The sequence below is a fragment of the Drosophila takahashii genome, chromosome 2L, assembly GCF_030179915.1.
Source record: "Drosophila takahashii strain IR98-3 E-12201 chromosome 2L, DtakHiC1v2, whole genome shotgun sequence".
Lineage (NCBI taxonomy): Eukaryota > Metazoa > Arthropoda > Insecta > Diptera > Drosophilidae > Drosophila > Drosophila takahashii.
In genome coordinates, this window is record NC_091678.1 from 21,009,283 (window position 1) to 21,146,699 (window position 137,417).

The window sequence follows — 137,417 nt, forward strand, 5'->3', positions numbered from 1 at the left end:
TCTGTCTGAAAATAAACAAAATAGATTAGAATGGTTCGACAGATGATACTGGAAAATATTGGATACACGAAAGTGAAACTCAAGAAGGGACATTTAGGTTCGTTTTCTCGAACAAGTTAAACTATAAGTTTAGTTAAAAACCTTAAAAAACGTTTAGAAATTCAGAGTTTAAAGCCTAACTAAAATAACCCATAGTCCAGACAAATAAGATAGTCAATCATTTATGTAAACTTGGAACACCATAACCAAGAACCATGTCCAAGAACTTAGATGGTATTTATTTATCTATATTGTGTATGAAGTTTGTTACTCACCTCGAAATTAATCGAGATATTTATTTGCCTTTTATAATCTAATCAAAGATACGTAAATACGTGGTAATACAAAATTATAAATATGTCAATTATGTAAATTTCTGTTAGTAATATGTAAAAATAGATTTAGATATTTTAGATTCTTTCTGATCCATCAATTACAGACATCTCTTTTCTAATAAAATAAATGCTTGGGAGCTTTTTATACCTGAAGCTGCATTCCACTAATGTAAAAATGTATTTTTAATTACCCAACGAGTTTATCCAATCTTTATAATTAGCCGCCAACAATTAGAGGCAAGTAAAGCCCGGAACTTGTGCAATTAAACCAGGGACAGCGAACGGCAGTTGTCCATCAGTTAAGTTCATCCCTGGGCTAAGCAGAAAAATGCATTAAACAATGGCTAAAATGGCCGTCTCTTAATTTCAATTAAACGAAACGAAAAAAAAAACAAAACTATTTCAACCAACAAGTAGAACGGTATTCCACCATATCGATGCGCAGTGGCTTGAGTGACATGTCCTAATTCGTAAGCGTTGACTTTTACCGGCATTTCAATTAACCCAATTAATGGACGGGACCTAATTAAATTTTGAATTCATGCTGCCAGTGAACGCACACCCACACAGCCATCCAGTTGGCCAGCACACAGATACGGATACACACGGATATCAGTCAGCTGTTTCTGCTGGCCAGCTGTCTTTCGAGTGCGAAGGAGATGGCGCGAAAGCCTCGCAATTGGGGGGTGGTTGGGGGTGGTAGCAGTGGGTTAAGCCAGGGGGGAATGGGGTGGTGGTATGGCGCTGTAACAAGTATGTACTAATGTCGGCGTCTGGCTAACTGAGACACGGCTATGAATGAGTGTCCCGAACGGAGCAAGCGGGCAAACTGAAACTGAAGCTCGATGACCTTGATTATACAACACAGCAGCAGAAGCAAAGGCAGCAACAGCGGCCCTCCTCAGCCATCCACCCCATAATAGACCCCATTCCCAGCAGGGCCACTCCTTCAAAATACCCTACGTCAAATAAAAATGGCAAAAATAGTGAGCGGCTACAGGCACTCGAAAAAATAATAAAGAAAACATTACCAACAATCCTACACTTTTCCAAAAATAATTCTAATATGATATTATTTTTCCAAATTTTTCTTCCAAACTCATAATTTTGAATAGTTATTAATTAAAAAGAAAGATTCGATTCCTCACTTTAATATTTGAAGTGACACACAGATCAGTTTGATTTGTGCTGGTCAATTTTATCTTTTTGAAAGATCATTTTGATATAAATAAGGATTATGCCAATCTTATTTAACATTTTTTATTCAAAATATACTAGAATTGGCATTTTATATGATATGATAAAATATCATGTCGATATGTTTGAATCATAAATTTGACATAAATTATGATATGAGGTAGAATTGACCCTATTTCATTTCGAATTTTTTTCCTGTGCAAGAAACCATTTAAATACCTATTTTTTCGAGTGCACCCCAAGAGTCGTAGATGGTAACTTGTAACTGACATTACAACAAATCATCGGCCAGCAAATGTTGGCAACTGGGTGCCAAGTCAACGAACTGCTAACCGCAACACAGACACAAACCCCCGCCCACCCAAACACATACACACACCCAATGCCGTATGGGGGGCGTCATTAAAATTGCAACAGGGCCTTGAAGGAGCAACAGAGCCGGAGATTGAAGCGCTCCTCGAAAAACCAGAAGACAAAATCAAAAGATCAATAATTATTATGATGTTGCAGCACACCCGAAAACGAGACGCCTTCAGACCGCAAGAACCAAGTCAAGACGGGCAGGTGAGACAGGTGGGGGGAGCTTTGTCGAGGGTTGTCGGGTGAAGAAGCAAGGGGTTATAGCCGAAAAGTTCGACAAGCGCATTACAACAATTCCGGTGGCAGCGAAAAGGGGGTGACAGAGAGGTGCGCTTGCTTACAAGTGCAACCATTTTGTAGTACAAACTTCGAAAACCAAAAGCGAAATTGGCAAAACAAAAGGCCAGCAAGGAGCGAGGATGTGTGGCGTGTCCACCTCCTGACTGCCTCCATTTGTGGATTGTGGATCTCACAGCTGGAGTCATGCGCACTCCACCCAACCGATTGGCCCGCTTCGCCGCCATTTAGAAAAGGCCCTCTGGATCGAAAGGAAAGAGACGCGGATAGTGTGGAACAGGGACGGAGTGCCCAAACCAATGCCCAGAGAGCGAGTGCGACAAAAACACCTGTTCCTGTTTCGAACTGAACTCCCCAGATATGTTCAGAGTCAGCAGTCAGTCGGCTATGATATCCGAAAAAACCAAAGGCTCGGAACCGGTTGCAGCTGCACACCATACCCTCCGCCACATACAGCTAGTCGTGCTGCTCTGGCCAACAGAAGTATCTGCAAGATACATTTCGGGGTGACTGGCGGCTGGCCGAGAGGCGAACGGTACGGTACGGAAAACGACGACCGGTTTAGTCGTTCAGCAGTCTCCGTGCAGTGAGCATGTTCGTACGCCAGACATCGTCGTTGGTCGGTTGTCGTCATCGCTATCGCTATCGCTACTATATAGCCGTCGTTTCGCGAACATCGATCGTCTCGTTGCCGTTGCCGTCGCCTTTTCGGATGCGAGACTCTTAAATCCCTCGGAATCCCTTGAAAACAAAACGCGTGTGCGCACACAGATCCTATATCCTCCCATACGCAATAATCCGTAAATTCGTCGAAAAACCCAGTGTTCTGTGCGACGGCCATAATTGAGTAATTCAAGCAAAACTTCATGGAATAAATAACACCGTACAAGTGCCTTACAAAAATATATCTCTGCTCAATGCCGGAAACTTCTTGAGTCTGGCACCCAAAAGCGCTCGCTCTCAAGATCCCTAACCCACAAAAATCTCGAGTGTGCTTCGCCGAGTGTCCTGTCAGCCAAATATATGGTAATGGCAGAGATTGGTGGCCATTTGGCTCACCAGCTACCGTTGCACAATCACAACCACAATCAAACTGGATTACAGCCATCGCTGGTGATGAACCATCACCTAGATTTGGATTGTCATGGACACGATGTGATAAGTAAGTACCGAATGTCCCTAACATTCTTTCCCATTTCGAACGGGGTTCTATCCTTGAAAGAGAAGATATTTAATACTTGAGATAATACGATCATTATCAGGGACAATCTTCAAGAATAATACAATGAGATGTCTTTCTATAGTTAGGAGATGGGTCTTTTGTATCTTTCAGATACAATTGTTCATTCTAAATACTTTTGTGTCTGTTCAATAGTTGCCAATAGTCACCCTTGTACCTTATATATTACAAGCTATTGTAATCTTTTAGTTAATTATGATTGCCTTTTTCCAACCGTAATGTTTCTGGTATTTTGATATGTTAATATCCATTAAATGTATGGAAGAGTAACTTTAAATGTTATATAGATTAAACTTTTTATTCCAAAGCCTCAACTATCCATTTCAAACCCAGTTAATATCATTGCATAGATCAAGCAATCATTTACCGCTAATAAAGCTATTTAAAGCAGTTAATGACTTATTTATGGCTATTGTCGTAGTCTCCAAATAAAAATTGGCAAATTAAATTGTCATTAAAAAAGAGTGAAGCGTAGTGTAGTCACTGAGCTGTAACTTTCTCGATTCGTAAATATAAAAATCAAACAAAAAAAGCCCGTTTTGGGTATTAAAATCACATAAAATAGGTAAAAGTCGTGTTAACAAATGCTTGCACCAAAATTATAGTTGTAAACTTGTTTCGGTCATTGTAAAAAACCCAGAGATACCAGATATCAGAGATCAAGGCTTGGACGCAAAGGTTCCGAGCCGAAAAATCTTGAACTCTTAGTCAAGTTTATTTGTAATGAAGGTTAAAGTTATTTTTATACGAAAACCATTAAAAAGGTTAGGCACGCGTTGAACTCTTTCTTGCCTTGAGATTTTATATATTTGCCAATGGATGTCATGTGTACAAGGCTGAGGAATAAACCTTATAAAGAGATACAAAAGAAATGGAATATAAACAATTAAAACCGAGAAAATAATAATTAAAACTAATAATCTATAAATAATTTTTAGTGTGCAATTCCGCTGTCAAATTGGGCGATATCTTCTGCGACGATATCTTAAAGTTCAGATCTTTTTGAGCAACAGTCGTTAGCCGACTTATCGCTGCAACTTTTGTAATGGGCTTAGACCCAATCTCGACCTGTCATTTTTTCTTATTGTTCGGCAGTAACTTTTAAATTATAGCCTTATTTTATTTTAAGCACACTTTACATATAATATAAAAGCCAATTAACGGTTGAATGACATTTTAATGTTGAGCAATTAAGCGCGCGGCCAAGCAATTGCACGAAAAAAGCGAGCTGAAAATGATCAAAAATGTATCCCATGCGATAATGTGACAAATTTTTAACTAGACAAAGTTGTTAACCAAAAATGCATTTTATAAATTCATAAACCAAGAGTGTCATTAAAAAATGCTTTCTGTGTGCGACAGAAGTAGGAATATATTTTATTCAAATTTTATTTCGTATGCTAAATTGTGACAAATGTTTTGGCTGACAGTTGTCTAACCAAACGAATGACCGCAAAACACAAAAAAGCCAAACAAAAAATGGGCAAAAAAGAGGAAAACGTGAAAAATCATAATCATAAGCACAAAACACAATGGTTGGGGAGAATTGAAATATAGATGAGGCGGGAATAATGCAATATAAGCATTTGTATCCAAATGTAAAACATTTAAATTGCATTGAAATTTTGTAATTGTAATTTAAATTCAAATTAGTTGTCGGCCGTGAAGCGCTGCTAAATATTTAATGCCTGAACATTTTAATTTGAAAACTTTGTGAAAAGTTTCTGTGTGCTTAGTTTTTGTGTGTGTGTGTGTGTTGGCTGACAAAACTTTAAGTTCGAGTTTTTGTAGTTTCAAGTTGATATTTGAAATGAAAACAATTTTTGTAATTTTTGTTTTTCCTTAGAGTATCTGCCAGCTCCTCTCTCTTTTGTTAGTTCACTCGGTTCCGAAGCGAGTTTTGTTTGTTTGTTGATTTTTTGAGCGCTGTAAACATTTTAATGAGTTTTCCATGTCACAGACCCAGGCCTCCAGTCAACATGTCGTTGCTAACTTCTCAAGTAGTCGTTAAATTAATTAAATATAGTAGAAACAAAAAGAAATCGCCATCTGAAGTTTTGTTTACTCTCTATGCTCTATAGAAAATTAAGTCTCAAATCGTTGCATACATCAGGGCGTTGAACTAGTTTCGGTTTTTCATGTTCGTGGTGGCCATAAAATTGTACAACTTTATGTTGAGGACCATAAAAAATTGACAATTATTTGCGGCCATAAAAACCGAACGATTTTTATTTTTATAGTTTACCAATTAGCCAAAAATTTGAATAAAAACTGTGGGGGGAAGCTCGGATTTTGCCTTGTACATGTTCCCTAATCTAATTTATATTAATTCCATTTAAATTGCTCGCCAGCCCAACTCATCGTATGCTAATTTGTATTTTCGCTGTATAAACACAGAAATGAAAACAAAAACCTTTCGAAAGTTAATTGTGAAAAATTGATTGGGCAAATGTTTAGCCAATGCACAAAAAAGTTGAAATAATTTTTGGAATAATTTGTAAAGTGTCAATCGTGGGCCATATAAGGTTAAGTTGTCTGCGAACGACCGAAGAGAATGGAACCGAGCTTTCAGATGAGGCTGGTTAGTTAGCCATAGATCACAGATCTCTTGTTTATTTATAGAGTTGCCGAAACGTCAGTGAAAGGAATTGAGGTTTCGTATACGTAACGAGATTCGGATTAGAGTGCCATAAAATTAATTATATGACCATTCTAAACGAGCTTTGATCGAATTTTTATGGAATTTGGTATTGTTTTTGTGAAGTATTTTAATAGTTTGATGTTAAGGCATCGGTAGTTTCACTGAACTAAGGCTCAAAATTGATTGAATATTTGTTTTGACTGACACTCTTAAGCTTTAAATTAATTTATATTGAAATTTTGAAGGGAAAATTGTTTCTGAGATGTACTTAAATGTACTATTACAGTTTAATGATACTTACTAGTTTTTCTCCGCTTTAAATTAATATAAAAACCCTTTTTCAAAAATAATACGGCAGTGGTGACGTCAGAGAAGGCCACACCCATTAGTTAGCCAATGGCAGACAGACGTTATCTATATTTTACGAGTTCCTATCCAAATTCCTGTTGTCCCTGGCTGACATTTTTTGTTTCATTTGCCTTCCCGTTTCCGGTGAGTTTTATTTCGGAATCCCTGCTGCTGCTTGGGGTGTGATAAAGTTATTTAGGCGCAATCCATAAATTCCCGAGCTGAACCCAAAGACCCAAAAAGGCAGAGCAGACAGAAACGTAAATCCCAAAGCTTATCTGATTTTGCACTCCAGTCCCCGGCACTAGATCAATATGTTATGTTATGGCCGGAGTTTTGGCCGTACCTGAGATTTCGGACCCAAGACAGCTGTGCGCCTGCGCCTTGTGTCACCTCCAGTCCCCCGCCCTTGATACTCCCGGCATCATTTGAAATTTGTGTCTGTGTGCCACAACCTGGTCTAGAAGACAGTTGGCAGATATCAAAATAACTCCCAGCCTCCGTCCAGGTATATTTCCAATTCAGTTTGGAGTTTTGCCCTTTTTGCATTAATTAACAGCTCGCTGAGTTGAGAAATTAGAGAATTATGCCTGGAATTTCCGTTCGCTGATGAGCCAAATATAAACAGCTATATTGGAGGTCTGATTAGCTGATTAGTCAAGAAAGAGTCTCGGATGATAATAAAGAACGGTTGAGGATCATGGGAAAGCAAGTGAACTTGATTTTTTATTATTAAATATATTATGTGGAATTTAATTATACATTTAACAAAAATATTTGCATACTGACCTAAAAATCAAAAACCTTAAACTTTAAGTTTTACGAACAATTTAAAGAATTTTCATTCCTCCAAGCTTTAAGTATCGACCTTATTAAAGTGCTGACTCTGAAAATGCTCTCGGTTTAATGCAAATACTCCATTTTGTGTTATTTTTAACTGAAATGTTTTTAAAGCCCAGTGACTCCGCCGAAGCTCTCTAACCTAATTAATGCATTTCAAGATATTCTTAAAGCCCCGCGTCCGATGGAATTGGGCATATTAAAGCAGCCGCCTGCCTATTAAAGTGCAATTAAAATTTTTTTAATTCTCCGTGTTGTTTTTTTTCTCTCTCGCATTTTAAAGTTCATTCAAGGTGTCAGCAGCTTGTCAAGGTGAGAGGCGGCTACTGTTTGCTCGGCCAGAGGAAAAAATATTAAATTTCAACTGGGGAAATCGCCGAGAGAACCCAGGAGGGAGAAACCAGAGAAGCGGAGAACTGATAAATGTGCAGACCGAAAATTAGTTGGGAGTTAACCAAACAGAAAATAAAAGAACAACTGACGAGCCACGCCCGTTTATCGCGTGAGGATTGGAAAACAGGAGGAGCCCGGAAAATGGGAGTGCGGGGGAAAACTCGGGCCTCTCTCCAGGCGCTCATTAAGAGTGGCGAGCGTTTTGCATTTCCCGCTGGGATTTTCGGTGGAGCACCCGCTGTGCCATATGACACCTGGCCAAATACATATATAATACGGATACCATATATGTATATTCCTGAGTGCGGGGCGGCTCAGGAGCTCGGGAGCTCGGCAGCTCAGGTGCAACCGGGATGTATCCCCCGTGTGGCATTTTGGCGTGTTGCATGCAATGCGGTGGCCACTTTAATGGCGTCGTTTTTAAAGCTTTATTCGGGCCCATACCAACTCTAGCCGCTGCCTTTATGAGTGTCACTTTTATAACCCTTGTTTTAATGACTAATTAAGCATGAAAGACAATAAAAAGAGAGTCTTAGGTAAGAACCCTAAAAAACAGAACGCGGCCACAAGTGGAGGCTGTCTAGAAAAACAAACTTTTATGTGAGATCTATAAAGTCCTAAGACTTCAAATACTTGCCGCTGGCGTCAGCGATGAAGTAAGAGAATCCCAGACGCCACTTGAGCAGATTGCATAATCCAACCGACAAAAATCGAGATCAAATTGAAGAGCGGTAGTAGTGGCCATATCCCATTTCATTTAGGGGGTGCACCAGATCCATCTTGTTTGTTCATTTAGGGCCACTCCACTCAATGTCAAGTGGCCGCTTCAACAGGTTGGACCGCCCGCCGAGGTCCAGACTTATGAACCTCGGAAAGGCGAGACCAATTTCGAATGTCGCGCCACGGGGCGACTCATTCAGCGTTTTCGGTTATTATATATGCGTATATATAGATATTAGGGATCGGGACTTAAGGCAGACAAGTCGTAATGGCCAGACGGTAGCCGCAGCCGCAATTACCGTTAGTTACCTGACAATATTTTGACGGCACACCGTATCCCGATGGATGGTATAATGGTATATGGTTATGTCGGTCCGACTAAGCCATCTCAAACATCTCTACCTGCAACTCGGGCTTGCGGCTCATTATGTCAAATTGAAATGTTGCCACACGGCCAGACAGAAAGAGACAAAGTTGCCGTGGGGGAAAAGGAGGGAAGAGGCTCGGAAACAGGCCAAACAAGTTGCTGCCTCTATTTTACGGCCAAAACACCGTTGGTTTCTTTGGCTGCCACAAGCAGAGGAAATCATAACACTTCTCAAATTGGATCACATCAGAATCCATTTTTGTGTGGGAAGTAATCTTAAATTCGGATCTCAAACTTAGCAGTAATAAACTTCTTTAAATATTTGTTTTCATAGTATTTACAAACCAAACTTTGAAAAAAAAGCTCCATATACTTTAATGGTAACGAGTTATTTTAAATGATTTTTTAAAGAGTCTCGACAATGTAGCTAACCAATCATATCTTAATTCCTCCCACTACATAAATCCAACTGGCACCCAGGCGAGTGCCGTTGTAAACAAAATGTAGCTCATTATGTCAAATTGAATTGTTGCCTACCAGCCAAGCTGAAAAACCGACCAAACAAGTCGAAGAGTTTGCAGATCTCTCAATGACTGCCCGCCTTTATTTTGTATTTTTCTTTAATTTATGAGGAAGTTGGCGGCGAGCGTTTTGTCGCCGCCTAAAAGTGGGTAGACCACGGGTGATACATCTTCGCTGGCCGACCACACAGATCAGCAAGTGAATCATGCGGCTTGGGCGATGCAGAGATCAAGACCGAGGACGAGAACCCGAAACCGAATCCAAATCCGATTCCGAGTCCAAGTCCGAACCCGATTCGCAACTAGTCCGGGATAGTCGGGGAAGTTGAGAGCCAGAGGGACGAGAGGGAGGACCATAAAGCAGCCTACTTAAAATGCCATAAAACCGAGCAATTTATTGGAACGCAGCCAGGTCGGCAGGAATCGGATTCAGAATCCTCTCAATCCTCCATTTCGGACCTGCAATCGCATTGATTGCAGTCCGAGTTGATCTCTGGTCTTCAGGTCTGTGGTCTCTGGTCTCTCGTATCGAAACATGCCGCTGCGGTGCAAGGCTCCTTTGAAATTCAAATTTTATGAAGCTCATTAAATATAAATTTGTCGTTCGAGACTCTCCAACTGGAACACAGAGACAGAAACTGAGAAACTGAGAAACCGAGAGATGCAGGCTGTGTGTGTCTGCGTATACGACACCCAAATAAAATAATATAAATTAATTAACAAAACGAAGCCGAAATGAAGTTAAAAATTTGCATGAACACGGGCCCAAAGCCTTTGGCGGTCGGCGGTCTTGGATATTTCTCTCTTATTTCTTTTCTTTTTTTGTTTTGGAGTTGCGTGTGCGTAATCGGCCGGGGTTTTAAATACTCTATGGCAACAGGACCCCAACAATTTGGAGGGAAAAGGGGCATGGGCATCCAGGCAACGCGTTAAATGGGCAACTCGATCTTCGAGTGCCATAAAGCAGGCGGCGTCTTTTAATGAGGTCTTAAGTTTTTATAACGGTGTTGCTGCATCTCAGGCGGGGTTGTTCCACCTAGAGATATATGCTTTGACTTTGATTCTGACTGGGACACACCTCAAAATAGCATGGTCATAAAGAGTTGTAAAATCAGACAAGGCAAAGGGATTTTTTCTGCATTCTCAAATTGTGGATTTACTAAAAGTTATTAGTTATAAATAAGAAAAAAAAGAATTGAATAAAGAAACGTTTGAAAAATGTTATTTATTTAGTTTTTACAGCAAAAGGGCAAGAAATGCATCGTCCAAACCGAAACTAATAAGAAACTGCGGCCTTATTTATGTCGAATGAGAAAAAAAAAAATAGGTGGACCTGGAACAAGTACAACTGCCAGAACAACACCTCCAACAACTACAGGAACAACTACAACTAGCGACAATGTTCGAGTGCAAAAGGTGCACGCATGCGCAGTAACACCAAAAAAAAAAAACACTGAGAACCTGGCCAAAAGGCAAACAGAACCAGAATGTCCGGGCAAGGAGTTGAGAAGGTGGTGAAGGAGTTGTGGAACGAGGGGCAGAGGTCTACCTTTTGGTGTTGTCATGTTTGCGCAATATTTGCGACAAATAAAGCATAAAAACTGTTAAAGTTCACACGCATCAGGTCAAATATTTACACAAAAACAGCCGAGAAGAGACAACAACCAAAGGCACCAACAAAAGCGAGCCAAAAACAACATCGGCAATGCAAAAATGTGGTCAAATCGCACACATTCTAATTAGCCAAAAGCCGAAAGCAATTTCTGATAAACCAAAAGCCATAAAAAATTGGACAAATTAAAACGGCAAAATATGGATATGCAAAGCCAAGTGGGAATTTAAAAAAAAACGCAAACAAAATTATGCGCTAAAAATGCAAAAACGCAGCTGGTAAAAAACTAAAATGGTCACTAGGAAAATCAACAATCAAATGAGTTAAACAATTTGTTACCACAAACCCGTTTTGTCCCAAAAAGGCTAAACTGCATCGAGAAACGCAGTTTTTCCTCAAGTGGTTTTTTGTCAGTGATTGTTCTTTGTGTGCGGCTCTCTTTAATTGCAGTCAAATCAAAGTCAGATTTTTGAGGAGATTTTTGTTCATTACTGACATTAATTTGACACTTTGAAATGACGGCTCGGCTTGGCTTTCTCCTTTGACTGAGGTGCGGTTGTTTTTTATTTTATTTTTATTTTTCCCTTTACTTTGTTTTCTGAGAGGGGGCGCCTTGTGTTAAAACACCATAAATAAATGTCGCCCGCTTATCGCTGGCCGAGAATCCTGCGTCGGCGTCCCCATCGAAAGACAAATGCGTTGTCAACGCAACCTGCCTAATAACCCATCATGATCATCACTTAACCGGGCCCGAAGAGAAGCCCCAGACGCTGCGATTCTGGCTGCAGCCGAGGCCCAAATGAAAAAAAGACACTATCGGTTCTTGTCATCTGTCGGCGACATGCAGCAAAAGAGGGGCAAGGCGATGGGAAAACAGAGAAGAGAATGCACGTTGAGAAAACTTACCTGAAATCTAAGACATTTTCTGTAAAATATATGTTTTTGAATACTTTTGAGGCCTATTTATCAATACATCTTCGCTGAAATTAGGTAATCAGGTACTATTTAATTTTCAATTTTAAAATTTACTTACAATATTATGGGATATTAAATGATTTTTATTTTTATAAGTTGAAGTTTAATATTTTATAGTCGCAGCTTTAAAATAATTTTTTTAAACTGCTATCAAAATATTTTATATTTTATTGTTAAGTGAGTTTTACTATTTAATTTATAGTTCCTCGTTTCTTTAAGTGCATAGAAGAGAACCAAGATTCAAGCCTCGATTCTCGGGCACATCGGCATTTTGTTTTCAGCCGCCGACACACAAAAAAGGTCATTTCCGTTCTTCAGCCAGCTTGCAACATGCAACAGCACACAGCAGCAGCAGCAACACCAACAGCAACAGCAACACCAAGAGCAACATCCACAGGCACGGCAGCAACATCGAGCTGTCTCGCTCGCCGGAGTGGGGATGTGGCATAAATTGTTGCAGGCCCATGTCCATTTTGAGTCCAGGCACTCTTTGATGTCGCGCCTTCAGCAGCCGGCCGATGGCATCTCCCCTTGTCGAGTATTCAAATTTGGCTTCAATAAAACGACAGCCAACACCACCGCCAATAGCGGCATCAGCAGCAGAGCGGCAGCAGCAACAAAAACAAAAACCAAAACAGCCACAACAGACGTATTCAGTTAACTGCGACGGCCAATTCGAAAATCAAACACTTCAAAGTGATTGCCTGGCGGCGGCTTCTTTTGGTTGTTTGGTTTCTGAGCCCCTTCTTCTCCTCATTGTTGATTCTTTTTTATATGCATATTTGAGCAGAAGAGTCAGTTTGCATTGATCAGTTATTGGCTGCGCTTGCTGGGTTACACAAACCAATATTGGGGATGGCTGCGGGACACGAAAAGAGGTTAATTAGGTAAAAAAAAGTATTAAAGTACATAAATGTAAGAAAGCTCAGATGAAATATTAATAAAATAATTTATTTTTTGGGTAAAATTCATACAATTATATGTATTAATATGTATATGTATTAATATTTTAAGTGATAATATTTACCCATTATTTATTACGAAAGGACAAAAAGAACAAAAAAGTTAAATCGATATGCGTATGGTAAATGTTATGGTATTCGCATATCTTTTTTACAGAAATATCTCTCTTGAAGAGGGTATCAAATTGAGTTGTAGCAATTAACTTAAGCTTATAGTCTCTTGTCCATAAAGCAGCAAACATATTTTGTAAACTATTTAGGTAAGCTATTTTCGGTATTATAATTTTAATTGCTTCGCTAAATCCAGAAACTCAATCTCTCTGAATTCTGCCTCCAACAATCTGGTGTAATCTCAGTTTGCTCCCCTATTTTTGACTTCCTCCGAACCAAATTCAAAACACAGCTTTTATTAACCCCCTTTGGTATTGTGATTTGTGTAATTAATTAGGCAAATTAATACCCAGACAGAGTGAGAAGGATAGACCCACAAAATATCGATCGAGATAACTCAGTGGGGTATATGGTCTTTTTACCTTGGCCAAATGTTTGCCACCGGCTGAATTAAGATAATGTTGTCCATTGTCAAAGCAACTGCACAACTGCACTTAATTAAGCCAACTTAAGTGAGAGCCAGAGATTCAAAATTCCCAAAACTACAGACACAATTGGAGGTATCAAAGTCTCGGGGACAAACAAATCACAGACCGCAAAACTTCCTTTGAAGTCGTTTGGGTGTGAGGGAAGCCAGGGATTGTCCAGCCCACGCTCGAAAGACAATAGCCTGGCCAACAAAACATGGCCTAATCAGTGGCCAGGAGCCCCACTCCCCTCCTTGTGAGCTCCCACTTCCAATCCCTGTCCTGCTCTCGCTTTCGTATCTACAAAATTGATGAGTCTGTCAAAATGTGAATTCGAATTGTCCAGCCAGAGGAGAAAAGAAGGAAAAAACACAGGAACATCCAGAGGGGCACGTGTTCCGAAGTTTCGTCCTCGCCGCCTGTCATCATTAATTTTTTAAATCGTTCCACAGGTAACCAAAAATAAAACAAGACAGAAATGAATGAACCTCAACTTCAGCTCGTATGCGAGTCCCACAACAGCTTCCAGGAAAAATGACAAATTTTCCAAGAAGTCACGAGCTGGTTGCTCTCCTCAGTTTGGCACTTTAGCTAGTATTTAAAAAAATATTTCTTATATTTTATATTTTGAAAAATATATCTAAAGATTAAACAGAGTCTTAATATTACTTTGAATAATTTTATAAAGAATCAGGTAGTTAAACGGATCCAATATTAATGTGTTTAGATTGATTTCTCTCGGTGTACTCCCACCAACGTTTATGATCACGCGAAATTCCTAGTTAAATCCGAAAAAGAAGCGGCACTTGCTATCCCACTGAAAAGCTATACTCGGTGTGTGACTGCGCTTTGTATTTGCCTTATAACAAATATGCCATAAATCAAAGGGTTGCCTTGCCCCCACCCCTGTGCTTCTTATCCCCACCCCTTTGCAAAGACACAAACAGTAGTGGCTTTTGAAATCGCGCCCATATCCGGCGGAGCTTCCATAATTTTTCGCCCCTCATTTGCGTTTGTGGCCAAGAGTGGAGAGCCTGGCCAAAACGTATCTTATCGATGCTTTGCATTTTGCATGTTGCCCCTTGTCGAGCAACAGCAACAGTAAGGAAAAAAGAAAAACGAAAAACCTAAAAAAAAGAAAGAAATAAAAAAGTGGAAACGAAGATGCTGGGCAGCCATTGCAATGTATCTGTATCTGTGAGCGTGCGTGCTGATGTATCTGTATCTGTGAAGTAGCCCGAGTTGATTTGACTGCAATTTTACTTGTTCCCTCATTTTCAGCCCCCCTTTTTGTGGCCTTTGAAAGATTGCCGACATTGATAAGAGCCAGAGAAAGAGATGGGTAGTAAAGAAGAAGTAGAGAGAGAAAGAGAAGGAGAACGAGAGGAGGACTGAGGGACATCCACTATCTTTAATTCACTTCTTGGTGGGCGTTTCTTGGCACGAATTCCTTGATATGTTTATTGCTTAGCCATCAATTTCCCGGAGATCAATAGATCAAGTCCAAATCAAAGCCAGCCACTTCTATCAATCCATCAAAGACATGAAACTTTACTCGTGTAGTTAAGATAAAGGTCCATTTAATTGGTCACGATGCTCATTACCATGAGTTTAAAGTTTAAACAAAACAGAAATTAAATTAATTCAAAACGAATTAAAAATAAAAATGCCTGAAGGTCTGAAAACTAAACATACAAAATAAGATATAAAAGGAATAGTTAATTTAAAAAACTATTTTAATTAATTTCAATTACAACATTAAATACTGGTTTAAATAATAAATAATAAATACGCCTTTAAAGAAATCCCACTTTTACCCCACTTTTGCAAAATCCGTTTTATTTGAGCATTTTAAAGACATGCCAATCACAAGGAACCCAGTTAGAGACCAACTGTCTGAGTTCCCACAGAACCCCTCAGCAATATAAAACACGGTTTTTCCTTTTTCCGATCGACAAACAATTACATCATATGCAACTCACATAAAGGTTGCGGAGGTCAAGAGCAATGGCCAAAAAGGTGCGGCCATTAAAAACTTGAACACCTTTCAGCATAAAAACGTGAACATGCCCCACCAAGATCAAGTGCCAGTGCTGCTGGCATAGAGTCATGGAAAATGTTTCGTTATTTAAATGGGAGAGATATAGAGTAGGTTTGGGCGAAATAAGCAAAGAGTGAATGAGTGAATGAATGAGGAAGAAACAGAAGTGACAGACAAAAATGGGAAACACGCAGCTTGCGAAGCGCTTTCCTCGTTAAAAGTGAAAAAGCCGCAGTTGCCGCATGTGCCACAGTCCCTTTACCACGCATTAACCCCCCGGTGCCCCACCTTAACCCCCGGCACCCCACATTTCACTCACCAGGCGAAACCGCCGACACAGTCGAAAAATTCATAGACGACAACACGAGACAAAATTGCATTTTGGTCCAATGTGTGCCGTACTGAAAAATCCAAAAAAAAATAAAAGAACCGCGGCGCGTCAACCCCCAGGAAAAAAGGGGCGGGGGTGCTTCGAGTGGGTGGTGGGGAGCCAACAAAATGGCAACATAACATGCAAAAGATACGCCACAAAAGCGGAAAAACCCCCCAAACGGAAAAGCAACACACAGGCGCAGGAGTTGCGCTTAAATTCCCATTACAGCCATAATGGCTGCGGCTGTGTGAGTGCGTGTATCTGCGTGTGTGCGTGTGTGCGTGGGTGCCAAAAGAAAAATGAAAACGAACTGCGCAGGATCATTAAAGCAACAGAAGCTCCAATCCCTGCCTCCCCTTCTCCCCGCACAGGACCAAGCAATACATACATAGATCCCAAAATCACACGGAAATTCACACAAATACCAAAGGAGGAAAAATACTGGCCAAAGGAACGAACGCACAACAAAAGAAGCTGCCAAATAAAAAAATGGCAAAAATGGTGGCTCCCCAAAAACACGCGCACTCACATGTCCATATAGGGTAGCATTATATGGCAACATTTTGAAGGCACAAAATATACAAAGAAAAACAAGAAAAAGGCGCACATGCCCCCAAGCCAAGGGGAAAGAAAATAAAAGAAAAGAAAGAGATACGTAGCAATTGGAGGCTGAAACATGGAAGTAAATGCCGGCTGTCCGTCCGTCCGTCTGTCCGTCCAGCTGTCAGTTTGTCCGCCTGTCTGAATCCGAATCCCAAGTACTTGGAGCTTGAAGAGCAACAAATACAAGTCAAGTACGAGCTATAAAGATCAACTAAAAAATACCCTTAAATTTTTTTTAAAGAAATAATTAAATACAAATTAAATTCCTGAAATAATTAAAATATTTTATAATAATAAATAACAAAGATTTTAGAAATCCACAAACAATCTTAAAAATATAAATCGAAAACTTAAAAGTTTATTTATGACCCCTTACGTTTCTCGTACATTTTATAAGGTTTTCTAAAAATCAAAATTAATGATTATAATATCCCAGCAATTTTAAATTATATTTCCAAAAATAATTGAATCATTAATCAAAACATATTTGTAAATTCATAAATTTATTATTTTAATATTTCCTTAGCTAAGGTGATCTCAGCAAACCGCTTGCCAAAATCTCTTTGCCCTGTTAGAGAGTATAAGAAAAAATATAAACCTACAAAAATTGGCAAAAAATAAGGAAAAGAATATACAGAGGGAACAGCAACAATAAGAACAACAACGGCAGCAGCAACTTGTCTGCTCCGCCTTTATAAATAATTCATGTGTAGCTACAGCGAGTGCGAAAGATACGCCTGATATATATACACACCCTGGGCCCCCAGCCCCGCCCCCTCAGACACCCGGCCGCCCCTCACCGCCCCTTCTTCGGCCCCTAACCACTCCCCAAAAAAAAAGAAATACCCAGATACGCGGCCACGTTTAAAGATACAAAGATACAAGCAAGGCAACAGATACAGATTTTATCTGTGCACAAATGTGTGTGTTGGCGATTTTTTTCTCTGTTTTCCGAACGTGTGTGTTTGTGTGTGTGGGGCAACGAAACATTTAAAACGTGCTAAACGCGCGTCAAAGTTTTTCTTAATTTTTCAACAGCAGCCGGGAAAAAGTTTTCCTTTTTTTGGCCTCCCTGCCAAGGATTACAGCAGCACATAGTCGGAAAATGGGGGCTGGGGAGGGTGTGGCAAGTACATAATGTGGCAATGATTGCATTGATTTTTTTCCTCATTCCTTTGCCAGCCAAAGTTTGGCAAAAAAAAAAAGGAAAAAGAAAAGGAAATAAAGCATGAGACGAAGTGGTGGGGAAAATGGTCAACTTAAATACTTGAAAATGGTTGCTGCGTTTCACTTGGCTTGGCCAGGATTTATGAATTTTTCAAATGCTTTCCCCCTAGAAAAACGGCGAAGAGCCATCCGAGAAAGGGAAAAACTTTTTGGCAGTAAAAGTTTTGCCATCGCAGTCTCCTGACTGCGGACTCCGGAGAGTGCGGCACTTGGGTAAACAGGGAAAACTCGGATTATTTGATAACAGTTTGTTAATTAGCGCCGTCTTTGGTGTCTCACTTGCTATTTGTTTACGTTTCCAAAGGCATAATTGGCGAAATGAATTTAAGTTTGTGCCAAAAAATAAAAACTGAACAGGCAAGCGAAAATTGAAATGATGTGGAAAAGTTTTTAGAGAAACAAGCTAGTTGGTGGCTGTTACTTTTGCCGTCGGCAAATACACATTTCATTTTTATTCTTGTAGCCTTGTTTTTATTTTTTAATTTTTATCCAAAGTGGCAAAATAAGAAAAGATTCCTTTTCAATATTTTACAATTTTAATAAACTTACTTAAGCTTCCCAATGGTAGAATAATATAATGTAAGCATGTACTCTAAAATATTAAATATTTTGTAAATTCCTTTAATTAGATTTTAAATATATTTTAAAAATATGAAATGAATATGTTTGAAACATTTTAATTTATATACTCAAACAAAGTTTTTTTGTGAAAAATATTTTTTAATCACCTTTTCACACCTTTGAGAAATATTTTTTAAGAAAAAAGTTAACATTAATTTTATTTCCTTTTTTCAGAAAAACAACGGCTATCTCACTGCGTTGGCTGTGGCGGCCAAATCCACGATCAGTATATCTTGCGGGTTGCCCCCGATCTCGAGTGGCATGCGGCGTGTCTGAAATGCCAGGAGTGCAGGCAATTCCTGGACGAAAGCTGTACGTGTTTTGTGCGCGATGGCAAAACCTACTGCAAGCGTGATTATGTTAGGTGAGTTTAAATTTTAAAATGGGTCATATTAGTAAAGGCTTCACATCCCCAGCCTCACGTCTTAATTTGTATACTTTAAAGTACAAAACCCATTGAAACTAGAATATGCTGGGGCCGACATTATCTAATTTCCACTCAACCCAACTGATTTGAAAGCTATTTGCTCAGCCCTAGGCACACACTCCATGTCATGCGCTTGGCCTTTCCACTTCCAATTGTAGCGTCCGGCAAACGTTTAGTTTAGGCCTTGTTAGCCCAGCCAATTAGCCCGCCGATGCCAACAAAAAAAAGGCAAATACTCAAATACTATGTTCTAATCAACAGCTGGTCCAGTAGCCGTAGGACCGTAGAACCCATCGGAGATTGGGGTTCGGGTTTCATCATCGCTAAATGTATGACGTGCAATAAAAACGCCGTGTTTGGGTCTTTTTTGTTTTGCCATCGTAAAGCCGGCAACTGGCGAACGGCAAACGACGACCGGCGACCAAAGTCGCAACTATTTGCCATGCAAATCTTTGAATAATTGATTAACACGTGCAAAGCTATAAATTAACACTTTTCCACAAGCACACACACACTGCACGCTCAGATGATTGATGAACACTCGCCTCAGTCATCGATGTCGGCACTGACAAAAGAATTTTATTTTATAGCCATAAACAAGCTCGTCGAACACCCCCCTCCGAAATTCTCCCGTCGGTGAACTTATTCAAGGCTGTTTACAGGCACTAATCATGGGATCTTTGTTCAATTTTGGGCATCTTTTGTAGCCCAATATAAAATATGTAATCTTTGAAATATATTTATTTTATATATGTTAAAAATAATAAAACTAAAGTTAATATAAGCGTTATAAAGAATATTGTAAATATCTTGAACTTTATATAAATAAAATAAAATTTCTAAGATTTCCACTCTTTATAATTATTCTAAAATGTGCTTCCCTTAAAATATTTCCAGGTTATTTGGTACAAAATGTGATAAATGCGGCAACTCCTTCAGCAAAAATGATTTTGTGATGCGGGCCAAAACGAAAATCTTTCACATCGAGTGTTTTCGATGCTCTGCGTGTGCGCGACAATTGCTGCCAGGTGAGTTTATTATTTATTTACCTAATACCCATCCCCATCCCCCCTTTATTTACCCAACAAATAACTGACTGTTTACCTGGAATTTTAGGTGATGAATTCGCGTTACGCGATGCCGGAGCTTTATATTGCAAGGAGGATCACGATGTGCTGGAGAAATCGTCGCAGAGCAGCCTCACTTCTTCGTCGGTGGAGAGCAACAACAATATTAGCAGTAGTAACAACAACAACACCAACCTTAGCAATAACAACCATTCCAGCGAATTGGGTTCAATGTCAGGTGAGTGTCGCTTTTGGCCCTTGATTTAGCCCCTCAAGAGGCCCTTCGAGTGGGGGTGGCTTTTTGGGGCATGATTTCTTGGGGTTTCGGATTTGTTTATTCACTATAACAACCCTTCATCTATGGGTCTTCAAATTGGGGATGCTCTGGGTGCCTGAAAGTATTCCCATTGTTTGCCCTTTTAGTTGACAGTGTAACTAAATATTTTCTCGTTAGCTTCCTTGTTTTGCGTTATATATTTAGCCATCTTCTATGCCAACTCATTCATCAGCTTTGTTGTAACTGAAAGTAATATAATACATTTTGTTTTTTGAAAGAAAGTCAGTTATTTTCCCCTTCTTGATATAATTACCAAACTAAGCTTCAGAAATTTAAAGAAATAATCCTAATTATTCCTAGAATAATCTGGAAAGGAAGAAAAAGGTGCTCAATCCTATCTGGTTCTTATTTGCAGCAACTGCAATACTGTGCCATATTTTATGGAGCTTACAGTATCCAAAGACATTTTCCTTCCACTATCGACCATTTGAATTCCCCCGGGGCGAAAAGTCAACCCATTCGGTCGCCCATTTCCCCGCCTTTTCCACTCGCTTTCCACCGAAAAGATTGCCAATCCTAATTAGCCCAAATTGGTCTGGTTCTGTGAATGGAAACGGGAATGGTGATGGTGATGCACTCGGTTCGGCATCGAACAAAAGCGCTGCGCTCGTGTTTTGTTCTTAGAAAAACAGCGTTACATCCTTGTAAGCGATATAGCAGAGTCAATAGAAATCGGCAAACGTCAAACAATGTACGACAATTGTCAAACCATATCGTCAACATAATCTCATTGTTTAACCAGAACGGAGAAGAACGAGGGAATGGAGCTGGAGTCGTAGGAAAAGGCACCTTATCAACATGGGGCGGCGATGTCAAACGATGGATGCCAAACGTGTGTGGCGGTAACCATCCACCCCGCTTCCCCCCTTCACCACTATCATTTTGCAAAGGGTTCCAAATGAAAAAGAAAAAAATAGCTGCCAGGGCAAACAAAAACTCCGCATTGCATCGATGCGTTCAAGCGGGCAAACATTGACAAGCAACTTCTTGGGAATCGGACTTTTGTTTGACTGACTTCGATCGACGGATCGATGGATCGACGGGTCGTATGATCAATCAGCCAGTCGGATAGCCGTAGCGCACCATTCATAGTTCCACTTGTCGGATTGTTTGTTTGTGTTCAACTCGAAAACGGCATGCAGTCTGGTCGAGTGTTTGCCAAACCGCAGCGGTCGCGACTCTTTGAAGTTCGGCACTGGGAGAAATATGTTAATTTCTATAGGATATTTGGCAAAAATAAGAAGCGGAAAATCTTTCAAAACTATGTATTTTCTTACCGCATTTTTAAATGCCAGAAATAAAACATTGACTCATTTTGGTAATAGTTTTTGCCAATTTGCAACCCTCGATAAGAATAGAATGAGAGAAAATTCCTTCAAAAGAACCACACCGCCTCGATAGAAATCACCTAAAGATCTGTACGATCTGTACTAGATAACGCCTTGTTTCGGGGGTTGTGAAACACGACTTAATTACCAGAGATCGATGCCAATAGGGAAACGCGTGCGCCTTTGATCTCCGAATTCCGAATTCTACGCATTTGGCGATACTTTTGGGTGCAATTGTAGTCGAACAGAAATAAAATAGAAACAAGAAAACCAAGAGCAAGCGAGCAATCTCCGAAACGGCACTTCAAAGTGTTTCTTTTTATGCCAAAAATAGCGAACAAATTGATGGAATATCTCCGTATCTCTATATTTCCATGCAGATTCTGGCAGCGAATCGGGCTCACACAAAAGTATTAGGGAAAAGCGACCCTCGGGGCCTTCGGATGGCAAGCCAACGCGAGTTCGGACCGTGCTCAATGAGAAACAGCTGCATACGCTCAGGTGAGTAACCTCTACTAAGGGATATTAAATAGTTAATATTATATTGCCTTTAAAAAGATAAAAGTAGATAAACTCTACATAATTCTGTTCTTAAAACTGCAATGTTAATATTAGACTAATTTTAGCCCATATTATGATCCCAACTATTCCAACTAAAAATTCAATTAAAATGTGATAATAATTTCGAATTCTTTTGTGCCTTACAAATAATAATATAAAGGCATTTATTATATTATTATTTGGCAAAAAGAAATATTTATTTTTTTGTAAATTTTATAATTAAAGCAGATTATCACAAATCAAATAGAAAATAAAAGCTTCTCATTTTACTCCCTTTTTATTTAAACAGAATTATTAACTGAATTTCCATTCATTTTAGAACCTGCTACAATGCTAATCCGCGACCTGATGCGCTCATGAAGGAGCAGCTGGTGGAGATGACGAGCCTTTCGCCGCGAGTCATCCGCGTGTGGTTCCAAAACAAGCGCTGCAAGGACAAGAAGAAGACCATTCAGATGAAGCTGCAAATGCAGCAGGAGAAGGTAACCACACCCCTTCTATATAATGGCTCAAAAAGTCTAATTTCGAACTATTATTTCAGGAGGGTCGCAAGTTGGGCTACGGCGCAATGCAGGGCATCCCCATGATCGCCAGCTCCCCGGTTCGACATGACTCCCCTCTGAATCTTCAGGGTCTGGATGTGCAGACATATCAACCGCCTTGGAAAGCCTTAAGCGACTTCGCCCTTCACGCCGATCTCGACAGCAATGGAGCGATCAATACCCACACGCCCGCATTTCAGCAACTGGTCAATCAGGTAAGCATACATATAAGGGATAACTGTGGAACCCTTTTCTAAATATATAAACGTAAACCATTTCCAAACATAATGAGCAACGGGTTTAGTTTGTTTTTAAGGCAAATCAAATCGATAAAGTAGATTGCATAATGTTTAATATTCCTGTTTGCATGAAAATATTTTAGACAATTTATAACTGGTTTGGATTCATTATGAATACGTGAAGAATAGAAATATTGGAAATATTTATAAAAAATATATGTACATGTCAATGAATTTCTAAGACGATGATGAATGGATAATAAATGAGTTGTTGAGTTGTTATCACCAACATGACTTTGAGTATGTTTTAGTCTTGTGTTTAAAAATCGCATTTTTATTGACTAGTTAGGCTTATAGATATCTTATTAAAAATTAATAAAAATCGATTCATTAGTGAAGTAATACTAATTAGTTATAATTATTTCTTTGTTAAACAGATGCACGGCTACGACCTAAACGGGATGCCCATCCTGCCGCATCCGCACTCGCATCCGGCTCAAGGACCTCCCCACCAGCACCCACCGCCCCCCGGCGGACCGCACAATCACCAGAACCAGCAGCCGAACCAGCAGCCCGGAGGCAGCAGCCTGGACTCCGGGATCACCTCGCACCACCATCCGGACAGCACCGACTCCTACGTGACCTACCTGGAGAGCGATGACAGTATGCAGGGCAGTCCGTAGACAATCGAACCGAATCTAATCCAGCTTCTTTTGTTGCTCCCAGAATCCAAACTGGCGCTGACCCCGTCGTCCTCTTCCTCGGCCTCGGCGGGCACATCGATCTCCTCGCCGCCATCGGGTGTTGGAGCAGGGGGTGGTGGTGGTGGTGGTGCCGTGGGCGGTGGTGCTGGTGTCCTGGGGCTGGGCGTGGGCGTGGGCGTGGTGGCCAATCAGTCGGCCACCGAGCAGCTCATGCAGATGCTCCAAAAGGTAACCGGCTCCGCTTCCCCCGCCTCGCATGCGGTTCTCTAAAAAGCAAGAGGGGAGAAAGGGGCGTGGCAGGAAGCTGGATCGAAAGGAGCTACAGTCGAACTTCACTAGCTCGAAAAGTTGTCATACAAAAAAACACAAATTTTGTATTCAAACAAACCGAAGTTCAAAATTAATTAAGAAAGAAATATAAATCACTTGAGTTTTTTAATTTGTAATGAAAAGTTTCGTCATTCTAATATCACACCAAGTATCAATTTAACCTTTCAAATATTTTCATTAGTTATAATAAGTTTATTCAGTTAGGGAAGTTCGACTGTATTTGGGGTTGTGCAATTGTTTTTGCCCGTATTTTTTGTACTCTACTCATTTGTATTCTGTAAATTTAATTTAATTTTGTTTGATTCGGTGCCAAAAAATAGTCTGTAGGCCGTTGGCATTTCGGGGATAATCTGGCTCTGGCTCTCCGGCGCAGTTGCAAATTTCGTTATGTAACATACACTTTTGTTGTTGAGTTAAAAAAAGAAAACATGACAAAAATTAAATTAAAGTAAGCTAAACAAAAATGCTCACACACTTGAAAAGTTTTTACGATAATTTTTGACACGAAAAAAATTATGATAACAAAAGGAAAACAGTTACTTCGCATCAAGTAGGGAATTTCATTAAACATAAATTTGTAAATAACTTTTATATATAAACAATAAACGAATATATTTTCATTCAAAATGCAAAAAAGCGATCGTAAGCATTCAAAAACAAAAAGAGAAACTGACTCGTGTGTATTATATGGGAAAGTAAGATTCGAGGGGTAGCGATTAAATATAATGGCGCACTTGGCAAACTTGTAAATCGAATTAGCAACAACAGAAGCAACTACGTCTAAGTTCGTAAATTGTATGGCAAAAAAAAAAAACACAAAATTATTATAAATAAATAAATGCAGGAGAGGAAGATGTGGGGAACTTTATGTAAGTGAGAAACAAAAACTGTAACTAAATCTAGACTTATTTGTTAGTTTTAAACATTTCCGAGGAGCATTATAAGAAGAGGGAGACAACAAATCCGACAGCGGAAGGGCAAGAGAGAGAAAGCGAAATGTACCAAGGATGTTGATAAGCTGTTTCGTAAAACAACTAATGTATTTTCAATAATATTTAACTAATATTAATAATAAACAGTGCATAAGTAATTTTAGTAACTATAGAAAATGTTTAAATGAAATTACAAACGAAAATAAAACCACAAAAAAACAACACACAAAATAACATTAAAAGAGGTGTTTTATTTTTAAAATAAGAAAATGTTTAAAAATTGGTAAGTAAGTAAGAATAAAATAGCTGAAACTTGGAGCCAGAGACAGGAATACTTACATTTTTAATTCATAAATGATTTTTATTAAATAAAATGGAACTTGGTAAAAATAACAGTTAAATCAACATTTATTAAATTTCATCAGATATAACTGTCAAATTGGTTAATTCCTGGAGTGTGGTAGCTATTAGAGGAAGGTGAGTTTCCACGCCATGTCGGTGCGAGACTCCGCTAAGTCAACAAAGACATCCTCCTTATAATTTTTGTTGGTATATTTTGTGAATATACCAAAAGAATACTTCAACAAGAATGTGAGTCAAGGTAACGTCGGTTATTTCGCGGCGACAGGGGAACGGTGGAATTTTGAACATGAGATGCGTTAGAAATTGGCATAAATCGATTTTCGCAACGAACTTGACCTTGAATTCGGGCAGAGCAAATGGGGTCTCTATATATTTTCTTACTCTATGCTTGGCTTTTACATATTTTGAAAAAATATACCACACACTTCCAAACGGTCGCAAAAAAATATAAGGAGTGTGACTCCGCTAGGCCAGCGAGGACACCCTCCTGACATCTCGTGACTGTTTATTGAGTATTATGTTATCGATGCTTTGAAAAATCGATGACATTTTGGTTTTCCCACCGCTAACCAGCTGAGAAATTATTTATTTTCTTTTAAGTAAATTTTTCAATTAAAAATCGTCCAAAATGTCTATTGCCAAGCGTGTGCAGGTGCGTATGTGTTCTACCTTCGATCTGCAATCGCTAATCCTTTAAATTTCCCTTTAATTTAGCAATGGGCAACGTTCGCACGCACTTGGCACATTTACGATTGCACTTGGCAGAATCCCTTCGAGTCCGCTAAATTGGTTAAAACCCATTTAATGGGCCTGCAAAAGCCAATATATCATCCCATGAGTAAGTATTATCCGCCGATCTAAGTTTTTGTTTAGACTTTATCCAATAAGTTTATGAAACTGGCGTTTTTTTAAACGCATTTCATTACATCACCGGCGTGTTTTCTTCGTTGTTGTTGTTGTTGTTGCTGGTGCTTCTAGTATAAAATGAAAACAAATAAATGAATTCTTAAAAATGGTAATTATTTGACCATTCAGTTTGCGATTAAAATAGTAGTAGTAATACTGTAATTGTATTTAAGAATTTGTTTGCTTCAAGTAACTAATTTTAGAAATTTCGTGTAAGCTAGATTTTTTCCTAATTTCTTAAATAAAAACTCTACTATTTTGACTGCAACTGAATTACTTTTTGGTTATAATGCCCTTTTTGACCAGCGATTATTGTACTTTTAGGTTAAGCAAGTTATCCTCAATGGTGATACAATTAAAACCCGAAAATGCAATTTTCCAGATGACTGCGGTGACCATGTGGTGCTGATCAATACGCGGGAAATCGCGCTGCCCGGCGACGAGTGGGTTAAAAGGGTTTATTTCCACCACACCGGATATCCTGGAGGAGCCTCTTGGACCCTGGCGTGGCAGCTGCACGAAAAGGATCCCACGATGGTGATGAAAAAGGCTGTCTATAATTCAATGCACGGAAATCTGCAGCGCAGACACACCATGCAGAGATTGCATTTATTCGCCGATGATCAAGTGCCTGAGGAAATCCTGCAGAATGTCACGAATCAGATCCGCACACCGCGCACAATTCCCCAGCGATTGGATCACATCGACAAGGAAACGCTCGAGAACTTCCCCAACATTATGGATTATCCAAAGGATTACATTTTGCGTTGATTCGTTGTTTGAAAAGCATTGTAATTAAGATAAATACAAAATATGAAAAAAATATTGTTATATTTTTTGTTTTATTACTAGAACATTAAAAAGAAACTTATATAACTCATATCCTAGTTCGCTAAAATATTTATTGTAGGTACTAATATCAGTAATATTTTTGCACGGTATCAACATGGCGACTTCACCTACTTTAAAAGCTAACCTTTTTTTGGGTTGGCAATACTGTTAGCAAGGGATGCCAGGTTGTTAAATGTCAACTTAATTTTGGTAGACTATAATATTTAAACAAAATTAAATGAAATCATATATAAACAAAAAACGCGGTTTTTAACATTTTTTAAGGGTTTTTTTTTCAATCACTGGACTTATTAAATAAATATTATTTATTAAATTTCTTGGACTCTCGACAACCCTTATGTTTACCGGCTGTGTGGCAGTGAATTGCAATTTATTCATCTCATTTCTGTTTGCTTCATTTTGTATCCATCTCGGGCGACGACGCCTACGACTCAAATATATAGTATACTGAAAGTGCGGTCATCACTGAACGGAATTATCTAAAACCACCCACTGCTGGTACAATTTAAACACAGCTTTTGGCTTATCTGCTGCCGATTTTTATTGTCTTGAACGATAAGCATTATCGCAGAAAGTAAAGTATTTAAACTTATTTTTTTCTTCTATTATTTTTCAGTATCCACTCGCAGCCTGTGCACTTCACACAAACTTCTTCCGATTTACCAGATACAGAAGCGCAATATGGGTCGCTTGGGAAACGTTGATCCTAGCTCTTACTCCCAACCGGATTTGATCACCACGGAGCACAGTGTTCTCAACTGGAAAGTCGATTTTGAGGCCACCAAACTTCAAGGAAGTGTGCTACATCGCTTCAAAGTTCTGACTGCTAATCTTGATAAGATTGTGAGTACTAAATGGATCTGTTTTCTAAATTTTAAAAATTATTATGGGATAAAAAGGATACGTTTCGAGACTGGGATAATAACACAAAGTCTAGTGCATAGTTATAAAATCTATCATAAAGGTTTAATGGCAAATAAGCCAGATACATACATATATAAAGAAATTTTGGGATTTTTTAATACAAACCCCATATATTATATTAAATATTTAATTTTAGCTCCTGGATGTTCGTGATATTAATGTTACCAATGCCACGTTGCTGGCCGGAGGCAGTGAACTACCAATCAACTACTTTATTAGCGATGCCATCGATGATATTGGTCAGAAGCTAACGCTGGAATTGCCATCTGGAACGGCTAAGGGCAGGTAAAACCACATCGGTAGATAATCTAATCTATATGGAGCTCATAAATAATCTTAAACACTTCATATAGCCTCAATGTTCGCATCGATTACGAGACGTCGAGCAGCGCCAGTGGATTGCAGTGGCTGAATCCCACCCAGACTTTGGGCAAGGAGCATCCCTACATGTTCTCCCAGTGCCAGGCGATCCATGCCCGCTCGGTGATTCCCTGCCAGGATACGCCGGCTGTTAAGTTCACCTACGATGCCACCGTGGAGCATCCCAGTGAGCTGACGGCTTTGATGAGCGCCCTCATCGATAAAAAGGAGGCTGGAAAAACTCAATTCAAGCAGGAGGTTCCCATTCCCGCCTATTTGGTGGCCATTGCCATTGGAAAATTAGTTTCCCGCCCGCTGGGAGAAAACTCAAATGTCTGGGCAGAGGAGGCTATTGTGGATGCCTGTGCCGAGGAATTTTCCGAAACAGCCACCATGCTGAAAACTGCATCTGATTTGTGTGGTCCATACGTTTGGAAGCAGTACGATCTGCTGGTGATGCCTCCATCGTTTCCCTACGGTGGCATGGAAAATCCCTGCCTGACTTTCGTGACTCCAACTCTTTTGGCCGGCGATAAATCTCTGGCCGACGTTGTGGCCCACGAGATTGCCCACAGTTGGACTGGCAATTTGGTGACCAACAAGAACTTCGAGCACTTCTGGTTGAACGAGGGCTTCACTGTGTTCGTGGAGTCCAAGATCGTGGGAAGAATGCAGGGCGCCAAGGAGCTGGACTTCAAGATGCTCAGTAATCTCACTGATCTGCAGGAGTGCATTCGCACACAACTCGACAAGACACCCGAGCTGACCAAACTGGTAGTGGATCTATCCAATTGTGGACCCGATGATGCTTTCTCCTCAGTGCCTTACATCAAGGGTTCCACATTCCTGCGTTACTTGGAGGATTTGTTTGGCGGCCCGACCGTTTTTGAGCCTTTCCTGAGGGATTACCTGAAGAAATTCGCCTACAAATCGATCGAGACCAATGATTTCAAGAGTGCTTTGTATGATTATTTTATTGATACCGACAAGAAGGACAAACTAAGTGCGGTCGACTGGGATTTGTGGCTAACCACCGAGGGAATGCCGCCAATTATTCCCAAGTAAGATTTTCTGTTGAGAAAATTAAGCCATTATTTTTATTTTTTAAATTATTTTAGATTCGACGATTCGCTGGCCAACGTGACCAAGGAACTGGCCAGTCTCTGGAGCACCAAGACTGTCGCTGAACTGGCCGATAGCGCAGAGATCAAGAAGAACATTTCCATTCACCAGCTGATTGATTTCCTGGGCAAACTGATCGAGTGCAAGGATATTCTTGACTTGACCGAGCGTAAAATTGAGCTTCTGGAGTCGACTTACAACTTGAAGAGTTCTAAAAATGCCGAGATTCGCTTCCGTCTCAACCGTTTGATTATTCGTGCCCGTTTGATCAAGCGTCTGGATGAGATTCTGGAATTTGCTAACTCGAATTTCCGCATGAAATTCTGCCGCCCTATCTATCGTGATTTGGCGGGTTGGCCAGAAGCTAAGCCTGCTGCTATTCGCAACTTTGTCAGCGTCAAGGATCAGATGATGGCTGTGTGTTCGCACACCATTGAAAAGGATCTGGGATTGAAGTAAAATTAAGTCTGATTTATGCATTTTTTAAATATCTACATTAAACAATAAAATTGTTGCACTAATAAGAGTGATTTAATTTGAACAAAAAGACCTGTAAAATAAAATTCATCCGCACTATAACCCAGTTTTGAAAACCCATTTTGTTTCGTTTTTCTTGAATTATTTGTTTTTATTAAAAAATAAGCAAAACTACGTTTATAACAAGTTGATTTCCATTTCCATGCTCATTGTAATTTCTAATCTTCAATTTTGCTTGCAATTTTCGCTTTACCTTGATACCGTATTTTTACCAATTGAATTTTATTTTTTTATAGTTATAGCTCAACATTGACCAATTTCGAAGGTTTTGGTGTTCGTATAACTAATCAAATGGGCGTCGATCAGGTTGATCTTCGTTTCAAATTTCTTGTTTAAATTCTTTAAATTTCTCTCTCGGCTTGTAGTACACATACACACACAATATATATTAAATTTATTATTGTTTGCTTTGCTCGGCTGCTTAAATATTTTCTCTGTTGGTGTCTCAACTTCTAATCCCGACGAGTTTTGCTTGTGGTTTTAAACTAATTAACAATTTTGTTTTCTGTTTTGTTCACTTCTTACATTGACCCAAATGCTTCAACATGCTTCCAATTATTTTCTCCAATTTTCTCTGTAATTATTCCCTTTCCTCGGTCGCCTGGTCGGTCGAGTTCTCATCGCTGTTCTTCTGGCAGAGGATTTAAAAACTATCACGCACTAGAATTATCATTGGAACGGGACGTGGATGGACCGGCACCCTGATCATCGCCCAGCACGAAAGTGGGACTCTGGCGGGATGTGTGATAGTGGTAGCCCTCTCTATAGCGCTGATTGGGTTTCGACCGTGCGGTTTGTGTGTGACCCAATGCTGGACGCTGATTGTTGAGCTCATTGGGTCGTTTGGCTGCAAGTCGAGATTATTAATTACCCATCTAAAATGATATATCCAAAAATTAGATTTTCCCTTACCAGGTATATAAGGCTTTTGATTATAGGACGATTGTTGTTGTTGTTGGTTATATAGATCCGACGATGTCGCATTGCCATTGTGATGATATGGCGTCGCCTGCATATCGGTGCTACAGTTAATGGGACTCATCGGCGTCATCTCGCGATCCTCGATAAACAATTCGCTGGCATCGTCGGGCACCTGACGGTACTGAGTCCATGGCCAGGATGCGATGCCCGACAGAAGAAATGCCTCCATGGCGCACAAATAGCCAATAATCTAATATTAAGAAAAACATATAAGTCATCTATATTTAGGGGTTTCTCTAATATTCAAATCTTACGCCAGTGGCCAGCAGTGTGTCCTTGGAATGCTTGGATACCCATGTGTATTCTGTGGCATAGAGCACCATGTGAACAAGCAGCGTGGAGCTCAAAATAAATATCAAACCAATACTCAGGTACATCCACGTATTCTGATTGAAGAAATAAGTTTTAAATTTTTATTTATATTTGTAAGATATAGTTTAGCATCTTCACTTACCACTTTAGTCCAATTGAATGGGAACATGAGAGCTATATGCGATATATCCAGAAAGAGCATGAGACATGTGATGAGTAGCGAAAAGAGCGCACAAAAGACCATCAGCCTCAGGCGTCCGATGAGTGGCAGTAGAAAGAGGCCCACCTGTACGGTGCCCGCGGAACATTCGCAGGCTAGACAGGCGGCCGAGGATAACTGTTAAATAGGGAATAAAGGTATTTAAAAATCGATAGGTCAAGGAATTTTAAAAGTTTCATAATTTTAAAAACTCAATTTCAAAAATTTAGGAACTTTAAAAATTTAAATGAATATTATTAGATAAAATAAAACAATCTTATCAAGTATACAATAATGCTATTACATAGTGCGGACAATTTATAATATCTATAGCAGCTAGTACTATTAGAAAGTTTTTTAGTTTTAGTTTTATAAACATTACTAATCATATAAATAAATAAAAAATTTTTTCCCATTCCCTTAATTTTATTTTTCATAAAGCTTACCACCAATAGTATGCGCACAATCCCTGTAGGCGATTTCAAGTGTTGCGGATCACAGTGGAGGGCGACGCCCCAGGGCAGGGGGGTGTGGCCGCCCCTCTGCTTGTAGTTGGCATGGGAGTCCCAGGAGGTGCAGGTTCCGAGGGGGGATTCCAGGGACAACGAGTGCGAGTGCGAGTGGGAGAGCTCGCCGGCCCTGCTGCCAGCTATCTCAAAGTCCTGCTCATCGTCCAGCTGACAGCAGACCGGCTCCAGCTCCAGCTCCCGAATCTCGTCCAGCAGCAGTTCTATCTCGTCCGTGCCATATAGATCAGATACAGACGGTATATAACGTTGGGGTTGTTGCATTGCCCGTGGCGGGATGTGTCCCACATCACCGATGGTTGCCCCTCAACTTTCAAAAACTGCGCGCCCACGTCTTCTTTCTCTCTCTCTTTCTCTCCGGGTATTTCGGTCTCTACCTTTCCTCCGTAGCTGTATCTTTTTCTCCTTTGATTATCTTAGTAGCTGCAAAGATTAAAAAAAGTAATAGTTAGAAACATTTTTATAACTATGAGAAATAGTAACAATTGGACGGTTAAATTATTTGAATATCAGAACAAAGTGGTCAGAAGAGAAAAGTAAATTAAGTGCTAAGATGAGCAGTGTAAGTACACCTAAATCAACTTGATTCAATCACATTGAAAATATTTTTAACTTAAAATAATATTTGAATATTTTAACCTCCGTATTTTTTCCAAAAAAATCCCACTTATATTAATTTTGCAACAGAAATAGTCAATTCTACTAAGTAAATAGTTACTTTCACAACAACAAATACACACATATATCCTTGACAAAAGTGACCATTTTTTTGTGGTTGGGGTCTTTTTGACAAATTTTTTTGTGTGTGTAGCTTACAAATATATTTTATGTATTTTTTAGTTTTATAATATTTTGTATTATATTTTAATTAAAACATGCGTATAAAGGGAAAACGACAGCAAATGAGTGCTGAAGACTTGGCCCCATTCGCTATGCTGTCGAAATTGATAACTGCCCCCGACGCTCATTAGATGTCATGTCTCCCCTGCCCCCTCCGAGTAACACCACCCCCTCCATTACCACGCCTGTGCATAACCATAACGGTAATTTGATATGAGTCGTCGACGACTTTGAAGTCGTCGCTGCCGCTGCCTGGCTGTCACTCATACGCCATGTGGGCCGCAGTAAAAACGCGCCGCGGGAAAACCCCCCAGGGTGCTGCCAATCTGAATACGCTTTCCCTGCCTGTGGGATGCGATAACTTTCCAAGAAAATAAAGAAAGGAGGAGCTTTAGCGATGCGGAAGGGTAACTTTATCGTGTGATATGAAGGTAGCAAAAAGGGAAAATCAAAATGATGATGGCAATGTAAGGGAACGTTTCTACGCAGAAACAGTTTAACGTGAAACATTTGTATGAGGACTATTTATATTTCTTTAATAATTGTTAAAAATATTTAAAACGAGATCACATCACATATTTAATGAAATAGTTTTGACGCCTCTTAAAGTTTCTATTAAATCACTATTGCAAACTATTGCACTATTGCCGATTGTATTATCATTCATTAAATACCCTGAAACTATTTTCCCTTATTCATTAATCATGAAAATTCCCATTAGAGTACCTTGGCTGGTGGTTTTAGCCCGCATTGTTTCATTTATTATTTTTAATTGCGTTTGATGCGAGGCTTCGATAGTCTACCTACCAGATGATGTGGCTGCCAACTGGAAATTAAATGGAATTGGTTTTTGTGCCGTTTTTCTCCCTTTTCCCAGTTTTCTATCTCGGTTTTCCCTATCGACATCGCCCTGCTTTCTCCTCGCCCCATTGGGTATGCAATGAATTTCTGCCGAGTATTTTTTTATGTCAGTCTCACACACACAGACTAATACTTTGGCAATTAACACAGACATGCGGAATGTGTAAATGTGTGAGCTACATGAAAGCCCAACTCCGTGGAGAATTTCAACAATTTTCAGCTGTCCGGCCGCATTTTCCTTGAGCTGTCATAATCAGGACACAGCTGAAGGTAGCTTATGCTCCTTGTTGTCAGTTGTCCTGCTGCTTTTCCCAATGTTTTCCTTGTTGTTTTAGCAGCAGCACAAGGACTCCGAACAGCAGGACATGAGAAATGCAGCTGGACAGGAAGAGCGGTGGATGTGGCTGGGGTGGGGGGTCAGAATGGCACCAACACACATCTGTGTGTAGGTATTTCCCTCTCAGGACAAGCAATGTAACAATTTGTTCTCTCTCTTTCTGGCCGAATATCCTTCCCTCTCTCTCTCTCTAGTTTTCGTGAAGTTTTTGTTGCTAGTGCTGCTCGTGTTGTCCTTGCTCTAGTTTTAGCGCCCGAATGTCCTCAGCCTCCGGTCTGGGTTTTTAGCCCATGCCCCCTCGTGTCCTCGTCCTCCCAACCGCCCCCTATCCACGCCCTTATCTCTGTCTATTATCGCTGCACATAATCTCCCGATGCTGCTCGAGTGCCTAATGAGAGTCCTTGTCGGCACATCTCTCGCAAAGGACATGCCCTATCTTATCCAATTTGCCCATCGATTGCCAGACATTAAACCCTTCACCTGCAGCCCCTCTTTTTAAGTTTTTGTCACCCGTTTTGTGCGCTTAATTTCACACACGGAAAGAAATTACACTATGCAGCATCAAAAATTTACCTCGATGGATGCTATATTTTTGGATTCGTTACGAATTCTCAAGTTAAACTGCGTTTTCCAAAAAGTTCCCCGACGCAAGGATTCTTAGCAAAAGGACCTCAAAGTTTGAAAAATGGTGAAATTGGCCTACTTTCCAGTGCTCTCAGAGGCAAATGGATGCATGGTTTGATTCGATGTTAAAGTTTTTTAAAAGATACACTTTTTATCTTTCAAACCCCATACTTAGAATAATTTTAGGATTTTTTTTAAGGCAGAAATAAGTTTCAGAAAACATAGTCAAATAACTAAAAAACTTACAGCTGCGGTAAAAATAGTAGTAGTGTTGCCGCCCTGTGTTTTTAAAAGTTTTTTTGTTGTCACTTTTCTTATCTCAATTAGTCATTAGTACAATTATAATCGATACAATATTACCAGGAAAAGATAAATTACAACAACAAACTTTTAAAAACACAGGGCGGCAACACTACTACTATTTTGACCGCAGTTGTATGCTTTTATGTTTTTTGACTATGTTTTCTAAAATTTGTTTCTCCCTTAATAAAAATCCTAAAATTATTCTAAGTATGGGGTTTGAAAGATAAAAAGTGTATCTTTTAAAAAACTTTAACATCAAATCAAACAATGCATCCGTTTGTCTCTGAGAGCTCTGGAAAGTTGTCCAATTTCAGCATTTTTCGAACTTTGAGGTCCTTTTGCTAAGAATCCTTGCGTCGGGGAACTTTTCGGAAAACGCAGTTTAACTTAGGAATTCGTAACGAATCCAAAAATATAGCATCCATCGAGTTAAATTTAAAAAGCACTAAAAATGCTGCACAGTGTTATTATTAAACGAATATTTTATCCAATTTACTTGCCTGTATTCCCACTTCACTGTTTATAACATGCGTAATTAAATGCAAAAATACAAATATTGATTTAGCACATGGTCGTTAAAATTCAATAAGTTTATTAGACCATTTAATTTAATTTGAGATGGAAACAAATTTTGAACGGAATAATAATTTTTTTAAAAATTTTTAATTTATCGAATTGAGTGCTAAATAGAGTTTTGCTAATGGCGAGCAGACTTAACTGTTTGTCTAAATGAAATTAGGCTTATTTTTATTTTATGTAGTAAGACTTTTTATATTTTTTAGAAATATTATAAATATTATTATTCCCCTAGACTCTTTAAAATAAAAGTAAAATTATACAACCCTTATCAATTTCTTAAGGGATTAAAACTAGGGAAACCGTTCCGAATTTATGGAGTAAAAATCTGTTATATGAGCTCTAAAGCTCCTTACCTAATATTATAAATTACCGTTTTTGCCAGTGCTCAATTTGAAATCAATTATGCTGATCTGCATGTAAACTGACTTGGCTTCCTGTTGGGCTCAGACTTTCAGCTCCCTTTGAGCCCAACGTCTGCAGGAAGTGCAAGTGCTGTGTATGCAAATTTATTGTCAATGAAGGGGATTGGAATTGGCGTTTAGACTCGGAGGGAACAGAGTAGGGGCCCTGTGAAAGGGAAAAGGGAAAGGGGCGAGCTGCAAGGGTTGGACACTCGACGTGGGCCCGGCTGCATTTCTTATTTATGAACGTGCATAGACAATGCTTTCGGGTTCTTGTTGCTTTTTGTTTGAGTTGAGTGCCTCCCCAAATACAAACACCACACACACGCTGTGGCAGGCAGGCCGTGTGCAACTTTTGTCGCATTCAATGGACCAAAGTTGCCGTAAATAACTTTTAATAGAATTTTTAATGGGGTTCGGTCGGTCGGACGATGTCCGTTGGGCTCGTTGTATGGCAATTTGGTTTTAATATAGATTACCATAATGATTTGTCAATGCAATGAGAGCAGTTGAAATGCGGTTAAAGTAAAAAAGGTTGTGAGCAGAGCTATGAAATGAATTTATTCCTTTTGAATTAAAAGAATTGCTTTGATCATTTGGAATTAAAACTTGAACTAAGAATTTTACGTATTATATAATGAAAATATAAATAACAATTTATTTTTCAATAATATAACGCTTTTATAACTTACTAACAATTTAACATTTTCTGTAAATTTCCTTTTAAAACGAAGTATAAAATATAGCTTCTATTTTGTCAAAAGATTCGCAATTATTTTTGATTTTGTTTTCCACAAAAATATTAAGATTACGAGTTATAATTTTAAACACTTACACTTACAACACTTAATAGACTTTAAAAATTGTTTACTCTCAAGAATAAAATTATTAAGTATACGTAAACTTTCATTTCCAAGCTAAAACTTTATGAATTTAAAATGTATTGACTTATATGCGAAACACAAACTGTTCTTCCAGGAAAATTTAACGGCCAAGTGAGCTGTAACAATAAAATATGGCATAGGGCAAATGTCGGATAGTCCTCGAAGGTCCGAGGACGAGCTGGGTATACATTTTAGCTAAAATATTGGAACTTTTTCATGTTTTTTGGCAATATTTTTTGGTGTTGTTGCTGAATGCAGACAAGTTGACTATCGTCCTCGATTCGTGGCGGCATTCAATGCGGCTGGAAAATGCAGGGGAAAACTGGGGAGAAGCGGAAAACTGGGACCTTTTCCTACTTATTATGCCGCCGCATGTTTCTCTATGTTTGCTCTTTTGCGGAATTATCGATTACAAATGAATATTTCATCAGGGGAAAGAGGCTTCCAAAAGTGGGGAAATGTTGGGAACGGGCTCAGAGGTGCCTGGCACCTGTCGCCTTCTAACTTCCGTTTCCGGGTCGCGACACTTGGCGGCTATTTTCAATTAAAATGCAGAATCCTTTTTGCCCCTTAGTCTTGAATTTTTTAGCACAGCAAGAAATACTCGGAATTTCAATATAAATTAAAGTTCCTTGTAAGGAACTTTTTAGAAAAAGAGAAATTAAATGAATTGATTGAAGCGCGATTTGAAGTGAATACCAAAAGGATTATAGGTATGGTTTTTAAAATGTTTTAATAGATTCTTAACATATTTTAATAATATTTCAACCGAATTGTTTTTTGATAATTAAAAAATTACTGTAAAAATATTAAATATTAAAATCAATATTAACTTTTTTTTGTAAAAGTTTAGAAAATTGCTAGCAATAACTTTTTTTCGAGTGCCTTACAGATTCCTTCCTTCTTCGTTTCCTATTTCTCCCTGCCTCTTTAAACTGCTGTTTAATGTATGTCCCCACTTCTGTTTTGTGTCGCATAATTACCAATGCCAGGATAATTAAGGCAACGCCAGGCTGCCAGGCCACACATAAAAAGGACAACGAGTCCCGAATGCGGGACCTGACTCCAGGGATTCCAGGTTGGAATGGGAACGGAACGGGGAGTAGTGGGCGGAATTGGGCGGTGAGGTGGTTCAGTGGTGCGAGCACGTGACTAACGGTAATGGCACGCCAAATCACAGGAGAAATGAAATGTTTGCCGAACGCCAGTGCTCAGAATTCCAAATGTAAGTAAGGGACAGGAAGCGGATTTTACAGCTGAATTTCCCTATTCTATTAGGATAAAAATAGGAAAACCGTAAATGTATAGTTTATTTAGTTGAATGCCATGAATATCCAAGGTACATAATAAGTAATAGTAAAATCTATACATATTAACAAGTGTCTGACTATGAATTTAATGGGTTCTTTTAAATGCATAATTTAATTTAATATTATTATTTGCGTGATCTATGTAAACTATTCGCTTAATGCTATCAAGAAAACTTTTAAATCAATTAATGCAAGGCCATGTCCTCCCCCGGCTTAAATTTCAATTAAAAGGTGCTCGGTGCCTGGAAAAAGGATTCCCTTTTTAGTGGCAACTCATGATCCTCTTATGGGAACTCTTGCATAAACTCCACTTCAGTTCTTCCTCCCGTTTACCCCTCGCCTGCGAAACTTTGAGTAGAAAGTGATTAAGGCTCACGTTTCGGGATTACGTAAGCTCCTACAGGGATACTTAGCCATCTGAGCCCCAGAGCGTTTATATATATATTGTGTGTGTGTGTCTGTTGAGCATATCATGTGTTTATGCGATTCCTGAAATAATCACCCCTTTGCTCCCCCTTCGTCACTAAAACCATTTTTACCTGGGCTTTTCGGGGCGTCCCCTGACACGTGAGCTCCATAAAAAAGGCAAGAAGGCCTCGTCATTTCATGGACGTTGCAGCACGCGAAAGGTCCTCTATCCCCAGCCCCTTCTACTCAGCCCTTACCCCTAGTTTTTACCCCGCCCCTTTAGCGCGGCATTTTCACTTTTGTTGGGATTTTCTTCGCTCGCTTTTCCCCGCTGCGTAAACACAGCTATTAAATGCCAACTGACCCCAAATGCTGACCGACTCGGCAGCTAGCTTTCACCTACAGTCTACACTCTTTAAATCAAACCCTCAAAAGACGCATTTATACCAATTGCTCCTGATATTAGGAGAAATTACATATACATTTCACAATTTTTAAAAAACATTTTTACTGACTGATTTTTAAATACCACATTTCCTTTCACTTCTCACCCAAGTGGGTTGTTTATCACCATCCGCGAAATTGAATATATACAAAATGTGTCAAACAGTTTCATTATGCTTATCAGGTTCTGAATTCGAATAAATTGTTTGTAGATATTATTGAAATTTACGAAGGCAAATTAATTATAGTTGAATATTGTTTTAAAGCATTGTAATTTCCGACAATAGTTTCCAAAAATTATCGATATTTTAAAGGCTCCATATATTATTAGGTCAATTACATTCATGTTCGAACCCAACTGTATTTAATTATCCGTAAGCCCTCTCCCATTTGGTAGTAAACGGGCGGTGCAACAACCTCGTTTCGTCGACCTTGAACCAGTTTCATTTTTTAAAAATTTCCAGCAAAGGGGAAAAGTCAAGGGGGCGAACTAGAAAGGGAAGAGCATTAGAAGACTTTGCCAACTTAGAACTTTGGCAAATATCTCGGCGTATTAATAAGGCTCAGAGCTTCTAAGGGCCATTTAATTGCAGCTACATACGCACACAGAGACTCCGCATGTGTGGGTGGGATAAAATGAGGTTCTATGACAGCAAACTAAAAATAAACAAATGAGCCAAGCCAAAAACACGGGAAAAAATAGAAAGAACGAGTTGAGGCTGCTGAAAAGCGCCTGCGTGAAGAGGAAAATTTGGAGAGAATCGAAATGGAAAAACAGACAGAACGAGAGAGAGGAAAAGCGAGAGAGCCACCACAGTTATTGTTGTGGCTGACGAAGGATTTCAAGGAAGTGAAATAGCTGCAGACTGAATTTTTCACAGACAAAGTTTCCTATCTGCTTCCTCTTCTCCGTGCTCTTGCTCTTCCTCTTCTTCTTCTTCTTGGCTTTTCCTAGCTGTCACTTCCTGTGTTTCGTTGTGTGTGTGTGAGTGTGAGGTTCAAAACAATCTTTATTGAAAAAAGATTTTTTGAGTTTTTAGTTTTGATTTTTTTTATTATCATCAAATACGATTCAGTACATTTTCCTTAAATAAGGTATAATTTATAAAAAAGTTCTAAAAAGTATCATATAAAAACAGAAACTAACTAGTTCTTCGAAGTAATCAAAAACTAACAAATAATAACAACCTTAATTAAGTTAATTATAAGTATTTCCGACTAAGGGCATCATTAATGTTAGGGTAATAGGTATTCATAAATATAAGTGTTAATTAGCTAGGGTAATAAAGTATTAATTATAAGGGTATTAATATGATATCCAAGCAATACTAATACCACTTATAAATTACAAAACAAATATTTTTGAGCGTAATACTTACAGTTAAAAAAAATATTTAAGCAAATTAAACACAATTTTGCCTTTTAGTTAAACCAAATTTTATGAAAATTTGCAATATAATTTTTGAAAATGATGTAGGCATAATTTATTTTTTATTTATCAGTGAACTTGGTTCAATTGAACCAATTCAGATGGTGAACCTTGCACCAACACAAACAGACTAGAACACACGCACACTCTACTCTCATAGTATCCTTTCTCCATGGGGGAGTGTGTGAGTGAGGCCCAAAGTGTTATATTGACATTTGGCTACATAATGATTTATGCTGCTGCAGGAGCCGAGCGATCCTTGCTCCTTGTAATTCCTGCTGCTATTTTTAGGGGCATGCCCATAATTTATTTTTATGTACAAACGGCAGCGGCAAAAACAACGACAACAACAGGAAGGAGGCAACTATATCACACGCACACACTCTCAAACAGAGATATATTTTTTGGGCAAGCGAAGGGCAAACGCTGGAAAGCATGCTACGATTTTTGTGTGGGAGTTGGGTGGTTAATTCGGTGGGCTGGCTGCGGGGGGTGGGGTGTTCGTGTATACAACTAGTTAAATAAATTTACACTTGACCCACCTTTTTATTTTCCAGCTATACGTATTTTTATATATTTTTTCTCCTCCAAATGCGCGGCACGTTTCTATTTCCTTTATTTTTTGGCCAGCAAAAATCTTTTGAAAATTGCCTGTGCACATGTGTGTGTGTGTGACTGATGGTGTTGGTGTGAGTGGGTGGCGGGGGTGGTGATGATGTTTCTTCCTCTTCGGCACAACTTAATGTTAGTTCATTCATGGGCCAAAATCAGGTTTCAGTTTTCCTTTCGAATGTGTGTGTGTAAAACGGGAAGCTGGCATTTTAACTGTGATTTCCTGGTTTTATTTCTTTTAGATTTTCCGTTTTAGTTTTCTTCAAACATTTTGCACTATTTTTTGCACGCATTCTTTTTTTGTGGCTTTATTTTATATCTCCCTCTTTCATTTAAGACGCGCAGCAAAACAATTTTCATTTTCACACACTCGCACGAAAATCATTACTCAGTATGCACGGCTTTCCACGGGCTTTTCATTTGCCAACCACCGCGCCCCTCGCCCCACCATTTGGACCATGCTGCCTTTACTGCCTTTTCTACTGCCTTTCAACATTTGCTAAAACACTCACACAGTCGCACGTCGCAGATATTATTGGGGCGGTTGGGCTGTTCGGGGGGCGTGGCTGGTGGGGGGCGTTCGAATGCAAAGCAGCAGAACGGACGTCGAAACAACGCGACACCAACACAGAAATAAGAGCAGGGACAATCCGGAAAAACCGACGACCGACAGCGTGAAAAGCCAGCAAACGACAGAGTTTCACTGCTAGTCAGTGTTGCGAAACGAGCAGAGCTTTTCCTTCCATTTCCAGTCGTCGAACTTGTATTACAACCTGTATTGCACCCCAAAGACGACAACACTGGGCACTTCGAACTCAAGAGAGCGAAAAAATAAAAGGACGAAATAAGTCTTGGCGAACAAACATAAAAATACACTAATCCAAATATTTCATATTCAATAGCAGTTTTTAACAGTTATTTTGTGATTAATAGTCATACAAATTAGGCAAAACTTGAAGTTTTCAATTAAGATATATGAATAAGTTTTACTTATAAATAAAAATTATGCACAACATAAAATGTTGGTTCGCAGAGCGAAACAAAATAATTTCGTGTTCACCACTTAAAACTACATTACTATTTAGCCTCTAAACTTTTTTCAATCTGATTTGGAATTTGGGATTTTTAAATAGCCAACAACTATTCCAAATTTAACTATTTTCTAGCCATTTCCATTTAAAATTTTTGTATTTTTAAAGCAGTTGCATTTTTGACTGTAAGTGGTACTTAAAAAACCACCACCAGGTTGAACTAAAAAATTTTGTTTTATTAATTTAATTATGAATTTACATGTTTTGTAGTATAAAAGGGGCCTGTGTCCCAAAAATGTTGAAAAAATTACATGTAAAATTCTTGTTAAACCGGACGATTTATTATAAAATTTTGATATGGAATAATGGAATGGCAATCAGTTGCTTGGCGCTGATACCATCATCCCCCTCGCACTTCCTTTATCTGAGTAGTGGATTTATAAAAAACGAGGTACTTGACTATAGCTTTCTCCCGTTTTAGAAATAATACCACTTAACATCTTAAAATATTTTAGATGCGTCTTTAATTTCTCATTATTTAATAGACTGCTTAGCACAATTATAAATTGACCAAACCTTAATTCAAACACTTTAGTCTGATAACGGCATTTATTTCGTATCAATTTTTTGTTGCAGTGCAAATGAAAGAGCAGTCGGCTTCGATTAGCTGATAAGCCGCTCAATAAAGTGATTCTCACACGAAGCTCCGTCTATAATGATCAGTTGTGTTGAACACTTTTGAAGAAGCGAACGTGTGAGCTGCTGGAAAAATACGAAGACAGAGTAAAGAATCGGAGGTGTACATACTATATAGTGCAGCTATACTAAATATAGCTTAAAAGTGTCAATTTCTTAGAATTCTTTTCTAGAAATCGGAAAATATGGCAAGGTAGATTTTGGCAGATTTGCTTAAGTACTTTAAATAAACCTGAGTTTCTAAATCTTCTGTGTTTCTTAGTTTCTGGCAGGAATTGAAATCGTTACTAAAGACCCTGCTCTGCTTTGTGATTGCTTTGATGCTGGTGCCTCTATTGCTGTTATCGTTCCTATGTAAGTGTTCGACATATCCCCAGCAGTGATCGATGATCATCGATCCGCGACACGCGCTGCCCCACTGATAAGCCACATAAATCAATAACTTCAAAAGGGGCCGGCTATATAAATAAACGATCCATGGGTTGATTAACCGATTCTCACTCAGCCACAGGATCATCTATTAATGGGAGCCCTAGAGATAAAGGTGGCTGAAGAGAGAGAAGGAATCAGAGAGTCGCAGTGAAAGTTGATAAGCTTTTTGTTTATAAATAATACAGATTACCTGTTGCACCTTTGCGGAACCCAGACAATCAACCAAGCGAACCTTGACCAACTGAATTACTCATAAAATTTTGCTACTGATAAGCCCAGTCTTTGCTGTTTGATATACGGTAATCGCTGGGGATGATGGCTTATTCCTATGGCGTAGACTTTTGAACTGATTAAATTAATCTGCCTAGAAGCACTTTTAGGGGGCCCGAAACAGCTCATTAAATCCAATTACTTATGCTCGAGGTGTTAATCTTTTGAAAATAATTAATCATAATCGTAAAAATATTACAATCAATTATAATGTCACTGTTGGTCCTTGATTCAATTTTTATAAAAAGTACGCTTAGTAAATTGTTAATTTTTTCATAATTATAATTACAAGGTATATAAATTCTGGAAACTCAATATTAAAATGCTTTATTATTTTTTTTATATCGTAAAAATATTACAAAAAATTATAATGTCACTGTTTTTTTCTAGATTCCATTTTTATAAAAAGTTAATTTTAGTCCATTGTTCATTTTTTTATAGTTATAATAACAGGGTATCTAATATTCTGAAAACTCAACATTAAAATGCTTTATTGCTTTTTTGGTAATCGCGAGATTTTTATGTACCACTAGGGGTAGTCACAAATAAGGTCAATTTAATTTGTGCATCTTAAATACCTATTCACATTTTCAGGCGCTCACTTCGTCAACGAACTATCCAACTATGTGCTGAGCATCAAGTACCCGAACCTTACCATCTCAAAGTCCAAGAAGATCCGGACTTTAATCGACACGCCGAAGAATGCGGGCGTATTTCACTTTCTGCTCCAAGTGGAGGGAGAATGTGACTTCGAGAGAATCAAGATGTCCTATGCCCAGTATCTGACTGATCTGCGGGATAAAACTGGCATGCTAAGGTTCCCTAAGCTGCGTCAAAAGCTCGTCCCTTGTTGGGGACATTATGCGTGGGTGAATGATAGTAGGTAAGTGATCAAACTATAAATATAGTACTAAATTCTCGATAATAAATAATATTTGCGACTTCTTTAAAGTGGCTTCAACATCAACAATCACGTCCTGCTCAGCACCCACAAATACCGAGGACGTCCAGTTACAGAATCGAACATTCAGGAGTATGTCAGCGAACTCGCCACCAAGTATATTCCCTCAGATCTTCCGCAGTGGCAGGTGATTGTGATCCCGAACTCGGACACCTCTCAGCCCTATTATATCCTCATCAAACTGCATCACCTGATAATTGCCGAGGAGGAGGATCTGCATGTGAGTGAGATGCTTTTGCTCCAGGATCCGCAAAAGAAAACAGTGATGTCTCTAAACGATGGATTGGGCCAGAGTTCAAATCAACAACTGGCCCGTTTTGTACGAAAACCCGAACACATCAGCAGATTGATTAGTCACATAATGCATCTTGTCATTTGCCGCTGGCAGAAATTCATCTATGAATTTGAATCTCTCGAAACTCCCGATGGACCTTCATCTATTGTTCAAGTTAAAAACATCAGTCAGTTGGCTTCTGTGATAGTAATAGTCCTGGTAAATGTGATTTTGGGTTATATGAGGAGTCGTTCAATGCTCAAGAAACTCAAAAGACGTTCAGTTAGCTATCGAAATCAAGTAGGTCGTTTTCAAACCATACGATTGCTTTTAAACAGGGAGTTGCAACAACGGAATCTCAGTTGGTCGGTGGCCAGAAATGCCGTCTATAACAGTTTGCAGCCTACTAATTTGGCCAAGGTTTGGACACGATTTCTTTGGCGTCTAAATCTCAATCATGTTTTGCTTCTACCCTATCACATTTACTGTGAATTTTTGGCTTTCGGTGATGTTTTGATCAGGGGTAAAACTTCGTATACTTCAACTTATTGCGCCAGACTGCATTTATATGTACCACTCTTGCTCTACGCTCAGTTGGAGTTTTTCAAAATTCTTTGGGAGCTTTTCCACGCGCCGAGAAACATTTACGAAGTTCTTTTCGAACAGCCAACAAAGGAGTTGAATATTCTGCACACAAAATCTTATGCCGGCAGGAAAATTGTCTCTTTTGGGCGGTCAATAAATGGCGCCCAACTTAGGAACCGCAATCAGGGAAAATTCAACAACGATCTCAGAGAATCCGATTTCAGTTTAACATGCTTAGCAGGTGCTGTGCACGACTACTTTGAAACCTTCTCAGGGGATTTAAAAGTTCCCAATTTCCTTAACACCACCTGTAGGACCATAGATAAAGGATATTTTACAGATCGCATTGGGGATAAATCCGAAAATATTGGGGGAGTAGTCTTCTTGCAATTGCCTTTAGCAAAACCAGACGCAAATCATGCAAAGGAACTTCATCATATTGTTGAACGAATCAGGAAGCAACAGATCATAATATACTTAGCTTCTATTGGCCAGACAAAATACAGCATTCTCACAGCTCTTTTACCCCATGTTATTACGAAAATTTTCATTAACTTTTTCTCATACAACTTTCCAATCACAATTACTGAAATCTATGGACCCACTGATGAATTCCAATCGGCTTGGGGTCAGAAAGTCCAGGACGTTCTACTCTTCCGACCTCCACAGTCGAAGACCTGTCTATCCCTCAATCTGCATCGCTTTGGTGACAAATACAGGTTGGCTGTTATGGCAGATACACATCTAGCACCTGACCACACAATAATCACAAGGTCTTTCGATCAATACATGGAAACAATCACTCTCTAACAAGAAGAATCTTCCCCTCTTTTGATGGGTTCGGGGAATATATATACGAAATAAAAACTATTTATCCGCCGTTAAAGAAATTGTTCTCTCTTAAAAAGGTTACTTTATGTTTTTCAGTTTTTTTAGCTTTTTAGTATTCTTTGATATATTTGCCACTTGAAAATGTTGCTTTATAAAACTCCTGTGAATCTGCTTAAACTATGATTAAAAGCAATAAATATCGCAAGCACCTTGAGGAACACTTCTATGGGACGAAGAATCCATCTGTGAGTCTCTTAAATAAAAAGAGGTACATTTTAAACGTGAAATACATTTTAAACAGCCCCTAAATGAGAACAAGGAGCAGGAACAGCGTTCCCATAATATAAAATGGCGATCACGTAGGGAAGAGATTCATCCTCCAGAAAATATTCCTCAGATTCCCAATCAAACGTATAGAAAGACTAAGTATCCGGAAAGGCAGGATAACCATCACGAACATAAAAAATGTCCGTGTGAAAATCACCAGTGCTCTTATAACCATGGGCAGCACCTTCATCGTGCGCAGGATGCATTACCTACAAAGTGTTTTCGTGGTGATTATCAACAGACCCAGCAGCACCAGGTAAAAATATTTCTCTAATCTTTTGTCTTATTTAATCTATGAGGTTGGTTTTTTATGATAATTTTTTCGTGCACAGACTTTAGATCAAATGTTGCTTATATTTTAAACCTAAACCTATTAAGCCTATCCAACAGAATAATTATCAGCAGCGGAATCCAAAAAAAGAGGAGAAGAAACCCAGTCCCATATACCCAAACAGACCACATTATAGCCAAGCCCCTTTCAGTCATAACACCAGAAAACAGGAGAAAGGCGGAGGAGATTGTCTTCTCTACAAGAACTTGACCTATGGAGCCCCTCCATCTAGTAAAAGCGAGCATGGTGGCGGTGACGGTGGTGTTAAGAAGCAATCAGTCCGATGTGATCAGCAACATCAGAAGAAAAAATCGCATAACTACCTTGAAGAGGCCAAATCCCATTGCAAGGCTGTTGGGGATCGATTTCAGCGGAAGTTTGCCCCTTTTAGCGAAGGATCCACCTCCAAAGACTCCAAATCAAAACCCTGTGAAACAGTGATTAGTGCAAAGAGTGGCGACGATCTCAGAGCAACAGTTCGATCGCAAATAGAGCTGCAACAGGCTTTGAATGAATTCAAACTCGAAGTAAAGGATAAAAAGGAGGAGGCATTGTCTAATGTAAAGTCCAATGTAAAAGCGAGAAAGAGCCGAACCCAAAAGTCTGATCCTCCAGCTGAGAAAGTCGTGGCAATTGCCGTGGAACCCCCGCCAGATATCGTACTTTTGGATGATCCCCAACTGGAAGACTTTAGTGTCAGTGCCAATGATATAGTTAACACAAAAGTTATTGAGCCAATGATAAGGAGCATTCAACGAAGGTATCTAAGCACTCTTAAGGAGGAAATGCAACTCATTGAGGATCTGGGAAAGGTCCCGAAACTGATTAGGGGCGTTTATAAACGAGAGTCTGCTGAGATGAAGCAAACAAAGAATTAGCAAATGTTAGGAATATATTTTTACCTAATCGATTTATTGTTATATTTTGTAAAGAAAAAAGTATATTTATAAGAAGAAAGAAACATCGTTTTCATGGCTGTAACAAACTTGCACTGCGGTGGAATCTCCAGAATCTGCATACTTAGTCCAAACTTTTTATCGTTTATAGTTGCTGAGTTCCTAATATAGAAAGGGTAATGACTAGATCGATTCGTCTAGTCATGCTGATCAAGAATATATAATTTTTAGGGTCGGTAACATCTCATTCATTGATTAATTTCGTTTTTGTCAAATTGCCTTTGAAAAATCGTTTGACTGTTATTTTCAAGCTCTGATTTTTCGATTAGCAGAGGTGTTTAACAGTAGCGAAGACATGCTCCTTTCCTAGCGAAGACACGATCCTGACATTTTAGCGTGACCCTTTCGAATATTTGTGATATTTTTCAGTATATCAAAATGGTATAAAAAGTATATTTCCTTGAGCCGGACGCAGTCACACTGCTTCTAGAACAAAAAAAAACGATTCGCGAATTGGTGAAAACGCCGCTGTGGAAATTCTGCCAGCCGAATGAAAACCCCGCGGTGGTGGGTGCGGGCGAATTGCAAACGGAGCGTAAGATAAAAGGCACGGCTAGCTGAGAGGCGTCACGTAGACGACGGCCGACTGATCGATATTCAATACAGGCGCAGGGCAGCACACACACGGACACGCGTGTGTGTCGCCACACACACACAAACACATGGAGAACACTCGAGGTGGCGAAAATAATGTAGAATTGGCCAACGGCGGCAAGGACTTGGCCAAGGAGTTCCAGGAGCAGAAGGATATTGCCGAAAAACCGGCGGAGAAGAGCCTGGAAGAGGCGGGCGAGGCTTCCAGGCAGCGGGAAACGCCTGGAAAGGGGGTAAACAACGAGGCGGCGGTGGAAAACAACAACGCAAATGCCCGCGGAAATGCCAGTCCAACAACTACAAGCGCAGAGGAGGCAGCAACAAAAGCAAATACTTTAGTAGAAGCAGCCGAAACAACAACAACTGCAACTACAAGCAACAACACGTTACCCATACAACAGCAGCAGCAACAACAATTGCAGTCAGGCGATGGGAATGCAAATAACACAACAACAAAAGCAATAACAAAGCTAGAAGAACCTGAAAAAGAAGAAGCAGCTACGTCGGTAGTAGTAGTAGTGCCAGCAGCAACAACAACAACAACTGCCTTGGCAGAGACAACAAATACAGACGAGAAGACAGGTAAAGTAAAGCGAAATTCGCAGAAAACAAATCCAATGCCAACTAATGTGATTTACACCCCACCCACGACCACCCAACCGCCCACAGATGAGCGCAATCACAAAAGGAAGAAGAGAGATAAGGAGCGGGATGAAGATAAGAATCGGCGCAGTAGCAACAACAACAGCAGCAGCAAGGATCGCGACAGGGAGCGAGAGCGAGAGAGGGATAAGGAGCGGGAGAGGGAACGGGAGCGCGACAGGAATCGCGAGAGTAGCTCCAAAACCTCCAAGGAGAGGGAGGGCGACCACAAGTCCAGTTCCTCTCGCAGCAAAGAGAAGAAGTATCATCGTAGCGATAGAGAGAGGGAAAGGGAGAGAGATCGGGATCGGGAGAAGGTAAGATATAGGAACGGTTCCAGAAAATCCATAAAGAAAGCGGTCAGAATATTATTAACGCTTCTTCATATCAAAATACTTATTAAATATTGAAATATTGTAATGTAAAACTACGTTATTTCTTAAAAGACAACAAGGTTTGTTTTACATTACAAAATTTCATTATTTAACGTCGTTAACGAGTTAGCTATAAACTTCTCTATAACATAAAAAAGGTCGTATTAAAATCTAATCTTTGAAATATTATTCCATACTTATTAAATATTGAAATATTGTAATATAAAACAAACCCTATGGTCTTTCAAGAAATAACTCAGAATTCCAAGAAAACACTGATTTCAAGAGATCATCATAATAGCGAATAACATTTTTATAAGAGAACTTATGTGCGGAACTACATGTTTACATTATATTCTGACCGCAGTCGTTTACTAAATATTTGCACAGCTGTTCAGCAAAAAAACTATCGAGCTCTTTAAACAATTTCCCCCCCTAACTTTGCAGATTCCCTCCTCATCGTCCAGCTCATCCTCGCACTCGCATCGCCGCCGGAGTTCGGATAGCAGCAGAAGCAGTCAGAACAGCTCAACCAAGCCCAAGGATCCAGTGGCGGATCCTGCTCTGCCGCAAGCGGTGGCTGCTGCCCTAGAGCAGCAAATTAAAGTGGAGCAGATAATCAAAAAAGAACCAGTTGAAACCAAACTAGAAGTGGCAGCACCAGTACTTACTAACCTCATCAAAACTGAAGCGGAAATCAAAAAGGAATCAACAGCGGAGCCAGCAAAGCCGTTTGTAAATGGAGAGGCGGCAGCAAAGACTCGAGAGGAGGTCACCAGACAGCTAAATTTTGGCGAGAAGACCCCCAATTCCAAGCTGATGCCGTCGCCGGCACCGAAAACCAGTTCCGGATCAAACTCCTCAGCCAGCAATCATTCCTCCAGCCAGAGCAGCAGCAATCGCAAAAACTATACGTCGTCGTCGTCATCGTCCTCTTCGTCCTCCAACAACCATCATAAGAGTTCCTCATCGTCATCTTCCCGTCATTCTTCCTCCTCTTCATCCTCGTCATCTCGGGACTGTTCCAAGTGCTACAAGCGCTCGAAGATCCGGCGAAGCAGTGTGGGCGTTCAGTGCCTGCAACATGCACCGGCAGCAGGACCCTGGCAAACTGTTCAGAGTCTGCCGCCAAGGCCCAACCGTAAACCGCCGGCTGGCTTGGAGAACCTTAAGTACGGCTGCTACTTCCAGGTGGAGCAGTATCCCAATGGCGGGGCCTCCATTGTTCACCTGTATCAGCATGAAATTGATGCTCTGCCGCCGGATGAAATGGAGGAGCTGGTGGACGAGTTTTTCGAGGTCTGCTTCGCGGAGGATGAACAGGGCTATGCCCACCATGTGATGGGCATTGTACACGATGCGGCGCGGTGTCTGCCCGATCTGCTCGAGCACATGGCCGAGAACTACTCAACGCTGACGGTAAAGGCGGGAGTTCTTGGGCGCAATTCTGACATAGAAACCTGCACGATGTCGCAATATAATGAACAGGTAAGCTAAATCAACTTAAATATTACAGCAAAAAAATATTACATATTAAATCTTTCAGGTGGTTCGCAATTATTGCCAAGGAACCTTTCGTTACGGACCCTTGCATCAGATTAGTTTGGTTGGAAAAGTGCATGAAGAGGTCGGCGGCTATTTTCCGGATCTCCTGGGCCGCATTGAAATGAATCCATTCTTAAGAAAGGTAGTGTTTAACAACATTTAAGTGAATATTATTGTCTAACTTTAGTTATCTTTTTGTAGACCATGCCTTGGGCTTGTAATTCCATACTTCAAACGGATCCCCGTCAGTCGAACGATGGTCCTATCCTCTGGATTCGCGCTGGAGAGCAGTTAGTGCCCACTGCAGAGCTGAATAGCAAGACCCCGCTCAAAAGGCAGAGGTAATAGAATATAACCTAATTAATATAATTAAATTAATAATATTTTTATCCACTCAGAACTCGTATCAACGAGCTGCGCAACCTTCAATACCTGCCTCGCTTGTCGGAGGCCCGTGAGACGATGATCGAGGATCGGACTAAGGCGCATGCGGATCATGTTGGCCATGGCCACGAACGCATCACCACCGCTGCAGTTGGTGAGCTGCTCCTGATAAATGTGCTTCCCTGAAGTCGACTAATCATCGTTCTTTTATATATTTCCCTTCTCCAGGTATTCTAAAGGCTGTGCACTGTGGGCAGAGTTACACGCAGAACCGCATCACCAAAGACGTGGTCGCTTTTGCCGCCCAGGACTTCAATACAATGGTAGAAATGCTGCAGCTGGACCTGCACGAGCCCCCGATCTCGCAGTGCGTGCAGTGGATCGAGGACGCCAAGCTGAACCAGCTGCGCCGCGAGGGTGTTCGCTATGCGCGCATCCAGTTGTGCGACAACGACATATACTTTTTACCCCGCAACATAATCCACCAGTTTCGCACTGTAACGGCGGTGACCAGCGTTGGTAAGAAATTAGCGTCTATAATTGGAATCTAAAAGTAATATTCCGCCTTCTATAGCTTGGCATCTGCGCCTTCGACAGTATTATCCGGGCCAGGAGGTGATTAACGAGAAAAATAACCCAGTGCTTGCCGAAACGCCGCATTACAAGGAGAAGCAAACGATCCTGCCCAACCCGATTAGCCACGACGAATGTGGAAAGAAGACGCCCTCAAAGCGAGCCCACGATGGCAGGACGAAGAAGAAGCTGATTGACCTCGATGGCAAGGAGCGTCGTTCCAGCGAGAGCAGCATTGACGAGCATCCATCGGCAGGAAGTTCCTCGCCGAGTCAGAATCAGGAAAGCAACAGTAACAGCAACAGTAGCAGCCAGAGCAGCGCCAGTGGGGCTAGTACTCCCAAAAAGAAGGCCAGCAAAGATGACTCCAAGATTGATATGAGGAAAATGGTCTTGGAGCACAAATATAAGCTGACCAAAGCGGCGGAGAAGGAGAAGCCCAAGAAGGATAAAGAGAAGGAAAAGTCTAGGGAGAAGGATAGGGATAAGGAAAAGGAGAAGGAAAAGGAAAGGAGGAGCGAGACTCCCAAGAAACACACAACGCCAGCGAAGAGCAGCTCCATAAGCGAACCCTCGCCTGCCAAAATTCCTCGTCTAAGCAATGACACAACTTCCAATTCACCTGCTCCCATTTCCACAGTTGTTCCCACAGCAGCTTCCACTACTGCACCACCTATTCCCACACTACCTGTAGCTGTTGCACCATCTATCCTGTCGGGACTGCCACCGCCACTTGTGCCTCAGACGCCCTTCATTCATCGGCTAAACCAAAAGGAGCCTGAGATCAAGATCCAAGTGAAAATCGTGTCCGATAGCAAAAGTGATATCAGTACCTGCAGTCCAGCAGCGCCACCACCTCCGCCGCCGCCGCCGCCACCGCCCCCTCCGGATCCTGTTGAGGAAATCCTGGTGGGAAACGAGCTAATTGTGGAAAGTACACCCCAACTAATCGTTGATCACGAGGAAGAGGTCACCGAAGTGTGTGCGGAGGAGATTGTGGAAATGGATATACCGATTCCCAAGGAAACTGGCTCATCTGTGGATCCCACATCACTAACTTCTAGTTCCCCTGCTCCCTTACCCTTTTCCGTACTTCATCCACCGCTGCCAGTTGCTGCTGCTCCACCTCCACCGCCACCCACACAAATTGTTAAAGTGGTTCTCCCAGCCTCTTTGACGCCCCTAACCAGAATGTCAGTGGTTTTGCCACCCTTGCCGCCATTGCCGCCTTCGCGGACAACAGCACCACCGCCACCACCACCGCCGCCCAGCAATAAAAGCAGCGCCAACATAGCAGCCACAGTTTCCCCGCTAAAACCCACCTACAAAACCATTAGTTTGCCCTCACATAAGATCATCATCGCAGGCACCGCGGGAGGAAATCGCGTTTCCATGGCAAAAGCGGCGACTAAGAGACCTGTGGACCTTTTGGGATCCATCATGGCCAGCATGGACAAGCCAGCGGGGAGTGGCTCCAATAGTAACTCCTCATCATCGACATCCTCGGCAACAACGAATAGTTCGCTCTCCTCGTACACCAACTCCAACAATAGCTTCTGAAATTGCAAGGAGGAATGGAAGGAGAGCGAAAGTAGAGGCTCCTATTTGGACTTTATGTGAAACTATATATTTTGTAAATTTAAAGGCCACTCGGAATTCCGTTTAACGGATTCTGAAATGCTAAATCCTTTTCAGGGAGATCTTAACGCTGAATGTGTATCGCTCACTTTCTGCAATATTGTCGTGGCTAAAATTATATAATTGTATTTAGTAGTGCGGAATTACTTCATATTGTGTATAATTCCTCGTTCTCCAATATCAGCCTACACATTATTACTATTACGTGAGCGATTACTCTTCCAGTTACCAAAAGATCTCCCTTTGTATATAGCCAAAAGCTTATATGTAGTCCTACACCTCACATACAAACACCCCTATATTTGATAACAAAACGTAGATTTGTAAGCTCAAAATGCGAGACACTTGATAAAGATGTAGTTTTTTAATTTATTTACACCACCACACCACACCGCAGGCACTTTTTAGATACAACAATTGAACGTTTTTTAATGCAGGCAGGTACATTTAACTGTTATAGTGAGTATTTTTTAATGGCACGCACCTAGAGCCAATAGGCTTGGCAAAGGTCCCAGTTTGATTTCCTTCTCAACAACTTTTTTGAAAAGTGTTTTGAAAGTGCGTAGAACAATACACACATTAATAATTACAATATTTATATATACACCATATATAACTGTAGAATTAAGCCAGCTTACACGTTGAAGAAACAATAAAGATTCGGATCGTACAAAAATATAAAACATTGTTTGAACTACGAGGCTTAAAAACCACAATGAGAATTATTATTTGGATTATGAATATAACATTTTAATCTCTAAAGAAATAATACAAAAATCGTACAAAAAGCTTTATAAAACTAGTTTTAACATATCCAAAGCCACCAAGAAATTGCAATGCACACGGAATGCTTCATCGAGATGCTTAGAGCTTGGAGCGCAGCTCCTCGATTCTTCCTTGAGCGGATCGCTGAAGGTCCATCAGCTTCATGGCAAAGCCCATGTTGCCCTGGATCTTAATCTTGCCCTGAAAGAAGGCCTTTTGCGGTGGCAGCTTTCCTGTCAGTAGCTCAAAGACATCCTCGTCGCTGATGATGAAGGTAACATCACACTTTTCTGTTATGGAAACGAAAAATCTTAATTTTTGATTATACTTTTTATAGGCATTAAATAATCTTACGTGTTCCATTAAATATGATCTTTCCCTTGCCTTGCTTGGCATCAATTACCCAGAATCCGGTCTGGCCATTGGGTCCGTTGTTCACCTTAAATCCGTAGATGGCGCGCACCTTCTCGATAAGGTTGTCCTTGTCCTCCTGCATGGCCTGCTCGAGAATTTTCAGCAACGGAGCAACCTTGAAGCCATCTTCGCTGGTTGCAGCCTTTCCGGCAGCAGTCAGGTTGCGAATCACATTATTGGCAGCGGGGAAGCCCAGCCTATACAGAGCCACCACCACAGCTCCTCCCAAACCAAGATTGTGCTGCAGAGCCAACTGGGCATTGGGCACCTGGCGCTTCTCAGCCAATCCACGGAGCTGCCAGCAGAGCTCGGCACATTGAGCCAGTCCAGTGGCTCCCAGGGGATGTCCCTTGGAGATCAGACCACCACTGGGGTTCACCACGAACTTTCCTCCGTAGGTATTGTCTCCGGCGTCGATGAACTCGCCGGCCTTGCCCTCTCCACACAGTCCAAGTGCCTCGTAGGTGACCAGTTCGTTGGCCGAGAAGCAGTCGTGCAATTCCACCACCTGCACATCCTGCGGTTTGTAGCCGCTCTTGGCGAACAGACGCTGAGTGGCCAAACGGGTCATATCAGTTCCGGCGATCTTCATCAAGCTCTTGTCGGCGAAGGTGGAGGCCGGATCACTGGCCATCTCCATGCCCACAATCTCCACAGCCTGCTTCTCCAGTCCATGACGGCGGACGAAGGCCTCGGAGGCTAGAATTGCAGCTCCAGATCCATCGGAAGTGGGACAGCACTGCAGCTTGGTCAGCACGCCCTCCACCACCTGGGGCGACTTCATAATCTGATCCAGAGTGTACTCATCGCGGAACTGCGAGTAGCTAAGCGGAGGGAATAAGGTCAGAGATTAGATAAGGCATTACTGTAATGATTATAGTTAAGCCTTACGGATTATTGACCGAGTGTTTGTGGTTCTTCCAGGCGATCTTGCCGAAATGCTCGGGCTTGGTGCCGTATTTCTGCATGTGCTCCTTGCCAGCGTTGCCGAAGATCTGGGCGGCCATGGGTCCAGCTCCGATCTCGGTCAGCTCACTCATCTCACTGATGTGACGCTCCATGGGATTGGCGCGATCAAAGTACTATTTGGGGAGATAATTATGAGTCATTAAAGGAATTCGTAGGGTGTTAAGTGACGCACCTTTGAGGACAAAGATCCACGTTCCATCTTCTCGAATCCTAAAGCCAGGACGCAATCGGCGTTTCCGCTCTCGACGATCTGCTTGGCCAGATACAGAGCACTCGATCCCGTGGAGCAGTTGTTGTTCACATTGTACACCGGAATGCCGGTCATTCCCACCTCGTAGATCGCCCGCTGTCCGCAGGTGGAGTCTCCGTACACGTAGCCCGCCACCGCCTGCTGCACTTCCTCGTACTTGATGCCCGCATCCTGGAGAGCTTTCGTGACAGCCTCCTTGGCGAAGTCGGGGTAGCAAACATCCGCTCGGCGACCGGGCTTCTCAAACTGCAGCGGAACACGAAAATAGAGTGTTGGTTATCAGAGATTAGCGCTGGAAACCCAGAATGCAGATTAGTAATTCTAATCGCGGCACTTCAGGGGGCAAGTGGATCGATACAGCTGCTCGTTATAATAATTATAACAATGATAATGAAATGGAGCCGCAAACATTCGAGAGCAGATTAGCGTACGAAGTGCAGCCCAGTTCAAAGTCCGGTTAAGATTGCTCAATATTGAAGTAAATGGCAATTGGCAAAGCTGCTCTTTTAATTCTTTGTCTTGTATTTTTATTTTTGTTTTGCCTTTAGCTTGGCGATAAACACTTTTGGGGGTCCTGGGGATACTCACCTTGGTCATGCCCACTCCGACGACATAGACACGGCTCTTCGTCATTTTTGTTGCTGCAGGATCTCAAACAAAACAGGTAATACCGCAACTAGTGCCCAAGAGCGATTAAATTTAGTCAAGCTGTGCGCAGTGAGACAGGGTTGCCTTACAATAACAATGGCAATAAAATACGGTAACACCCGACAAATGTCAGAGGAGCGCGTCAAGTTTAAATGACTGGGACCAGTGCTGCAAATACTTATAATAAAATTAGGATTTAAACCTAGAAAACAGCCAAAAATATTAAGTTTATACCTACTTTTAATTCGACATGTGGACGAGAAAACGTTTAACCGCCTTTTAATGCATATTTAATTTCTTACACACTGAAAAAATGATTCCTCAAACTGACAGCCACGGTGGTTAGTGTCTTGGCTGGGTTCGGTAAGATCAGCTTTACTTTTTTTTAAGCTAAAAACTTCTCAGTGCTGTTTACTTTACTTTTTATATTTTTTTAATTATTTTATTTCCAAGAAGGTAATTATAGTTGGTACAACGTCATTAAGGCGTCGACAGGTACATATTCAAGCCAAATGGTTGTACATTTTACATCGAGGTTCATATCTTGGATAGAGACTCTGGATCTGCCAGTGCTGGCTTTTCTTTTAACTATTTTTCTAGCTAATAGAGTTAATTTTCAATTAAGACAAGTAAAATAATATTTGTAAATTTATTTTTTGGAAAACTCATATAAAACAAACAATTAAAATCCAAATTAAACTAAAAAAAAGCTAAACCAGCACCTCTGTTGTTATCATATCTAGCGTATATAAGCCGACAACCTGTTGATCCACCTCAGTCGATATAGAAAGTCCGATCCGTGATCCCGCAGAGTACAAACAGCCAAAGAATGACCAAGACCAGAGTTTACGTTATCGGAGTGGGCATGACCAAGGTTCGCCTGCAGAAGACTGACCTTTGTGCCGCCTTGGATTATAATATCTTCGCGATCTTCTTGTTCTAATTTCCGTTATGTAGTTCGAAAAGCCCGGACGCCGAGCGGATGTTTGCTACCCGGACTTCGCCAAGGAGGCTGTCACGAAAGCTCTCCAGGATGCGGGCATCAAGTTCGAGGAAGTGCAGCAGGCGGTGGCTGGCTACGTGTACGGAGACTCCACCTGCGGACAGCGGGCGATCTACGAGGTGGGAATGACCGGCATTCCGGTGTACAATGTGAACAACAACTGCTCCACGGGATCGAGTGCTCTCTATCTGGCCAAGCAGATCGTCGAGGGCGGAAACGCCGACTGCGTCCTGGCTTTGGGATTCGAGAAGATGGAGCGGGGATCCCTGTCCTCAAAGGTACATCACTTAACACCCTACCAATTCCTTTTCTCACTGATTTCATCTACCAATAGTACTTTGATCGCGCCAATCCCATGGAGCGTCACATCACCGAGATGGGTGAGCTGACCGAGATCGGAGCTGGTCCCATGGCCGCCCAGATCTTCGGCAACGCTGGCAAGGAGCACATGCAGAAGTACGGCACCAAGCCCGAGCATTTCGGCAAGATCGCCTGGAAGAACCACAAGCACTCGGTTAACAATCCGTAAGTTCGGTCGAAAGTTCACCTCACTCGTGCGTTTATCTTATCGCTCGAAGCAGAGAAATAAGTAGACCGTAGACCATCATCCACTCCAAGGGCTGTATGCAGCTGGTTTAATATTATCTTTACCCATTTCTTGCTTTCAGCTACTCGCAGTTCCGCGATGAGTACACTCTGGAACAGATTATGAAGTCGCCGCAGGTTGTGGAGGGAGTGCTGACCAAGCTGCAGTGCTGCCCCACCTCCGACGGATCTGGAGCTGCCATCTTGGCCTCCGAGGCCTTCGTCCGCCGTCATGGACTGGAGAAGCAGGCTGTGGAGATTGTGGGCATGGAGATGGCCAGTGACCCGGCCTCCACCTTCGCCGACAAGAGCCTGATGAAGATCGCCGGAACTGACATGACCCGTTTGGCCACTCAGCGTCTGTTCGCCAAGAGCGGCTACAAACCGCAGGATGTTCAGGTGGTGGAGCTGCACGATTGCTTCTCGGCCAACGAACTGGTCACTTACGAGGCACTTGGACTGTGTGGAGAGGGCAAGGCCGGTGAGTTCATCGACGCGGGAGACAATACCTACGGAGGAAAGTTTGTGGTGAACCCCAGTGGTGGTCTGATCTCCAAGGGACATCCTCTGGGAGCCACTGGACTGGCTCAATGTGCTGAGCTCTGCTGGCAGCTCCGTGGATTGGCTGAGAAACGCCAGGTGCCCAATGCCCAGTTGGCTCTGCAGCACAATCTTGGTTTGGGAGGAGCTGTGGTGGTGGCTCTGTATAGGCTGGGCTTCCCGGGTGCCTCCAAGGCAAAGTTGTAGGGGATTGGAACTGATGTTTTTTAAATATTTTTATTAAAAGTGAACTGTTAATTTTTCAAATTCGATTGAGACCTTTTTTTCCTGATTGCCAATACTAAAAGTTTTACTTAAAATTGAACATATGTTGCACACAAAAAAAATTGCTTGGTAAAATTGACCAACAAAGATAGTTACGTAACTATTAAAATAGTTACGTGTATTTTGTTTTTGCTTTGGGTTTGTGTCTTTGCTAATTGTGTGTATTTTGTTGTTGTGAAATGACAATTTACTTAGTAGAATTGACAATTTTGCTGGTTGGGGCCTGTTTGACAATTATTACAGTTGATTTTACTAAGTTTTTTTTTTGTGTGTGCAAGAACCAAAACAAACCAGTTAGACTGAATGTAATCTATAGACTAGTTTCGTTTGCGTTTCAGCTTGGAGTCACCTTTAGGCTTTCCTCTTCTACACAATCGGATTAATCCCAGAAAGGTAATCACAGGCAGCAACAGGACTAGGAAAACCACAAAGTAAACATCCAGGGAGTGGTAGACGAAGCGGGAGAGATGCACGGCACTTGGTTGGGTCAAAGGAGCTCCCTTGGTCTCCGCCACATGTTCCACCCACCAGATGGCCGTCTCCAAGGGATTCTGGATGCGATTGTTGTAGGCCGAGGCCACCTCCTGGGCTCTGGTTTTAAAAGATGGATGAAGTGCCTTGGCTAACGCTTCAAATACGGTATTCTCATCCAGTTTCCGTAGATCCAACTGCAGGGCCATTCCTCGCTGAACCAACGAGGCAATATTGAGCGACTGATCGCCGTAGATGGGCACACCCACAATGGGCACTCCACTGGCCACCGCCTCCGTGGTGCCCATCAAGCCGCCATGGGACATAAATACCCTCAGATTGGGATGAGCAAGGATGTCACGCTGAGGCAGCCACTTCCTTATATGAAGATTTTCTGGCTTGTTCGGCAGAGTATCGTTCTCATACTTCCAGATCACCTGCTGCTCCAGTTTTCCAATTGCTCGAACTATACCATCTCGTCGGGCAGCGGGAAGGGAACTCGCTTTTAGTTGAGAGCCCCAGCTTATGAGGATGACTCCTTTTGGGGCATTATCCAGAATTTGCTGCAGATCAGAGGGCAAAGGTTTCGGTGGACTAATGTGCACACCGCCGACTTCTATGATATTCGGAGGCAGAGGTTTTGGTCCACTCAGCGAGAAGTGCTGGTTGACCAGCATCAGAGAAGTATTCCTGACCATATCTTCCGTGGACGGCAATCCCGGACCGAATCTCTGGCGGATCAAGGCATTGGCGGCGGGAACTGTGAAGATTCTAGAGAGATTTATTAAATCCAGTTAATTGATAAAAGTACTAGAGAGATTACTCACTTGTACAGTAAGTTCAGGGAGTGAACAGTAATCCAGTTGCCCAATCGTCCCGCAAAGGACATCTCCTGCGATTGACCCTGGAAAAGTGCGGATACATAGGATGGGATCAGAGGAGCACCAAATCGCTCGTAATGCCAGGGCATCAAAGCACAACTGCTCATGCCAATCACCGGAGCTTGAAGCACATGGGCCACACTCATCACACAATCGTTATTGAATTGCTCCAGTAGGATGACATCGTAGTAACCAGGCGGATGCTTCAGGATCGCAGAAAGGGCTTGGCTATGCAGGGTGGTGTTGCAGTCCTCTTTTCCCATTTTATACAGAACAAAGAACTCTATATAGTGGAAGAGGTAGTGGTAGGGGCGCTCGAAGTCCTATTAGAATTATATTATACAAGATTAATATAATTTTTAGCAATGTTGTATATAATAAAACAGACAAAACATTTTCTCTACTTTTGTTGGGCCATATACATATGTGAATATTTTTAAGGCATGATAGGGCGTTTTTTGCTCAGAGTTCAAATGTTACCAATTATAAAGTAGATATATGGCAAATTATGTACAACGTTTATTAAGATATTCTCACTTTTTATTGCAAATTTAACTCTTTTAACAATTTAAAAATTCTTTTGGCTTAAAATGTGTTGATACAATGATTAATATTATGTTTTTTCGCTTAATCTAACAGCTTTGTCTCATTATCTTTACAACTTACCTCTAAATTAATAGTGTCCGTCAAAGTGGACGGTGGCAGCAGATAGTCCTTGTACCCTTTTGGCGGCTCCTTGTCCGCAAAGGGACTGATTACATCCACACTGTGACCAGCCTCGGCTAATCCACGCATAATTGGATGAAAGAACTTGAAGTGACTCATGGCTGGATGGGGAAACAGACCCAGGATGCGCAGGGAATCGCCGCAAACTACCAGAGAAAGTAACGCCAGCAGGCAGAAACCCTTCCAAACACACATATTGCTGCAATACATGGAGAAAGAGTCAAGTTCAAGTTGAGTCAGCGTGACAAGCCCTTATGAAATCGATTTTCATGATAGGAATTTTTACTGTGCCACGCGTGAGATTGAGGAATGTACTTCTAAATTTACCTAATGCTAATTTCAATCTTTCTTTTTTCATATGCAATTAGAAAACACAAAAAATAGTCACCGGCGTTTGTCTCGCACAGGGAAAGAGATCCGGAACGGCCAAAAGATGATCATCAACTGACACGGACGAGTACGGAAAGAGCTCGATTAGGCGGCGAAAACATACATATACTTTTATAAGATCGCACATACATAATCGAAACAAACACGCACCCGGTTCAGACGCTAATCTTTTAAGAGCATTATGTAAAATATGAAAATACTCTTCGCTTTATTCGTCTCTCTTCTTTTTTTCATTTAAAGATTTCGAGTTCTGTGGAGTAAAATATTAGTGGAATCTTAAATTATATTATTAATAACATAATTATGTTATTATTAACAGGCGGTAAGGATAAAAACATTAAATATTAATTTGGTTTTAAAGAACCTAAGAGTAGGTAAGCTAACTTTTTTCTTATCTCCTTCAGTTAATCGAAAAATCAAGAAAACTTTACTAGCATATTCTTTTTTGTTTTACCAATTATACAAATAAAAAAAAAATATTTTAATATATTGTTATATTACATTTATTTTTTTAACAAACGGGTAACATGTTGTATTTATTTTATAATTTTTATTAATTTTAAACACACAAAATAGTACTTGCCGCTATGGTTTAATGGTAGTTTAGTTTTAGGTAGAGATTTCCGGTTCTAAACCTTCCAATCTTTAATGTTTTTATATATTCTTGAACAACATCCGCAGCCAAGTCGATCTAGCCATTCCGAACCAGTCAATATTTTCCACTATTTTAATGTTGTGTTATAAAATAAATAATATTAATATACCCCTTAAAGTATGCTGAATAAATAATTGTGCAATTGCTTTTGTTTCTCGAAAACAAACTGTATTATTTTTTAACGGGTAAATACCAATTGTATTAAACATTATATTTAATTTGGCGTCACTAAGATTACATAATAAAGTCCTTGAGAGGAGGCGTCTTTACACTTAAAAGTCTCTTACACGGAACATATAAAATATCACATACACCACAAACGAAGCGGCACGAAGAAGAGACCCTCTAATCCCTCTTAGTCTTCTGGGCGGAACTGGAGCCGCAGCAGAGTCGAAGGAGCCACACCCAACTGCCGATGACGCTGGCCAGGATTAGGGCCAAAACAGCATAGCAGTCCAGGGAGTAGTACACGAATCGGGACATCTCCACTGCACTGGGTTTCAGCAGAGGAGCTCCACCCGTGTGGGCCACATGCTCCACCCACCAAAGAGCGGTTTGCAGGGCCTGCTGTGGGCGGTGGTTGAACGAGTGCGAGACGACCTTGGCGGCATCGTAGTATCTAAAATAAAATACATATAATTAGTTAAGAATATATTCGTATCTATGTCAGACTCACTTCTTGTCCAAGGCCTTTTTCAAGGCCCGCATCACCGTGTTCTCCCCGATATCCTCGAAGTTCAGGATGGTTCCCATGCCGCGTTGCACTAGGGCGGCGGTATTGACGAACTGATCGCCATACATGGGCGTGGCCACAACTGGAACTCCGCAGTAGGCTGCCTCCGAGGTGCCCATGAGACCACCGTGCGACATGAACACCTTCACGTTCGGATGGCAGAGGATATCGCGTTGGGGCAGCCACTTCATAATGTGCATATTGGGCGGCTGATTGGGCAGCGTATCGTTCTCCCACTTCCAGATGACCTTCTGCTTCAATCGAGCCACAGCCCGTACAATACCATCCCGCTTGGCGGCCGACAGGGAGTTCGCCCGGATCATGGATCCCCAACTGATCAGGATCACTCCTTCCTCGGCGTTATCCAAAATGCGCTGAAGATCGGCGGGCAGGGGCTTCGACTTCTGGATGTGTATGCCGCCCAGTTCGATAACGTTGGGGGGCATGGGCTTGGGTCCCGACAGCGAATAGTGTTGGTTCACAAAGAACAGGGATGTGTTCTTCACCAGCTCTCCCACCGAGGGCACATCGTGGCCGAATTTGTACTGAACCAGGGCATCGGCAGCGGGTACAGATAGTAATCTTAAATAAATATCAGGAAACGAAAATAATTGTTATTTAATTCTGCGAAAGTCATTATATTTCACTTACTTGTACATCCAGTTCAAGGCGTGGGTGCTGAACCAATTGGCCAGGCGTCCGCCAAAGTCCATGTCCTGCGACTGGGCCATGAAAAGCGCCGGGACGTGGGAGGATATCAATGGGGCTCCCATTCGCTCATAGTGCCACGGCATCATCACACAGCTGCTCAGCGCGATCACAGGGGCCTGGAGTTGATGGGCCACGCCCATCATACAGTCCGAGTTGAACTGCTCCATTATGATCACATCAAAGCGGCCCGGGCGCTTCAGGATCTGCTGCAGTGCCTCCGAACGGAGGGTCATATTGCAGGCCTGTTTTCCCCACTCGTTGAGCAGAAAGAACTCCACGAAATGATTGTAGAATGTGCGCTTCTCAAAGAACTAAAGGGCGTTTAAAAAAAGTATTAGGAAACAAAGAAGGTATATATTTTAAGTGATTTAAGATCATTATAATTTTACTCTGACAATAGGCTATTAAAAATTGAGGCTCCGATGTAATTTAAATATGAACAATAGTACATTTCCCATGTGAATCCCCTTTTCACTCACCTTGAGATCCACGCTGTTCGTGAGCTTTTCCATCCCGGTCAAGGGGAAATCCTTGTAACGGACAACCGGATGCTTGTCCGGGAAGTGGGAAACCACGCTCACGTCATGTCCCGCCTCGGCCAGACCCCTCATGATGGGGTGGAAGAAGTGGAAGTGGCTGACTCCTGGATGGGGGAAGAGGCCCAGCACCTTCAGCGGACCAGCGGCCTCGACCAACCCATCAGGTTGGCTTAGGGCCAGGGTCAAAAAGACTAGAAGAACCAACGGCGACCACATTTTACCTTTTAAAAATTAAGAAACATTGAAATAATTATTATAATCTATAAATAAATAAGGTTTATAGTCTACGTTTATAAGACAATTTAAATATCAATTTGCAATTTAAAATTAAAATAATTGAGAGAAAATATGATTTTGCGTAGGCGGCTAAAATAATAGAATAGGGAGATAACAAAATGCTTAAAAAACCTATTATTAAGGCATAGTAATAGTAAAACATTTTTGAAATTAGAATAAAAGAAAACATTAAAGTTAAAAATGTTTAAAATTCCTAAAAAATGCACGAGCAGTAAAATTTAAAATATTTAAGCATTTTGAGTTTAAAATATTAAAATGGGTTTTAAATAATACTCAGTATTCCTAAAAATGCACAAGCACTTATATTAAAAAATAAAATTAAATATTTTTCTGAAATTTTGAAATTAAAATATTAAAATGGATTTAAAATAATACTCAGTATTGGCACTTTGCTTACAGCTTAATGTGTGTCATTAAATTACAGATATAAATATAAACTTCCGTGTGTGGTTTTAATATTTCCGCTACTTTTTGGGTGTCTAATTGTTTATCTGAAAACTGGGGTTTGTAATTACTAATTACTATTCGAAAGCAGTAAAAGGCTGAAATGAGCTGTCACCCAATATAATGCTGACTAATGCAGGAATCTTATCGATCACAAAATATTCCTAAAACACAATATTCCCTGAATGTTCACGAGTACCGGGTGCAAAAACACTTGTTGCCTGTTGGGTTCCTTGGTTTTGCAGTATTTTCGTTCGACCTTGAGTGAGGCGGTAGGCGGCAATGCGCATGTCGCGAATGCAAGAAATGCAGGGAAATTATGTAAAGAATGCGGGCGAAAGTACTAAAGGAAAACACAAGCACAACAAAAGCCACGGCAATTGCATCACAATCCGCACTGCACTCGCTAATAAATTCACAATTATTGCCTTGCGAGGGCTCTTTTCTCCCAAGTTCAATTGAACCGCTGAACTGGATACACACACAAAATATCCAAAATGCCGAATCGTCAGATTCGAACTTGAATCCTGTTTCTTTCACCTTCCACTCTTACCTACTTGTTCGACTGTCGACGAGCGACTGACTAAATTCAGAGAAATGCAGCCGAATGGAAAGCTTTTCGGTCAACGCTCGACAAGAGCAGCACCCAAATCCACACAGGCCGAAATTGCTCAGTCAGCGATCGGAAATCAATCTCAGTCTTCGGCGGAGTTGCGACTATAGCTATATTTTAGCTAAACTTTCATTTTTAAATCGGAAAATATTTTTGGAAACCATTCTTTATTGTTACGAAAATAAATTTTAGTTAAATTAATTTATCAGTTTTAAAATTTGTACAATGGAACTGCCTGTTATTAATATAAATTAAAATTTTTAAGTTGTGCAAGAAATATGAAACTAAATTTGTGTATGTTTTTGATAACAAAAATATTTAAATGAAATGATTACACGGAATTATGAAGTATTTTAAATTATTACTCAGAATAGAAACAAAATAAATATATGATAACAATTACTTTTTCTTTTAGGAGAAATTTTTTTATAATAAACTATAATAAATGTAATTTCTTTCCAACTGTTATTATTTAGTATCCATTGTATTCTTACGCTCGGTACTTTTATAAATCTTAGCTGCCTTTTAAATATTTTCACGCTTTAATTGACATCACCGATCTTTGCTCGGAGCTTTTTTCGGCCTTTCGTTCACTCCCATAAGGAAAGCCAAGGGTGCTATATAGAGAGAGCAGTTTTGAGTCTGACAATGGGGAGAGTAGAATATTTGCCCTTGTGCACGAGACCCAACTACCGGCTGTAGAAAGTCAATTAAGCAACAAAAGTTCAGACGAGTCTGGCGAATGTTTATCAGTCAACGCACACATTTTGAGCTTCAAGGCGTCCCCAGGGTGTTTACATTTAGTTGATACGGGTTCGTTTTTGTCGTTCCAAAACGTACTTACATATGTATGTAAACGACAAGTACAAGTTTCGATTTGCGTAATATTTTTTCGGAACTTTTAAAATTTTCCATGCTAGCAAGGCGCCACAAGACTATTGATAGCATTTGTACAAACACTAACATATTATGCCCAATTAAAATCAATAACTAATGACCGACCTAAATAATATGTAAATTTTTTAATATTGTATTAGGGCCTTTAATATTCCAGTGATTTTTTAATGTTTAGAAAATGACAATGCTAATGACACTCATTATTGATAGTGACTGATAATATTAAATTAAAAGTGAAAGCAGTTCTCAGTATCAGTTTTGGTTTGTTGAACTTTGCGTTCGCAGAAAGCTTTATGATGTAACTTTAATTATATATTCGGATACGTTTTATTTATGCATAGAAAACATAATTTTAATTAATTATTAAAACGAAAATTGCTTTCTTGACATATTAATGGGTTTAAATTAAAAAATGGGTTTAAGTCTTGCTAATATTTTTGGTGGACCTTGATTTTTAATGGAGCAAGCAACTTTTCCCCGCATATGTTTATTTTATTTTCTTATGAATGAAACAAAAATAAGACATGATCACTTAATCGTTTTACGTTCGTTGAACTAAGCATTTATTGTTTCTTTGTTTTAGTATTTCTAGAGATTTTCCCCCGTTTAAAAGTTGATCCGATCCCCTTAATGAGCTTCCAGAAAGCGACACTCAGCAGCCATACGATTGCCAGACAGAACAGGTAAACATCGATCGAGTTGTAGACGATCCAGTTGATATGTCTGGCTTCACTTTGCATCAGGGGGGCTCCTCCAGATTTTATCACATGCTCTATCCACCAGATAGCTAATTCGAGCGGGGGAATGGGCCGTCGCCTGAACGCTTCAGTGGATCGGCGAACATTGTCCGCAAATCTGCAAGAAATTAAAGGGATTATTATAGTAAAATTACTTGTTATAAAAATCTTAGAATTGAAACAATAAATCTTAACTTGAATTTTAACTCTTACTTATGATCAAGTATAGTTCGCAGTCCCCTGACTAAGTGATCCGCATCGAAATTACTGAAGTCAACGATTACTCCGAAGCCCCTCTGTTTAATGGCCCCGGAATTGAGAAACTGATCGCCGTAGAATGGTGTCAATAGCATTGGAACTCCACAATGAACAGCCTCCGTGGTGCCCAAAAGTCCTCCATGGGAAACGAAGGCCTTGACTTTCGGATGACACAACAGATCTCTTTGGGGCAACCAGTCGAAAGTATAGAGATTTGATGGCTTATCTTTGTGCATGGACTTTTCACTTTTCCAGCGCATTAAAAAGTTGTATTCCTTCAACTGCGAAATGCTCTGGAAAAGCTCTTTCTTTTTGGCTGAAGGCAGTGTGTTTGTGTTGACCATGGATCCCCAGCTGATATAAATGATACCATTTGGAGAGCGATCCAAAATATCTAGTAGATGCTGAAATGAGATTTAATATACATCTCTTAATTAAAATTATTTTATACAAGAGATATATAAGAAGTATATCTAGAATTTATCTGGTCTAAAAAGCATAGGCCCTCTGGATACTTTGTGGTCACAGTGTCTGCAATGTTTATGTTATTTTAAGATCGCAGTCTGAAAGTCTATGATTTAAAAATATATTCGAAAACTTTGCCAGCACGCGTTTGTATAACAACGAAGCATGCTTTCAAATGTTGACCTACTTAACAAAACGTGAACGTTTGCTAATCTTTTTAATATGCTTTTTGTTGTTTTTCAGTGATTATTGGATTTCAAGTTTATAATCTGCAAAAAAAAACAAAAGAGCATGGCTAATTGAATTAATCAGTAACAAGCGTCTGTTAAGACAATAATTAAATATTGTTAATTTAAGATGTAAATAGCTATGAAGATTTTACATTTTGCCCGTATAATCTTTTGTTTATATTCTTAAACATGATTTAAATGATATCGTTTATTTGATAAAAAGTTTGGTGACCTGCAGAATTTTTGTGATAACTGTCGGATGTACTTTTTTGGTAAAATAAGTCATTTTTCAATTTTAAAAATTCTAGGTAAGTTTAGTAACATTTTAAAATATTTTCTCTGAAAAGGAAAAATAGCTTACTTGTGGCAGAGGTTTTAGAGGACCCACTTGCAGCCCGCCCACTTCCACCACAGTTGGAGCATAGGGGCGTGGTCCGGTTAGGGCGTAATACTGATTAATCAGCATTAGACTCGTATTCTTCACGATATCGTTAATGGGTGGCAGTCCGGGTCCGAATCTCTGACTGATCAGCGCATCAGTGGCTGGTTGGGTAATCAAACTTTTCAAGGGAAAATCGGAGATAATTATGTCTTACATTCTAAAGGTCACAAAAAGTAATACCCACTTGTACAGTGTATTTACGGTGTGAAAATGGAAGAAATTATTAAGTCGATCGATCAGACTCATCTCGTCTGTGTAGGGCAGGAAATTCATGGGCATTACGGGGTTAATGAACGGGCTGCCCATTCGTTTGTAGTGCCAAGGCATTATCGCACAGCTACTCAACGCGATAACAGGTGCTTTCAACAGGTGAGCCACCGCTGCCATGCAATCGTTGGAGAAATTCTCCAGGATTATGACGTCGTAGCGGATGGGCGATTCAAGCAGCTGGGTGATGAGGGGGGAATTTAGAGCCACTCTACAGGATCGCAACCCCCAGTCGTTAAGCATAAAGAAGGTGGGCACCTTGAAGGGCAGACCCAGAAGCATCCATTCCGATTCAAAATTCTGCAAGACAATAATTGTAATCTTTCTCCCAGAAATCGTATCTTAATTACCTTTAGGTCTACAATATCTGTGAGAAGAGGCATTCCTTCGAAGACGAAATCCGTGTAGTTGGCCACAGGTTTTTCCAGTGGAAAATAGCTATACATGCTGATGTTGTGACCCCTTTCCGCCAGGGCTAAGAACATGGGTCTGAAGAAGTCAAAGTGACTCTTTCCGGGATGTTGGAATAAACCCAGGATTTGAGCCGCTTCATTGGATTGCGACCCCAAAGTCAAGGTCAACAAGAAAAGAGCTAGCGACAGCATAGCAAACCTCTTTGCTTTCCAAATAAATACAATAAATACAAGTAAGTGCTTCACCGATTTAATTCTGTTTTTATTTAATTTAATTAATATATTATATATTTTCTGTTTTTCACTATCTCTCCGGATTCTTTCTGTGCTCCGGTAAAAGTAATCACTCAATTAAAAGAGCCCGCTTTCAGGTAAAATATATAGGCCCCCATATAGTCTTTATTACAACCTTATCATAGATTTGCAGTGCTGTTTATTTGTTTTCGTTTATTGCTTACATATATTCTAAGCTAAGACCTTAGGTGTCTAGTAATGACGTATTAATTTGTGTTTAAACTTGAAAGTTGTTAGCGCCATCACTTTTACATACGTAAGCTTATCGGCGAAAATAAGAATTTTCCTTATAAATTTCAAGTAATTGCTAGACAAAATGAGAAAAAGACTTACAAGTCTTATAATTGAAACACTTAGCCAAATGCAACACCATTCGATCCGGGGTCTGCACAAAAGATCAAAGTTAACTCATGGGACACAAAAGGTTGCTATTGCTTTCTGGTGTGTCAGATACTTTTGTATCTGCAGCGCTGCTTGGCTGCACTTGCAACTTTATCTGAGAATATGCTAAGATCGTGACCGGAATTTGACTGGCAATTGTCTTTTGTACAGACCTTTAAGCGGCGGATTTCTCAAGCGTTTTCTACAAAGTTGCGACAATTAAGAGGTGTCCACCCAATTATTAAACCATGGTCTTTGGCTGAAAATGTAATTTTATAGCAATTTTCGGCTCACACTTTTTTAATTAGTTGCTGTGGACTTGAATTTTTCTGGTTCACTGTTTAATGACAATTATTAGACTTATAATTTAATCTAAACTTGGTTATTTTTAGAACAATTATATTTTTTGGGTTAGGCATTTATCGTTTATTTTAATTCCCATGTTTTTTTTTTGTTAATTTTTGTTTTTTTTTTTGTTTATTTTCTAACCATTTGCAACATTGTATGTTTTTATTGCCGTTGATTGATTAACAACTTGATACAGTTGTTTTCTGGGTAATTTAAGGATTATAAAACTGTACAAATTTGTTTTTCATGAGGCTTGCAAAGTTTTTATTGCTTTTAAAGTCTTCTGTTACCTTCTGACTTCCTATCAAATTTTTAGAATGCAACTGGTCACAGCCACGATCCGCGATCAACTGAAAGCCAAGGCAATAGCGGCTTATAGTCAACTTGGCTAACAGCAATTGCCGTGAGTTGCAAACTGCCCTGTTGCATTTTCCTGCTTCTAGCCGCGACAGAGTTTTCCGATATATACGCTAAAACCCAAAGTATCCGACACATACTCCCCGCAAGTCATGAGTAATTTGCGGTGGGCCATTAGATTTCCAAATCAAGGGGCATATGCGATGAGGAGGGAAGTATACCTTTTGAGGGCCGAGTGAATATGCAGATTATATAATCGAAATTGCGAGTGCAATGACTGAAGGGGATTTTATTTCAAGCTGTTTATTTTAATGGGAAGAACAATGGAATGAGTTTAACAGATTTATTACGTGATTTTAGATGAATAATGTTTAGGCTAACGAGTTTTAACTGTTTACAGTTATATTCCGGTTTTAAATAATAATTTTACACCTAGGTTAATTCGTGATTTAAGTAATTACTTTTATTAAACTGTTATAATACTAAATATATGATTCGGCCAAAAAAAATAAAGGTATTTTATATTTTTCAAGAAACCTGTTTCTTATTTATGTTTTATTTTAAACTACTTTTATAATAGACGACATTTTGTTAGGAGTTAGAAGTTCAAGGCAACATTTATGCATTTAATTTCTACATAAACTTGACGTTTTCTCTACGCTTATGTAGAATTACTGGACATGTAAAAAGATAAACCTTTTCTTAGCATACTTTCAGAGGATTTGATCACACTGAAGGCTTTAAATATTAGGCATATCTTTACAAAATTACCATAAAAAAAAGGTGTCAGAAATTCATTTTAATAACATTCAGCTAATAATAATTTTAATATACTTTACGGACCATCCAAAACTCCTAAAGTCATCTGAGATTCGACATGCTCTGTTTATTCCGGACCTCATCACTTTCTGTTCTCACTCAAAACTTGGAGTTTACTAATTAAAATTCACTTTGACAATAACCGTAATTCTCGAGATACTAATTTCAAAATGTTGCACCATATAAAATATCTACCAAATGGGCTCCGTTCAAGTTCCGTTTGAAGGAAGGTCGTTAAAATTTAGGGAAAATAATAAGCAAAAATTTTCACGTCTCGGCTAATTAGCGCAGCAGTCACAACAAAAACAAAGCCAGCTACTGGACGCTGTCAACAGCTGCAAGGGTGGTGGAAGATCTCAAGGGGTGGGTTTTTCCCAGGAAGTGGTTCCGTTTTAATATTTGCGTCACGTCATTAAAAGTGTGACTTAATTGTGAGCGTTTCACAAGTGAAAAGTTTAAATTTACGACAGATTATCAAATCAAGTGTGAACGAAAGAGGAAATCTCGAGACGTTCCCAATTTTTCCGGGCAGCATCCGCAGCTGTTTCCAGTCCGTTACCAATTTTCCTCAAGGTGTTGCCAAATCGATAAGCATCAGCGGAGCGGGCGGGAAAATCGCACTTGAAAAACTCCTAGCTGAAAAGAACTTACCCGGTATCAATTTATTTTAACGTTCACACATTTAAGCTTTTGACTTTCTCACTTTTCCCACTCTCCAACCCGGTCATTTATTTCGCACTGGCAATAAAATGGAATTTAAAATGATAGGAAATCTTATTGAAAATTCGCAGATAAGCTGGCAAAAGGGTTGTCCGTGGGGGCGGCGCGTGTCCGTTTCAAATTGTGGGCGGGGCATATGGCATTTTCCAGTCATTTACATTTAATGGAAGCGCATGAAAAGATAAGCGTGTGTGTAGTGTGTGAAATTTATAACAAATCAATAAAATGACAATAGGTGCAAACTTTATCGACACGCCACTGCGAAAAGGGGGCGGGGCTGAAAGGGGTCTTTTGGCGAACGTCGTTCTATTCACACTGTCTGAGAATTGGGTAGGTGGTTAAAAGGTGGCTGAAAATCCCAACGAAAGTTTTCGATAAACAATTTTTCGCACGGAAGTGCAATTTAAAGTGAAGTATCCATAGAACGGTGTCCGCTATTCCTTGCAAATGCGGAAATTATACAGAGAAAGTTCCTAATACATTTGTTACCGCCAATCAATCGCTATGTCCTCTTTCTTTTAGAAGAAAGGGTGTGAGATTCGGGGTTTTGTCTGGGCAATCAAGCAAAAACTTTGCCGTCAGATAGCTAAAAGGAAACTTAAGCAAAGTTCAGTTCTGTGGAGAAATTGAAAAGAAGGCAAATTCAAACACTTTTTGTTTTTATTAAATCATAATCCTTGTCTCACACGTTTTCCCTTTTTTTAATATTAATAACTAAGTTTAAAAAAATGTAAGTCACCACCATCGAACATCGAACTTATCACCTTTTTAATAGCTTTAATCAAATGTCTAATCAGATTATCGTTATCGACGCAGGTAAGACTAATCGACTGCTTAATCCAATAACCATATCATGTAGAAGTATCTCACGCGCTCACGCACAAATTGAAAGCGTGAACATTGCGTGCGTGCTTGTCTTCTCCTCACCTAAAGTTTTAAGACTTCCCCTTTCCCAGTTGTCTAGGTATTTCTCTACTTGGTTGAGGCACCTTACAGGTGTCTTTAATTGACAGGTCAAACTATTTATTGCCATGTCACGTGATCTATAAAAGTGACGCCAGCGGAAGACAGCCCCTGAATTTCCGCTACTCTCGAGAATTTCACCTGTGATTTAAGCCGCTTACTAAGACATTTTTGGGTAAGTCGCGTCTTCGTGCCCTTTCGAATAAATCGATTAACAAACAAAGTTTGGAGCAGCCAGGCCCCACGGAATATGTGTGTTGTAGCTATTTCCGTGACAGTAATCAATTTATTTTTGGCAGTGCGCCGATTGCGTTTCCGCTCCAAGAACATGGACGAACCTGAAGTCTGATCCCCTGCAATTTTCCCACCTCTCTCCCCAGCTTTTCCGAAATCCCCCGTCCCTTTTCGCCGGCGAAAACTCTCTCTTGTCTGCTTCGGAAAACGTTTCATTTCGTTTTGGCTTTTGGCACAACGATTTCCGCAGAAATGTCGATAAATCATCAGAACGAATAAGTCAGAGGAAAAACTGGGACACTGAGAAAAATAATTAATTATACCTTTTTAACCCACCATAATTAAATTATTTAAGGAGATTAAAATACTTCTGAAAAGGGACCTATAAATATTAATAATAATAAACAACGAAATAAAAATACAATATAGATGATAGTTGATAAAATTATTTTTCTGATTTAAAAATGTTCTTTGAAGATATTAATAAGTATTTTCTATTTATTTTTCTCCGTGTATAGGGTGAATGGTAAGAGGTGGGTGTAACCTTTTTGGCTGTTGGCGTGATAGATAAGTTGACAGCCGCATTGAAGGGTTATCGTGGCTGTCTCTTAATCAATCTTCCTCCGCTGCCGTCTTCATCTTCTTGGCAATTAATTAATTTGCAACAAAGTTAAGGGCACGTGACCAGGACACGGCTTATTTGACGAATTTTCTATGGGGATCAGATCAGTCTCTTACTGTACATATTACTTACTTTCTTAAAAAATATTAAGCATACGAGAGCGCCAAGATTGCTGTCCATTTTGACGCAACGGGAAGTCCTTTTAGGGTCAAGTGCTGGAATTGATGTTTCGTTTATGATTTATCGTCAGTTATTGCCGCGTCATGGGCAATCCTCTCAGTTCTTTCCCCCACCCCCTGCTAATGGTCGACATATTGCAAAAACAGGAACAAAAACTAAATTAGACATAATAGCTGGCTTGAGGGGGTGGCAAATAGGTCGTTTCAGATAAGTCGTCATGCTGTCATAATCATCACAAGACAGCATCAATCCATCGCCCATTTTGCAACGCCCACAAGTAACCCTCTGACCCCTCGAACCCCTCGACCCCTCTTCCTCCTTTCGGAACTCCCGTTTTCCTTCGTCTGCAATTTACTGATGTAATAACCATGTTTTCAGCTTGTAATGCGGCAGGGCCACAAACACACTTTTGGCGGGGGTGAAAGTCAAGTTCCCAAGAACTGGGTGGTGAAAAGGGGGAGGGGGGTGGCGTTGAGCGGGGAGTTCAGCAGTCGAGGGTGGCCTTTTGTTCTGGGCTCTTTTTTCAATTGTTTTTGAAGTTAAATGTGTGATAATTTAATGACTGTCGACGCATCGCTCACAAGGACACACACACAGTATCTGGCCCGCCCCCTGGTTCACCACCCACCCTTCAGTTATATAACTCAATCCTCAGTAAACGCTTAATTTAGTGGAATAATAAAAATGTTTTTGGGGCATAAAAATCTGTGGCTGGCGATGATTTGTGCACTTTCGATGTAACAGATTGTCTTTTAATGCTTCCGATTCAGCCAACTGTGATTATCAAAACTCTCTGATCTCACAGGGTGGGAATTATGATATCTGGATTTGTGGGTTCTCAGCTTGGCAACAGTTTAGTCATCGTCTTCGATTTGATAACCATTTTCCAGCTTAACTAGTTCGCGGGTCGTCAGCTGATCTGCCAAGCATATGTTGCATATTTTCTATCTAAAACAAGTTCGTTGTTTACGCTTATATTAGCATACCAGTCCAGTTATTTGCATAAATTACTGGGCCAGAACTCTCAAGTGATTTAAGCCTTTTTTCCTCTAGTCGTTGGGACAGGTGGTGTATTATTGTTTCAAGGGATGAGGCACCTCGGAATACTAATTAAGTCACATTGAGTTAGACCTTAGACTTTTCTAGTTCGCTTGGAGAACTTGTGCATAATTTAGACAGTAATTAAAATAAGAGTGCACTCATAAAAAAAATCGCCATTGATTCAAGAAAATCGCCTATGATTTTCAGCCAACGGCGATTCGCCATTAACAATGGGAAATAATTTTCTTGAATTTACGGTTTCGCCTTTCTAAAAATCATTACCAATTTTTCTGAATTTTACGGCAAAAAACCCTAAAATTAAGAAAAATTTTCTTAAAAATAGAAAAATAAAAGTATATTTGTTTATAACCTTTTTTTTAATTTTGTCCGACTGATTTTTTTATCACTTTTGCATTTAGGTTTGTTAACTAAGAGGAAACCTTTCATGTTTTAGTGACAATCATAAACATTTTTATTTATTTATTTATTTATTTATTTAATTTAAATTCAAATTTATTATAAATGTTTATTAATTACAATGCATTTTAAGTACAGAAAAAACTTTTTGTAAACATATAAAAGACTTAAGGAAAAATTCTTACCTCGACCTGAACTCAAACTCGCGACCGCTCACACCATAGACAGACATCTTAACCACTCTGCCACGCGTGCTTCTTGCAATGCAATGGCTTAAGATGCCTAAAGTGTTAACGGTCGTATTATTGGTATACCAATTACAATTACTTTAATTAAATCTTGTTAACAACAGTTTTAACAATTTAGTGAATGGAAAACCAAAACAAAAGATTTTTTATACGAAAAAAAAAACAATAACTATTAAAAAAAAAAAATCAGACTCGTCCCTGCGTGAAGTCGAACCGCGGTTTCCGCGGCGACTTTTGTACACATGTTTAGTGTCCGAACGCCTCTAACAGCTAGGCCACCATACTAGAACACTAAAAAATTACACAACTTTCCTAAAAAATAGGTATTTATTTTCTAGAATCAAAGGCGATTTCGCCATTAACTCAAGAAAAAAGGTCGGAAAATATTGCCATTAATCCAAGAAAATATCGCCATTAATCCAAGAAAAAAATCAACTATTCTTCTTCTTATTCATTTTATAAAAAATTTTATGGCGAATTTCCATAAACTTAAGAAAATTTTTCTATAATCTAGAAAAATTTTCTTAATTTAATGGCGATTTGAAATCACGGGCGATTTTCTAAAATTAAGGGCGATTTTTTTTCTGAGTGTGGAATTTCGGGGAAGTTTTTTCATGAACTGAAGAAAAAATGTAGCTAAAATTAAAGAAAAGGGAAACTAGACTTCTAGATTTTACAAAATAAATTAAATATATGTTTTGAGTTTCTATTTGTTTTATACCAACTTATATAAATGAGATCTACACAATAATTTCCCAATTGCTGACCCAGTTTTATGAAATGGATCAAGTTCATCGACATAGGGCCTTGCAAACAACTTTCGCTATGTTGTAAAATGATTTACTTTCCTTAGAATCCATATTTTCTTTGTGGAAACAAGCTGATACCCCTGTCTTTTTCCATCATTCCGCTCACCTGCAACGCCTAAAAAACATGCGAAAGCCAACAAAGATTTATGCAAATCCCGGGGAGCGAATGTTAAAACGTTAAAGCTTTTGATTCGGCGCTAATGTAAAAATATGGCGCCTGTGTGGAAAAAAACCGAATATCAAATGTGCAAAAATCGCCGGGCCACATTTGCATATGACAAAGTGAGGCAGACAGCCGCAAACAATGAAAAATGACGGCGACGAATGCTCGCAGGCTTAGTTGGGGTAATTTAATTTGGCAAAATAAAAAAGTTGCAATAAATAAATTTCCCCGCCCCCCACGCACGTGACTGCTGCGATTTATGAAACTCAATTAATTTGCGGAACTTTTACAAATGAATTTATTGCATTTATGTATGGCGACAAATAATCGCAATCATGGTGTTATTTTCTCCTCCAGTGCGGTCTCTCCAGTGGCGATGGGAATCGAATCCCCATCCGTTCCCTAGCAGAAGTGCAGGTTATTGAACTGCTCCCGATTGTTGGTGACCATCTGGTTGTATTTGAAGGCCGCCGACTGCTGGGAGCTGCTCTGAACCGTGAGCCTCGTATTCCGCAGGAAACTATCCGCCGGACTGCTCGATACGGCGTACTTTCCGCCCAGACCCTCCACGGTCCTCATGGGACTCAGGTGTTTGGCTGGGATGGCCTTGCTGGGTGTACGGGTTTGGTGAACCATTTTTAAGGATTTCTTTCAAGATTCAACAGGAGCTGGGGTGAGCTTAGATGATTTGGGGGATTCAGGGCACACTGGAGAGACGCGTTAGCACGGAAAATTCCAGACAATTACCGCAGTTACTAGTGCGAGAGCCGCCTTTCTTGGAAGACAGATGTTTAGATAGACTGTAAATAGAAGAAACAGAAAATATTAGTTTGTGATAAAGAATATGATTAGGTAAGGAAATAAAATAATGAAAAATAAATACAAAATTAGTTTTTACCACATTTTTTTTATCGATTTTTTTATATATTTCAAGAGATTTGTTTTACTTCCAAAATGATAAGGAATAACGTTCAATTTTCCCTTCCTCACCTTATATTATTCAGCAGCTTGGCTTTGGTGTCCGGTGTCTTCATTGACACATCTGTTTATGCACGTTGGGGAAAATATTTTTGAAAATTCACTGATTAGGTATCGACTGCTTGGCCTTCACACTTTAGTCTGTTGGATTTCGAACCGAAAGCGGCGCTTTTATATCGGAAAGCCCCCTAGATTTAGTTGATCTCATCACGCGCTGGGAGCGTGCTCAAGTTAAACTAGTTTTTTCGGCGGCTCTGATGCAAAATCCGAGGCTTGTGCCAAATTTCTTGTTTACGCCACCGAGTGGTACGTCAATGGAGGACCGCATGGCAGGCCTGATATTCCATTGACGGCCTAAAACGGTAAACATCTCTGAAAGTGAGTAAACAAACCCAAACACCAAGCAAATAAACAAATTATTTTGGGGATTTTTTCGCGGAGCCGAAAGTTTTAGGTGGTTTCCCCAAGGATCTGTGGAGCATGCTTCTCGAAGGTATCCAGTCAAGTGTTCGATATCGAACAATCTGCACTTTATATAGATTCTTTTTGAAGAATTTTTGCTTCATTCAACCTGTCACGAAGAAATACATACTTTTATTTGCTCAATTTGTTCTGTGTCTGGGGCACGTTTTTTAATTATTGATCCATGTGTCTGGCACATTTGCATAATGCAGTATAAGCTTAATTTTTGGCAGACAAATAAATTGACTGTACAATACAAATGCAGATTTTGACATTTAAAACAGCGACTTAGACGTTCAAAGTACAATATTGGTTATTGATTTTTCAGAATTGATAAAACGAGTTTTTGGGAATTACCGCTAGGAGAAGGGCATGGGAGATAAGAGGAGATCCTGGATGTCATTAACCCTATAAAATTGTTTTTACTTGGTATTTTACTGTTGTCTTGTGTCCGGAATGTGATAATATATTAGGGGAAGTTAGCAAATCTAACTAAATTTTTGATAATATAGGTTTTTAATTTATAAATTATAATTATTAATAAATATACTATATATTTTGAGGAAACCTAAATATCATTAAACTCATTAATGTTATCTAACTCGGAATAATTAAATGTGCTATTAATTTAATAGGTTACATTTTAAGATACAGTATCTGAACATTTTAACATTACCTTACGATTATTGCCTACTTTTTCTGAAATTTGGCATAATTCAGATCGGTAAGCTATATAAGCAACAGATTAAAATACCTCTTATAAACCGGCAACAGGCTTTCGAGTTGTTTTCTTGATCGAATTGGCTGATGCAATGTACCCAAGACTTTTCATCAGCCATCGGTTCATGCATAATTCGCTATATCAATATCAGGAATATCAGGTGATATTCCTATTTATTTAGATTCCTATATAGGCAGATATTTTCTACAAGTGCTTTATATGTATGGATCTACTCAGAATAGCAGGGTTTTAGTTAAAAAGTCCTATTCGGGGGAATTTTGGGTGACGTGTCAAAAAACAGCCGGCCGGCAACTCTAAACATTATACGATTCGTTAAATCATGTTTGTGGAGAGGAGACAAAGGAAAACACTACGCGATACGCAGCAGGTTCGGTTGGGGTGGTTTTAATACCCTTTAAACACAAGGATTAATGTGATACGCAATTAAATGAAAATTATATATTTCGGTCAACTAAAAGTGGTTGTACTTTAATACCACTTAGAAAATAATTTACTTATGAATGGAATTAAAAATAAGTATCTACGCATGTTTTACACACAACAAACGTATCTTAAGATTGCATAAAGAAAATGGTTTGAAAAAAGCTTTGATTGTATGCTTTTGACACTTCGAAATGAAACCTTAGAAAAATATGTAATAAATAAAATATAAATAAAATGTATAAAATATTATAAAATATTTGCAACCCTTTTTATATATTTTTTTAAGGTATAGAAGAGTCGACTCTTTTTGCCGCCGCTGGAGTTGTTTGCAAAGGTTTCGCTAAAAACCAGTTGCTCGATAGCTCTAATTTGCATTGGAACGGGTTCGCCTCAGACGGAGACTGAGTTTGAGGTCACCGGAGGGAAGGAGTGGTGCGGGGGCTGTGTGAGGGAGGTTTCTGGTGGCTTGGAAGTGGCTGCAGCTGGTGCTCGGATACTAACGCTACTTGCTGGTAGAACGGTGACGCAGTTGCTCCGCCAGACGTTGCACTCGGATCGACGGATCGGATCAGATCGGATCGTATCGAAACGTATCGGAACGGAACGGCGTATTTAAACCAGTTGTCGATGTGGCTGGAGGGCCAGTAGAAAGTACAGAGCAGAGCAGATCGGTGCTGAGCTGTCCGGAGCGTGAGCTGAAAAAATTTCCTTTCCTATTCAATGTGCAATTTGCAAAAGTTTTGTGTCAATGCCAAAAATTAGCCACACGGATTCCAAACAAAAATTGTTGAAGCAAGCAAGGTGGGTCAAAAAGAAAAACTAACTAAATATTTCATTAACACAATTCAGAAGGAATTATATAAATTATATTTTATCATAGCCAAAGCTCATTTACCTATACCTAATTTTTTTATTTATTCAAAATAGATTGGGCAAACATTTGTCATCGAAAAAAGGATCTCGCACGGGAAACTCGGCCAACAACAAGGAACTTAAAGTACTCACCCTTTTACAAACTGTACCGTGAACTTTGACCTCTCTACAAACGCATTGGAAGCGCAGCTTTGTGTAATCGGCAAAAAATTTCAAGTATTCAAAAAGAAACGTCTAGAGACAAAATGGTCTATACCGAACGTACCGACAAGTGCCTGAGCAGCACCAAGGACAACCAATCCTCGAAGAGTCAGAGCCACTCAAAGTCGAACAGTGGCTCGGGATCGGGATCAGGATCAGGATCTTGGAGCAGTCAAGCCTCGAGCGCTGAAAAGTGGAAGTACAACAACATGGTGAAAAACGATCGCCAGCAGTTCAATGGCATGCATTTCTCCTAAATCGTTGAAATAATTCCTTTGGAAATGCCACTTTACAAAATAGGGAACGGGGGAGTAGATTGTTGTTGTTCTTTCTATTTGGGTTCGTTTTAGACTAGTTGTGTAAGACATTTTATAGACTTAGGTATATGAAACAGAAAATTAAAAAAAGAAATACTCCAATTGGTAAAACAAATTAAATCAGAAAAGATATGCGCAAAAAAACAAAAATATTTTTATTTGATTGTTTAAGGAATGACTTTTCAATTTTACAATATTATTTAATACTTTTTAGCCCCATCTCCAATCACCTATCAATATCCCTTGCCATTTGACCTTGCCACTTGACTTTATTGACTTGACGGATACCCAACGCATATTTTATTGTCTGCAGCATTTGCATGAATTGCGGCTATTAGCGTGATTAAGCCAACTTTTGGGTTGGGCTACTGCTACGTACAACCCTCGATGAATCCGGACGAACTGCACTTAATACGCATTAGCTACGCTTATTTGACAGCCTCAATCTGCCGAGGGATTCGTGCAATATTGATGATGTCTGGCCATCCCTTTTCCTTTTCGATTTCCCCCGCTCTTTTCCTCTGACGCGTGTCCTTTTTCGAGAACAAGTGTATCTCCCAGTGCAGCCGCAAAAGGACGACGTCCGGTTTTCGTTACGAGAATTCGTTCGACTGTATTTTGGAAAGTGGAAAGTGCGAAATTTTTATAATTTTTCAATTGTATTGTTTGCCCGAAATGGGGAAATATCGCATTCAGTTTGAATCGGGAGTGAGAAGGATGCTGCGGTTGTCCTTCGGTCGTGACACACGACCGAGCAGGGGACTCGAGCTTCGCAGGACACGTGGCACACGGCTATTAGGAAAAGCGATTTCCTTGACGGTGCTAATAGAATTCTCGCACTCTCCGAAAATCCCATCCCAGCGCCAAAGAATAAATGTTGTGGCGTTTTCGGGTTTTCTTTTTCCGGTAGGCAGCTGTCAATTTGATTTACACAACAAAAAACATGTTGATGCTTAAAAAATATTTCGTTTAATAAAAATACAATTTAATAGAAATGACATTTTAGAGAACACAACAAAAAATTTAAAAATTAACCCCAAAAATAATTTTTTTGTTTTTGTAAACCTTTAAAATTTTTGTAAGTGTGGTGTTGAATCCTGAACTCTCTTTTCATCCCACCCAACCCATCTCTTTCGGCTTCTGTCTGTACTGGGCCTTGTAATTACTTTGTTTCCTAGCGCCAGGAGGTCCTCAGCACCCAAAAGATTCCTTGTCACTTTTGGTGTTGTGCGATGCAATTAAAACCGCACCGCAGGTGTCCTTTGAACTTTGCCACCAATATAAACTGTGTCTCAGCATTTGCTCGTTGGTGTGGAATGTGTCAGTTGCAAGGCTTCCGAAATGGGACGACGCTCTCTGATTTATCAGACAGAAGCAATTATCACGTCATTATCAAGGAAAGCCCACAAAAACAGTTCTCTGCTTTGATTTTTGTTTTAGTATTTGGTAGTTATGGCATCTAAGGGTTTATTGTGTGATATTTTTATCTTTTCCTTGCAATTTAAAGACCACTTTAATGGTAGTGAAGAGTGGAACATTGCTAGTAACTGTAACTTTTTGTTAAAAATAACTTATTTCTAATGAATCTTCTCTTTACAACATACTTATGATGGTCAAAGCTGATCTTTATCAGCAACTGAAAACGGTTTCCGTTGAAAGACAACCCTCAATGTGGACCCCTAACTCCGCTCCTTTCTCTAATGGCATATGTCACAATGCCACGTTGGAAAATTATGAATAATATCCGTAACTTCTGCCGAGGCACACACACAAACGCCCAAGTGCCGTGAAATATTCCCGAGCAGCTTGCGTTGAAAAGTGGAAGAGGGCGAGAGCAGGCCCACACTTCAACTCAATCCCAGACAACGCCTCTGAAATTGTGAATTCCAAACTCCCAAGTAAATTTGTTTGGGGCGTGCCGTCAGATACAACTTCCGATGACATCCGACAGATGTTTTGCAGCCAACAGGATAACCGGCGGATTGCCGAATTTGTAGTACTTTGCCCAGGAGTTGCGCCCGCTTGCAAAACAATTGTCGGCACATTTCCCGTCGCGGATGTCTCCGCCAGCAGCAGTTGAAATATGTACAAAGTCGAATCAGATGCGAATTTCATTTGAATGTAGGTACTCGATGATAATGTACGGGCGTTGACATCTCGGCAAAGGTGTTTTGGCTTCCTGTTTGGCACATGACAATGTCATCGCCACATGGCAGCCACACACGAGTCCAATTCGGTGGCAAGGTGTGACGCATCTGAAATTGATTGCCCAGAGTACGGGAAATCTAGGGGATTTTACATGATATTCGATCATATTCAGCTGGCTCGAGATGTGGGCAGATACAAAGTGGATAAGTGAATTGTGAAAGGGAAACATAGCCACCTTAAAGGTGGCGTTCATTTAATTTGTTTATTAAATAAGTTATTTTAAATTAAGATTTTAAAAATAACTATCTTCAGATTTGACATATCGAATTGTCAATACAGAGGGTTGAAAAAAAATTCAAATCAACTACATTTATAAACCCAACTCAAGTCAATCAATTTTTTATCTCAGATTTACTTTCTGTACCCCTTTCAGTATATTCCAATCAAACTGTATTTTCTTCTCTTATTTGTAAACATCTCTATCAAACCCGGATTTGCATATATCATATCTTCCTTGGTATATCATATCACATAACCTATCATAAAATTATGCAAATGGCCTAATCAAATATAGATTTGCTGGGGAATATAATTTACAAAATATGCCAAACATTCGCCATGACAAAAGGTGGCAATTACACAAAAAACAGAGAACCATGAGCTCAATTCAATCGCATAGGGAGAATTTGTAAAATGTGAATCAAAAGCAACCACCTCGTTGCCCCCTCGTTTCCCATTGTTGCGGATATATTTTTCAGCCGCCATTTCTGATCGACAGCTGTCATGAATGACAATTGGATTGCAGCAACAGAAATTGTGAAGTTGCTGCCTCTGTTTCGCTGCTGCATCGAATTCGGATTCTTATAAAATATGCAATAAAAATATGAGACCCCGTAATGATTGCCAGTATTTATAGATTTCGAGCATTTCTGCGGCTGCTGCTGCGGCGAGGTCATCAAAACGAAAACAACCGAATCGACATGGAAATTGAAACAATGGCCAGGCGAGTAGCAATCGTTGCCCCAGGGGCGTAAAGGGCCAGCGATTTTTGGACGGGGGTGGGGTTCTACTGTAGAGTGGAGTGGTTCGAACTGAACAGTATTGAAAAAGAGTGGAGTGGTTCTCGAGTAAAACGCAGAAATGCGGTTGCTTTTTTGTGGGTCGTCTCGGGATAATTTCAGAGTGGGTAGAATGGGATGGGTGGGTTCTTAAGACTAGGGAACTAAAGTTTTTAGGAAGGCTACGAAGGCTGGTTACATTTGGTTTTTCTCATATGCTTGATATTTTTTATCAATATGTCAGCAGCGCGGTTTATGATATTCGTAATAATTTTTATCGATAAAATGCAACAACTAATTTGTAATATATTTTTTAGTGTTTCAAAATTGATTATTAAATTATTATACGTACAATGGAAATACAGTTTTTTAAGATGATCACAAATTGTTACTCATAATATTTTTCTTAAAATGTTTTTTTTAAGGTGTGGCAAATTATGTACGTCTTTAAAAACTTAATTTTTTTAATTTCTTGCTGATTCCTTGAGCCCTGCTGGCCTAACTTTATTTCTGAGGACTGCCCTTCTAGAACCATATTTAGCATATTTTCGTACGCACAGCCGCATGTGGGAAATGTTAAGGGAAAGGGGTCGAGAGCAGAGTGCAAAACCTTTAAATGCAATTACGGCCTGCGGCTCATGTGAGCTCAAGTGCGGCGAGGTCGTCACAAAACGCCAATGATATGCTCTCGAGTGTCTTTTGTTGTGGCTTAAATACATAAGCAGGGCAACTCCCCCTTTTTTTTGCCCCCTCACACCACCCCCTTAACACCCCTTTTCCAGCAGTTTCCTCCGGTTTTTACAGCCTGCTTTAAATTGAGCGCGCCAAAAAAGTCGTAGCTGAGCTTTCCATTCGCTAATCCGGTGGTGCAGATGGGTGATATTTATTCCTCGCCTGTGTGAGTGAGTATCTGTGTGATGTGCTTGTGTGTAAGTGTATGTGGCATATGCAACGCTCCACAATCGCATCATTTTGAGCAATTAAGTGTGTATTATCCGTCGTTGCGTCTGTCAAAGGGCCTTGAAAGCAACTTCAAAAACCGAATCCAGTCGCGGCATCGCAGTCGCTCCTGTTCCTGTTCCGCCACCGGAAGTACATTGAATGTGCCAGTGTGTGTATCGGTATATGCCGCACACGGGAAAAAAGGATCATATTTTTTTCTAAAAATATGTTAAAATCCCGTTTTTTTTAATGATCTGCCATAGGCTGAAAATTCAAATTTAAATTAAAAATTTAAAATCAGTAAAATAACCTAAACTTCAAACTAAAAATAATTAATTATTTTCGTATTTTAATACATCTAGTTTTTTACAGTGTACATTTGCTTGATCCCTCTCTCCAAATCCGTGCTTTTCATGCGCAAATTGTGCATTTAAGTCGACAATGGCGAGCCAACAAAAGCAACGGATTGGGATGCGGAGTACTCGTTATATGGGATATGGAATATAGGATATAGGATACGTGGTGTGCTCCTGCTTGGGATGCAGCACAGCGTTTGCAGAGTCCTTATTGTGATGCCTACTTTTACTTTTGTTCGGTGTGCAACTAACTGAAGGCGGTCGGGAGGCGTTTTGCTGTCAAGTCTACGAGTTGGAAACCCCCATTGGTGGTTCGAAGGGAGAGGCGTGGTATTTTGTAGGATTCCTGCAATGTGATCAAATATATTTTAAAAAAAAGCAGGAAATAATGCAGTTTCAATGTAAAATTTGTTTTTAAAAATCCTTTTTTCCTTATTAGTTGAAATAAGAAAAAATTGTTTAAGGAAATATAATCTATAAGTTCTGCTTCTAAGATTCTAGCAAATGAAATATTAGGAAATATTTTCTGATGGTCTGCACAGTCCTTGTGAACTTCTCCCTACTCCAAATTTTATTACAGTTGTCTGACATGAAACTTTTCCACCTTTCCACTCTCACTCCATTACACATTTTTCATTCGCTTTATTGCCCTCTTGGGCTGTCACAAACAAGTGTGGCCAACCTGAGACCACGCCCATATCAACCCACATACGCCCACTTTTCCCTGGGTTTCTTGGCAAAAATCGACACAAATGTCTCCTGGCCACGCTGGCCAATTTAAAATTCAATTTAATTTCAATTGATATTGGAAAATCTTTCAGCTCCTTCCCCTCCTTTTTGGCCAACTGAAAAACCTATCCACACGCAGCGGGGAAGCCCCATTAACAGTTTCCACAGTTCTTCGTTTTCCCAGTGTGGAAAACTCGCTCGGACTCTCGACTTTGCGGTTGCCATTTCGGCGACAAAAGGTGAGAAAGCAAAAGCAATTACATCACAGATTTCAGTTCTTTTCTCGAAAAGTTTGTTGATAATTGGAACGGGGCTTCTTCTGGTCGGGCAGCAGAGACCCAGACAGAATCCAAAGTGGGTGGCCGGGACATAAATTATGCACAGGACATGAAAGACAGCAACCTGAACGGCAACAATAACAATCTCCGGGAAAATGCCACACAAAACCCAACCCTCACTAATTGCCCCAAGGTTGGTCCTCAAAATATATCCGGCACAGATTGTTTTCGTAGCAACGCCGTCGCCTCGGGTTGTGAAAGATTTCCTACACGTTTTGGCCATCTCATAAATAAAGGCAAAATTTCATTAAGACAAATTATTGTCTATCAATATGTTGCCACAACATGAACAGAAGGGAGGGATATTGCTCATTTGCCGACCACCCCCACCGGTTTGTATTTGTATGTTTACATAATAATATTTGCGGCTCATAATTGCATGAATTTTTAAAGTGAAACGCGTTTCAGGCTTGTGCAACCTGCAATCCCTCATTGTTCTGGCCCCTGATCCCTTTCCCCAGCTTTGGTTTGGATTGGTTTGGTTTGGTATTACTCTCACAAAGGGTACATTTGGCTTAATAAAATTATATAAATATTTTATCAATAATTTTAAAGAACTGAATTTTAAATATTATAAAGTATTCAAAAGTTTTAATTAAATTTCCAAACTTATTTAAGGCAACGCCACAGTTATTTCTTCATGTCGGGAGTTATTTTTACTAAATCATTTTCTTCAAATAAAAGTAGCTTGTAAGCTTAGAAATGTATGAGAATTTATAGTTTAAAACGTATTATAGAGAAAACGGATATAAATAAAATTTTCGTCAAAACAACATTGATGGTTAAAAAACCAAATGAGTATAAATACCTAGTTATATTTTAAAGGGCATTTCCAGCACCGACTACCAATGTTAACTCAACTTGGTTATGGGTTAAATACGTAGAAATTAAATTAAATATGCCCGCGGTTAAATGCCGCTGCAGGTTGCCCTTCCACAAACACAAAAGGGATTGGGACTAGGCCTAGGCTTTAAATCCAATTAAGATGATATCCAGGGGGAGTTTCCCAGGCAGGTGAGTGTGTGTTTAAGTCACGTGCATGAAATAATCGAATATTGCAGCACTAGGCTTATAGATAACATACCCGAGGAAAATAATTGTCTATCCAGCTCAAAAGATAACTTTCCCATCCAAAGTGAGAGTGCGCCCTTTCGCTGCGACACTTGACTTCTTCCTAATTGTTATGACCGCATAAATTTCCATTTATTTCTTTTCAACTATGCGGTTGTCACAGAGTTCATCGATTTTATCGGTTTCTTCTTCAAAGGAAGCTGCGCCAAGTCTTCATTTTGGAGCTCTTGAGAAACTCATCATCCATCGTCTAGAACAAATCGAGTGTGAAATTCGATAAGTGGCTGGGATTGTCTGAGAGCCAGACGAACAGTAACCGCCACTTGAATATGGGATTTTTGTTTACGAACAACCAAAATCGACAAATACGAAACTATTATGGATGAATTATGAATTACGCTCCACTTTATGTGACTTTTACGACGCCAATTCAAATTAGTTTCGTGTTTCTCAAAATATAATAGGTCCGTTAGCTCTTAATTCGTTTTCTTTGTCTTTAACAGTTTTTTAATTTTTTTAAAAAGTTTTTTTCCATTCTTAGTTCGAGTTTAGTTTTTTAAAAACCCAATATTTTTGGTACCACCTTTATATTCCGTTTGCATTCAACGTGCAAGTAAAAAGTTCAATGTTGTGATATTTACCTAAAGAAGAAATATTCTATTTAAAACTTTTCTTCTTATTGGCATTGTAATATTTACATTTATGAAAATGATATTCACCAAAATTTCTACTCCGCCCAGTTTCATCATTCTACTCCCATTCCCTCCGCTAAATGAAATGATTTACATGAAATTCCCATTTTCCCAGGGCCAACCACTTGACTTATGACTCCCAGACCACCACCCCCAGCTCCTTGGGTTGACTAAATCGCTACTAAGTATTATACTATATAGATTATATGGCGGGGCTACGCACACACTCAGACCCACGCGAATACAAGGGTGCTTGGGAGTAGAGCACACACTAAAGACACTAAGCACGACAAAAAGACATTAAACACGACAACGAAATAAAAAAACATTGAAGTTCCTTATCAGCATTTCCGCTTTTCGTGACCAATGTCTTGGAGTGTGCACACATATTTACAAATACCCCCGTCTGTAATTGTATTGGTTCCAGTGTGCCGGTGTGCGTTTTCAGAATATCAGTTTCGCACACTCAACGGATCTCAGTTGGCATGCAAAGGTTATAGAAATGGAAAAGTCGAAAGGCAGGCGAGGTCGGGGGTCGTTTTCCCTCACTTCCCCTCCCTTTGCTTAGTCTTAATTTCTGGACATGCTCTTGGCCACACTGGTTATCCTCCATTATTCATAAATATGCAAATGCCAGGGCGTAATAAATTCCTGATGCATGGCCAACGGCTGCGGGTCAATTTCGAGCTCACGCTCATGGGCTTTACCTTCGCACAGAAAAAAACAGCTAATACTAAAGTTGGCCAAAGCTCACCCAGGAATCGAAGATAAATCAAGGACCCTATAGCTGTTCCCTAGTTAGGTTCGAGGCATTAAAAGTAGAAAAAGACTAGATTATTTGTATAGGATCTTTTGTCCACCAAACATTTTAATATTTATAAGAAAATGCTAGTAAATTTCTTTGGTTTTTAAATATAACTTTAGAATCCGGTTAGGTTATGATTGATATTTAAATATTACACATAATTTTAACATAAATAATAATTTTTCAATAGATTTGGTTAAACATTTTAAGACAATTTACCTTTTGGTTGAAATAAATTCCACGTACTAATTTGAGAATTTTTCTCTGTGCATCCTTGCCAGCAATTTGGGCTGCAAGTGGTTGAGCGGTCGTGTGGTTCAGTGGCTGCGTGGTTGTAGTTGAGCGGTTGGGTGGTGCTCAGCCTGTTTAGCACTCAATCTGAGGCGGCTCCTCCGAACCGCTGGCATATGCCACATTACCTCCGCAGCAAATTAAATGGTCTCGCATTTGGCCCAGCTCGGCTCAGTTCGGTTCGAGCTGCTCTGTTCCGTTCTTGGATTCTCGTTAGGGGCGGTTGCATGTGGTGGGCGGTGCCCCTTTCTCACACACACTCGCTCCTTTTGTGTGTGTAATCTGTGGAAACCACACACATGCACACGCCACAGGACAGAAGTCGGAGGACAAAAGTCCAGGAGAGATATACCCAACTCTGGGATGCGGGCGTGACTCACGAGTGGGAAATGTAATTGAAATGTTGACCGATTTGCAAGGGTGCTTAGAGGAGATCATTAGAAAGGATCAGTCAACTGATGTTATAACATATTTTCGAATTTGAAGAATTTACTGATAAGCTGGGGAATAACCCATATAGTTTTCTTCCTTCTTAGGGAAGAAAATTAATATTATAAATTCATCCTAATCTTACATTTTAAATATTTGTTATTGAGTTTATTGACATTTTTAAAATTATGTTAAATTGCTTATTTTACCAAACAGAAAACTAGAAAGCTATTCTTAAGGTACTAAACAAATTTGAATAATATTATATCTACTTTCTTTCAGACTCTGCACTCTTGACTAGCTCACGACCCCATATCTTCCCCTAGTTTGAGGCCCTGGGAAATAGTTTTTGGCTTGGACTTCCCAAGATGATTGTTCCCGCCTGGACTTTGATTTAAAACAACATAAATCATAAATTTTTTGCACTGGCAAAGGGACAGCCCAGGTCCTCCGAAGCACCCCCAAGAACCCCCGGCCACCACAGCCTAAAAACGGACTCTGCACTATGGGCAAAAAATCAGTTTTTGAGGCATAAACTCTAGTTTTAAAGATAGAAATTTAAAAATTTTTTTATGTACTTTTAAGACTAAGATGTAATTTCGGTTTTTGTTGCTTTTTGAATCTGACCACACCTTCATCCTCCGCCCACGCCCCATATATAAATTTGAGGGCAAGGATTTAAAGAAAATGTTGTTTGTGCTGGTAAGACTGTAATACAATTTCGGTTTTTGTTAAATTTTGACCATGTCTCCATCCACCGCCCATGCCGCATTAATACATTTGAAGGAAACGATTTCAAAAAAATTTATTTGTTAATGAATAATTACTAGACCCTTGATCGCAAAAATGAATAATCCGTGTCCCTGTAAACTTTTTATTAAAACGTTAGTTACACCCTAATATTTATTTTAAAGACGACATACCTGTAAGTGAAATCTTTTATTTACTCGTCCCAAAATTCTTCTTCCAAAACAAGGGTATCAAGTCCCAGAATTTCGATTTCATCTTCACCGGCTTCATCGACATCATTATTATTGTTGTCTTCACATGTTCCTATTCTTGAGAGTTCGACCTCAGGAGATTCCAAAAGAGCTATGACTTCTTTTGGCAGACTTTTTTTGCGTGTTGAACTTTTTCTTCCCTGGAGATTGATTGTGGACAGCAGTGGGTCAGAAGAATCTAATGCTCTGTTAAACACGTCTGTCATGGTATCTAACCGGCTGCATTTCCTTGCGTGTGAAAGTCTATCGCGTTTGTACAATTTGTTTCGCGCTTCTGAGGCGTTTTCACCCATAACTCCAAGAGGAAGTATGGAACATTCAATAATTTCGTGACCGTGTACCAATACCTTGTGCACAGTTGGAGACATTGGATACCAATTATATTTTTTCACGTATGAATTAAAAGTCTCGGTACAAAAGGTTTTGAATTTTACCGGGCATATCTTATACTCACAAGATATGGCTATTAATATTGTATAAAAGTTTTTCAAAATCTTCAAGTCAAAGCTAAGAATTGTGGATAAAATTTCAGCATCTGCAAATGCTCTTCTTGCAGTATTTCCGTCGTTGCTATTTCCACTACCATTTTGTTTGGGATTGTCTACGTTAAGACCCATCTCATCCCATAGTCTGCGTTGAATTTCCTGCTTTCGTAATGATACCACTTCTTTGTCAGATCCTGTGACTCGCCATTTCTTTAAAGAAATTCTGTACGACACTTTTAAAACAAATTCCAGAAATCGTATCCAAGCATGAAGAGGGCTTATTCCATATTTAAGATTTTCAGAAATAACTTGGAAGTTTTTCGAGTTGATCTCTTTCGTTTTCAAAAGCTGAGTTGGCTTAGCACCACATAATGGGCACGATTGGCATGAATTTGTACCAGTTAAAATATTCAAAACCTTACCATCGATTAAAGTCAGATTTGCGTTATAGTTTACTGCTATCTTTTTATTCCCGTAACAATAAGTGTGCTCTTTAAGATTTTGAATTTGAAATTCCAAGTTTTCTTTTTCACTTAATATGAGATCAGTGGTTTCTTTGACGAATTCCATTTTTAGAGGCCGGCAAAATCTAACTGATTGTGGAGACCGATTGTACCAAATTATTCGATTTTGGTGGTCTATTAATTTCAAAGGAATTATTGCCGTCACAAACAGTGAATGATCCAAGGCAACAGGTCTATCCGTGTGAAATCGCTGCTTATATACACTTTGACCTGTTGACCCATCGAACCCATAACTGAAAATTAGTGTACAAGGCGATGTTAGTGGATGAGAAATTACATCTTTTTGCATTTCAAATATACGTTCAGCCGTATGGTTTAATATATTTTGCATCGATACTTTTGCCGTCGTTTCGGTATAAGTAATTTCAGCTGGCCTGCATTTCAATTTCATATCAATAAGCTCCGAATACGGCGGATAGATATCGCATCCATGCTGCTTGCTAATGGCTTTTATATTAATATACTGCTGTTTTGTTAGCCTATTCTCAATTAAAAATGCTAAAGCCTCTTCTGCACTAATTTTCAAAATAGCGTTTCGCTCGATGGTTTTTTTTTCGTCAGCTATGTTTTTGCTATTTAATGCCTTTCGCAACAAAACTTGCGTATCTTCTTCTTTGTTATTCTTTGCCAGAATAGAAGCAGCATGCAAAAGCAATGGCATAGAATTTTCTTTTTCTTTCGCCAATTGAGATGCCAACTTCCGTTTTAATCGTGGTCCTGCCTTAGTATAAGTTAGGCATTTGCGACCAGGTTTGTCACTTGGCGTGCCCTTTTCCAAAAATGAAATTTTCATGTTCGACGAAAGCCACAGGGAATGTTTTTCTTTGAATCGGTCTATTATTCTATGACATTTTGGCAAATTACGACTAAGAAAGGCAAAAAACTGCTTCATTTTCTTTTTGACTATTGTGTGCTGACTTTCGCTTAATTCGATTCCGTTCATAGCTTGCAAAAGAAATTCCATCACAGCGGATTGTTGCCGGTTGTTGTCGATCCAAACATTAAGCAATGTGTAATGACAGAACTCGAATGCAACTACAACATGGAGGTTTTACGTAAAACGTGCAAAAACGTGCAAAAAGTATTGATAGGGTTTGATTAACAATTGTTATGTTTATAACTTCCAATTTTTACCTTGCCTATACTCTCCTATACTCACAAGTTACACACCACAGAAAGCAAAAACAAATTTCTTATTTGTCATCTAAAAACTAAGCAACAACACATTGAACAAATGGACAAAAAAGCACATATAATAAACATTCAGTGCTTATAATTTATTTCACAAACCTTTACTCTTTGTATCCATATTTAAACTTTTTTGGTTTCTTTACAATAGCCAGAGAAATCGAGGTGCAAAAACTACAAAGTTTCCCGTCCCTTTTTGAAAACGTGTGACCTTATTTTAAACTTTCGACTTTCTTAAGGGAAAAAATAGGTAAAAACGCCAAAATAAATTCTTTGAAAATGGATTTTAGGTTATTTTAAGTGTTGTAAATAACCACAGAAGGTCATTTATGTAATACTGAAGAATAAAAAAAATGTAAAAATGCCTCACTTTCGAATTTTTTGCCCATAGTGCTCTGTATAATGCGCACAATCGCAGCCAGGACACGAAATCGGAAGGAAAGGAAGTCCTAATGTGTGGGGAGTCAGTCAGTCAGATGGGGGAAAATCAAAGGACGAAAGTCGGGAGGGGGAAAGAGAACTGTTTGCGCAGCACAAAAATGAGTTTTCTTTTCGTGTCCTGCCAGTTGGACCTTTGTGAGGATGGCAGGACACAGCCATCGCCATCGTTACTTCCTCGGAACTTGAGCTTGAGTTTGGCTGGGCAAACAAGCGTATAAATTGAGTTATAATTTGTTCAGCTCCGGATGTTGGCTTCTCCGTTATTTAAATGAATCCTCCTGATTTTCTGATAAGTCCTCAGACATGTGGCAATTGGTTGTTATCCTTTCTGGTCGTTTGCTTCTTGATTTTCGGGTTTTCCCTCTGCCGCAATCTTTTCAAGCATATTTGCTACGGACTTCAAGGGTTCCTCAAAGGCAAGCGGTCGGAAGGAAAACTATGATTGGCTTAGAGGCAATTGGTCATAGTCGTAATTTCTTGGAGAAGGAAGAATAAACGGATATGTGGTTGGTGTTTGACTACAGAGTTTAAGTTGGGAGTTGATTTTAGGGCACTTCAGATTTCAAAGGAAAGGAACTCGTTTTGATAATTGCACTTCAGAAGCTTGCCTCGATTCCACCATTTCCTCTAATTACCCAACAAATACAATCAGATTTTCGTGCTTCAGAGTCCTGTTTTAACCGACTGCAAATGTTGCACATTTCCTTTTCGGCTTTACTTAATTGTTTGCAAAAATATTGTTTTTAAGAATTAAGGCAGGCAGAACTAATACATTTTAATTAAGCCAATTTTCAGGCGGAGAAAAAGAGGGAGAGAGGGGAAAAGAGGCAGCCAACCTCTATCAGTGGGGAGAAGGCCACTCAAAACGGCAGCCACCCCCTCGATTAAAATGCGTACAATAAAATTGTGATTTCTTTTCGAGAATTTTTATTTGTACTTTTATTTTCACATACCTTTCTCACATTTTTTTCGCATTCTTAATGCTTGAAATGGCAAAATGGCAGTTTACGCTTGGTTCACATTTTGTCCTGTTGCTGGCAGAAAATCCAGCCCCCTTCCCCATTTTCCCCCTGGTTTGCCACATTGAGTGGCACTCTCGAGCATGTCTTTACATCTCTTTACGCTTGGCTATGGCCGCCAAAAGGGGGAGATTGAAAAGTCAGTGGAGACCGGGGTGGGGAAACTCGCAGGAAAATGGCGTCCTCAGATATAATTGCGTTATTACTTGGAGTACGAATACATCACTTCGCTATCATCAAGTGCTCAACACATGTTACGGTCTCTGATTTATGTTGCAATTGAATTGGTTTATGTTGCTGATAAAATTCCTAAGATAAACCCAGACGAAGAGCAGACCCCGTGGAACCCTTCGATCGCGGCACACATTGTATCTTTCATATTGTGGCTGCCTTGCGTATTTATAGACATTTATCAGCAATCCAAACCGAAACGATCCCGAAGTACCCACAACAAACAAACAACTTAACATCTCAAACTTTGGTTTTGTCTGCCCTGCCATTCAGATCACTTGAGTTCACTGTATCTGTATCTGTTCTTATGCACCCGCATGGATCTTTTGGATCGCGTCTGAAAATCGATCTGCAAGTCCCAGGCAGAATGCGCAAAAATGCGAAAAAGTCACGTAGTCAGCGAAACAGACAAACCATATAGACAACGATTTACGAGAATATATCGGAGCAGGAAAAAAAAGGGAATATAGCAGGTTCCGAGGGTGGGAGGTGCACGTGGCATTGATCTGGGCAAGTAGGTGGGTGCGAAAGCCCAAGAAATGAGTCTACTTCTGGCTGCACTGTACGAAATTAGTTAGTGCTACTAAAGGAACCAGTCTTGATACATTAACTAGGTAAACTTTGAGCTACATTGGTAATAAAACAATTTGATTTGGATAATTTCATTCACCATTTCAGAAAAAATGAAAAATTTATAAGAATAATACCAATGTTTGGAGATCATACGAATTCTTTAAAGATTTAATATACGATAATGTTACTCGGATCGTAACCACAGAATCTTAATTTATTAAATTTTGCAATTAACCTTTCTGAAATTTCGATAAAGGTCAAATCAAAGTTCTAAAATAGAAAGAGTTTCAGTTTTAATAATTGCTTGTTTTTTCGGCTCTAAGTGATTTTCTTGTTCCCTATATTCCAGTGTAGGCTTAGTACCAAATGGGCAATTAAAGTGTCACAAGTTCGGGACATGCAATATTTCATGACGCAATGCCTAAGATTATGAATATAAATGCAAATTAGTCTTGGGCTTACTCCAGCTCCTCCTACCCTTCTACCCTCACCCCCACCTCCACTCTTTTCCGCACCCTTCCTGATTTCCCCAGGTGGGTTGCTTCCACCTGTCTGTTGTGGTCAGCGGTTAGAGAGGGATAAAAGAGGACTCGAGGGGTTAGTTGGAAAGCGGGAGCGTGACAATCATTAAAAGTCAACCGACGACGACGACAACGTTGAAACGTCCGACGTTGAACAATCACTGAAAATGACTAACGGTAACCACGATAGCTCACATCCGGACCAAAAGTCCTGGCCTGAATATACGTACACGTACAAACACATACCGAAAAAAGGCGGCCAAGAAAAGCTTTGGGCCCGTGCACGTTGAAAGAAAATTACGCTCTTATCTCGCTTCCTGTCGTGACACAATTTTCTATCATAGAAGCCACTCGAGGACTCGACTTGATGTTGTTCCTTTGGCCGCCTTTGTTGCTTTGCCGCTGTTGTTCTTGGGGCCCAGGTCAAATACATAAAGTTATTATTGCTTTTACTATTTAGGTGAGTACGTTGGAGGGGGGCAAAAGTAATGATAAATGTGCCACGCTCACGTTTTCCAACTAGTACTTTCGGGTTTTGTGGAGGGACCAACGTCATAATTTAGCTACACACTGATTTTCGGCAAAGTGTCATATAAGAGGTTGGTATAATTAAACTCAGGAACCCGAAGATCAATGGATAACTTAACATAGAATCATACGTATTTATTAAAAAGTGATGAAAGAATTATGAACAACATAAAATTTCTATAACAAAACTTTTAAAACGAAAACAATAAAAGGTAAAATATTAAATTAGGTTTCGGAAAATCCCACAATAAAATTTTATAACTCTCACTTACGTCAGGTGTTGTGTTAAATTTACTTGAGGAATTCCAAGTCGCCTATTACCATTTTTCCATTAAGAAAAAAACCTCAAATTAAATTTATTAAATCTTACATCTAACTCCTTAGCACTACTATACCCAAATCTTAGCCCACTAACATTGTTTTCATAAGCCAAAAGTAATGGCCATTTAATGCATAATTTGACTGGCTAAGCACATGCAAGCGAAAGTAAAGGACTCGGGACTCAACAAATTCCCCAGATTAACAGGGGTGCCACAAGCTAAAATTTTCTATGAATTTCATAAATACTAATTAAGTGGGTCGTTCTGCCGCCCTCCAAAGGTCCAAAGACCTAGGCTATCTCACTCGCACCCTCTGTCTCCCAAACGTAATGAGATGAAAATCGAAAAAGTCCAACGTACGTGACAAATTGAAAAAAAGCGCATCAGTGGAGCGAAGTTAACTGGTGAGACCTGTGTGGAATCAACCATACAATATTGGACAGCGACGACGCTTTTCTGATGACTTGACCAGCAGCAAAAACAGAGAGCCAACAACAACGACGGCTACTGTGACTGACTTTTACGAGTACCAGTAAAAAAATAAACCAATATCTCAGAACGTCGCCCGAACGATTTTCGAGGCGGTAAGTGGAGCTCGGTGCTACGCGTTTTGTAATACTATCTAGACACGTGAAATGAGTTATCAACGGTCCACTGTGGGGCAAATCAGTGGAAAGTAGGACTGGACTAAATACTTTAAGAATTAATAACTGAATTGTTAAATCTTTAATTTATAAAAATTTTTTAAAACAATTTTTATATTTGTCAGTGTTTTTTTATTTATGTAATTTTTTGTACACTCAAAATGTTTAATGAAAAAAAAATTTCAATCATTAGGTACTACTAAAAATACGTTTAATGTCTATTTTAAACGGTATCAAAAATACTTAATACTCACAAATGTATTGATTATTTCGTCTGCTTAGATTTTTCTATTATATTCGAGTTTTAGGTAGACAAAAACCAGTTTCGAACCACTGTGGCCCTTAAAAAACCTTTGCTGTAAACATAGAATCTGCACATGACAAAAACTGATTACCATGACGGAGATCACAAAAAATGTTATTAGTACTACATATATAGTAAGGGAAAAGGGAATATTGTCAACCATCAGTCCAAGTCCAATTACGTCTTTTACAGATGGAGGCTGTGGTCAGGTCTGTCCTTCGTTATTCCACCTCCATTCCCTGATTTCTGCTCCCACTTTCCAGCCTTTCCTGCTCCCTCTGCCCATTCCCGCAGCCATGGCTCATAACTTTTTCAGTTAATGAAGACATAAAACTCAGTGCTGCGGCTGCCACGGCAGCTGAAGGCAATAAACACAGCAGCAACATCAACAGCAGCAGCAGCAACAACAAGGAGTTGCCTCTTTTTGCAGGGTTTTGTTTGCTCTTTGCTTTTTCGCCTTTGTTTATTTTTACAGTCACAAGAAAGTTGCGCTGACAAGCTGGAGATATCGCCAGCGAATGATTAGGGGGGTGTGGTGGAAAGGTGTATATCTGTGGGGTTTTGTGTCTGAAAAGATTTATTTTTTTCTACTTATTGCTTTGTTATTTGCACATATATTTATATATGTACCTGCAAACGCCATTTTGCGGAAAGTTGTTGCTGCTGCTTCTGCTGCTGATGTTGCTGCTGCGTCGCTGCTTCTGCCCACTGTCGCTATCAGCGCACATCAATGGACCAACGACAGTGTGGCGACACAATTTGGCGCACATTACGTATACGCAACGTGGGCCGAGGCGAAAGAGCAACAGCAATAGCAACAGCAGCAACAGATGAGCGAGCGGGATGGTCATATCCTATGAGATAGAGAGCGCCAAATGAGCAGCGACAGAGAGATATGATAACAGCAGCAGCAGCGGCAGCAACTGCGACACGGCAGCAACTCCGGCAGAGACCACGCCCCCAGTTGTCTTTCCTGCGAGGTATCTTTGTACATATATATATGAATGTGTTCCTGCCACAGTCAAGGACCTCATGGAGAGCCTTTGTCCTTGGCTGGTAACCTCTTAACACACTTCATTAATCAAATGCCAGCAGCAACAAGAGAGCAACAAGCTACCTGGCGAATTCGCCGCGACCACCACTCTCTCGCTCCCGCTCTCTTTCGGTCAAAGCTCCACCCCAGAGCCCCAAGGCGCAGACGCGGCAGAAAGAGAGGGGGCGCGAGAGAGTGTGCTGCTGCTGCCGCCGCTGCCGCTGCTGTGACGCCAAAGTTTTCGCCGCTCAGTCGAAGGCGAACGATGACAAACGAATGACAGTCGCTCTCCGCTCTCCCCATCCCCCGGCCCATCCCCCATCTCCATCCCCAAATCGAGAGAGAGATAATGATAGGGAGATAAGGGAGACGACAGCGAAATGGCGACAACAACAGCAACAACTCCATTGAATGCCCGCCAGTCAGAAGCCAGCGTTTGTCTGTATTAGTGCGCGTGTGTGGGAGTGGGTTTGTGTGTGTGTGGCGGGGGGCTGTGTGTGTTTGGGAGGATGGGTGGAAAAGCCTGCCGTCCGATTACCTCATACTGAAAATTGCATCTCCCACTATATACAAAATAAATGCTTATATGCACCCGATGTGTGTTTGTAATTTCCAGATAATTAAAAGTGCTCTGAAATTATTTCATTTCGCTTTGGCCACTCTCTCCCTGTTAGAAAACTAATGAAAAACTCGCCAGTGGGAAAATATAAAGGCTTTCCCAGACACTTTTCCCTTTGGATTTCAAGGAGGTCATAATTTCGGCTTTAAAGTTTTAATTAAGAAGCTAACGATTCGGCTTTGGTTTGTTTTAACAATTAATTAGAACAATTAACTCAGAAACTTTAACAATGACCCTATAGTTCAATTTCTTAAATAATTCTCAAAAAACAAATTTTTCACATTTGTAATAGAAATAATATAATAATATTAATTAATTAATATATAATAGTCTATTCGAAAGAAAAATTTCGCGCTTCTTTAATGTTTGTAAACAAGTTTGTTATTATACTTCCTATAAAGAATGAATATATCGCATTGTAAAAATGCCTACTACTACTTACAACTACAAACGATAAATAAAATACGATTTTACGATAGTTAATGAAACAGTTTTCTAAATATATGAATGTGAGGTCACAATTATGACTAACTTAATGTTAGTTACGTACAAAAAATAACTACTAAACGATAAGAAATGAATAACGTCATATTAACGAGCATTTATCTTCCTTTGGGGTTTCCTTTCTGCTAAGCAGCGCTAATGTCTGTTGATATTGCCTTATCCGGTGCATGATTTAATTTCCTTTTGCCCATGATATTGTATTTTTAGCACATCTACTCGCTCCTTTTTTGTGCAATTTCCCACACACAAGTGGGCGACCTTGAAATAATTGGCTAAAATCCCAACAAAGTTATGCCCTCCAGTGTGCATGTACTATGTAAATTTATATTTGTTTGGCAAGATCAAGTGCAGTGTAAAAATAGAACAATGAACCTGTATTCCCCTCCCTGGGAAAACCAAACATTTGGCGCCTCAAATGACGTACGAAAAGTTAGATAAACAGCTATGAAAACTGCAATTATTAATAAGGCGCAGCGCATTTGGATGCCGAGATCCGTTTGGGCCAATTATACGTTCCATAAAGCTGACCCAAACTGAACAGCAACAACAATCGTTAACAGATTTGGACTTTGGCGCAAATCTTCGCATATATTTTACGAGATGGAACAAAAACAAATGTTTTTCCCTCGGCTGACTTACTTTTATTATGGCTTTGCCACCCACCCGATCTGCCTATTCACCTCTCACTCTTCTCTTGGATAGTTCTCGCTTTCCTCTCTCCCTTTCTTCCCCCATAGCTCCTTCTCTTTCGTTGTAGCCTGTTTGCCTCTCGCTTGGTAATAAAGAAAAAATGCTAGCAATGCGCTGGAATTGGAACGCAGCTAAAGGCTGAAATATTATTATCCAGACTGGCCAGGGGCGCTGCAAAGGGGGGTTGCGGTTGGCGAGGGGGTGGCTCTTTTCTAGCATGAATAATTAATGCAAGCGAAATATTGATTGCATGTACTTGAAAAGAGTTCCAGACGACGACGTCAGACGTCCGACATTGTCGGGCCTATATGACAAACGACTGACACGCGGACTGAGCAGGCGACAAATCTACACCACCCACCCGCCACCGCCCACCCCTCTGTGACATGACACAAGGACTGCCCACCCCCCACAGTGGTGCCTTTTGCCTGCCCATTGGTCACAGGGTGGTCTTTTTCGAGGGGGCTAATAGAGTGGGTGTTGCATAAATTTTCACAGTGGGTGATAAAGAGGGCTGATGGGGGGCTTCCAGAGGGTTAAAGAGGGGTCACATATCAGCAAAAAAGGGGGAAGTAAAGGACTTAGGCCCAAAACTTACTTGGCATGTGCATGGCCTGTTGGGCTTTAATAACAGCCATATAGATAGATGGCCACGATAGCAAGGTTGGGCGACGAATTTTCGTAGACTTTCAGATGGAAATCGAATAGGGGAGCTTAGACAGGATACAAGGATCAACCATGTTCGCAAATCACAAAAATAAAGTAATTTAAGAAACAAGAATGTTTTTTAGGTTTTTAAATAAATTATGAGGGAACATTTTAAAAAGACGAAGGATTTTTATATAATTTGTTTTATTGATAAGGACTATTATAATTTCTTTAAAAATATGTCAGACCGATTTTTTTTAATTTTAGTTTTAATTTACTATGTAAATACACTAACATACATATTATTTCTTAAAATTAATTAAAGATATCTTCATTAAAAGATAAATACGTTGTAGAAATTGATTACTGTAATATATGTAAGGGTACCTTTTTGTAAATGTATTTTTTAAGGGTTATTGTAATAATTATGATACATTTAAAAAGAGGATTCTTAATTTTTATTTTTACGAAATTTGGTTCAGATACAAATAGATACAGTTCCTTTTATCTATATTGCTTACCCATTAAATATATTCACATTTATGATTCCCTAAAACTTTTCCAGCTCACAGCCAATAAGGGTTTCACCCGACTCCGACTCCTTCTTGGCCAGGTGAAAGCCTATTGGATGGGCAATCGTAGAGGTCTCATTTGGAGGCCTGGGCTCCCTTGTCTCTCTCTCTTTCTTCAGCGGAGCGGGGAATCTTGCGTGACTTCATTTGCATGAATTACGTTGCGTTTTTCGTGCTCCGTCGTTAGTGTCCTTTGGCTGCCCGCACTCACACACCCGAAGCGAGCTACCCAAAGCACCTGAAACACCTAAAATCACCTGAAATCACCACTACCACGGTAAGCACGTGCCCATGCCTGTGTGGTTGGTTGGTTGGGAGCTCCACCCGTTCCTTCATAATTGCCACCGCGATAGTCAGTCTCCTTTTTTCCTTGCCTTGGCGGGTTTTCTTTTTTATTTTCCTGTGCTTTTTTTTGTTTTTTGGTATGGAAAATAGCAAATGGGAGAGGTGGGAAAAAGAAACTATAGCGCATAGACGAAATAGTCGGCGTTCTCTGCTCCGCTCAGTTCATTTTCCGTTTTCAGTTTTCCGCTTCTGTTCTCTGTTTTCTGCCTCGAGTTCCGTCGTCAGTCGCTTTCGAGGAGCTTTGTGGGGCAGGTGTGTTCAGGTGGTTTTTGCTCTCCAGGTTCCACCGGTTCCAGCTCCAGTTCCATTTTCGCATTTTGCATTTCGCATTTCCCAACTGTGTGTGCCTTAAACTGTTTTTCCACAACAACAACAACAACAGCAACTCGTATCACAACACTAGCGTCTTTTTTCCGTCGGTTTTGTTGGCTTTTTCTCGATATTTTCCCACTACCCCATTTGACTTTTTCGATACGTGTGTGCAACAAGAAAAAAGGCAGACATTGAAGAGATTTTTGCTGGCTTGGCCACAAATTCATAAACACCACCCCCAAACCCACGAAAAGATTTTATGCAAATGCAGTTGTGTCGGTTGTCCACCCCGGAAAAACTTGTGTTCTTGATTTGCAAAAGTGATTTCTAATTGTTTCGACTTCTTGGCTTAACTTGTTACAAAAAAAGTCGCGAAAGAGTGAGTGAGATAGAGAAAATAGGAGGCAGAAAGAGTATCGCGGAGTGTGTCAATGTCATTGGCCCAAGTGCTTTTGAATTGCTAAAGGATTTCACCTGAGTCTTACATTTCTGGACATGGATATATAAAAAGTCTAGTTTAATGACGTCACTGCTGGAGATTATCATGCGATCGAAAGCGCTTGCTAGGAAATTTAATCAGGGTGAGTATAAGAAATCATGTATTCACGGAATTCTTAAAGTTGTCTTGGGGGGAAAAGTTTAAGAATGCTTAGGTCGGAAAAATGCAGGGATCCTTGCGAGTTTAATTTTAAAACTCAAAAATGTATTATTTAAAAATAATAATAATAAAAAAAAGCAACTCAAACTTTTTTTCTTTTTAAAAATTTATAAGAATGAATTACAGTCCATGATTGGTTAGTCACAAGAATTTAAAAAAAAATGTCACAATAATTATCCCAGGGAGACCCATTCAGGAAAGCAACAAATCTTTGATATGATGTTTTTTTAATTCATAAAAATAAATAAATCAAACGATTTTATATTACATTTCTACAGCGAAATCGCTTATTTGAAAACCAAAATTGAATGTAAAATTATTTTTTTATTACTCCTTAAAGAATAGATTTATGCCATAAATAAAATTTATATTGCGGCTGAATAATCATTTTCAACACACAAAAAATATTTATCATAACCCGTTGGGGACCATATAAAGAGAAGTACAAATTGCAGTTAAGGCAATCCCCAGAGATTTAATCTTTTATAAAGCGGGAATTCTCAGAATAAGACGTGGACTCAAATATTCTTGGAATATTCCGACTCGTGGCTCTGCTTATGCTCTCTTATTAATCTTATATATATCCCAGGCATCTGTTTCAATTAGGCAAGATTTGTTCCGTTTTACTCGCGCGTTATTTCTTATCCGTTTCCTTTTGAGCTCCAAGATAAAACAATTTTGTAGAAACGGAAAGTTACAAAGACAGGAATTAGTTTGAAAATGCGACTGCTGGTGTGGTCCTTAACTTTAATCATCTGACATTGAAGGCGCGTGGCACTGAGAAGGCGCGTGGTTTGAGATTTGGCTCTTTTGGGGGGATAACCTTATGGTACAATTAGTTTTGCAATATATATATTTGAAAACTAGGACACTGATAAGAAAACTCATGGAAATAAAGACTAGCTTTCGGTTTCGAATTCGAGATTGTGTAAAGTAGTCAATACTCAATACTTACCCGATCCGATCTTCTGTGACGCTTTGCTGGAATAATGTTGATTAGCTAATGTTCGCCGGATTTCCTAATACAGTTTGTCATATCGTAATTGTTTCGTTGTTTTAATATTAAAATGATTCACATAACGCGCGTATTTGTCGAAAGATTTTATTCCTGAGGGGACCGCAAAGTTACTGATTTCAGCTCATAATTACGCCTGGTGGAATTGATTTGATATTTCTTGGAAGCGCGCAATATCGCTTATCTTTCAAAACTTATGTTTACCAGAAATTATGACATGAAGATATGCCTTGTTAAAATAAAACAAATTTGTTAAAAAGCCAAAATTAAAAAAAAACAAGAAAGGAAGCTAGCTTCGGCCAGCCGAAGCTTATATACCCTTGCAGATCATTCCTATTAATTAACAAATCGCAAAAATGTTCAATTTTCTAATATTTCTCATTAATTTTCCGATCGTTCCTATGGCAGCTATATGATATAGTCGTCCGATTTTGATTAAATTAAAATTGAAATTCGGAAATATTTAAAAAGAGTCATATCCTAGAGTAGAAGATAATACAATAAAAAGCAAAGAAGCTTGAATTTTTTTTTCCTATTACTTTTCCATTAATTTTCCGATCGTTCCTATGGCAGCTATATGATATAGTAGTCCGATTTTTTAAATAATTTATTCGAAATTCAAAAATATTTAAAAAATAACATCCTTAAAAGTAGAAGGTAATATTTCAAAAAACACCGAAGCTAGAATTTTTTAAAGTTTTTTTTCCGATTGTTCCTATGGGAGCTATAAGATATAGTTGTCCGATCCGGTCGGCTCCGACATATATACTACCTGCAATAGAAAGAAGACTTTTGCGAAAGTTTCGTCCCGATAGCTCAAAAACTGAGAGACTAGTTTGCGTAGAAACAGACAGACGGACAGACGGACAGACGGACGGACAGACGGACATGGCTAGATCGACTCGTCTTGTGATGCTGATCAAGAATATATATACTTTATGGGGTCGGAAACGTCTCCTTCACTGCGTTGCAAACTTCTGACTGAAATCATAATACCCTCTGCAAGGGTATAAAAAAGAAGTAGGAAAAAAATAACTTCTTCCAAATTTTTGTCATTTTACCTATGCATTCAACTACGTACGTAATTAAAATGGTTTGAATATCCAAACTTATTACGTAATTATTTTTTGTAAAGAGCAAAAATTCCACTACAAGAGTCAAAAAAATTTTACTTTTCCTTAAAATATTTACTGACAAAGAAGGGCAGGAAATCAAAATTGCGTTAGTTTTAAAATGTTTTTGTCTTACCTTTTCTACAGCGAAAGTCTTAGCATCCCATCGAATTCTTTAAGTCTTCTTACATATCAATTATATTCTGTTATATTATTTTTTTTGAAATTTTTTTAAACATTTTTTTTTGGATAATGCCGTTTAAAATTTAGAAAAGATCTGTACGAAAAAAGGAAATAATGACAGCATTATTAATATGTGAATATTTTCTATAATCTTCTTCCTCCAAACTAGTTTCCGTTTTATAAATGATTGAAATAGTTTTAAATTACATTTGGCTTCATTTTTATGTTAGTCAAAAAACAATTATATGGAAGTCTTAGCTCCGTTCTATTTTTAAAAACTTTTGGACTTCCCTTTAATTTCTTCTGATGTAGATTTCATTCATGTATTCGTTTGAAATTTAGTCATTAGTATGATCTGATAAACTGTAATCTGAATTAAGCAGAGACCAACATAAAAACTAATTTTTAGGAAAATATGAATAAGGGTTGTTTCTTATCAAATTTTTAGTTTTTTCCTTGATTCTATAAAATTATATGCTATTATATTAATCTACCAATTGTAGAAAATAAATTGCGCTTGTTGGGTCAGTCGTCCTTAGAATATCTACCAGACATTTTAAATTATTGGCTTCCCCTCCAAATAGCCACTCACCCCCTATCACTATCTAACACGAGTTTCCCAAAATATAAAAGTATGATAATCTATTAGCGATAGCCAAACTTACTTGGCAATCGAAACCATCATCATATCACCACCATCATCGGCACTAACATCATCACTGCTTTCCATCACGATCGGCTACTCAGTCAGTTGGTTTCGACTCTGGTCGATGGTAAAATCGTTATCGGGCTCGAGTATCAGCATTTTTATGACCTGAGAATCGATTGTATTAAGAGTTATTAAAATATTTTCTAAAACCTGCTATCATATCATTCAATTAGGCAAGAAACGGCTATATATAGGATCATAAAACATAACATTCGGTGTCGCCTGATAATGGAAGACTCAAACACCAATCACTTGTACTGTGGTTCTTTCTCAACACATTAAGGCGTCATAAATACATCAAAATAAAAGTGTCGCACTCGGAGAATTTACAGCTCGTGAGCAGATAATGGGAGGAGACTCGAATTGGGCGTCTTAAATTCAGGCGTAAACTTGGTCAGATCGCCGGTGCTAGATACAATTTGCAGTAGACAAAGTTTCCACCGCCCGAAAGTTCTTTCGCTCAGCCAGAGATAAACGCCAGATAAGCATTGGGATCAAGATTATGCGGCTGGTTGTGGTGTACTGGGTTATCAGTGGGACACGTTTTATGGCCGGTGCTATTGGATACTCTATAAAGCAGTAATTTATGAAGTTCCCTCAGCGCTACTTGACTTTTGTTTTCATCTTTTCATAGACTGGGTTGCCAATGTCTCCCTGCTAGAGGTGAGTTAACCCATTTTTTCCAAATATTGGACTATTTGACCTTGATATAAACACTCGACTTCAGTAATTTAAATAAAATTGTCCAAATGAATTTATAAATATAATTTAAAAATAAAAATAATTTTAAAGTAATATTTGAAAATATGGTTTTTGTTTAATTTTGTTACAATAACATTTTCACATAGAAATCATAAGTATACTATGCCCAATTGGTTTTATCGTATCACATACAATTTGGAAATTAGTTTAGTTTTTAAGGACTTTCATGTCCATCAAAAAAATAATTACGGACTGGCCAATTTTGGAGTAGGTAAACCAATATAAAATTTTCAGAACTTTTTATGCTATTATGCCAGCTACCGGGATATGTGGGTTAAGCACACATGGAAATCGACCATAAAATGAATGAATCTATGTTTGTATTTCCTGATGATATCATCTATCAGAACGCACGTCTCCCCGCGGTTTTATTGTGCACTTGTGCGTTCTTGCTTCTCCTTCACCGCTTCTATACTTTTTTGGATTGCGTTGCTTCATCGCAGAAGAACGAAAAATATCATTGAGAGTGGGCCAGAGGGTTTAGGGGGGCGGGGATATGGCGCATGCATCGCACCTGATATTTTTATGAATTTACAACACCCGAATTATTCTTCCAATTTCGACAATTTATTACCGAATACACACTTTTGACATTTATTTGCTCGTTTCAGTTCCCTAGGAATCGATTTCGGTTTCGGACTCAATAGAGTTCGGCGTTTTACTGTCCGAAAGCAAAAGTGTTTTCTTGTCGCCTCGATTGCACACAAGCCAATCTTGTTGTCTAGATAGAAACGGCCGATGATAGCCGTGGGCAGACCCCGCGTATACGTTATATGACCGAAGACAAGGGGTTTCGAGTGAGTCGCAGTTTGGTATTCAATACCGGAGAGGGGTTTGGTGGGTGTATGTCATATATCTATATACTAAATGACAAATTACTTGCCATATTTCGATTTATATTCCATGGGTTAATTAATGTCTGAGGTATGAATACCAATATAAGGAATATATTTACTTAAACATTTGCTTGGAGAATTTCATTTATAATTTCCTAATTTATTTTATAATTACCTTATCAGGAACTCCTATGATTTTATAGTAATGAAAAGCTATAACTATTTACTCTTGATGTTAAAATCATTTTTATATCCACCATAGAGGCGTTTTTTCTTAATACTCAGTTTATCTGAGCGACCCAGTCCCAGCATTGTCTTTTGTTTACGACATTACGTCAAGGCTTCGGTTTCAGATAAATTACACTTTACTATTGAAACCGCAATAAGTGTGTATGAGAATATGAACCCCCCAATCTACAGGGTATGTGGGTTGGTTTATGGGCAAGCTTGGGTCTATCAGCGTAACCGACAGTGTCTTGTCACTGGTCAATTGTTTATAAGCGTGGCCCTTTTTCCAGAACATTGTTTATGTTTTGTAATCAAATATTCGTCTGTGGTCACTAAAGATACATTTTTCCGATATGCGGGAGGTAGTGATATTTTACTGTATTAATATGACTTTGTTTAGAGGAAAATAGAGCCTTCCAGTGGGTACTATCTTTAAAAAAAGGGTCTTTTTATTAAAGTAATAGTATAAATATCATTATCCCCAATATTTCACTTTCAAATACCGTGTTATTTATAGCACATTCCGTCAAAGTTCAATTAGGCTTAGATCATATTTATGCCATTATTGTTAACTACTAATCAAGTTTATAATGGCGTTGATAGACAGCTATAAAGATTGGGCATATCTCGATTTCCCTTTATTCATTCATATATCCGAGGTGGCTAGCAACTAAGTTGCCTAACCAGCCCCTTTCCGCTCCCAGATTTCTCGCAGTGCCTATTCTATTTCGGTTTTTTTTCCTGTTCCATAAATTGTTTTCATTTCAAGTTATAGAAATAGATAGTAAATAGACTTCAGATATCAGTCGCAGGGTGCATAGTACACGCCGACAATTGGGCCCCACCACAGATACTAACTACACGACTGATACTTATACTAATGGTTCGGCCCGATTTGTCGCACACGATCAGAAACGATCCTCCGACGCGAAGCTTGCACAGTGCTTATATCAGTAAGGTTCTGTCGGTTTTCGGAGGTCTTTCCTCAGAATCAGACCCACTGGTCGATTTTCTTTTCGCTCTTTTCCCCGTTTCTCTTCGAAGTTCTCCACAGGCGCTTATCTAGCTCCCACAGCCGAGAAAAGCAATTAATTGTCGAACGGCCAGCTTCGGGCTTAGTTTACGACAACTTCTGACTGGTCCGCGGTGTGCGAGATTGCGTAGCGTCGGCAAAATGAACAAATACAGCCCTCGAGTTCGCCTGATAAATGAAAAGAAACTGCAGAATCCTAAATAGACGAAGCCAAAAATAGTGGCGATATTCTCACGCTAATTAAAAAGTGTAGTGCGAAAATTGTAATTGAAAATCCCGGCCAAATTCAAGAAATCCCGAAGAAAACACCCGAAAAAAGGGTTACATGTGAGTGACATTTTCCAATTAATTGTGCATCTTTTGAGGTCACCACTGGTCTGATCTCCGAGTAAAACCACCCTGCAATTGAGGATCCTGGCAGATGTGATTTTGGAGGAAAGTGTGCCAAGACAGGAAGCAGAAGGTATCTGTTCCTTCTGCCGCTATATCCGCTGCACATTGCAAATTGCACTTGGGTAAACTCGATTTGAGGGCGCGTGCTGCAAGGATGGGTCTGAATCTCGATCTCCGTTCGGGTTTGCAGCTTTGGCTGGTATTAAGTTACGATCTCTGGGTTCACGCCTCCTCCTCCTCCCCCCGGTTCGATCCTTAACGGTTTGACCTTGCCATAATTATAGTCCTGACCCCGGTCGTCGTCTGTCTCGCGCATTTTGACTTGAGAACTTGCCCTGCTTCACTTTTTCTTTGGGGTCCTTTTCGGCAGAGAAGAGCGACTTCCGCTCCGCCTCGAATGCAGAACAATGGAACAGCAGTCCTCGCAATAGCAATCAGAATCGGAATCGGTAACGGAATGGGAATCGCTATAGCAGTCGCAGTGAGTCCTGGCCTGTCAATGAGACACACACACAGTTGAAGTTGCCAGGTTTACAAGATCAGCAGAGGTTGATATACAAATTCGAACAGTTGAGGCTAGAATAATATGACGGCATGTGCAGCAGAAAGTTTTACAAGCGTTGAAATTTATTGACTTGGTTTCGAGACATTTATTTATTTCCACAGGAAAAATACGAGTTTATCAAACAAAAATGTTCATGGATTTAAGCTATCCTTAAATAGTGGAATTACAAATTTCCTAAATATTTTATTAAGAAAGTGTACTTTTTCTATATAAATTGAGTTTGTCTGGTTTTTAGGATTTGATCCTTAAAAAAATCTATAACCTAGTATTTTGTCCTCTATCGTTAAGGTAACACATGCATGTCAGGAGCACTCATAGGTTGTGTTATGCCAAAAGAAGGGCATTCCTACACACTCGGTCCTTCACTCGAGATCCGAACAATGGCAACGGTACATACATACGTATGTGGACCGAGACGACTTTTGATTCCTTCAAGAACTTATTTCCCTGCACTCCGCAGCTTGTAAAAGCCATTCACAAAAGCCGGGGCAAGTCCTTTGTCCTGGCGCAGACAGTCAGAGTCAAAGATCAGCCATCCAGCTGAGTTAATTACAGCCGACAGAACTTCCACAGAGACAAACCGGAGTCACTGACTCTGAATGGAACTCACATGGAGTCCTTTTTGCCAGAAAGGAAGTGTCCCAGCCTCGGGATATTCAGTCGATCTCAAAAGCATTTTTCGTTTCACTTTTGGCGCGTTAAAATTCAAATTTCATCTGGTACTTAAAGGGTTCGTGCTTTAAGATAGTACTGCTATAAAGAGAAACAAAAGAACTAATGAGATATATTCTAAATGACCATGTTTTTATCATCCAATAAAGTCTCCCAATTTGTTTTTAGTACTGCGTATATTTTTGTTTAATCTTTGAAGTACTATCATGTCACATTAATATATTCACTTCAGGGGCACAGATATGTGTGCATAAATTATTATTATACGTTTGCCTTGCTCTGATATATATTTTTGGTTCTTCCTTTTATTTATTCCAATCGCTAAAGGCGTCATAAACCATAAATATAATTTTTTCTCTTCCACCACAATGAACTGCAATCCTTTAATTGAAATTTTATCACCTTTTACCGACTGTCAGTGGATTGTCTGATCTGATCTGAACTGATTATTCATGGCTATGGATTTTTAGGTCTCCGCCCCTCTTAGAATTATTGACTTATTCCGAGGCGTGTTGGCTAATGAATTATGGGCTATCATATGCGGAACAAGCCGCAGACAAAGCGAGGCAAACGAAACCAGAGCGAAATGCAAATAAAGACACATCCTTTTTCTATCTTTCGGGTCTTCGCGTGTGTTAAATTATGTGACAGCCGCGTGGAAGGGGTGACTCGTTGTCGATTATGTTGTTTTAATTTAACGCTATTAGCAGTGGAGTCAGAGTCGGAAAGTCAGGCCCTTTCAACCCTTATGCGCCCTTTTCCGGCGATGACATTCTCCCAATATTTCACCCGTATGTTGTGAGGTTCTAATTGAGTGCGCTGCTGTTTGACAAACGCAAACAGATACCGAGGATACATGCACATGAAGATATACAGATAGGAATTTGTGTACTTAATAGGCGCCCTTTCTAGCACCACTTTGGTGCGAAATTCGAAAGCCTATGGTTTTGGCCCTCAAGTGATCATGCAAATAAATAACAAGTGAAGGAATTTATGACCCTATCACAATGGTGTGACACATGGGAAATTTCAGAAACATTCATATCTTAGCGCGATCTTGCTTTTATGATTTGACAGGAAACAGGCGAGAACCTTACTTTCAAGAGAAATACGAAAATTGTCGAAATTATCAGTAATTTTATTTTATCTGATACCTTCTGACGCAATACGAATTCTTTAAATTAATTGTTTTTGCTGAAAGCGTTTCAAATAAAACAAAGTTAAGCGTCGATTATAACAGTATGTTGTAATATTTAGCATTTATCTTATTTATAAATAACTTTTCACTTAATTTGTTCTTTATATAGAACGATTATAACATGTTCTGATACTGCGACAGGCTTTTGACGCGTGCTGGCACTATAAGAAAGTATAATTTCTTGAAAATGATAATTTTTTTATATTCCTAACGCACAGAATAAAATTGTATTAAAGATATGCGGCAAAAAATGCTAAATATCAAAATGATTTTTATTTTCTTATTTTTGCCTGATAAAACTAATCTCGCTTTACTCTACATACATATATAAGAAAAGTAGATATCGAAAACTATAATTTTTCCATGGCGTAAAAAAATATCTTACCACAATTTACTTTAACTTATTTAAAAGATTTATTCTTCTTATAGGACGGTTACTGTCTAATAGTCGCTGAAAATCTTTACTGAGGCAATTTAGGGCTGATAAATGGAATATATGGTACTGCCCTTACCTATTTAATAAAAGGGCGAGAAATGGCCTTTAAGAAAATTAAATGCCCCAATAAAGGATTTAATAACTAGTCTTTTGAGTTCCCTTTACAAAGCCCTACTTAACGGTTAGTCATCTAAACCCCCTCATCAACATAATTTACCACCCACTTTGTCTAAGCCAAAGCCCAACAAAACTCCCTTTTGGCCACCGAAACACGAAAAAAGTTTAACGACAGATACAAAATTAAGTTGCAAACAAAAGGCCAAAAAGCCCATGTACTTGTCACCCCCATCTCCCCCGAAAAAATACCAGGATTGTTGTTGTTTGAACAGGGAAAAAGAGCAACCAGAAGGAAAAGCGAGGGGAAAAAGGTGGGGAAAGTCGAGGAAATCAGCCCGGCACACTTTGCCTTTTCAGCCGCAGGCTAAAAGTCGTCGTCGCTTTCAATTATAGCCGTGAGTTTTCTCTGTCCGGCCAACATACACATACAAACGTATACAGTTGGCAGGAAGCCATAAACACACACCGATACGAACGGGGGGGCAGAAACATATGTATGGGTGGGCAACCTACACCCACACACAGCCATTAGCCTAATGTGTGCTTATTGCGCACGCTTTGGAACAGACGCAGGTTGATTTAAGGGGGGAAAAGCCCTCTGAGCTAACGAAACCCCTAAACCTGAAACCCCAAACCGAAAGCCCAAACCCCCTCGCCACCGAAAACCAAACCGAAATGGATGCTAAGGATATGGCAACCGCAACTTGCCACTTTGTCTGCCCGAGGGGGGTTTCAAATAAAGGTGAGGGGTGGAAATTCAGGGTGGGGGCTGTGGGTGGTGTCTGGGCCAACCGCAAACAAACAAACACACGGGCGCAACAGAGACAGAGACACAACCAGCAGCCAGAAAAAGAGAGCAACACAGCATCTGTATCTGGTTGTGTATCTGTATCTGCAGCTACAGCTGCATCTGTATCTGTTCCTGCCTCTGTATCCATATCTCCATTCCGGTATATAGATATATAGCAGTCTATATATAGTCGAGTGCATAATGAATGCGAAGATGTGCACGCCCTATTATCCTGACTCCTCCCTCAACTCGAGCTGGCTGTCTGTGTATCTCAAAGATACATAGCCGCATTCTGATAGGAAAAATCGAGGGGTAAATAAGGACCTATCTCTCTCTCTCTTTCTGTCTCTGTCTCTGTCCCTGTCTCCCTCTGTCTCGTTGGCCATCTCCCTCTGTTATCCTTTCTGTGGCCACTGGCACTAAGGATTCGAATCAGAATCACCAAGTTTCAGATAATAATAATGACTGCGAACTGACACAGATTTCAAGGGGCGAGAAAGAGAGGTGTTCTCGCCGAGAAAGAGAGGCACAATCCCTGAGAGAGAGAGAGAGAGCGCAGGCTGGAGATACATATACGTACAGACGCACTGAAAGATACAGAGGCTGCTGGTCGCTCTCACTCTCTTGTTGCTCTGGGGTTATTCTGCTCTCCAGTTTCATCCCCTAGACCTTCCGCAGTTGGGAAGATAACATAGCCAGGACATCGGGGCGATCCTTTGCGAGATGATATGAGATTTTTTTTTAATGGGAGAAGAGAGGAGCGGAAACAACCACCATGGCGAATGGGCAGCCAACCAGCCGCCCGAAAAATTCCCATTCAAACCGAGAATCCGGCAATCCGAGATTCCGAGAATCCTCATCGCCTCCAGACAATTCAGTTCGTTTCTGAGCGTGCTGGCTGGCAATCGGAATCGGGAAAATCACACTCGCATTTTCGCTGTCGCCGTTTGCATTCTCAGTCGCCGTCGACGTCGACGTCGCTGCCACACAATTCAGTATTTGAGTTGTTCATATTTTTTTGCGCTATCGCCGCTTCTTTTGCTGGCTGGCAGCAGTCTTGCGAAGACAACCGGCAGATAGAGACGACACCCCATCAAATAAAAATTAAAGGAATATATCCGTTTAAATCGATTGACTCGGACTAACTTCAAAGCGACATCGAGCATACGCAGTGTTGGCCCACAGAAAATGTCGCATCGCGTGTTATGAAAATATTTACTAGCGATCTGTTTATTACGATAATTACAAGTAACGTTTGAAAGCGGAATCATGCTGTTCGATCGATATGTCATATCAGGTTGGTTCCACGCCGTGAATATAAACAAAAATCGGTATCTCGCGCTGTGACTTACACGGAATCGAAGTTCCCTGAACTGAATCAGTTGCATCGAAAACAGTTTACAATGGGCTTACCTTAAACAAAAGCCAAGTGAATCAATTTGAACAAATCAATTCGTTAGTTAATCGATTGTGTTCCAGCACTCAAGCTTCAATGAATGAATTGTCTTAAATCAAGTGCTTAAAATAATAAAAGGCAAAGACTTATCAGGCCTTTTTCTTATATTGTATTGGATTTTTTAAGTGAATAAACATTTTGGCACATGTAGATGCCAATTAAACCTAAACTTTCTTATTGTTGGATCTTCCTTTTAACAAAACTTTTGTCGACATTAAGTATAATATTTTAGAAAAACTTTCAATCTCTGTTTTACTCTTTTACTTTGGTCTTAAAAAATATTTTATTAAGAAATAAATTATCTGACAATTCCGTTTGTCTCAAAATTGGTTATGAAAACCTAGGAAAAAACCAGCGACTAATAGTGACTTAGTAATAGTATACAAAAGCCAAGTGCACTCCAAATTAGTTAAAAACATTCTCCCAAGAACTCTGTCTCTCGAACAACGAAAAAAAAACATATTTTAATCTAGTTTCCTCAGTAAACTTGGTCGCCAACTTTTAATGGCCAAACTAAAACCCAAGTAAGCTCTAAGTAAACCCATTAAAATCGATCCCCACTTATCAACCCCCATCCACAAGCACAGGCAATCAACCATTTATGGGCAGTTTTATCAGCAGGCCAGTCCCAAATGTGATTACCTAAAACAAATTAGCCGAAGGTCCCTCGAAAAACACTTGCGCTTGGGTAAAAGCGAAAACTAAAGAAAACCGGAGTGATTAACAATTGGGTTGTCAAATAGAAACCGAGGATAAACGCGGGATGAGTGCACTCGAGGGCGGTCTTTGAAGTGGCCTACTTCAAAAAGATTTCGCTAAATGGTGTGAAGCCGTCGGGGTTCGAGAACAAGATCGAGATCGGGATCGAAGTCCAAGGATACTGGGCAAATAGAGTGTGCCGCAGGATGTGCGAAATGCAGCAGGTTGAGAACTCTAAACGCAATATTTGTTTGACCATTGCGGCCCATTGTTTGCGCCTGCTTTGCGGTCTATTTATATGGCCGATACTTATCGGGCTCGGGGTTATGTTACTGTTACTGTTACTATACGTACTGCTGCTTTTCGTTATCTCTGGAAGCGCTGTCATATTTTGTCTAACAGCTCAAATTACGATTTAGTTTCAAGTGTTCGAACAAGGCGGATGGACAAGACAAGAAACCAAACAGCAAACAACAACTAGTAGTTGGTCAAATATCAATAATCGTCGGGTAATTTGTGCGTGTATACTTATGTTTCGAGCCCACTGATTAACTGTATCACAGAGAAATGGGTGATTTTTTCCATTTGACAACTAGGGAATGCACTTTTTTTAGTCACGACTGTGGTAACATCTAAAAATCGATTTATCCTTGCCTCAACTGTCAGTGAGTTGACTTCTTAACTGGCCTTAGTCTTGTCCCTCTATCTATTCAATCGGCAGAAGTCAGTCCAGTCACATCAATTGAAAGTGAACGCGCAAATCGAAGCTATTTAAGTCGGAAGTCTTGTGTCAACAAAATAGTTGAAATATTTCCCCGTTGATATTTATCCAGATTTTATTTGCTCAGCCTGCTCGGGCGAATCGGTAACGGATATGCCCTGTCTGCTGGAAGGGTAGCGACCACAGACACCTGTCTTGCCGGGAAGATAGTAGCCACACAGAGTGGGTGAGTGATAGGCGGTCCAAACTGTGTCCGAACTGTGCATTGCAAAATCACCCGGAGATACCTTTAAATGGAACCGGGCAACGATTGTCATCTCGCTTGAAGAGTCGGCTTTATCTATTTTATTTCGGGAGTGACTTGACTTGACTTGACAGCCAACAACTGATTAGGATTAGGGCTTCGAGTGCTTGCCAGCGGTCGGAAAAGTCATTTCTAATCGGTGTCTCTTCGATTCGATTGTTAACAGGCTCCAGCGGCGACGACTTCGATCCAAGTGCGAGTGCAGTGCGTCACCACCATCACCATCTCCATCACCTGGATCTGAGTGCCAGGAGCCAGGCCTTCAGCTCGCTGCCCGAGCCCATTGAGGATTCATTCGCCGCCCGCCATCGCTTGCCGCAGCAGGATCCCGTGGAGAGTTCGCCTACGAGGCGGGATCATCGGGACCTTCAGGATCAGGAGCTCCTGCATCATACCAATCATCTCCAGCAGCAGCAGCAGCTACAGAGACAACAGCCGCCGCCTCCGACGTTGCCGCTGTCCCTGGAATCGTCCTCCGCCGCCGCCGACGGCATGGAGGCCTTTTTCAAGGAACGCGCCCAGGCGACCCACATCCTGCAGGAGTGGGCGCGGAGGCGCGAACCCGTCTGTGATCTGGACATCCGCGAAAGCGGCGGTGTCTACGCCAAGACGCCGCTCCAGAGGGGCACCCGCTACGGACCCTTCCCCATGAAGCTCAGCCACCAGCCCAACGATCCGCAGCTGGCGTGGAAGGTGAGTCTGCTATTCTATTTCATTATTTATTCACAGGAAATTATTGAACTCTTTGAAAAAGAATATAAATTGTTCTCCATTGGTTTTTCTCCTAATAATATATTTATTCAATTTTAAAGGGGAAACACAAATCAAATAGAGAGATCTAGGAAACTTTAGCGTTGTAAAATTTATTCCCATTACTTGCATTTAATTTAAGAGAGCTTATTTTTGTCATTATTTTTTATCAAGTAATATTATCCTTTGCTTTTTTCCAAATGAATTTTAATGCTTTACCAGAATTCGGATAGAACTATCCTATTTCTACCCAAAATGTCGTTAGTTTCAACCACAATTGTTTTCCCAAACAATTAATCCGATGCCCGGCATCCCAAAACTTATATATCACAAATATATCAAAGGACCAAAAGGACCTTAAGCCTTTCACATGTGTGCCCATTTTGGCAATCTCAAATTTCCGTTTTTTCCGCTGGTCGGGAAATTTAATCCCATCAGAGCCGTACCAATTTTTATGTGCGAAAATTGCAACCGAATTGAGTCATCCCGATTTTTTTGGGTGGTTTTCGCAGGGAAAATCAAGCGATTGGAAAGAGATTTGATTAGAGCTCTACCTCGAGGGTATCGATTGTCAGTCAAATGTGCCTAATCCCTGGCCAGAGCTAATTTACCTTCGCCGGAGCGGAAAACCAGGAAGGCGACCAGGACGAAAATCCACAAAGTGCACCCCAAATGAGGCTTAAGTCGAGGCCGGCTGATGATTCCAATTAGGGAACGGGGATCGGATCGCAGGCTACTGAACCCTTCGATCGGTTGTCAGTCAGTCAGTCAACTGACACTTTTCCTCCCTCCATCCTCTTTCGTCCTTCGGGGACACAGACAATCCAATCAAATTATCGCGCCTCGTCCTGTTGACAATTCGCACAAGGAGATCGCTCCCGTTTACCTACACAACTTAGGTATTGCTACAAAAATATTGTTTCTGCCACTCGAGCGAAAATTGCAAAAATAACAGAGCTCGAATCCCTTCTGCCTTGGCCTTTTATTCCTGGATGATCCTCAAATCAAGCGCACTTTTATCGTTCACATTTCCGTTTTGACAGATACATTGGCCGTATCTGTCCCTATCTGCCACCGTTTTCCCCGGCTGATCCTCCTGGAGGATCTGGCCCTGGCTCTGGATCTGATCTGGCAATTCGAAGCCAGTTCTGCCAGCCGAGCGAACCCAACACTTTGAGATTATCTCTGGCGCGTAAATATTTTCCCTGCCCATTGACTGTTTCGTGTTTTGCTGCTGCTGCTGCTGCGAGCGGTGGCCTCCTTTTTAATAAAGTTATGAATAGGCAAGGACATGTGTGATGTCTGTCCGGGGATTACCGACGGACAAAACAAGCAACTGGAACTGTTTGCCAAACTGTCACGGCAATTTCTGGCCATGGATATTGGCATATATGTACTTACCCATGATCTTATCATTTTTTAGTGGCTGCATCGGATTGCAGTTTCCGTTGCCATCTTAAATAACCCAAAGCAGCAAGGAGGTGAGGGTTCTAAAAAGATTTCAATGATTCCATAGGAATTATCTTGAGATTTAGTGCCTTGATATAAACATGAAACCATGTGGGAACTTAAAAAATAGTGAAAGTAAAATACTTTTCAAATCATTATATTTTAAAAATGTTTGCTTAGTTTTCTTATTTTGAGTACTACTATGTGACAAGATAAGGGAGTGGCTAAAGTGAACGAAGCATTAAAACAGTTGCTAATCATCGAGCACAGAACATGTTTTTTGATAGCTTGTTTGAAAGTCATTAAGTGCGCAGATAAGATTTATCAAGCTAATAATTTTAGCCAATTAATAAGGGAAAAAACCGGGAAATTTGGTATTTTTAGTTTTATTATTTTGAACAGATAACTTTCAAAGTGCGATGTTTCATTTTTATTGCCTAAAAATCGTGTAAACACGAATAATATTTACCTCTATTCCGTATTTTTCGTAACGAATAGAGGGTACCTCTATGCTTTATGTTACCCCTTGTCTCCTAATTCTTCTAATTATTGTAATTGCGAAGTGCCCCGCGTTTCAAAAAATCTAAGCCCTTCCAATTACACATTTTTGCAACTATAACCGTATGAAAACACACACGGCAACCTACTTGTTTGGCAAGCCACTCGAGGAAAGCTCTCCCTCGTCCTGAAAACACAAAGTTTATTCCATTTATACGCGGGTATAATTTTGTATTTATTTTATTTTCGCTCTGCATATGCCGCGGGGCAGAAGAAGCCACTTGAGGCGTTGTTAACTTAATTTTTGGAGCGTGCACACATGGCTCTCTCTCTTTCTCTTTCTCTGTTCCTCCCCAGACTCTCCCACTCACACACCACTTAATCGCAAACTGTAAAATGCCGTTTTTCCAAATGACTTCATAGACAAGAGTTCGACGGCGGCGACTTGAACGTTGCGCATACGCAAAGTCATTCAGTCAACCGCAGTTTTGGATTTTTTTTGTTTTTTTTTTTTGGTTTTTCAATTTTAATTTGTGGTTGCTGCTGCCTCCAACTTTCGGCGTCGCGAAGTCTAAGGCTGTTTTCCCCATTCCCAGCCGCAACTAGAAAAAAATCCACAGCCGCCGTTAACGATTTGTGTAAATTATGCGTATTTCAGCTTGGCGCCGCTGCTTTTATTTTGTATACAAAAACTGTCGGCGGTTTTTGTTTAGTTTTCTGTTTTATTTTTTGCTTGTATTTTCGTACTGTTGCTGCAGTTTCCCCTTACTGTTTGTGACCTTGATGTTGTGGGCAGACTTGTGGGCGGCGTCTTACTGGGCTCGCTTTTTATTAGAGTGCTTAAAGGACCTTATTAATTGGCACTTAATAAGAAAGAAATTTACTTAGATTACTTATTTGTTTTAATATTTAAAAATGTTACAAAAATACATTTACAACATTTCGGACACAGTTATTCACCAAAATAATATTAAGAACATTTTGCATGAATGTGTTGAAATAAATAGAACTAAAATTTATATATTTAGAAAAAAAAACGAAGCCTAATATTAATTTTATCAAAGTATAAGAAAGGAATATTTTTTTTTAAATTTATTTTACACCTTAAATTTAATTATCTACCGGTATACATATGAATTTTACATACAATATAACACCTTTGAGGGTTCGTGCCTTCGCTTAGCCATGACAAACATGTAAAAATAGCACAGTTATCAGGGGTGAGCCAACGGATGGCGCCAGCGTTATCCTTAAAAACAGAATACAAATTTTAATTACTTGTCAAAATAAATCCATAAAACTAAAATAAAAAACAAATTTAAAATTAATTACCCTTATGCTTCGTTTGTAGGCTAATAGCAGGCATTATAATGGATGGCTAGAGCCCACAGATGATGTGTCCACATGGTTGAAAAAAATCCGAAGCGTTGAGGAGGACGATGGCATTGGCGAGGCTAATTTACAGAGTTACATTAATGGCGGTTATGTGAGTATATACCCCCTTACCCTCTTATGATAACCCCTGAGCACGTGCCACTCGATTTTTAACAATTTTTAACAATTATTTTCCCTTGTTTTTTTAATAGCTGTGGTACGAGACGAATCGTTATGTGAATGCTGGCAGTGAAATGGTCGTCGACGGGCGACCCAAAAGTCCCGTTCAACTGAACGAGAACTTCATGAACGGTGGCAAAGTCCTGGCGGCAGCAGCAGCAGCAGCCGCTGCAGTGGCAGCCGCCTCTTCCACGGGAGCGAAGAGCGGGGGAGGGGGGAGCTCCCTGCCCAGCGATGACCGAAGCGATCGTGATAATGGTAAGTGATTTTGTAACTTATTTATTTAGAATATATGTATATAGTTATGTAAATGTTATAAATATGAACAAGTAACAAATTTTAAAAATTAAAATTTAAAAATAAATTTAGCAACAGGCAATCCTAGTTTGATCACATTTAAAATTCAATCACCCCATAAAAATTGATCCCTTTTTAGATATACAATAAAATTGTTGATATTCTTATTAAATTTTTAGTTTACAAAATATATTTATCAAAAAGTATGGTCTTCTGTTGACATACATATGAAATATACCTTAACCTACAACATAATAATCAAGATAGTAATGCCTATCCTAATGCTTAGTTATCTGGGTCCCCTGACACAAAATTGTTCAATTCCATCTAGATTTGACATTGAAAAAGGAATATAATGTGTGCGTTGTATCCATGCTGGTGTGGCTAATAATAAGTGCAGCTGTGGTGCCAGGCAATTAACGCTCAACCACTGTGGGTCAGATCAAAATCGGGTGTACAGAATCTAGAATCCGGTGGCAATGCCCGTGACAGAGTTCCTGGCACGAGCGACGGTCCTGCGATACAATCTCGGGAACAGAACAGAACCAAAAAAGGAACAGGAACAGCTTATGAGGGCTCACAGAATCAGAATCGGAGGCAGACATCCCTTCTCTGATATTACTGAGCACCCTTTTTGCCTCCCCTAAATGCGATCAATTTGTGCGCTGCGCATGCGCCCATGCAATATTCCGGCAACCGCACATGTTTTCATTTGTTATTAAAATGTTTGATAATTTCATTAGAGATCCATCAGCAAACAAAGGGCCCGAGATTGTGTCAGCGATATACGGTGTATGGTATATGTTGCTGACAGTCAAAATGGCACACGCTCAATTTAAGCCTAATCCTGCATCCCTCGAATCCCTCGAATCGCCGAGAAACGGGAAGCCGGGGCGTGTTTGATTATAAACATGTGGGATTTATGGACAGCTCATTTGGCGTTTCACACTCTTTTTTTTCTGATTATCACAAATTTAAATCTCCACGAAAATATTTTCGTTGGCGAGTCGGCTTTGAATTTGAATACGTAATGAACATAATGGTTAATTCCATATGCTTATCTGCCGGATCATAGTTGCCTTACAATGGTATTGCATTTATTTTTCAGTTTTTCAATTAAAGCCAAGCTGTCAAAGTTCCCATTTCCAAGCTTGATATTCAACCCGCTTTCCATTTAAAAAAAGGACACCTGTGACTTGACTTTTTAACGTATTTTCTGGCAACTTTTCTCGCATTTTACGCACTGCTGAGCAGGGAAATTCCCTCTAGTCTCTGGCAGAAGCAGAAGACAAGGCCCAGATGTCCTGGCCCAAGGATATGCCAGCGAATGCCACCAGTGCAGCACGGGGGTGGCAACGCGATCAAGGTTCCGTCCCGGAGACCCGGAAAGGAAAAGGTGGCAAGGAGCGATCGAAAGTGTGGTTGAAACGGTAGCAAAAGATCGCTGGTTTTCCAGGAGAGGGAGTTCCAACTTTCGACCGTTACTTTTGCCGACGAATATTTAATGAGCGCTTGGGCTGGGAACTTAACGTTTTCAAGAATTTTCAGTAAGGAAAATGCAAATGTCGAGGGGTGAAATAAATAGCATGGGAAAGTTTTACAAGGTTTCACAAAATAATTAAAAATTTTAAATTTTTTAAAAATTATGAGAAACATATTTGTTTTCATTTTTTAAAACTAAGTTCAAATATCAAATTCAAACCGAATTCATATAGATTTTCACTATAATTTTGGATTTATAAATTTTGCTTGAAACTTCTTTCCCTACTTCGTAAAAAATCAAATAATTTGGTCTAATGAAGTCATTAAAAGTAACGAACAACTTATAGTTAGACACAAGTAGTATTTTCTTGAGCCTGAACTATTGAATATTGATATCTAACCATTCCTTCAATCACTCCAAAAACAACCAACCCACAAAGTTGTCAGCTCAAACCCCCTTCACCTTGACTCCACCCCTCCACGAAACAAAAAACAGAACTGAAAACCATTCCCCAAAAAACGAAACCGAGACACTTTTGAGATGGCTTTCGGCTTAAATCGCGGCAACTCTTCAATCGACCAATCAAACAATGGAACAAACTATACACGAAGCCCATTTAGATACATTCGTATCGCCAACTGGCGACTGGCAGAACACACGCCACATAGAAATAGACCAAGCCCATAAACGAGATCCTAACTAACTCGCAGATACGAAAACACACAGACCTCCGCCGATTGACACTTTGTCGCCGGCAAAGCTGATGGATGATTAATGAGCTGAAAATAAAAATCGAAAGAGGAAAAATAAAATGAAATAGAAGGCTCGTGTCGCGTCTTCGGCTAAATGATCATCGTGTGTCAATTTGGGCATCATTAGGAGTGCCACCTAACCCTTTTTTTTGTTTTTTGTTTCGGCTGCTGCCAAATCGATTAGCAGGCGGATCTAACTTTGATTTTTTCCTTTTATTTTTTTTCGAGCAAGTTGTAAGGTGTAAATAATTCAATCAATCATTTGTCAACAGCTTCGGCTTCCGTTTAGCGATATAGCCTCCGATTCAGGGTCAGCCGGTGGCTTTTGGCAGCCAGCAGCAGATTCAGTGATATGTAATTGGCATGTCAAAGAGTTTTGGCCCGCCCCCCTCGCCATCCATACCTCCCCTCTGTATAATCCACACATCCTGAAGCCTTTCAATAGATCTATTGAATTGTCAGTTCTGCATTGGGCGAGTGAATCAATCTGTCAGATGAAAGGGGGAACCAGCTGCTGAAAAAGAATTGCAGAACGGAGAGATCTGGTGAAAGGCGTGAAAGGATTGTGCAGGATTTTGGGGGAGATGCTGACAAGGGGGCTGGGCAATGGCAAAAAGATAAGGAATTGATGGGTGACAAGACAGTAGAGGGGTTTTTGAGGAGGGGCAATTTAATCTTTGCGTATTTGATTAATTACTTTGATTAAGGCTTTTTTATTGGCCTTTAGCCAATCTTTAGTTTTTCGGGCACTAAAAACTTATACCGCAATATTGTAATAATTTTAAAAAAGTGGTTTAAATTTTGTAAAAAACTTGAGAAGTACATTCTATTTTCCAGTTAGATTAAATTTATTAAATTATTATTATTATTAAATTATTTAAAAGGTATTATTTCCTTTTTTTTAAATATTATATATTTTTTCTTATATTTTTCTTCTCTGTTCAAGTAACTTAAAGTCCAGGTGCTTCCTTTATCTGGAAACTTAGTTCCCAGGATACCTCCCTACTTAGAGCAACCCACCGAGACATAAGTTTTCCCAGGCGTTCTCAGGCTCAAGGAACCTACACCTACCCTGCCAATCGCCCAGAACACCATATGTCAACCCACTCCCACCTCAACTCCTATGTGCCATCTCTACCCCCTAGGGACAGCTCCTACCCTCCCTCCTACTATCCCACGCTAGCCCACCCAAAAATTAAAAAAAAGAACTGAGGCCAAAGTTCAAGTGCAGCCCACAAGGAAAAACTCTTGACGTGGGAATCTTCGCTGCCCTCTGCGGCCATATTGCACACGCTGAAAATTAACTTTTGACCCAAACATCAATTACCACCACTGAGCGGAGCCTTTTGAGCGGTGGGAGGCGGTGGTGCTGTTTGGTAATCACCCCTCGCCCAGAGGGGGTGGGCCGCCTTGAGAGGCAACACCTGTTTTGAGGCCAAAGGCAGCGAAACCCGGCAAGGTGCCATATCCATATGACTTTTCAAACGAAATCAGTCCAACGGAACTGCAGGGTGGCAGAGGTTGAGGGGTTGACTGCTGACCCTTCGGATGTGCTTGCATGCATAATCTCTGGTCATCGCCATCATCCCTTAGCAGCTATGTTGGTGTCACCTGGTGGTTGTCCACTGCCCACCACCCCTGCTAACTAGTACCAATACCAGCAACGGTAGCCTACCCTCTCCCTCAGCCACCCCCTCGAGCACCTCAGCTTTCTCCTCAACCTCTCTGCTCATATTCAACACTCATTTCCCCTAGGAATTGTTTAAAGGTGCACTGAGAAGAATTGTAGAGAAATATTAGGTAGTGTTTCTTATTATGGCAACTAACCTGTTCTTTATTTCAAGATTACAAAAATGTTTCTACTATAAATGTAAAGGGATTTCTTTATAGCCAAATGCTAACTATTAGTTCTTCTGTCTTTTAAATCATTATTATTAATTTTTTACTTCAAGAGTTTACTATCAATTTTAAAGAAAATATTTTTTAGCATTTAAAATTTTCGGAGATATTAAAAAATATTACAACTAAAGTCATGCTGTAGGTTTTTCTCTCCCTGTAGCTGTGCACTTGGCACTCGTCCGGAGTTGGCCAAGTTAAGAGCGGGGTGAGGACTGGCTGCAGAGGGGGTGGGGTGGGTAGGGGTGTCTTGCCTTTACCTTACTCTCATTTGGGACAATTATCTATTCAACGTCAAGCTATGCGAGTGCCATATATGAGTGCACACGATTTCGTCTCTGCTACCAATTTTGTGTTAAGTGTTTGCGTGTTTACTCCTGGTGAGTGTGAGTGTGTGTGTGTTGGTCATATGTCAATGCGTCCTGGCCAGAAAAAAAGGACCTGCCGCAGATTGTTAGCGGGCAAACAAAACATTAGCTCGTCGGCATTATGCTCCGCGAACGACACACTTGTTCATCAAACGCGAAGCCGAACGGTTGTGTGTCAAGTGACCAGTGGCCCAAGTGATAACTTAGGATCGAAGTGATATATATAACATATAAAGTTTATTTTGAGGACTACCTGCTTCTTTGTGAGTGCTTGTGAACAGCTATAATACTAAATAATAAAGAAGATCCCAGAGGATCTGAATTTAATATACTTTTTTTGTGATTTTTATACGATCGATTTTTGATGGAAATAAAGAACATAAATCTTTCAAGATTGTGTATATTTTACCATTAAATCATTTTACCATTTTATAAATCAGTAATAATAATTTGCAATAAGAATTTAAAGCTGTCTTGTTTTAACCTAATCGAATGTTCTCCCTTTTTATTCCAGGCTCCTTGTACAGCGGTGACGAATTCTCCAAAGATAAGAAGAACTCCTCGCTAATCAGCCAAGGAGATATCGATTTCACAGACGACGAAAACGGTTTCGATATACGCTGTGAGGTCTGTGATAAAGTCTATCCGGATTTAGAACTGTGAGTACAACTGGCCAGGTTAATTGCCATTAATCAGGCCCCCGGGGTCCCGATTTTCGCGTAGGAGAATGTCTGCATCCTAAATTGCTTTGGCATTTAGGCAGCATCGACACTAATCTAAATCAAATTTTGTGTGTTGCTTCAGTAGACAAAAAAAAACAACAAGCCCCCAATTAGCTTCCAACTTACCCAAAAGAATTATGGGTGCGCAGCGAATAAAATCTCTGGGTAGAAGTTGAAAGAGAAATCCGACCGAGATACAAAGTATCCGCAAATGTTGCTAAATGCCTCGGATCTAAGTGGATATGCGGTCTAGTGCCGAACTCCGGCGGAGATCTTAATTAAAAGTTGATGGCGATAATAGTGCGGCCAATAAAAGTGCCATTAAACATCCAAGAGAAGCTCGGCCGAAAGTGAGAGTGAGTTTCGAGCTCCGAGCTGCGGGCTGCGAGCTCTGAAATGAATTGAAATGGTCTTGGTCTTGATTTGACTGGCTTTCGGTTCGCTTTTGGCCTGGGCTCACTGAAGTTTACTGTACACTTCGGCTTGGATCGGTTTGGCCCGTTCCATGATTGGTTTTTTATGGGCCCAAATGTGCAATCTGTAGGTGTTAACTGAGCCTTAATGCCTCCTGCATTGGTTCGGCATTTCGATTTCAGTTGTCTTTATTTAGATTTTTCCTTCAAAGTTTGTTTTGGCTTTACGACCAGCAGTTGCAGTAGTCACTGGGATAATAAAACAGGGGAAATCTTCGCTTAGGTACACATAATCACAGATTTTTATTACCAATTATTAAGAAGTATGTAAACGAGAAATAACTACGTCAGTTATTCTAAAGTTAAATCCCTCCATTTACTTTTCCAAGTTAGCCGTTGGCTTTTTCCCACATATCTGATCATCAATCTGGCCATTTAGTTTTCCCTCTTCAGAGGTAAACATGACCATCATCCGCCCACTCAAGTGGTTAATGCAAAAGTTTTGTCCCAATATTTACAAATGTTTTGCGTTGTAATAAATAAATGACCCACAAGCAACTGGAGCCAACACGCAAATGACATTTCCATATCCCATACACACGATGGCTATAATCATAGATACCCATATATTTAAGTTGAAGTGCTAAAAGCGAGCTTTGATTTGATGTTTGGCCCGAGATGTGGAGCACTATATATGTTTACCGTTACTAGAGTGGGTGGTAAGGGGTCCTCCTACCACCCAACCCCCCTGGGGTGCACTTATCAGTGGCGGTGATTTATTGAATTTTACATGAGGAGCTCTCGCTGGAAGGGAAGCTATGTGAGCTATGTCTGCGTGTCCAGGCTGTCTCTCTATTTTCCTTTTTTTTTGCCATTTATCTGATGTTGAACATGCATGGACTGTAAGCCAAACAAACGCCCACACTTCAGGTGAAGGTAGCGAAAGGGGGTTGGGGATTTGGGGGGCTTGGAACTATCAACTCTTCCATGACGATGACAAAACAAAGAAAAATGAAAACGTTGCCGCCTCTTGTCGACATCGCTTTGCTATATATTTTTTTTGCCTGATTTTACTCCACCCACATACAAGGCGATAAGCATCGCACCACCACCACGCACCACTTTTGGCCACAGTTCTCCTCCATCAAGGACGCCTTTACTCATTGGCCGCAGCTGTTTTTTCTGTCCCTTTTTTGGGGAGAGCGAGATCCCTTATCAGCTGGCCGCGCATATTAAATATTGAACATCATTTGACTAATTGACGCCCGTCCGGGAAAAGGGGGAGGGATTTTCCAGGGGGCGTTATCCCAGGTGGTCGGCAAACAAAGGCGTGTGAACTGGCGCACATGACTTTGATTGAACCGCGGCGATTTGGCGGAGAGCCCCACGAAAATGTCACAATGCTAATTTCCTTTGCGATGACAGCCAGTCAGATAAGGGCGGCAAAGGAGCCAGTACTTCGGTGGCTTGGTACCCAGAATTTTCCTTGACTTATGTTTGCATTTTCGTTTTTTTCCCTTTCAGCTTGGACGATCATCTGGTGGGCGCTCATCATTACAAACAGGACGAATTCCCCTGCAAGCAGTGTACACTACGATTCTGCCATCGTCCTTTGCTGATTAAGCACGAAGCAATCTCCCACAACAACATACGGAAATATTCCTGCGAGAATTGCAGCAAGGTGAGCTCCATTAACAATTATACTCTTACTAAATATAAGTATCCGTTTATCATTTTGGGGGATAAAGTAAAGTCAGGTTTTTTTAATATAAATTATTTTTGAAACTTTATTAGCTTATGCCATCAGTTTAAGATATTAATTGTACTACTTAATAATAATAATATCTTAAAAGAGAAAACTGTGCTTACAAAATATAAACACTATCCTCCTGAGGCGCAAGAAAAAGTATCGTAAAACAGATCATAGATGTACTTCGATAGAGATAAAGAGAGAGCATCCAGGCTATAGCTTCTGTTGCCGGCAACCTTCGATCGGCCGAAAACTTACGCCGTCATTAATTATTGTATCAGCTCGTGGTGCTCTGGTGGCTTGGCAACATAAAAAGACTTTTGATTTCAAGCGGATCAATAGCCGCGGGCTGCTAACCTGGCTCTTAGGAGCGACTCCATCTGAGCCACCTTTGAGCACGCGCTGAGCGGCTTACTTGCAATAGCTGAAAAATCAGGGCGTGTACTCATCCAAAGGCAGAAACACTTAAGCGACCCGTAATGAAGAAACCCTGTCGCAGCCCCGTTCCCCCGCCTATTGTTGAGTTCATCTTCGCTGGCTGCATTTGAATGCCAAAGCGAAATCAAAAGGGCTTGGAGTGGAGGCAACACCATCCATCGAATCCAGCCATCCCATCCATCTATGGCCATCGAAAATCATCCATCCATCGAACGATTCGTTTCATGCGTCATTGTCATCGCACTGCGACTTCGACATCTTCCAAAGATGTTTTAATGGCATGTTGATTACGATCTTGTGGTCGCAGCCAGGCCTTTTCTCTTGGCTTTTCCCATTTCCATTTCCAAATCGAACGGTATTTCAATGTCTATCGAGCATTACAGTTGGTTTACTTAGCGCTCTGTAATTGTTTCGGTGGCATGTAAGTAGCACGCATTGTGGTTCCCCAGCTCTCAGTGCACATATCTCCGAAAAAAACCCATCCCTAAACGGGAGCCACTCGGCCCAAAACAAATGATGATCGATCTTTTGGGCCAGACTTTCGCTGGGGTCCGAGCTTTTTTCGAGGTTTTCCCTTCCTCTTTACGCCCTCTGAAAGGCCCAAAAAAGAGCGGGCTCTGCAGCTGTCAGCTTTGTTTGTTTTAAGCAGCCGGCTTAAAGCGTTTCCAAAGGGATTTGCCACGGATCTACAAGGCTTTGTTCGAGGGCTTAGCTTGGAATCCGTGATGAGGCAGTTGAGTGCACAATAGGGCTAAGAAGGGCGGATAACTGTTAGATCGTTGGGGGTAACTGACGAGGTTTCAAAGTGGCACAGGAATGTGTGGGGTTATCTCTTACACATATTTTATTTATAAAAAAATCATGAGCTCAAATTAGAGCTTTAAAATTATCGATATTTTCGATATTTTCACAATGTTGTTTCGATAATATAGATGCTTCGAAGAGAAAACCCATATTAAATATCGACAAATAGAAAATAAGCACTGGCTTTCTGAAATCTAAGCCTTCTTAGCTTATTTCTCTGTAACTTTAACCAGAAGTTTCAACTCCATTAGGCTACCAGAGTCTGATCTCATCTTCAGGCCATGGACCCACAGGCACTGATGCCTTGGCTGACCCCACGTACGCTCCTAGATCTTGGCTTACAGCTCCGCCCCCCCTATCTACCTCCTTGATAATACCCCCCAACCAAGGCACATTCCACAGAAAAACAGAGATCTCGTCGGAGACTCTGCACCACTTCTCCACTTCTTTGCTTCTGCACCACCGAATGCCAAAACACCTACACTCAACCCACCGAAGCAGCGACTGCTTTTCATCTTTTAGTGCAGAGAGAAAAAAATCTGTAGATGTTCAATTTTAATATCTTAAAAATGATTGTTAAATATTTTCCAAAATTCCATTTATAATTTTAGAAAAATAATTTTAAATCGTATATTTTTTACTCTTGAATTATTTTATTAAATCCAAAGTGAGTCCGTTTTTTCGCTGTTTCTATAGTCGTTGTTCCCAGTTGTTGTTATTGCTGTAACACCATGATCGTCGTTGTCGTTATATATTTTTTTGTAGTTGTTGTCGTTGTCTTTTGTGGCGTTTTTCGCCTTTTTGGAGAGTAGTTGAATCTAATCCATTTGATGTAGTTATAGCACGAGCTATTCTTGTATGTCGCCTCTCTCTCTGCCTTCTCTGAATCCCCCGTCCTATCCCCGCCATAGCTCCCCGATTTTCCACCTTTTGTGTGGCTCATAGAGATAGACAAAAAAGGCTGCCTCGATCATCGTTTGATATGAATTCGTAGCGCATTATGACAGCATGATTAGGCATAACAGTTTCGTAAAAAGGCGACGGGGGAGTCGAAACGGCTGACCGAAATCAAGTTTGAAGTGGGTACATAAAACTGGATGCCAGGCTGGATCCCCTGCCCCATCGAACTCCCCCGCCTTTATCCTCTTCCCAATCCCAGGCCCGATCTGTCATTGCCTTCGCCCCTCCGAAAAACGAAAAGTGCGAGCTTCAGCCGGAGTACTTTTGGTTTAGGGCTGGTTGCAGAATTTGTCACAGTATTTTTTCGAAAAAATGATTTTTTTTAATAATGACGATATACCGAAAAGATCGAAGTTTATTTTCTTAAAAAACTCAAAGTTGGTTTGAAAAAATCCCGAGCTTAGAGAACTTTATTTTTAATATTTTCTAAAATTTTTTAAATAAGATTGAAAGGGGGCAGAATGGTTACTTAAAAACTTTAATTAAATTGAACGTGTAATTTTTCTGTTTGTTGCCTTTTACCGGCTTTATTTAAAGCTTTCTTAATTTCAAGATCACTTTTTTAGATTTTGTTGTTCCCTATTCCCTTCACTTATTGAGGGCCAAGTCGCGGGTTCCTATTGTCCAGCCCTGATCTCCATTTGGGGACCTTCGAGGGGGTGATAGATGCTTCGAGCCAGGCAATGACAATTGTAGCAATTGATGTTAATAATTGACGAAGGTGTTTGGCTGCTGCCAGTGGGTGGAGATGATGTTGTTGCCATTCGCTGTTGTTGCCCTGGTTACCTTTGCGTAATCTCGGAGAGCTTCGGTTATTGTCTAGCCCAAAAGAGATCCGTTTAAGCGGCAAAAGCGGCAAAAGCAGCAACAGCAGCACCAGCAGATGATTGATTAATTTCAGTTTCGTTTCATTTGGATTTGGAACCAGATCACCCAACCAGTTCCCAATTTCGTACAGAGAAAGAAATGTATATAAAATGCATTCCAGAATTAAATCAAAAATATTATTTTATTTATTTTTAGTTTATAAAAACAAAAGAAAGATGCGCTTAGAAACCATTCGTCTTTAAGTAGTTAATAAAGTCCTCTTTGTGGGATTTATTTATTATACCTTTTTATATATCTATACATTTTTTTTCCTGTGTACGAACTTTTTTATTCCGACGCCGACAACCAATCGCAACTCACACCGTTTGCTCTGCTCTGTGATCTGTATTTTGCAGGTATTTTGTGACCCCTCGAATTTACAGCGGCATATTCGCGCCTACCACGTCGGAGCACGCTGTCATCCGTGTCCGGAGTGCGGGAAAACGTTCGGAACCTCGTCGGGCCTGAAGCAGCACCAGCACATCCACAGCTCCGTGAAGCCCTTCGCCTGCGAGGTGTGCTCCAAGGCGTATACGCAATTCTCGAACCTGTGCCGGCACAAGCGCATGCACGCCACCTGCCGGACGCAGATCAAGTGCGACAAGTGCAGCCAGAGCTTCAGCACCACCACCTCCGTGACCAAGCACAGGAAGTTCTGTGACTCGACGGGTCCCGTGTATCGCAACCAGCACGTGAATCGCCACCATCCGCACCCACATCACCCGCATCAGGCGCATCAGCAGCATTTGGCCGCCACTGCCACATCCACCTGTCCGGTGACACCCAGGGAATCCCCGGAATCCTCGTCCTCAGCCGCTGCCGCCGCCGCCGTTGCCGCCATGTCGACGCCCACACCGAATCCCTTCCTAATGCTGCGCGCCGGACCACCATTCTTTCCCGGATTTTCACCATACGGATTTCCCGCCTTTATGCCACAAAATGCTCTGCATCCTACGAACATTCCAATGTTTTTCCAGAAAAATCCCATGGACATGGCCTGTGCTGGACCCGAGATCACTTCCCCGATTTCGGCCTTTGATCAGAAATTACCGTTTGGCTTTCTGAAGGGCGAGGCCAGTAGTTCGCAGGCTTATGAAAAAGTGCAGGAAGAGGAGTTGGCTTTCCAGTCGCAGGAAAAACTGCAAGTTTCCGAAGGCGAAGATGAAGAGAGTCGCAACTCTCTGGACATGAAAATGAAATCGGAAGATGAGAAAAATGAGAAGAATTCTGAGGATCAGAGAGAGGTGAAGCGGGAACCCGAGAGGGTCAACAGTCCCGACCAGCAGCAGGTCGAAGATGATAGGGTAAGTTCGAAAATAAGTTTAGTGAAGTAAAACAGGGAAAAAATTTAATTGATATGTGCAGGTTAAATTAATATCTTTTAAAGAACAAGTTAATTATATTATTTTTATTAAGTTTTGGTATTTTAAAACAGTGTTTTTATAACTTTTATGAAATTATAAAATATAAAGTTGATTTGAAATAAGGTAAGAATTGCTTACTTTATATGGAATTTTTTTTAGTAATTTGTGGTTCATTTTTTTTATACCGCTTATTTTTTAATTGATAAATAAAATGAGGTTAATGCTTAATTCATATATTTTTCCTGGGATAATTTATTCCGTTTATTAAAAACAAGTCATACAAAATTCTACGATTATAATATAAGTGTTTCTTAATCTTATACTAATCCATACTTCATTTTCTTTCCTTCCTTAGAAATCCATTGACATCGTGAGCACTCCACCGCCAGCGGACACACCCTCTGGAGGAGACGGGCCGCTGGACCTTTCGATCTGTCGCAAGCGACCAGCATCATCATGCTTATACGCGCCCTTGGAAGATAACCTCCTGCTCAATCGGTTTATGCCGAGAATACACGAGTTCGAGGCCGAAAGGGAGCCGCCACTGAAAATGCGCAAGTCGCACAGTTCGGCGGAGTCGTCCATCTCGCAGAAATCGTTCAGGGGCAGCAGTCCCACGCCCACCGCCTCGCCGGGCCCCACCCCCTCACCGTCGCCGCCCACGAGTGCGGGCGGTGAGCTGAGCAGCACGTCCGAGGGCGCAGTGGTAGCAGCGACGTCGGCGGCTGCAGCAGCAGCGGCATCTGCAGCGGCGGGAGCAGTGGACCTGGCCGCCCTGGCCCACTTAACCCACGCCCAGAACCAGCCCCACATACATCCACTCTTTCTGGAGGAGATCTACCGCTCCGGGCTTCCTTTTTTATGCCAACCGGGCGGACGGCGCGGCATTGAGGCGCTGCTGGCGGGAGTCGCCAGTACAGCAGCAGCCCCAAAGCGGCCGCTTCCGCCCGTGAAATTCTCGACGGGACTCAAGACCAAGGATCGCTACTGCTGCAAGTTTTGCGGCAAGGTGTTCCCCCGATCGGCCAACCTGACACGGCATCTGAGGACCCACACGGGCGAGCAGCCCTATCCCTGCAAGTACTGCGATCGGGCCTTCAGCATTTCCTCGAACCTGCAGCGTCACGTGAGGAATATCCACAACAAGGAGCGTCCCTTTCGCTGCGAACTCTGCGACAGATCCTTCGGCCAGCAGACGAATCTCGACCGGCACGTGAAGAAGCACGAGTCGGAGGGCAACAACTTCCGGGATTCGCCCAGTTCCAATGGCATGGCCGAACGGGAGGAGTGCTTGGACGATATACGCAGATTCATGAATTTGCACACATACACACCTAATAGCCTGGCCGGCCATGAGGGCGACACCGAGGAGTATCCCAATAGCGACGATCAGTCCGTGAACCTTGAAAAGGACAGCAGCAACTTCAACAACAACAGCAGCAACATCAGCAACAACAACAGCAGCAACGCCGGCAACAACAGCTCCAAGGCCATTACAATAAGCTCTTAAAAAAATATCAGAATCAGAAACAGAATAAGAGTGCTTTCCTTGTTGTTAGACGAAAAACTTACTTTAACTCTTACTTAAGCGTGCCTCCGAGAGGGAAAACCTATCTATAAGTAGTTACCATTTCCACACAACTCGTACTAAGCAAAACACTAAACATTAGCTATGCAATCAATGGAAAAAGACGGTGAAGCATCAAAACTTAAACTACAAAACAAGTAAATACAATTAAAGGGAAAACTTTATAAACTATATACTATACATACTTAAACCCACTCTAAAACCACCTTAAAAGTGTAGCTAATTTAAACATCTGTACATAGACATACGCAAGTCTTAACTTAGTGAGTCGATTTCAACTACTTTGGAACTCTGTGGATTATATACATAAATATGGATATTTTGATTGTACGTGTATAGGCTTTGTATGTATACATCAATCTATATGTGTAAATCGATTTATAACGTATGTCGTAAGTCTAACATATTTATAGAGCTAATTATTGCAATTCTCAACAACAAAAACCAGAAAAACAAAATCAATTTTATAACATTTACTTAACGTTTAATTATATTATTATTATTATTATATATATGGAAAACCAGACAAGATCGTTATGAAAAATAAAAAAATTAATAAAAGAAACAATGGCATAAGACTTTCTGATTTTTATTGGAAAAAAGTGGAAGTTCGAATATATGAACCTAGAGACAAGGAAAATGTGTTCTGAAATTTCGAAATCTAGTTCATTCATCAGTCAAATTTTCCAGTGAGCCATCTAATTTTTTCTCCCATAATTCCAAAGTTGGGAGTAGTAAAAAACCGCACAAGCCAAATCTAACGTTGTGGGCATAATAAAGCCATTGAAAGAGGTTGGTTCATCTACACTCAATTACCGCATAAAAGAAGACTTTATACACCCATCAATCCTGGCCGCAGACCCAAAACATAATTGTGAACGCATTTGCCTATAAACCAACTCGCCCGATTATTAATCATTGACGCAGAGCAAATATAAAATAAAAAGAGATCGAGATCGAGAAAGAGACCAAAAGGAAACGAAACCCGAAACTTATAGCTTTTTAATACATCCGACCATCCATCTGGGCAACCAACCCCAAGTCATCTATCCATCCATCCATTTCGACTCCGATCTGAATGCAAAGGCGTGATCGGCAAAGCGAGTTAATTACCCTTCCGGTTTAGAGTGTGTTACGCCTTCGGCGAAATGCGGTTAAAACTATGCGATCTATCCATGAATACTTTTCATTTTTGTCTTTTATATTTTACCAATCCGTATTTCGTTCGTTTCTGCTTGGTCTTTTGTTTTTAACTGAATTTTAAATTGTATTAGCCGGGGCGCTCGCCATTGGCATCAATCATTTTTTGCCAAAGCCTTTTTGGCTTTTCTTGTATATTCCGTTTTTTTTTTAAATATTTTTTCAACCTGTGCATAAGCAACGATCGACCGTTACCCGAGTGGCATACAAAAGATCAGTCAAATAGCTGCGGTTCGGTCACTTTCGATTATGCGAAATACGCTTGGCAGTCAGTCGGTAGCGAAAATAATAATCTTCGGCCACAATTGGAGTCAGCCAGAGTTAACTCCCTCTGCCCGCCCCTCTCTTTTGGCCATGGAGCCGTTTGTTGGCCCTGACCACAGCCAACTTCCACAAATTGTGCCACAAATTTGAACGCAAAACTGGCCAAATTATGTTAAATTTGTGTGGAAAACAGTAGATAATTGGTAATTGGTTTCACATCCAGTGCCCCGCCCTGATCGCGACCAGAAAGAATATGGACGGGGCGCATTAGCCGGTTATTTGGTCACAGTCGGCGACCGAAAATTGATCTCTGGGCGTTAATTGAAGAAGGCATAGTTTGCAGTGGAGCAACTCGAATAGATGAACAAATTCTTGGGCAACATATACGCCAATTATTGAGGTAGAAATATGAGAGTGATCATTACTGGATTCCGAAGACTTTCAAGGAGACTTCGTCTAAGTGGTTATCTAAATTTGGCTTACTAAAAATTAGAACAAAAAAATCAAAACTTTATACACATGTTATAATAAGAGTCCGACAATCAAAGAATGTTCTCTGGTACAAAAAAAATTATCTACAAATTTCTTAGGATTTGATACTGAGCAAAAATAGTATTATATATTTATGTCAAAAACATATAAACCTCTTTATGGATTGTTTATCGTGATTCATTTAAAGTTTAAATGTTTAAATTTTAAACAGATGCACCAGCTAAAAGGCCAACTTAGTTGTGCTGCTCATAATATAAATTAATAACAATAGACCTAAAAAATGTATAGACTAAAAATATTTACACAGTTAATTCCTTTAAATTTTTCGATCACTGTACTAAAAACCAATTCAAGATATTAAAATTGCTTATCGGACCTACTTAAGAGTAACTGTTGGCAATTAAGTGACTTCTGTCTTGGATTTATTCTTTCAGATATTTTTCCACCTCCCAAAACCAGATCGCAACCGAAAGAAATCGCCGAGGTCAAGGAATGCCATCCAACCGCCCAACGGGCAAGTGGTTCTCTACTAGTTTCAACCTTTCTAACCGTTTATGGCTGCAGAAAATGTTTTTTAATATGAGAGGATCAAGTAGCTTTTTTGCAGAGATATTTTCCAACATTCTCCTCGGTTAGCTGTCCCAGCAATTTCCCCATCTCCTTCTCTTTCTGCCGAGCTGACCAACCTTATCCAGGTCACTCACACCTCGCTGATTACAGAGTCGCCAGCTCCCGATGCACATGGATCCACCCACCTCATCGGGCACATCCAGTACTCGGTATCCAGGGGATCCGAGGCAGCCGGTCCAAATGAGCCAACACATTATGATAACGAGCATGGATAAAGCTGCAGAGCAGCTGAAGCCTTGACTGCGGCCTGGATGGAAATGTGGAAATTCGAAGGAACGCGATCCATAACGCCCTGACTAAGCAACTGTTGATTATGTGCCAGTTGGGCAAATGGCCTTTGTTGCGCCCCAGTTACACGCCCCAAAACGGATCGAATCGGGTCTGTATCCTCCGCTCAAATGTGGTCGGCACTCGGAAAAAAATTCATTGAATTTCCAGAATTTAGCTATCAAAGGTATTTTAATAAAAATACCGGTAACCTTTTAAACATAAATATAATTAAAAATATATTTAAAATTACATTGGCTGGCTAGGATCCTATCTTACCTTAGGAAAAATAAATGTTTAGTAAAAATTCTATACAAGTGGGCTAAAAATCTTGTTGAATTCGTAGTAAAATATTCAAGTCAAATTGGATTCTAATCTAATTTAACTCAAAGCAAATATTTTTTAGAGTGGGTGGAAAAGCGCATCAGTGCGCACATTAGGAGGCACCGTTAAATGCGACTTTCGAAAGGCAGGAAAAATGCTTGCCTAAACGGATGCAAATGTAGACACAAGCCAAAAGGGGAAAGGGTTGGGAATGGAAATGATGCGGGCGGAGTAAGGGAGGTTCGGTCTGCAGTCTGCAGTCGGCCACGTTAATGGCACAATTATTGCCAACGAAATCGGGCAAACGGAAGACGTGCAAAGCGCAGAGCAGCAAACTGAATCTAGCCGAAGGACATCACGCGTATCCCATTGATCCATGAAGACCCACATTGCCGGGCACTCGGCCAGGGTACTCCGACTAACTGTAGTTCATAACTTGGCTGAGTGATTGGGCAGACTTTTGGCTTTCGAATGCACTTACTGCCAGTCGGCTCGCTTTGTGG

The 137,417-nt window shown here is 40.2% G+C and overlaps 17 protein-coding genes and 2 long non-coding RNA genes across 30 annotated transcripts; 10 read left to right on the plus strand and 9 right to left on the minus strand.

The window, feature by feature from the left end:
• Window positions 1–2,797: 2,797 nt before the first annotated feature.
• tup (LIM1_Isl and LIM2_Isl domain-containing protein tup) lies at window positions 2,798–24,999 on the plus strand. The gene is made up of 9 exons (XM_017146220.3): window positions 2,798–3,390; window positions 18,465–18,654; window positions 19,615–19,745; window positions 19,834–20,022; window positions 21,830–21,950; window positions 22,330–22,492; window positions 22,552–22,767; window positions 23,229–23,454; window positions 23,518–24,999. The coding sequence occupies exons 1-9, from the start codon at window positions 3,252–3,254 to the stop codon at window positions 23,763–23,765; spliced, it is 1,623 nt and encodes a 540-aa protein (XP_017001709.1). The 5' UTR covers window positions 2,798–3,251; the 3' UTR covers window positions 23,766–24,999.
• A 617-nt stretch (window positions 25,000–25,616) lies between these two features.
• Window positions 25,617–29,881, plus strand: LOC108060514 (large ribosomal subunit protein uL13m). 3 transcript variants are annotated; one of them, XM_017146226.3, is made up of 6 exons: window positions 25,620–25,772; window positions 25,835–25,958; window positions 27,495–27,721; window positions 27,939–28,087; window positions 28,156–29,223; window positions 29,281–29,881. In XM_017146226.3, exons 1-6 carry the CDS (start codon window positions 25,749–25,751, stop codon window positions 29,741–29,743), a joined length of 2,055 nt encoding a protein of 684 aa, XP_017001715.2. In that variant the 5' UTR covers window positions 25,620–25,748; the 3' UTR covers window positions 29,744–29,881. The 3 variants fall into 3 exon arrangements, with proteins under 3 accessions (XP_017001719.1, XP_017001715.2, XP_070071240.1); XM_070215139.1 differs by lacking the exons at window positions 25,620–25,772; window positions 25,835–25,958 and adding an exon at window positions 27,131–27,376; XM_017146230.3 differs by lacking the exons at window positions 27,495–27,721; window positions 27,939–28,087; window positions 28,156–29,223; window positions 29,281–29,881 and adding an exon at window positions 26,409–26,831 and having other exon boundaries at window positions 25,617–25,772.
• On the minus strand, window positions 29,882–41,562 carry LOC108060516 (uncharacterized). The gene is made up of 6 exons (XM_017146231.3): window positions 40,803–41,562; window positions 31,760–32,263; window positions 31,257–31,451; window positions 31,057–31,188; window positions 30,734–30,992; window positions 29,882–30,668 (listed from the first exon to the last, which is right to left on the minus strand). The coding sequence occupies exons 2-6, from the start codon at window positions 32,102–32,104 to the stop codon at window positions 30,475–30,477; spliced, it is 1,125 nt and encodes a 374-aa protein (XP_017001720.1). The 5' UTR covers window positions 32,105–32,263; window positions 40,803–41,562; the 3' UTR covers window positions 29,882–30,474.
• A 1,084-nt stretch (window positions 41,563–42,646) lies between these two features.
• On the plus strand, window positions 42,647–46,011 carry LOC108060484 (uncharacterized). Its single transcript, XM_017146187.3, has 4 exons — window positions 42,647–42,792; window positions 42,862–42,953; window positions 43,896–44,184; window positions 44,254–46,011. Exons 1-4 carry the CDS (start codon window positions 42,785–42,787, stop codon window positions 45,929–45,931), a joined length of 2,067 nt encoding a protein of 688 aa, XP_017001676.2. The 5' UTR covers window positions 42,647–42,784; the 3' UTR covers window positions 45,932–46,011.
• A 55-nt stretch (window positions 46,012–46,066) lies between these two features.
• LOC108060478 (uncharacterized) lies at window positions 46,067–47,536 on the plus strand. 3 transcript variants are annotated; one of them, XM_017146181.3, is made up of 3 exons: window positions 46,067–46,197; window positions 46,254–46,535; window positions 46,670–47,536. In XM_017146181.3, exons 1-3 carry the CDS (start codon window positions 46,132–46,134, stop codon window positions 47,486–47,488), a joined length of 1,167 nt encoding a protein of 388 aa, XP_017001670.2. In that variant the 5' UTR covers window positions 46,067–46,131; the 3' UTR covers window positions 47,489–47,536. The 3 variants fall into 3 exon arrangements, with proteins under 3 accessions (XP_017001670.2, XP_070072848.1, XP_070072851.1); XM_070216747.1 differs by having other exon boundaries at window positions 46,658–47,533; XM_070216750.1 differs by having other exon boundaries at window positions 46,612–46,757.
• Window positions 47,537–47,965: 429 nt separating this feature from the next.
• Window positions 47,966–53,999, plus strand: LOC108060503 (lysine-specific demethylase 9). Of its 2 annotated transcripts, none has more exons than XM_070218519.1 (8): window positions 47,966–48,113; window positions 48,173–49,119; window positions 49,624–50,664; window positions 50,723–50,863; window positions 50,923–51,062; window positions 51,120–51,259; window positions 51,334–51,624; window positions 51,680–53,999. In XM_070218519.1, the coding sequence occupies exons 2-8, from the start codon at window positions 48,229–48,231 to the stop codon at window positions 53,236–53,238; spliced, it is 4,203 nt and encodes a 1,400-aa protein (XP_070074620.1). In that variant the 5' UTR covers window positions 47,966–48,113; window positions 48,173–48,228; the 3' UTR covers window positions 53,239–53,999. The 2 variants fall into 2 exon arrangements, with proteins under 2 accessions (XP_070074620.1, XP_017001703.2); XM_017146214.3 differs by having other exon boundaries at window positions 47,971–48,742; window positions 48,830–49,119.
• Window positions 54,000–54,038: 39 nt separating this feature from the next.
• Window positions 54,039–56,452, minus strand: ScpX (Sterol carrier protein X-related thiolase). The gene is made up of 5 exons (XM_017146215.3): window positions 56,303–56,452; window positions 55,637–55,960; window positions 55,387–55,577; window positions 54,436–55,319; window positions 54,039–54,371 (listed from the first exon to the last, which is right to left on the minus strand). The coding sequence occupies exons 1-5, from the start codon at window positions 56,345–56,347 to the stop codon at window positions 54,181–54,183; spliced, it is 1,635 nt and encodes a 544-aa protein (XP_017001704.2). The 5' UTR covers window positions 56,348–56,452; the 3' UTR covers window positions 54,039–54,180.
• A 627-nt stretch (window positions 56,453–57,079) lies between these two features.
• LOC108060521 (sterol carrier protein 2) lies at window positions 57,080–58,757 on the plus strand. The gene is made up of 4 exons (XM_017146238.3): window positions 57,080–57,236; window positions 57,320–57,643; window positions 57,700–57,890; window positions 58,034–58,757. Exons 1-4 carry the CDS (start codon window positions 57,192–57,194, stop codon window positions 58,695–58,697), a joined length of 1,224 nt encoding a protein of 407 aa, XP_017001727.2. The 5' UTR covers window positions 57,080–57,191; the 3' UTR covers window positions 58,698–58,757.
• Window positions 58,709–61,302, minus strand: Ugt36E1 (UDP-glycosyltransferase family 36 member E1). 2 transcript variants are annotated; one of them, XM_070211602.1, is made up of 4 exons: window positions 61,181–61,302; window positions 60,794–61,052; window positions 60,074–60,450; window positions 58,709–60,017 (listed from the first exon to the last, which is right to left on the minus strand). In XM_070211602.1, the coding sequence occupies exons 2-4, from the start codon at window positions 61,046–61,048 to the stop codon at window positions 59,093–59,095; spliced, it is 1,557 nt and encodes a 518-aa protein (XP_070067703.1). In that variant the 5' UTR covers window positions 61,049–61,052; window positions 61,181–61,302; the 3' UTR covers window positions 58,709–59,092. The 2 variants fall into 2 exon arrangements, with proteins under 2 accessions (XP_070067703.1, XP_017001726.3); XM_017146237.3 differs by having other exon boundaries at window positions 61,242–61,296.
• Window positions 61,303–62,044: 742 nt separating this feature from the next.
• Window positions 62,045–65,276, minus strand: Ugt36D1 (UDP-glycosyltransferase family 36 member D1). The gene is made up of 5 exons (XM_017146249.3): window positions 65,176–65,276; window positions 63,822–64,102; window positions 63,283–63,653; window positions 62,575–63,213; window positions 62,045–62,517 (listed from the first exon to the last, which is right to left on the minus strand). The coding sequence occupies exons 2-5, from the start codon at window positions 64,095–64,097 to the stop codon at window positions 62,244–62,246; spliced, it is 1,560 nt and encodes a 519-aa protein (XP_017001738.2). The 5' UTR covers window positions 64,098–64,102; window positions 65,176–65,276; the 3' UTR covers window positions 62,045–62,243.
• A 1,384-nt stretch (window positions 65,277–66,660) lies between these two features.
• Ugt36F1 (UDP-glycosyltransferase family 36 member F1) lies at window positions 66,661–71,813 on the minus strand. 4 transcript variants are annotated; one of them, XM_070211660.1, is made up of 6 exons: window positions 71,795–71,813; window positions 68,882–69,145; window positions 68,449–68,831; window positions 68,184–68,382; window positions 67,083–67,531; window positions 66,661–66,987 (listed from the first exon to the last, which is right to left on the minus strand). In XM_070211660.1, exons 2-6 carry the CDS (start codon window positions 69,134–69,136, stop codon window positions 66,696–66,698), a joined length of 1,578 nt encoding a protein of 525 aa, XP_070067761.1. In that variant the 5' UTR covers window positions 69,137–69,145; window positions 71,795–71,813; the 3' UTR covers window positions 66,661–66,695. The 4 variants fall into 4 exon arrangements, with proteins under 4 accessions (XP_070067761.1, XP_070067762.1, XP_017001682.2 ...); XM_070211661.1 differs by lacking the exon at window positions 71,795–71,813 and adding an exon at window positions 71,339–71,349 and having other exon boundaries at window positions 68,882–69,150; XM_017146193.3 differs by lacking the exon at window positions 71,795–71,813 and adding an exon at window positions 70,258–70,355.
• Window positions 71,814–76,814: 5,001 nt separating this feature from the next.
• LOC108060491 (uncharacterized) lies at window positions 76,815–77,176 on the minus strand. The gene has a single exon (XM_017146197.2). The coding sequence runs from the start codon at window positions 77,174–77,176 to the stop codon at window positions 76,943–76,945; it is 234 nt and encodes a 77-aa protein (XP_017001686.1). The 3' UTR covers window positions 76,815–76,942.
• On the minus strand, window positions 77,134–77,682 carry LOC108060492 (uncharacterized). Its single transcript, XM_017146199.3, has 2 exons — window positions 77,531–77,682; window positions 77,134–77,340 (listed from the first exon to the last, which is right to left on the minus strand). Exons 1-2 carry the CDS (start codon window positions 77,572–77,574, stop codon window positions 77,238–77,240), a joined length of 147 nt encoding a protein of 48 aa, XP_017001688.1. The 5' UTR covers window positions 77,575–77,682; the 3' UTR covers window positions 77,134–77,237.
• A 2,211-nt stretch (window positions 77,683–79,893) lies between these two features.
• On the plus strand, window positions 79,894–80,250 carry LOC108060488 (uncharacterized). Its single transcript, XM_017146192.3, has 2 exons — window positions 79,894–79,946; window positions 80,073–80,250. The coding sequence occupies exons 1-2, from the start codon at window positions 79,894–79,896 to the stop codon at window positions 80,170–80,172; spliced, it is 153 nt and encodes a 50-aa protein (XP_017001681.1). The 3' UTR covers window positions 80,173–80,250.
• A 13-nt stretch (window positions 80,251–80,263) lies between these two features.
• LOC108060487 (uncharacterized) lies at window positions 80,264–80,630 on the plus strand. Its single transcript, XM_017146191.3, has one exon. The coding sequence runs from the start codon at window positions 80,264–80,266 to the stop codon at window positions 80,474–80,476; it is 213 nt and encodes a 70-aa protein (XP_017001680.2). The 3' UTR covers window positions 80,477–80,630.
• Window positions 80,631–85,547: 4,917 nt separating this feature from the next.
• Window positions 85,548–85,821, plus strand: LOC123003220 (uncharacterized). Its single transcript, XM_044395014.2, has one exon. It carries the CDS (start codon window positions 85,570–85,572, stop codon window positions 85,819–85,821), a length of 252 nt encoding a protein of 83 aa, XP_044250949.2. The 5' UTR covers window positions 85,548–85,569.
• Window positions 85,822–97,002: 11,181 nt separating this feature from the next.
• Window positions 97,003–98,455, minus strand: LOC138913362 (uncharacterized). Its single transcript, XR_011419053.1, has 3 exons — window positions 98,292–98,455; window positions 97,805–98,237; window positions 97,003–97,741 (listed from the first exon to the last, which is right to left on the minus strand). It is a non-coding gene; the product is annotated as an uncharacterized lncRNA (long non-coding RNA).
• A 3,351-nt stretch (window positions 98,456–101,806) lies between these two features.
• ham (hamlet) lies at window positions 101,807–133,772 on the plus strand. Of its 3 annotated transcripts, none has more exons than XM_044395080.2 (8): window positions 101,807–102,478; window positions 115,951–116,477; window positions 119,833–119,967; window positions 120,068–120,293; window positions 125,346–125,490; window positions 127,491–127,647; window positions 131,142–132,089; window positions 132,505–133,772. In XM_044395080.2, exons 1-8 carry the CDS (start codon window positions 102,418–102,420, stop codon window positions 133,657–133,659), a joined length of 3,354 nt encoding a protein of 1,117 aa, XP_044251015.1. In that variant the 5' UTR covers window positions 101,807–102,417; the 3' UTR covers window positions 133,660–133,772. The 3 variants fall into 3 exon arrangements, with proteins under 3 accessions (XP_044251015.1, XP_044251017.1, XP_044251016.1); XM_044395082.2 differs by lacking the exon at window positions 101,807–102,478 and adding an exon at window positions 108,641–108,760; XM_044395081.2 differs by lacking the exon at window positions 101,807–102,478 and adding an exon at window positions 113,513–113,901.
• On the minus strand, window positions 103,527–115,335 carry LOC138912243 (uncharacterized). Its single transcript, XR_011417743.1, has 4 exons — window positions 115,114–115,335; window positions 105,531–105,679; window positions 104,819–104,959; window positions 103,527–103,799 (listed from the first exon to the last, which is right to left on the minus strand). It is a non-coding gene; the product is annotated as an uncharacterized lncRNA (long non-coding RNA).
• Window positions 133,773–137,417: the final 3,645 nt, after the last annotated feature.

What these genes read in the sequence shown, in the direction of transcription:
- tup (XM_017146220.3), top strand. Translation starts at nt 3,252, where the DNA reads ATGGTAATGGCAGAGATTGGTGGCCATTTGGCTCACCAGCTACCGTTG. An exon ending in CGAATTGGGTTCAATGTCAG is followed by an intron (nt 20,023 to 21,829) that starts GTGAGTGTCGCT and finishes ATTTCCATGCAG; the next exon opens with ATTCTGGCAGCGAATCGGGC. An exon ending in AAACAGCTGCATACGCTCAG is followed by an intron (nt 21,951 to 22,329) that starts GTGAGTAACCTC and finishes CATTCATTTTAG; the next exon opens with AACCTGCTACAATGCTAATC.
- LOC108060514 (XM_017146226.3), top strand. Translation starts at nt 25,749, where the DNA reads ATGTCTATTGCCAAGCGTGTGCAG. An exon ending in CTATTGCCAAGCGTGTGCAG is followed by an intron (nt 25,773 to 25,834) that starts GTGCGTATGTGT and finishes CCTTTAATTTAG; the next exon opens with CAATGGGCAACGTTCGCACG. An exon ending in TCTGGAACGGCTAAGGGCAG is followed by an intron (nt 28,088 to 28,155) that starts GTAAAACCACAT and finishes CACTTCATATAG; the next exon opens with CCTCAATGTTCGCATCGATT.
- LOC108060516 (XM_017146231.3), bottom strand. Translation starts at nt 32,104, where the DNA reads ATGCAACAACCCCAACGTTATATACCGTCTGTATCTGATCTATATGGC. An exon ending in TTGTGCGCATACTATTGGTG is followed by an intron (nt 31,452 to 31,759) that starts GTAAGCTTTATG and finishes CCTATTTAACAG; the next exon opens with TTATCCTCGGCCGCCTGTCT. An exon ending in CATTCAATTGGACTAAAGTG is followed by an intron (nt 31,189 to 31,256) that starts GTAAGTGAAGAT and finishes TTCTTCAATCAG; the next exon opens with AATACGTGGATGTACCTGAG.
- LOC108060484 (XM_017146187.3), top strand. An exon ending in ATTGCTGTTATCGTTCCTAT is followed by an intron (nt 42,954 to 43,895) that starts GTAAGTGTTCGA and finishes TCACATTTTCAG; the next exon opens with GCGCTCACTTCGTCAACGAA. An exon ending in GCGTGGGTGAATGATAGTAG is followed by an intron (nt 44,185 to 44,253) that starts GTAAGTGATCAA and finishes ACTTCTTTAAAG; the next exon opens with TGGCTTCAACATCAACAATC.
- LOC108060478 (XM_070216747.1), top strand. Translation starts at nt 46,132, where the DNA reads ATGATTAAAAGCAATAAATATCGCAAGCACCTTGAGGAACACTTCTAT. An exon ending in ATGGGACGAAGAATCCATCT is followed by an intron (nt 46,198 to 46,253) that starts GTGAGTCTCTTA and finishes CATTTTAAACAG; the next exon opens with CCCCTAAATGAGAACAAGGA. An exon ending in AACAGACCCAGCAGCACCAG is followed by an intron (nt 46,536 to 46,657) that starts GTAAAAATATTT and finishes AAACCTATTAAG; the next exon opens with CCTATCCAACAGAATAATTA.
- LOC108060503 (XM_070218519.1), top strand. Translation starts at nt 48,229, where the DNA reads ATGGAGAACACTCGAGGTGGCGAAAATAATGTAGAATTGGCCAACGGC. An exon ending in ACCCCGCTCAAAAGGCAGAG is followed by an intron (nt 51,063 to 51,119) that starts GTAATAGAATAT and finishes TTATCCACTCAG; the next exon opens with AACTCGTATCAACGAGCTGC. An exon ending in CATCACCACCGCTGCAGTTG is followed by an intron (nt 51,260 to 51,333) that starts GTGAGCTGCTCC and finishes TCCCTTCTCCAG; the next exon opens with GTATTCTAAAGGCTGTGCAC.
- ScpX (XM_017146215.3), bottom strand. Translation starts at nt 56,347, where the DNA reads ATGACGAAGAGCCGTGTCTATGTCGTCGGAGTGGGCATGACCAAG. An exon ending in TCGGAGTGGGCATGACCAAG is followed by an intron (nt 55,961 to 56,302) that starts GTGAGTATCCCC and finishes GTTCCGCTGCAG; the next exon opens with TTTGAGAAGCCCGGTCGCCG. An exon ending in AAACACTCGGTCAATAATCC is followed by an intron (nt 55,320 to 55,386) that starts GTAAGGCTTAAC and finishes CCCTCCGCTTAG; the next exon opens with CTACTCGCAGTTCCGCGATG.
- LOC108060521 (XM_017146238.3), top strand. Translation starts at nt 57,192, where the DNA reads ATGACCAAGACCAGAGTTTACGTTATCGGAGTGGGCATGACCAAG. An exon ending in TCGGAGTGGGCATGACCAAG is followed by an intron (nt 57,237 to 57,319) that starts GTTCGCCTGCAG and finishes TCCGTTATGTAG; the next exon opens with TTCGAAAAGCCCGGACGCCG. An exon ending in GGGGATCCCTGTCCTCAAAG is followed by an intron (nt 57,644 to 57,699) that starts GTACATCACTTA and finishes ATCTACCAATAG; the next exon opens with TACTTTGATCGCGCCAATCC.
- Ugt36E1 (XM_017146237.3), bottom strand. Translation starts at nt 61,294, where the DNA reads ATGATCATCTTTTGGCCGTTCCGGATCTCTTTCCCTGTGCGAGACAAA. An exon ending in CGGACACTATTAATTTAGAG is followed by an intron (nt 60,451 to 60,793) that starts GTAAGTTGTAAA and finishes TAATTCTAATAG; the next exon opens with GACTTCGAGCGCCCCTACCA. An exon ending in TCCCTGAACTTACTGTACAA is followed by an intron (nt 60,018 to 60,073) that starts GTGAGTAATCTC and finishes AAATCTCTCTAG; the next exon opens with AATCTTCACAGTTCCCGCCG.
- Ugt36D1 (XM_017146249.3), bottom strand. Translation starts at nt 64,097, where the DNA reads ATGTGGTCGCCGTTGGTTCTTCTAGTCTTTTTGACCCTGGCCCTAAGC. An exon ending in CGAACAGCGTGGATCTCAAG is followed by an intron (nt 63,654 to 63,821) that starts GTGAGTGAAAAG and finishes AACGCCCTTTAG; the next exon opens with TTCTTTGAGAAGCGCACATT. An exon ending in GCCTTGAACTGGATGTACAA is followed by an intron (nt 63,214 to 63,282) that starts GTAAGTGAAATA and finishes TATTTATTTAAG; the next exon opens with ATTACTATCTGTACCCGCTG.
- Ugt36F1 (XM_070211660.1), bottom strand. Translation starts at nt 69,136, where the DNA reads ATGCTGTCGCTAGCTCTTTTCTTGTTGACCTTGACTTTGGGGTCGCAA. An exon ending in CAGATATTGTAGACCTAAAG is followed by an intron (nt 68,832 to 68,881) that starts GTAATTAAGATA and finishes ATTGTCTTGCAG; the next exon opens with AATTTTGAATCGGAATGGAT. An exon ending in CTCTAAAACCTCTGCCACAA is followed by an intron (nt 67,532 to 68,183) that starts GTAAGCTATTTT and finishes ATCTCATTTCAG; the next exon opens with CATCTACTAGATATTTTGGA.
- LOC108060491 (XM_017146197.2), bottom strand. Translation starts at nt 77,176, where the DNA reads ATGGTTCACCAAACCCGTACACCCAGCAAGGCCATCCCAGCCAAACAC.
- LOC108060492 (XM_017146199.3), bottom strand. Translation starts at nt 77,574, where the DNA reads ATGAAGACACCGGACACCAAAGCCAAGCTGCTGAATAATATAAG. An exon ending in AAGCTGCTGAATAATATAAG is followed by an intron (nt 77,341 to 77,530) that starts GTGAGGAAGGGA and finishes TTCTATTTACAG; the next exon opens with TCTATCTAAACATCTGTCTT.
- LOC108060488 (XM_017146192.3), top strand. Translation starts at nt 79,894, where the DNA reads ATGCCAAAAATTAGCCACACGGATTCCAAACAAAAATTGTTGAAGCAA. An exon ending in AAATTGTTGAAGCAAGCAAG is followed by an intron (nt 79,947 to 80,072) that starts GTGGGTCAAAAA and finishes TATTCAAAATAG; the next exon opens with ATTGGGCAAACATTTGTCAT.
- LOC108060487 (XM_017146191.3), top strand. Translation starts at nt 80,264, where the DNA reads ATGGTCTATACCGAACGTACCGACAAGTGCCTGAGCAGCACCAAGGAC.
- LOC123003220 (XM_044395014.2), top strand. Translation starts at nt 85,570, where the DNA reads ATGGTCTGCACAGTCCTTGTGAACTTCTCCCTACTCCAAATTTTATTA.
- ham (XM_044395080.2), top strand. Translation starts at nt 102,418, where the DNA reads ATGACGTCACTGCTGGAGATTATCATGCGATCGAAAGCGCTTGCTAGG. An exon ending in ATCCGCAGCTGGCGTGGAAG is followed by an intron (nt 116,478 to 119,832) that starts GTGAGTCTGCTA and finishes CTTCGTTTGTAG; the next exon opens with GCTAATAGCAGGCATTATAA. An exon ending in CCGAAGCGATCGTGATAATG is followed by an intron (nt 120,294 to 125,345) that starts GTAAGTGATTTT and finishes TTTTTATTCCAG; the next exon opens with GCTCCTTGTACAGCGGTGAC.